Source organism: Ornithodoros turicata, chromosome 4 (genome assembly GCF_037126465.1).
Source record: "Ornithodoros turicata isolate Travis chromosome 4, ASM3712646v1, whole genome shotgun sequence".
Lineage (NCBI taxonomy): Eukaryota > Metazoa > Arthropoda > Arachnida > Ixodida > Argasidae > Ornithodoros > Ornithodoros turicata.
Window position 1 is genome coordinate 48,429,345 of NC_088204.1, and position 144,179 is coordinate 48,573,523.

The 144,179-nt window shown below is 45.0% G+C and overlaps 2 protein-coding genes and 1 non-coding gene across 4 annotated transcripts in view; 1 reads left to right on the forward strand and 2 right to left on the reverse strand.

Annotated features, from left to right (window-relative positions):
* Positions 1 to 2,380: 2,380 nt before the first annotated feature.
* Positions 2,381 to 91,253, reverse strand: LOC135391506 (sorting nexin-8-like). Of its 2 annotated transcripts, XM_064621772.1 has the most exons (13): positions 91,070 to 91,252; positions 90,883 to 91,010; positions 90,423 to 90,549; positions 85,097 to 85,308; positions 67,417 to 67,531; positions 67,105 to 67,226; positions 52,435 to 52,515; positions 52,167 to 52,327; positions 48,390 to 48,522; positions 39,358 to 39,426; positions 31,627 to 31,722; positions 18,175 to 18,330; positions 2,381 to 3,133 (listed from the first exon to the last, which is right to left on the reverse strand). In XM_064621772.1, exons 1-13 carry the CDS (start codon positions 91,089 to 91,091, stop codon positions 3,062 to 3,064), a joined length of 1,494 nt encoding a protein of 497 aa, XP_064477842.1. In that variant the 5' UTR covers positions 91,092 to 91,252; the 3' UTR covers positions 2,381 to 3,061. The 2 variants fall into 2 exon arrangements, with proteins under 2 accessions (XP_064477842.1, XP_064477843.1); XM_064621773.1 differs by lacking the exons at positions 2,381 to 3,133; positions 18,175 to 18,330 and adding an exon at positions 20,177 to 20,278 and having other exon boundaries at positions 91,070 to 91,253.
* Positions 84,681 to 84,753, forward strand: Trnaa-ggc (transfer RNA alanine (anticodon GGC)). The gene has a single exon. It is a non-coding gene; the product is annotated as a tRNA-Ala (tRNA).
* A 51,072-nt stretch (positions 91,254 to 142,325) lies between the features above and the next one.
* The window catches only part of LOC135392406 (uncharacterized), a 2,369-nt gene continuing 515 nt past the window's right edge, over positions 142,326 to 144,179 (reverse strand). Inside the window, exons 1-8 of the mRNA XM_064623121.1 lie at positions 143,145 to 144,179; positions 143,066 to 143,089; positions 142,928 to 142,954; positions 142,836 to 142,868; positions 142,757 to 142,780; positions 142,559 to 142,666; positions 142,406 to 142,423; positions 142,326 to 142,349 (exon numbers count right to left, since the gene is read on the reverse strand). The exon at positions 143,145 to 144,179 is cut by the window's right edge and continues 515 nt beyond it. Coding sequence (XP_064479191.1) covers positions 142,326 to 142,349; positions 142,406 to 142,423; positions 142,559 to 142,666; positions 142,757 to 142,780; positions 142,836 to 142,868; positions 142,928 to 142,954; positions 143,066 to 143,089; positions 143,145 to 143,249 — 363 coding nt within the window. The 5' untranslated portion in view covers positions 143,250 to 144,179. The remainder of the gene's footprint in view (positions 142,350 to 142,405; positions 142,424 to 142,558; positions 142,667 to 142,756; positions 142,781 to 142,835; positions 142,869 to 142,927; positions 142,955 to 143,065; positions 143,090 to 143,144) is intronic.

Genomic DNA, 144,179 nt, shown 5'->3' on the forward strand with positions numbered 1-144,179 from the left:
CAAGCCGCTCACGTGACAGGGAGAGGAGACCTCTGCCGTCTCGAGTCGAGGTGTGCATTTGGCACCGATCTTGCGTTCCACTCACAATAAACCCTACCTACTCGGTTTGTTGCAAAATCTGTGCTTAGTGCCACGTATTCTTTCGTGGCAGCTAAATCTGTGCTTGCTGTCATGTATCCTTTGGTGGCATCATGGATGCTCAGGACCTGCCCTCGCTACAAAAGCTATGCCACTCTGGTGTTTTCACTGTCAGAACAAGAGAGAGGAAGTTGCCCGTATGGACAAAGTTTCATGACAGCAGTTTTCGTTAAAATTTTGTTTTTTTTCTGTCCTGTTTTGTTCTGACGGGAAATAAAGCTTAATTCCCAGAAAATTGGCTAAGTATTATCGAGCCCAGAAACTAAACCATCTCTGCGTCCCGTGGGAGACATGGATTTTGCGGGTCGGATGCGGATGTAGAAGTTGGTCGCCATTGCGGATCGCATGCATTGTGTGCGGATGCGAATGTCAAAAAGTTCATCCGCGCTGGTCTTTAATTGGAGCATGTTTTCTTCCTGATACAGTGCTTGGGCAATTGGCATGCATGCACCCATGTATTGCTTAAAGCTATTACATGCTTTCCGATGCAACAGGAAGTGTGTGTCGTCCATGTCTGTAGCCTGCCTCGGCTAATTCTCACTGCTTCTGTTGTGTGTGTCTGTTTGTATGTTCCAGCTTCAAACAATTACTTACCATCAGGTGTGTACCTGGTCATGCGAGTGAACACCACCACAACAACTAGATGTGCAATCATTAAAGAGTGCCGAGGCCACTGCAAACGCTGTAGTGCTAGCCCACAAATATGTCCGTGACTGATGGAGAACGATGCTACAATAACTGTGACAACCACAGAAGACTTTCATAACGTAAAAGCGCTAAAACCAGGACGAACACAGACACACACCACATCGAGCGCTCACTTTCAACAACTTTACTGACATGTCACATGGAAGGTGTATATTCATTGCAACAGGAACTCCCTTTCCCTTTCAGATATCAAAATACTTTCCGAGCTACCACACGTGTTGCCCGCTTTCTTGATCAGGCAAGCCTCCCAGATCTCTCGATCTCTCTGCTTTTTATATCTCCCTCTTACCTCTGTTTTATCAAAAATGCCACCACAGCCGCACTTCCTTGTGTGTATATACAAGTTACCTTGTTTACTATTTTTACAATTTTTATGTTCTTTTACGCGTGTGTTCAGACATCTCCCTGTTTGTCCTATGTATCTCTTCCCACAACTTAATGGAATCTCATACACCACTTCTTGTGCACATGGTACCTGAGCTTTCACATGCCTAACTGTACAACCTATTCTTTTATCTCTGTTAATAACTGCAGGTAGAGACGATGTTCGGGTAGTGTGTGGGCGCAATAAAAAACTGTCGTCTCTTTTTTATTGCGCCCACACACTACCCGAACATCGTCTCTACCTGCTGTTATTAACAGAGATAAAAGAATAGATTGTACAGTTAGGCATGTGGAAGCTCAGGTACCATGTGCACAAGAAGTGGTGTATGAGATTCCATTAAGTTGTGGGAAGAGATACATAGGACAAACAGGGAGATGTCTGAACACACGCCTAAAAGAACATAAAAATTGTAAAAATAGTAAACAAGGTAACTTGTATATACACACAAGGGAGTGCGGCTGTGATGGAATTTTTGATAAAACAGAGGTAAAAGGGAGATATAAAAAGCAGAGAGATCGAGAGATCTGGGAGGCTTGCCTGATCAAGAAAGCAGGCAACACGTGTGGTAGCTCGGAAAGTATTTCGATATTTGAAAGGATAGGGAGTTCCTGTTGCAATGAATATAAGCACCTTCCATGTGACATGTCAGTAAAGTTGTTGAAAGTGAGCGCTCGATGTGGTGTGTGTCTGTGTTCGTCCTGGTTTTAGCGCTTTTACGTTATGAAAGTCTATCACCAACAAGCCCAAAGGGATGTTTTAACGAACCACAGAAGAATGTATGTTACTGCCATACTTGGGTTGCTTTTTGATGTCCCTGATGAACAGAGGAAGGAGAATGAAGAGGGCAACATATCCTTGAGTCTAGAACTAGAAAGGTAGAACGAAGGAGACAGGTGGTAAAGACACTATCAGGGGGAGACTGTTTTGGCCGATTCCATCAAGAATAACAGGCCTAATGAGGCAATTTTTGATGGGTAAAAACATAAAATCATGCATTCTGCAGTAATAAAAATCCAAATTTTTAGTGGGGTATTTTTCAACAAAGTTTCAACCCCACTTTTCATTAGCCAAAGCTGTGCCACACAGGGCACATTGATTCAACTGTGTTACAACAATAAAATTGTGAAGGAATGCAATGCGACATGCCCATACGTGTGACCCTTTATTAAATCTCTCTTTATAAAAACATCCATAGTAAGTGTCTATCAATAAACACATGGCCTTTGCTGATTTCGAGAAAATGGCTAGAGCGCTACAAATCTGCATCCGGCCGATAGCACTGGTACTTTGATCCCTTAAGTAATCACAATAAATACGATATAAGGCACTTTAAATCAGTGTATGCTTGAACAATTTCCTACTTTAATCACATTTCTAATATATTGAAGCAATGTGGAATGCCTATAACATGCACACTGACAAGAGGTGATGTATCTCTTCCATATCAAATGTCAGTTTACAAAGTGATCCTCGATAACAGAAATATACATATGTACTGATCTTGCTGTACATGGTTGCTCTGTTCAATCACAGAGCAACAATATTCTGATGTAACAATTTTTCTTTTTTTTAACATAATAAGATGTCACTAGTGTGTTCTCGTTCAATGTCTGCCTTACTATCCTGATTTCCCACAAATGGGCTATTATGAGACTCACCATAAAGCTGCTTTGATCAGTTACCAACCACATGATTCAGTCATCTTCATACCACACTTTTACACAACAGGACAAATGTATATTGCAATTGTCCAGGGTATTCCAGCATATTGCTGACTGCAAAGCAGAGTTTCCAAATGTTGAGCTTGTGAGAAGAAACAAGGTTGAAATGTCACCGGTTGCTCGATGTTCCAGGAATTAGGTTAGAAACTGTGGGCTGCATTTTCTCCCATAGACGTCCGAGCTGGAGTAAGTATACAAATGTGAGCAAAATTAAAAGTTGATCCTCTCCAGTTTGACTGGGAGTTTCAAAAATGACTGACAATATTTTAGAGGGGCACTCAAGCACCAAAATTTCTCCTTGCAGAATGAGAGACATTAACGCAAAAGCAACGGGAGTCAACGTTTTGTCGTTTGTGATTTATGAGTGAGGGAACATGCAATTTATGCTTTCCCTCTCTTTCTCAAGAAGCCCAACAACCTCTCACTAGTCTGTCCAATAACGACAGCTCGAGGGGACCAATCCGAGGCCCATCCGCATTGTTGGGCATCTTTAGAAGGACATGTGCTTCCTCTCTGTCTCACTCATAAATAACGCAAATGGATGAATCCCCGATGTCAAGCATTGTTCATACCGTGTCGAGACATTTTTGCACTTTAGTGTCCCTTTAAATCAAATGTACACAAATGCAAATGATTTAGATAAATCAATGCAAAAACTATATCAAACGAGACAACCCCGAATAAACTCATTCATACTGAATGCAGGGGTTTGACAGCTGAAACAGGTTTTGCAGTACTTTTTGGAGCAGAAAAATCTGCATTATGGAGCAATGCGGGAACAGAAAAATCTATACAAAATATAAAGCAAGCCATTGTTTGTTGGAGAACAATAATTAGAGCATCACAGTCACACATTAAAGCAAAAGTGTAACTACGCAAAAATGGTGTATTGCAGGAAAACCTTTCCAAAATTAAGGGACGCACATCTAGAAACATTAAGCTTAGCCGTCTTATGCATTTCCTTGTTCTGTTCCCATAGTATTCCAAGCATGTATTGAGAGCTGTAGTTTACTCCATGGAGGTACGAAACTAAGGAGATGCCCTAAGTGCCTCTCCCAATGCAAGCGAGCGTGCTGTGACCCGCGCATGGCATTGTGGTTAGTTTCCCCACACACGTGACCCATAAACGTCACGGCAAGACGTCATAAAGCTAGGCGTCCTCCATCTCCGCAGCGTATCTTACCCGAATACAGAGACGAACTGCGGCCGAATAACTTGTTTCTGCTTTCATAACATCTTTGGAGTTAGAAGTTATCACACCCGTTGAAAGACAAGATAGATCCTCTCAGTGTGGAAGCAATGGATCACTAAATCGCTAGAAGACATACGTATGTCATCGTGACATTGCCTGGCTTTCTCTTCCGTTTTGCTCAACTTTTGCTGTGATCTATCACGCGGCAAATGTTGAAACAACCCATAACCTTCAAAGTATTGTGCAAATGGACTCCTTGAAGGTGAGACGTTTGCTGAAGATGAGGTTTGCTAAACTTCCAAGCCTCCGCGCAGACCGCCATAACGCCGAAACGTGGGGATCACGTGACCGGGCAACTAGATGGGCGTGGTATTGCCAGGAGCGACCACTAGAGGGGTCCCACGGCCCTCCGATCTTATAGCCCTCTCCTTAGTTTCTTACCTCCATGGTTTACTCAGGCGGAAGTGTGCCACCATGTTGTACCTTGTCGAGGTCTTTGTCTGAGTTTGAATGTAAAAATAAAATAATATATATTAAAAAAAATCACTTCTTCCGCAATGGTGTGCAGGACCTGGAGACGAGACACAAAGTAAAAGACTTCCTCCTGGTAACCTGATAATTGAAAATCGGTTACTCAGTACAGTCGCTTACTCATTCTTTCTCTCCCTTCCAGCATTGTGTTGTTTCGTGGGTCGTTATTATAAAACACAGGCACATTTTGTAACGGCTTTCTTGCAATCTTCAACTCTCAGCGCTATTGCCTGTACGTCTAGGAGAGTCCTCGAAACTTTTTAAAAATTTCCCTCTCTTTTTTTACAACAAATTTCACGCACAGTAAAATGCTTAGGAGGAGGCATGACGTACGAAGGTAGGTACATGTCCGGTACAGACTCTACAGTTTGGCACCCTGAGGAAGCTGCTCTCCTTGCGGGCAGTCAGGGCGATAGGCAGCACCGGCGAGAGACAGGGGTTAGCCTGGGAGGGAGCCCCGGGGGCTGCCCAACCCAAGACCCGATGTGTGTCAGACACAGGTAATATAAACAAGAAATATTATAGGCTATGTTACCAAGCCCTGAGCGGACAAAGTGAGCAGACTTGGTCCCTCATATCTGCCTACTACTGAGAGCCTTGAGGTAATGTGGAAAACAAAATATAGAAGGCGAAGCTTAAAAAGTTTGAGGACTAAGAAGTTTGCGTGTTAGACTAAAGCCTCAGATGCTCGAACCCCATCTTGCATATCACCAGTATGTTACCCGTTACAAGTCCTTCTGAGAAGTGTTGTGGAACCGGTGGCAATGTCTCAAAGCCTTGTGACCATACAGTATAGAATGGATAAGTTTTGCGTTTCGTGCAGCAAAAAAGATTAGAGAAACAGCCAGAACTCCCATTTACGTACTGTTCTTGCAGATGAAACTGATTTATTCACTTTGTTTTTGCACTTTCAGAGCTGCAGATGAAGAAAAATCAATAATTTATAGTGCCTATAATATCGTTGTCATTTTTAGTGCCTAAATCAGGAATTTTAGAGCCTCTTATAGGAGCCAAAAACAAGGATTTTCCGCGTCTAAAAGTCTGGGCTCTAGTGATCAGTTGCCTCCTTACTTGGCTAGTCTCTTCTGTTCATCTACTATCATGTGCTCAGCACATCTCAGCTCTGTCAAGATGCTTACTTATAAAATATTTGTGAACCTGCGCTGCAGTCTTTTCCTGTTGGGTGGTGAATATATAAACTCTGTTTGGCAACACTCTGCGGTTCTCTCCCTCTCCCTCTCGGGCGTTCCAAGTGGCGCGGCCGTAGACTTTTTCGTTATGTGTGTAATCCAGTTACATCCTATAAAATAAAGTTTGTTACCGAACGTAACAAAACTGGCGACGAGGATGGGATGAAGAAGGACTGGAAACCTTGGTTTTTGTCGGAGCATCTGCGTAGGACAGCTGGAAACATGACCAGGGCGACACAACCCCTAGTCAGCACCCCCGTTCGACGCTTCGCAAGAGGTTTGGGTGAACTACGTAGAACGTCTCAAAGCGTATTTCGATGCAAATAGCGTGAGTGACGCGACAAAAGAAAGATCCATTCTCATATCCGGTCTCAAGCCTGAAACTTATGCCCGTCTGAGAAGCCTGGTAGCACCAAAGAAGCCGTCGGAAGAGACCTACGACGCCATAGTTAAGACCCTCACGCAGCATTTGAACCCGGAGCCTTCGGAAATCTATGAAACTCGGATTCAGAATGTCGGTGAGGGAGTTGCTGACTATTTGGCCGAACTGAGGAAAATCGCAGACTATTGCGGTTACGGAACGGCGTTGGAAAGAAACCTACGTGACAGGTTCGTCATTCGCCTGCGGGAAAAGGGAGTGCAGCGTAGTTCGCTCGCAAAGCCAAAAAGTTTGACGTTGAAAGAGGCTCCCGAGACAGCGCTGGCGGCAGAGCTGGCAATGAGGAATGCAGATCTACTGCTGAGCCCGAGCAACGCGCGGGCCTCGACAGTAGCAGATAACACATTCGATAACACAGTTCGACTGGGCGAACTGTGTTATCGAACAGGGATCAGTTCGATCAACTGGTACCAGTTGGCCCAACTGGTTTCTGGCTGGTCCGAGTCTCAACTGGTACCAGTTGGCCCAACTGGTTTCTAACGTAAACGCACTAAAGCCAAAGGTACGACGCAAGAAGTCAAAACCGAGTCAAGGCTCCAGAAGAGAGACACCTTGTGTACGTTGTGGGGCGACAAACCACTCACCTCCGGATTGTCCACGCAAGAAATCCGCGTGTTACAAGTGTAACAAACAGGGACATTTGGCAAGCCAGTGTCGTAGTGATTGGTCAACACCGAAAGCAAAAACGCAGACAAATGTGCTTCTTGATCAGCAGCTGGACGATCTCTACCTATACACGGTACACAGCTCTCAGCCAGCAAGGGATGCAACCTATGCAACCCTTGATTGGGGTGGAGTGGAGATCTCCATGCAAGTGGATACAGGTTCACCAGTTTGCATCATTCCTAAAGAGATGTATCAGCAATGGTCAAGAATGTGGTCACCGCTGCAAAAGACAAATCGTCGGTTGCACTGCTACACAGGGGAACTGCCATTATTGGGTGTTTTAGAATTGGCAGTAAGGTACCAAGGCAGAGAGGTAGCAGGCCACCTGTATATTGCGAAGTGCACGGGACCCTCACTTTGTGGTAGAGACATCATTCGACAGTTAGGACTGCTCAAAGAAACTATAGCCAGCATAGAGCTGCAGAGAGATCCTCACATCCAGCAAATGGTGGCTGACCTCAAGAGGGAGTTCAAAGACCTTTTTCAGCCCGGAACTGGACTGATGAAGGGTCCCCCGGCACACATCAACTTGAAGAAGGATGCAACCCCAAGGTTCTTCAAAGCTCGTTCGCTACCATATGCATTCCGTGAAAGAGTGGCAGAAGAACTGGACAGATTATGCAGGGAGGAGATTCTCTCGCCCATTGCACATAGCGATTGGGCCACTCCGGTGGTACCGGTCCTAAAGGGAGATGGCAGTTTAAGATTGTGTGGGGATTTTAAGATCACATTGAACGCTGTATGTGAAGTAGACCAATACCCTCTGCCCAAGGTAGAAGACCTGTTTGCATCCCTCAAGGATGGCTACTGGTTCACTAAATTAGACCTAAAGGAGGCCTACTGCCATGTGGCACTGGATGAAGAGTCCAAAAAGTTGACCGTGTTAAATACACATAAAGGACTTTTCGTCTACAATTGTTTGCCTTACGGAGTGGCATCGGCACCTGCCATTTTTCAGAGGAAGATGGAGACCATACTGAAAAACATTCCTGGGACACAGGTGTTTTTGGATGACATTTTGGTGGCAGAACACCAAGAAGAGTTTGGCACTACCTTGAGGAAAGTGCTTCAGGCACTCAGAGAAAATGGCATCAGACTTCGTGAGGACAAGTGTTTGTTTGGTGAGCCAGGAGTCCAGTACTTGGGGCACCGCATAGACAGAGAGGGACTCCACCCTTGTGAAAAGAAGATGGAGGCCATAATGCAGGCCCCAGAGCCGAAAGACCTCCAGCAGCTTCGTTCGTTTTTGGGGTTGATTTCTTATTACAGAAGTTTTTTGCCAAACATGGCAACAGTATTGGCCCCCTTAAACAAACTCCTACGGAAGGACACCGTATGGCATTGGGGAAAAGAGCAAAGACAAGCATTCAACAAAGTGAAGGAGATTTTGAAAAACTCAAGTCTCCTAGTTCACTATGACCCCGACAAAGAACTTATTTTGGAATGTGATGCGTCATCAGAAGGTTTAGGAGCTGTGCTCTCACACCTCATAGATGGAGTGGAACGACCAGTGGCTTTCCGTTCAAGAACCCTCAGTAGTGCCGAGAGAAACTACTCTCAACTGGAGCGAGAAGCTTTGGCTCTTGTGTTCGCAGTCACAAAGCTGCGAGACTACTTACTGGGATGATCGTTTATTTTAAAAACTGACCATGAGCCCTTAGTGGGGTTGTTCAAAGAGAACAGAGCAGTTCCGGCTGTAGCAGCTGCACGCATCCAGAGGTGGGCTTTAATTTTAGGAGCCCTTAGGTACAAGATTCAGTACAAACCGGGACAACAAAATGGAAATGCAGATGCCCTAAGCCGGCTGCCAACAAGGTCAGTGGAGGAAGCAGACATATCCAGCACTGAGCAAAGTTTTGGCGACTAAGATTTTGGATTGCAGTCCAGTATCAAGACATCAGCTAGAGGAACTCTCTAGGAAGGATACCACCTTAGAAGATGTACGTCAAGACATTCAACACGGCTGGCCAAAAAAAGTAAAAGGAAACACGTTGCAGCCATTTTGGCGTCATCGTCAGGCTCTCACAACAGATGGGGGACTTATCCGGCTAGGAAATCGAGTGGTCATTCCTCAAAAGGCAAGGAAAGCATTCTTGTCAGAACTGCATGACACACATCTCGGAATAAACTCTACAAAAGCACTAGCAAGGACACTCATGTGGTGGCCAGGGATTGACACAGACGTAGAGCAGTTACTGCACAACTGTGAAGTATGCTAACAGGCAGCACCAATGCCGTCAGCAAAAGAACCACTCAGTTGGCCAGCGACCACACAGCCTTGGACACGCATCCATGTGGATTATGCAGGCCCTGTGGAAGGCAAAATGATCCTTGTAGTGGTAGACAGCTACTTAGGATGGATAGAGGCTATTCCATCATCATCGGCATCAGCAGCTGCAAAGTGGAACATCTGCGCACAGTTTTTGCACGTTTCGGACTGCCAGCATGTTTAGTGTCTGACAATGGCACATGTTTTACGGGAGAAGAGTTCCAAGAGTTCACAAGGAAAAACGGTATTAGACACATTCGCACGGCACCATACAAGCCACAATCAAATGGTTTAGTTGAAAGGGCTGTACGCTTAGTAAAGGGGCGTTTGAAGAAAATGGGAGAAGGTGGAAGCTTTAATACAAGACTGGCAGGATGGCTTCAACTGTACCGAAAAACGCCTTCAGGACAAAGAACCAAATCACCGGCAGACCTTCTGCTCTCTTACCAGCCAAGAACACATTTAGAGATGGCTATGATAAAGGTGCCTCAGTTTTCCTCGACAGGAGAGCAAGATAGATACCAAGTTGGGGACAAGGTCTTTTGCCAAAATTTTGGGGTAGGGCCACGCTGGCTGTCAGGAGAAGTGGTGACTACAGAAGGACAAAGACTTATTCAGGTTCGGACAGAGTGGTGTGTGTTAAGAAGGCACCACGACCAGCTTCGCAAACGTCACCAAAATAAACAGGGTGACAGTTCAGTAGAGCTCAGGAGGAGTGCAGTCCAGGACCTTTTCTGGGATTGGCCCCAAAAACACCCAACAGAAATACAGACTGCAGACGAGACCACAGGCACAGAGAAGTCAAGACCTCAACGGACCCGTCGGCCACCCACAAGACTCAACCTGTAAAGTTTTCTCTTAAGTGTGGGGGAGTGTTGTGTGGCGAATATATAAACTCTGTTTGGCAACACTGTGCAGCTCTCTCTCTCTCGGGCATTCCAAGTGGCGCGGCGGTTGACTTTTTCGTTATGTGTGTAATCCAGTTACATCCTATAAAATAAAGTTTGTTACCGAATGTAACATTTCCCAAATTAATTTTTTTCTAGTTAATTTCAATGGCAATTAAAATAAATTATTTAAATAGGGATTATTCAAATCAGCCCACAATTGGTGCAACTAGCTGTAATCTTACACACACATTGTGCTTCATACATGATGTGTTCAATCGTTGAAGCATTTCAACTGCATTTTCTTTCCATATCTTGATGCATCCAGCAGCACACAGAGTTATAAACATTATTTTATGGGAGTGCAGAAATTACACTTCACATTATATGTGGACCATTGTGCTTTTGGGATTGATGCTTTTGAAAATCATGGGTCAGGAAGCAAAAATATGGTTTTATTTCAGGAGCTCTAAAATATGGTAAAATGACGAAATACCGAGCTGAAACAGGTGGATGATTGGCCTAGTTGGTACAAATTCATAACAGACGAGGACACAGACCAGACATGGTGCTAACTTCCAACTGAACATTTATTAGAAATTCGAAAAAACAACAAGTCCCTAGTTCACGGAGGAAAACCAGTTCTTTCTTCGATGCTATTGACGGGGTGCTGACACACGTAGGGCCTAATCTCCTGATTTCTTCGGCCTCGATAATTTCTTTAGTGTGTATGTCACAATTAAGGCCACCCGTTTTCCGCGACGCGAAAATGGGTGGCCAAAAATCTTCGGAACAGGCTTCCAGAACTCTTCGCTAAGCGTCAGTCGGCACTCAAAGGCATGTTCAGCGGCGCCACTGTATCAGTCGTCATCGACGAAATGACAGACGATCGAGCGAAAACCGTTGTGAACGTACTGTTCTTAAGGCATCATCAACTGGTGACTCTTTGCAGCCAGTCCTTGTGGACGTGACGTTCACAAATGAGGTAAACGCCGCAGTAATCGGCCGGATCGTCGTCAAGGTACTCACGACGTAACCGCGCCATATATGAAGAAAGCATTTCGCGAATACGTGTACATCCAACGACTGTGCTCCAACGCCGTCCATGTGACGTGTGTCACGCATGGTGTCAATCTGACCATGTACAAATCATTTCCCTCCGTGGATAAGTACATTGGGGAAATGAACAAGGCTTTTCAACTTTCGAGCAGAAACTGCACACTGTTCAAGGCTCATCTGCAAAATGTGGTGTGGAAAACCACCAGGGTGCCACCAGTCCCTGTGAAGACCAGATGGAGTTCATGGATTGAGGCTGTAGAGCTCCACTCTGAGTACTTTGAGCACTACCCCTCTCTTTTGCAATAAGTACAAGAAAGGTATGGGGATGTTGCTGGAGTAGACAGTTTAGTTTCCATGATGCAAGAAATATATACAGCACTGAAGTACACTGCTCGGTGTATTGCCATTTTTGGCAAAAAGGTGGCCAGCCTTTCGAAGGCTGCAGAAGGTCAGCAAGTGGCTTCACATGAGGTTTACAATGGCTTGTTTGCACTCTGGGGCTACCTTAAAGCAGCATCTTTGGAAAATTACGTAGCCCTTATGAGGCAAAAGGGTGTGCAAGATGATGAAGCTGGTTATGTAGGAGAACAAATAACAAGCGGAAGGTGCCAGGCTGCCCGCAAAGCACAAGAGCTCTTGGAAAAAAGTGACACCTGTAAATTTTTCAAGAGTATGAGGGCCATAGGCCCACTGCAACTAAAGTCAATGTCACATGAACTTTGTGACTATGAGAACATCCCAGGCATAGGAAGAGATGCTGGAAACCTTGCAGCTGAGTGGTTGCTGTATATCAACACTGCAAAAGACTGCAAGTCTTCTGACCGTGACCTGGCCCCATCTGTCTCGAAGCAAGTCGACCCACCACCACAGCCCTTTGACATCATTGGCTTTTGGAATGGCATGAAAACACTGACGCTGGCATCAACTGCAGTCAAGTACCTGTGTGTACCCATAAACTCTGTTGATGCAGAGAGATCATTCAGCAGATACAAGATGATTGTCAGTGATAAACGTCATTCTCTGTCAGATGAGAATACGAAGTACCATCTCATGCTTTGCCACAACAGCTTTTTAATGCTGTAGCTTTTTTCTGTATCTTGGGGGCCCAATAAAGAGGATTCTGCTTGAACTCAACGCTGTTGAGCATGCGCCGCGGAAAAACGCAGAATTCATGATCCCCTGCCGCAGAATTTAGGATCTGCTGCAGCAGGAAATGTGTGGCCTCAGTCACGATGCCTCCCTACTATACAGCTATCAGGAAAAATAAGTTGGCATCTGCACATGCTACAATGATGAGCCAGCTATCCCCCCTTTTGTTAACATTGTTTCAATGCTTACGTAATCTGTCACTGATGCATCTCCCTGTCTGCCCTATATACGAGGGGTGTTAAAGTCAAACCGGGACTTTTCATTTTTCGCAAAAGTAAAATGAACTTACAGGCGAGAAATTAGTTTTATTTCTCAATGTAACCTCCTGCTGCACTAATGCACTTGTCCCAGCGTTTCACGAGGGCTTGGATGCCAGCAGCGCAGAAATCCTTACTGGTGCGTAGCAGCCATGATCGGACTGCATTCTTGACCTCGTCATCGCAGCTGAAGTAGCGGCCCCCAAGGAACGCCTTCAGTGGCCCGAAGAGAGGGAAATCGCTGGGGGCGAGGTCTGGACTGTAAGGGGGATGTGGCAGCAACTCCCAGCCAAGTTCTTGTAACGTGCGTGTCGTCAGATGCGCGGTATGCGGGCGTGCATTGTCCTGTAGGAGAAGGACTCCTTTGGTGATGAGGCCTGGCCGCTTTTGCTTCAGCGCGTGGTGCACATCCCAGAGAACCTGGCAGTAATATGCACTACTGATGGTGGGCAGAAAATCAACATGAACAACGCCAGCCTTGTCCCAGAAAACCGTGGCCATGACCTTAGCCGCAGACGGGGTGCTTCGGAACTTCTTGGGAGCTGGTGAGCCCGGATGCTTCCACTGTTTTGATGCTCGTTTAGACTCAGGAGTGAAATGGTGCACCCAAGTTTCATCGCACGTAATGACCGAATCAAGGAACATCTGTCCTTCGGTGTCGAAACTGTACCTTAGCTCTTGGGAGATTTCCAGTCTTCTCTGCCGGTCAAACACTAAGAGCTGCCTCGGGACCCAACGGGCACTAACTTTCCGAAACTGGAGGTGTTCATGAATGACAGTGTTCAACGTTCCCACAGAAGGGTCCGTCTTTCGAGCCAGTTCGAGACATGTTATCCGTCGGTCCTTGAGGATCAGGCAGTACACTAGTTGGATGTTCTCAGGAACTCAGGGACACTGGGCTCTGAGCCGCCCCAGCCGGGATCGTCCTGCACCGATGTACGGCCGTCTCAGAACCGTTTGCACCACTCAAATGCTTTGCTGCGGCTAAGTGTATCCTGGCCATACTGAGCCTGATGTCTTCTGTGAATTTCAGATGACTTTACGCCTTCATTCATGAGAAACTTCGACTATCCTTGACTTTGCTGACCAAGAGCGAGGGAGGCTCCGCCCCCAAATGGCGCGCCAATAGGAGGACTCGGGAGGCGGAGCGCTGCGGCCTCTGCTCGGGATATGTGAGCCGCTGTCGTCTGCTTCTTCCGGTAGAGCTACGACATTGAAGCCTCTGCTCTCGCGTAAGACATGGCGCAACATTGGCGCTCGGTAAGGGCACGTGTGGTCACCATACTTTGAGCCTCGACCTTGAGACTGGCCGGTAACCTAAATTCCGATGACGCGGCGATAGCAAACCATAGTGCGTAGTTTTGACGATTATGCTTCATGGATATGTCATTACATTACCAAATTTGTGGCCAGTTCGACGTTTCGCTCCGCTCTTTTGCGTAAACATTGTCTCAGCTCATGAAGAAATATTTGTTCTACTCCTCGCACTGAAATAAATCATTTAAAATAATTGTACTGTGTGTCTCTTTTTTTTTTAAGTAGTTATGCAAGTATGTAAAAGGGAAAGAAATGTTGCTGCTTGTTCTACTCCTCGCACTGAAATAAATCATTTACAATTGTACTGTTTGTGTGTCTTTTTCTTTCTTTTTGTAAGTAGTTACGGAAGTATGTAAGAAGGAAAGAAATGTTGCTGCTTGTTCTACTCCTCACACTGAACTAAATCCTTTGAAATAATTATACGCTGTTTCTTTTTACCCTTTTTGTAAGTAGTTACCGAAGAAAATAATTGTACTGTGTGTGTGTGTGTCTTTCGTTTTTGTAAGTACAGAAGTACGTAAAAAGGAAAGAAATGTTGCTGATTGCTCTACTTTTTGCACTGAAATAAATCATTTGAAATAATTGTACTGTGTGTGTCTTTTTCGTTTTGTAAGTAGTTACGGAAGAAACTGTTTCGTTTTTGTAAGGGATTCCGGGATCGAACGTCGTTTGGTCGAAAGCTGTCGCGGAATATTTGGACGAAAGCCATTTAATCGAACACCGTTTGACCGAAACGGCAGCGGTCATGAAACAGAACACACAGACAACGTGACAAGATTAAGAAGCAATTCCCCAAGGCCCTGATACCTTCTGCATATTTCCTGCAGATATGTTCGAAAAACGCAGCGAACCACATGTCTCACGTTAGCGTGGGCGTAGGAAAAAATTCTCCCAGTTTGCGGAGCATTTTACCAAGTGAAATGTTTGGGCGTACTTTTAGCAATACGCTGAGACAGTATCAGCCACGAGGACATGAGAGTGGACCTAAACGTCTAATTTTACTTTCAAAGCTCCTGCAAACGCAGTTTCAGCAAATGCAAATAAATAGCGAAAAAAAAAAAAAAAAAGGCACATCATCGGATCGCCTTCTGGGTGCGAAAAAGTGGATTAGGATGAGGAATGTGTTTATGGGCAAGCGGATGACACAGAGTGAAATATTCCTTGGGATAACAGCATTTAGAACTGAAGATTTCTTTTGTTGTTTTCTTCTTTTTTGTTTCATCAACGCTCCAAGCGAACGAATAAAAGAATCGATCGAACAACTGCTGCCGTCTCGATCAAACAGTGTTTGATCAAATGCCTTTCGACCAAATGTCCCGCGTTCGATCAAACAGCTTTCGACCAAACGACGTTCGATCAAATGTCCTGGAACCCTTACAAAAAGGAAACACACACACAGTGCACAATTATTTTTTTCCATTACTACTGACAAAAAGAAAAAAAAGACACACACCCACAGTACAATTATTTTCTTCCGTAACTACTTACAAAAAGGGAAAAAAAGAAACAGAGTATAATTATTTCAAAGGATTTAGATGAGTGTGAGGAGTAGAACAAGCAGCAACATTTCTTTCCTTTTTACGTACTTCTGACAAATTTTTGAGATATCCGAACTCAGTCCCAAAAATGCTTCGAGATAAGTGGTGCCAAGTGCATGATAAACAATGAATTTAATCCCGTGATGCCGGAAACCTTGGAATTATCTGATATTTTGAGATACAGTCGAGCCCGCATATATCGAACTCGAAGGGGATCGCAAAATAGTTCGACATATCCATAATTCAACGTATCAGGTGCGCTGAATTCACGGCAACTTAAGCACCAGCGAGCGACACTAACCCCCACTGCCTCGGTGATAGAAAAGTCGAAAGTAGAGAAAACACTTTATTTCACAACAAAAAAATCTGTCACCTTAGCTTGTGTCTTGTTGTGGGCCAGGAAGTTAAGCACACGCATCTCAATTTTTTCAAGATGCTCCATGTTTGTAAGGCCGGAGCCTTCCATGTCCACACAGCAGCAACGAATCACTTGGAACGCCGAAATGAGCTCAGTAGCTGTCGGCAATGGTTATGGTTCTTCGTTGTCGGTGCTATCCCCTCCATCGGCACCGGCAATGTTGGCCACGAAGTCTGCATCAGTGAGTTCTGACACAGCTTCCGCAGCATCGTCGACACCGGCATAGTCCGTCGCACTCACAGACGGGGCAACGACGCCCGGAAACACCGAGAGTTGTCGAAGCGTTGCGTCCAAACAACTCACATCATCATCGTCCTCCATCACAGCACACACATTCTCGGTGGCCGCAACTAGTCCTGCTTTTCCGAAGCAGTTTACGGTGGTGCTTTGTTATACATCAGCCCATGCTCCTGCTATCATTTGCATTGCACCGAGCAGATCAACTTTCAGTTCCAGGCCCACTCTACGGTTCACGAGGAACCTCTGCACAAGTCGTCGCCTGTATGCCACCTTGAATGCTTTTATGACTCCCTGGTCAAGAGGCTGCAATTTCGACGTGGTGTTGCGTGGCAGGAACTTGACCATAATGTTCTTCAGCTTCACAGAGGTACTATGCGCTGAACAATTGTCCAGAAGTAGACAAATCTTGTGGCCAGACCTGGCTAGCTGCGCGTCCCATTCCTTTAGCCATTCGACGAAAATGTCCCGCGTCATCCACGCTTTCTTGTTAAATCCTGGCAGGCTTTTGCAGTTCTTTAGGCAATGTGGCGATTTACTTTTGCCAATCACAAACGGCCGTAGCTTCACTGATCCATCCATATTCGCAGCAAGAAGGATGGAGACACACACTTTGCTCATTTTCCCTCCGTGGCACGTGCTGCCCTGTAAATCCAGCGTCTTGTTGGGAAGCATTTGCCAGAAGAGTGCTGTCTCATCAGCATTAAAGATGACTGCCGGAGAAAACGCTGCAAAAATTTCTGGCCACTCTTCTGCCAGCCACTTCTCTATATCACCGTTGTTGGCGCACTCACTTTCGCCAGACACAGCTTTTCCGACAATTCCATACCGGTATTTGAAGCGCTGCAGCCAGCCGGAACCACCACGAAAGTTGTGCTCTTCAAACATCATGGCGAAACATTTTGCTTTTTCCATTAACAATTGGTCGTCCACCGGAATGTTCCACGAGCGGATGTCCAAAAACCAACTGTACAAAGCTTTTTCGACTTTATCGTAGACTGGAGCACATACACTGCAAGCTCCGGAACGATTCTGTTCCGATGCCTTCACTTTTATCCCTGCCTTGTTCTTGAGAATTGTACTCAACGTGCTTCGGGGAATGCAGAATGCATCTGCTACGGACGATTTCTTCTCACCATATTCGACCTGTCGTATGATCTGCAGCTTTGCCGAAAAGTCCACATCTTTTTCTCTTCTTGACATCCATGCTCGAACCACGAGGTCCTTTGTTGTGCCACACTTCGCCTTCTCACATACTCCACGCCAGCACCACAGGGCTGGAAGGATGAGTTGGCAGAGTTGCTTGCACACGGAGGAGAGGAGATGAGGGGCTCAAAAAGCCTTATCATTGGTTGCTTTACGTCACACTGCACTATGGGCGCCTCCTCTCCTCCTTTCTTCTGTGTCGTCCAAGCAGCCCTTCCCTCCCACCCTCTGCTCCGACGACGCGAGATTGCCGGCACAAGCACTTGGAACAGGCCACCTTTTCAGAAGCTTGATGTTCGATGTATCGGGTGTCCGAGGTACGGAAGTTCGATAAAGCCGAAACTCTGTGCTATACTTTACATGCAATTTTCAAGGGGATATGTTTACTGTTCGATATACACAATAATTCTAAATATGTGGGTTCGAAATATGCGGGTTCGATTGTATGCGAGTTCGAGGTAACGGGTGCTTAATGTACTTAGTGCACTCCAGTTTTGGGCTAACATCTAGAAGGCAGCAAGCACAGGTGCAGAGAGGACACATCGAAATCTTCCTTTTGCAATCAATTGTGTGATTAGTAAATTAGTAAATTGATTGGTATGCACTTCCCAAAGGGTGGGGGGTGGGGAGGCAGAAGATATGGTATGTTCCTGAAAGGCAAATTTTGCAATCTCAAGCAGGTATACTGCACTATATTAGCCCTGATATCATCTGTGCTGATTCAAGTTCTTCTTTTCTTGCAGAAATTGTCTGTGTTGTTCCCCTCAAATGATGAACAAATGAACTCAAATCCGGCATGTGTGTCACTGATCAAGGTAAACAAAGAGAAAGGACTCGCTGCAGATACTTATAATGGTATTAGCCTACCTTTGCATGCCCTTCAGTTTGTAAGCGCACCACGGCCTGCAGGATGGCAACCAGCACATCAGTATGAGCATACACTAACTGACTCTCCAAGTGCACGCAATGAAGGGAGAACTGTGTGCGGTGCTCCAGCTGCTGTGCTTGCTTCATTGGGTCCCCCTTCAATGATGCAAAAGAACTTAATTACTAACAATTACGAGCCAAAATTCAGCTTCTGAAAGGCTGCATCTGAATGCTCACATATCAGATGCAGTTGCTACAAGCTGTACTTCTATCGCTATTTCAAGGATGAGTCCCATCCAAACTGCAAGGGTGTTGTAATTCAAAGCTAGGCATGCTGTACCACAAAATGTCTCTCTCTGGAACCTTCATTAATGTTGTGCCAAAGAAAAACATGTCCCCATTTGCTTACTGGCTTCAGAGGTCTTCAACCCATTATAGTTCAGCTTGAACTTTTAAAAATATCCTCTAAGCAAGCACTCTAAAGAAACTCAAGTGGAGTGCAGATATATATTTATTTATTTATTTGGATAATACTGCCTAGTCATCAGTTAAGGGCCAAGGCAGAGAGAGCACAATGCGCAACACAGGGACACAGCATCAATTTGGCTCAGACAGAGCCTAACATAACGAAAATAGTACAAGAAAACAAGTGATTGCCTAATTCAACATGCTTAGTTGGTCAATAACTGCTCCAATAATTGTTCCATTCGCGAGTAGTGCGAGGAAAAAAGAACAATTGAACAACTGCTTTCTGCAACGAAACTCACTGATGAGGTTAGCGTGTTTCTGCCTGGTGGTATGACTCTCGTTGAATTTAAGTTAGTCGTCGAATTTAAGACCGCTTTTAGCATGTACAATATTATGAAAAAAATCAAGACGCCTTACTTGTCTGCGGAAGGCTAAAGGTAACAGGTCTGATGCTTCATACAACCACGGTCCTTTGATACTCTCTCTGGTCACGAAACTCCGCCGGAAAGTTAGCCTAGGGACCGGAGCTGCCGCGCGGCGGCGCGCGCGTAAGCAGCAGGTGGTGACGGTCGCGTCTGGCGCATCCTAGCCATATGTTCGCGCGTGGGCTGAGCTGGCCGTTTTGGGTGGTTTTGGGCACAACAAACCAACTAATGTTGTTCAACGTTTTTGAATTTTGTTTTATTTTACACGTGCACGGGTGTGCAGCGATATATAGCTCTCTGAGCAGTATAATCGGCTGCGGACGGAGGAGAACTTTCAGCGAGAAATGGCTTTCACATACAGATGTCCAAATGGGACTGATCGCAAATTTGCAGCGGCGCTTTGTCACTTAAAAACGCTGTGTTTAGGCAGTTATCTCATCGACAAGCTTTACTGTAAGTGTTTCGATCGCGTTTAATGTCTGAAAAAATGAAGACTCCACCTGCGCTACAGCAATGAACCCAATCATCATTTATTGCAAATTTACTATTTTATGTAGCAGAACTCCACAATACTGCTATTGCAACGTGTTTCCCACACCATGGAGGCTTTAATTAACTACATTTTATGATTGTATTATACATTTTATTATTCGCGAAACAACAGTGATCACAATCAGCGGCACTGGCAATGAGGACTTTATATCACAGAACATCAGTGGCAGTGAGTGACTGGGCTTTACATAATCAATTATGATAATCGTCAAAAACAATGTTCCAGGGCAACTCATGAAATGACCAAATGCCTTACGGCCTTGAATGGCCAGACTTATTTGCACTGTTCACGGACAATGGTGAATCTTTCCTGCCACCTGCAGCAGGGCGTGATCTGGGTGTAGCCAGGTTAAGCTTCTTGTTTGTTTGTTTTTTGTTTTTTTTATGGCAAAGAAGTGCAGCCGACATCTAACAAAAATTAAGCTCTTCGGTTGTTTTCTGGATTTAGTGCGCACTGCATCCAACGCTAGGACCCGGACATATAGATATGTGAGGTACATGTGACACCTTGAAGGTTGCACAGACCTGTGCGAACTTTCTCAGCAGGGTGTACTGCTTCTATTGTGTGTCCCACAGCTTCCGCTTCATTCGGTCAAGTTCTGCTTTTATGCACACATGTGAATCAGTCCGACAGGAATTGTTGCAAGTTTTACTGCAGGCTAGAAAAAAAGAATTAGTGAATGCGTGTTATTATGGCCTCTTGTTGGCTGCTTTGCATTCATATGTTACAACAGAGAAGTCTCAAAGGGCTTCTATGAATAGTAACGCACATTCTACTCTAATGCGCATAGCTGTCTGTCTTGAACGCAGAGTTCTCCTGTTCCAACGTCAATGAGAGGCGCCGAGCTTCTACCACCACAACTCATCAGCGGTTTCGCTGCTGGCAGCCTCGTCGTTGCGCAACTTTTAGGTTTTGGGGTTCTCTAGTATTGCGGACACCCGTCAAAAATTCGTGGCACGCCCTCAGGACGCAGCTTTGACCTGTCGCGAGGCATGGTGATATTCTCTTTGCTTGCGGTGTCATTCAGAGCTTCGCGTGTCACGAGGAATTCGTCCGCTCTGACAATGTCGGACGTGTCAAACTGCTTCTCGCACACACATGTCCACTTTGACTCAAAGCTGAAACGCGAGTCCTCTTTCTGAGGTATCGAACGCGTCCACTTGTCTCGCTTGATGGCATCAGTCGGTAACGCGAAAAATGATACCTTTTCACCAGAATTATCATATCCTGAGCGAAACGCTGGGATACAACACGTCTGCGGCATGCATAGATTAGCCGAAATCTATTCACAGTCTAAGGATGCACATGGATTTCAGGAAGAAGCGTCTACACTGGTCGAAACGCAGGCAAAAGAAGGGGCATTTACCCGTATCAGCTAGCGTTTTCTCCCCAAGAAGCGACGTGCGCGCCTCCGCGCGGCGGCGGTTCTCCCTAGGCCAACCTGACCTATTGTTCTCCGGCGGAGTTTCGTGACCAGAGAGAGTATCAATGGACCGTGATACAACGATGTGACCGAAATATCTCTCCCGTACGAATTATATACAAAACACAAGGCTTTTTTCTGGACAGATTCCAGACAATCAATTAGGACTTGGGTAAATGGGTCCCACAAAATGTCGGCATATTCTAGAAGTGGACGTATTAAAGTTTTGTATGCTGTCAGTTTAGTCGCAGAAGTACAATGACGCATATTTCTTTTTAGGAACCAGAGCTGGCGTGACACTTTGGCAACAATAGATCAACATGCGCTGTCAATATTCAGCTGCTAAAAGCAATTAAGAACTTGAGAAAATCCACTGCACTGCAAAAAGCCTATGACCGTAACACACTATTCCAAATCACGTTATTGCACAAGGTTTCTACAAAAAATTGACAGCCGAAAATCATTTACTGAGCGAAGCATGCCCGGTGAAATTTGCATTTGTGGAACTTTTGGCTCTGCCTTTATTGCGACGAAGGGGAAAGAGTGAAACAGTTTTATTTTGATGGAAGCCTTGTCGCGCAACCCGCCTGGCGAGTGATGACAGACACGTTGATAAGGGCAAAAGAGCGTGCTTTCCTTTATTCTTGAACATGAGAGACGGTATCTGGATGGAGCCAACAGTTCCGCAAACGTAAGTATGAGCGAGCACACTTCACCCAGCGACTGATTTTCAGCTGTCAAATTTTCGTCGAAATCTTGTGAAAACCCCGTGACTTTGATTGGAATAGTGTGTTATGGCCATAGGCTTCAGAATTCAGGAAGAAAAATGCTGTATTTGCTTGGAAATTTTTTTAGTGTAGTTATGCAAATTTGCTCAATTAATGCGTAGCACAAATGCAAACAACCTCATTTTGTGGCAAGAGTCTGTATGAGTGTATTCCCATGTAGGTTTATAATTTCTTCAAGTTAAACCTATTTTTAGGAATTTAGTGATATCCTCCCGTGGAACACACACACACATACTGAATTAAAAAGTAGGACGTGATGGTGTGATGGACAGTGTTCCTTTGAGGTTAACAATTTTATTTTGGTCAGCTTGTGCCTGCATAAGAGCCAAGGAAATATTCCTTCTTCCTCACACAAAGGAAGTGACAATTTCTACCTGTTTAGGATTCTATTTCTCCAAAACAAATGAGGATTTTGGTTGGAATTTGGCTGGCATAGATAACAAAAATAGAATTTTTTAATTGAAGTAGACAGTGCATTCCCTCACCTAGGACAACAGTATCCTGTAGCGTGTTATGAACGTAACAATGAGCATGGTTAAGGCCCCTGCCCTCTGCAAATTCAAAATTCAGGGGCACCAACTTGTAAATTCTGCGATTTTCTGTGGCAAGCAGTCAACGGCTGCTTGAAATGGGAAACACTTTATTTTCTTGGATAATGTGGGAACAAAAATATTTTATAAAACTACAGATTGAAAGAACTGTTGTGGCTCAGCATTACATACATGATATCCTGTGTTCTCCTCTGATAAAAACAAAGGTCTGTCACCTGCATTCATTTCATACCTGCTGAAAGATCTGTCAGCATCTACAGAGTTTACAGGAACTTTATAGGAATATTATAGAAAGGAGCTTACAATACATGCATTGTGGAAGTTACAGGACACCCTTTTTTTTTTCTCGCCTGTAGGCATTTAAGAGTCTTTAAAGGCAAACTCTCAGACATCAAATCCAAGTCCCCCACTGCTACCGCTAAACTACACACGGGAGGGACGCCGTCCCTTCCTCAGGCGAAGTATGCACAATAAACTTGGGCTAACATTATCTTAAGCTAAACTCCAATCTGTCTGTGCTGGTCCTGCAGCATGGGCAGTTTCGTAAAGCAGGCGTCACCTCATGCAGGGAAGCTTCAGGTGAAGCCCACTTTCGGGAGGTGTCATTCGTAATTCGGCGAATAGTCGGATATTCGGAAATCCGAATATTGGATATTCGGAAATCCGAATATTGGATATTCGATTTGCGAATGAAATATTTCGAGTGATTGATATTTGATTTGAATTTGAGAACTCGAATATCCGTGCACCCCTAAAAATAAGGGATTCTGTGAAACCCCATGCCAAACGAAGGATTCCGCGATATTTTGCGGAAAACCCGGGGCCTTAAGCATGGATTTTGACCACTGAATTTTGGAAACAAAATTCAAGGGTCTTTCAAGGACATTTTAAGGATCAGCCATCATTTTGGCTGGCATATAAAGCACGGTTTATAATCAGGGCCGCAATAGTTCATCCTAAAAGCGATAAAGCCCCGTTTTTATCGCTTTTTAACCTTCAATGGTTCACAAGAATATTTACATAACCTACAGGTATCACATGGGAGAACACACGGGGACAGCACAATATAGTGATCCGTTCACAAATGTGACTCATGACTCCTGAATGTTAAAAATCATAGGATGAAAGGAAAATCAAGTAATATAACAGAGAGTGACATTAATTTCTTGATGCTGATCCCTATTGCCAGTGATGGGCTAAATACCCAAAACAGTGCTTAAAGGAAAGTACAAAATGACTGGCATCAATGGTAGTTGAAATGCAGTACAAAGTACCTGGCATCAATGGTACTTGAAATACAGTACAAAGTAAAACATTTTAAATGCGCTTAAAGTAAAGTACGATGGATGTACTGGGAATGTACTTTAATGTACCTGTCAAGTACATTGCAACTGAGTTAGGGCAGTAATCTAATCATGTTGGTACATTTTGAAGAGGGAAAACTTGCAACAATGCACAGTGCAAAACTGCTTGGTGGTGACAACATCGTATAAAGTGCTCATGTTTTGATTGGCTAAATGCCAATGTAAGCATTTTCTTTGCAAATGCTAGTTCCGAAGCCCAGCTAGTTAGGGTTATCCAGGAATATGAACCGCAACAGGTGGCATCATTTCTGTTTACAGCTGCTCCGGCAACCAGCTGTGCTAGTGGAAAGTACTTTTATTTCCCAATTTATTCATCCTTGTATCTCTTGGTATACTATGAGAAAGGAGGACAGCAATCCATTTTAGTGTTCAAAAATACTGCTTCTAGACAGAAATTTTACTTAATATTTTCCATTTTTCGTTGTTGCATTTCCAGTCGGGTACTTGAGTACTTGATGGGAAAGTACTAAACAAATGTACTTTTTATTTCTATTTCTGTATTTATTCTTGTGCCTCTACAAATGGGACTAAATCCACGACGTGGCAGAGACACAGTACAGTATAGAGTACACACCTGGAAATGTAGTTAAAGTTAAGTCCAAGAACTTAGAAAAGTACTTCAAGTGACTATCATATCCAGAAATGTGTGTATGAGATGGATACAGTCGTGTTTTGCACTGAGTCACAGTCTGCACCTAAGGATGCTCCAACAATAACATCATGATGACGTAGGCCAGGCACACCACAGCGCAGACTACTGTCTCGGAGCTTGTCTGCTTCGCGTTCGCATCACAATATAGTGAACCCTCATTGATATGACCACCACCATTCCCGCAGATTTTGGTCACAAAGCAAATTGTTATTCTAGCGAGAACCGCACCCTCCGCTGACCGGACAGACCACTACGCAGAATAAAAGCTTTCTTGGAGCAAATCTCAGCAATCAAGTTCTCAAAATGGACAATAGCACCATCTTGGGGGGAGGAAGGACTCCCGTTAAACCTTCTTCATTGTGGCTGTCAATTCAGTCCTCTCCCGCTTCGTTCTGGCCATTCTGTGTCCCATGGTCGCTGCCCTTTTAAGCGCTTCGGCGGTCCAAAAAGAGCTCTGAGTAATCCTGAGGTTAACAACATCATTAGTCATCCCAAACCTTGGCGCCCTACTTTAACGTGTGTCACCCTTTACAAGAGATACGTACAGTAGAACCTCGTTAATTCGAAGTCGTGTGGATGGTGAAAAAATTTCATATTAAGCAGGCATTCGAATTAAGCAAATTTGGGCACATGGTGAAGGAAAATATATATTGTCACGGATGAAACAGACGAGCGAGATGGCGAATAATCAGCGAACGCTTTATTCTAGCTGCTTAGCTGGCTAACACAAGGGCGGTAGCTCTTAGACAGAACTAAGGTAAAGAATGCTCCGGCTCGGAGCTCACAAGCTTTTATACACAGCGGCGAACATTGCAGAAAGCGTGCGTCAGTGAAAAAGAGGAAGTAGAGAAGCTTCTCCAAGGTCGTCGATCCGTCCACGAGATTGATGCGAGCGAAGGAGCAGATGCTTCTGGAAGCATCGCTCGCTAATCAGCGCGGTGTGTCGTGGATCTCAGCCCGTCGCTCGACTCCTCCCCACCCGCTGCCGCTGCTCCGTGTGGTCGCTTCAAAGATGATACGTAGCATTGCCCCCTCCATAGACGTGCATCGATGCCTGAACTTGTGTCCAGGATGCTAGAGCAGATTCGGCGGGCGTTCCGGGCTCTCGAGGTACTCGAGGTAAAGAAGTAGCCAATTTTCTTCTGGTTCCAGCGATCGCCCAATCTACCCGGAGTAGTACGGCTTGAGGCGAACGACGTGAACTATTTCAGGGGTCGGGGTTCGCCGAGAAGCTGTGCTGTCTTGAGGTACTACTTCGTAGTCCACCTCTCTTATGCGTCGCAGTATTTTGTATGGGCCGAAATAGCGTTTGAGAAGTTTCTCGCTTAACCCTCGTCGTCGGATCGGAGTCCACACCCATACCAGGTCTCCTGGGCTAAACTGTGTGTTTCGTCGACGTAGATTGTACCTTCTCGTATCCTTTCGTTGTTGCTGTCCAATCCGTAGCCTGGCGAGCTTCCTCGGCTCGTTGGGTGAAGTCCAGGGCATCGCTTTCTTCTTCACTGGGCTCGTGAGGCAGCATCGCGTCCATGCACAAGGTGAAACGGCGTGAATCCGGTTGTTTCTTGGACTGCCGTGTTGTAAGCGAACGTGACGTACGGCAGTATTTCGTCCCACGTCTTGTGCTCTACGTCGACGTACATCGAAATCATGTCGGCAAGAGTTTTGTTTAGCCGCTCAGTGAGGCCGTTTGTTTGTGGATGGTACGCCGTCGTTCTGCGGTGGACGGTATGGCTGAGGCGGAGAATTTCTTGGGTGAGTCTGCTTGTGAATGCTGTTCCTCCGTCGGTGATTATGGTCGTGGGAGCTCCGTGCCAGAGTACAATGCATTCAACGAAGAACTTCGCCACTTCAGCGGCAGTCCCTTGAGGGAGGGCTTTTGTCTCGGCGTAGCGTGTTAGGTAGTCCGTCCCCACGATTATCCAACGATTTCCGGAAGACGATCACGGGAAGGATCCGAGTAGGTCTATCCCCATCTGCTCAAACGGGTTTCGAGAAACTTGGCATGAAGCGGCGATAGTAGGTGCAGAGACCAAGAAAGCTTCGTACGTCTTTAACGTTAGAAGGAACAGGATAATTGGCGATAGCTGCTGTCTTTTCGGGATCCGGGCGTATGCCGTATGCCGTATACGAGATGGCCGAGAAACATGAGTTCTTGGTAGGCGAACCGACATTTTTCAGGTTTTAGCAATAGTCCCGCAGCTCTGATGGCCTTGAGAACTTGTTTCAGACGTTGTACGTGTTCCTCAAATGTTCTTGCGAAGACAACGACGTCGTCTAGGTATACAAGGCAGGTTTGCCATTTTAACCCAGCCAGTACGGTGTCCATGACTTGCTGAAACGTAGCTGAAGCTGCGCAGAGGCGGAACGGCATAACCTTGAATTCGTAAAGCCCATCCAGAGTAACGAAGGCCGTTTTCTCACGATCGCATTCGTCGACTTCCACTTGCCAGTACCCCGTCTTGAGGTCCATGGAGGAGAAGAGCTTCGCATTTTGGAGACGATCGAGTGTGTCGTCGATGCGTGGTAACGGGTAAACGTCCTTCTTCGTGACTTGGTTGAGTTGTTTTCGGAAGTCGACGCAGAACCTGGGTGTTCCATCCTTTTTCTTCATGAGTACTACCGGCGGCGCCCACGGACTGGTCGACGGCTGGATAATGTCGTCGTTCAGCATTTCTTCTACTTGTGCTCGGATGTCTTCTCGCTCTTTAGGTGACACCCTATACGGCATATGATGAATCGGCCGGACGTCTTCGTCGACTATGATGCAATGCTTTCCTACCGTCGTCTGTCGCACTTTGGCGAAACAGTCACTGAAAGCCTGTAGTACTTGCAGAAGGGTGTGCTTTTGCGCCGCAGGTAGTTGAGGGTTTACGTCGAATGGGTGGTCGTGGTGTTCTGTGGCGTAGTCTGTGCGTGCACTGTCCAGGAGACAAGTACTTGTGGTGATATAATCGTCCGCAAAGACAGCTATTTTGTGCCACTTGTGAGGTGCTGCGGTTCCTGCAGTAGCTGCATTTTTCCGTCTCTGACAGGCACCATTCCTCTTGCTATCCCAATGCCGCGTTGCGTTGTAGGAGGAGATGAATGTTTCCTTCAGCCAACAGAGAGCCATTCGGGGCTGTGTCACTCACAGCAGTAATAATACGTGATGACAAGGGAGGAAGGTTGACCCGCTGACTTGCTATAGCTGCCACATGCGTATTTGTGCGCTTCTCCGGGCTTATACGTGTCAGCCATGCATTATCGTCGTCTTCCTCTTCTGGCGTCTCTAAGGAAATTACTCCGTTGGTGAAGATGACCTGATGTATTATCACCTGTTGAAACTCAACAAACCCATCAATTGTGGTGGACCACCGGACGATTTTCATCTAATACTCTCTTGTACGGATGACCGCTTTATTTTCTAGTAGAAAGTCCATTCCGAGGATGACGTCACGTGGGCAGTTCGGCAGGACGGCGAAGCTGACGACGTACTGGATGTCACGCACTTGTACGACTGCCGTGCATCGGCCAGACGGTGTTACGACGTGTCCACCAGCAGTCCCGATGTCAGGCTCATCCCACTTCATTTGCACCTTGCGAAGCTTCTTAGCCAACGTAGCACTCATAACAGAGTCGTCGGCTCCGGTATCGATTAACGCAGTCGTCTCATAGCCGTCGCTGAGTATTTGCAGGTTATTGGTGATTTTTCGAGCGTCGCGGCGTTGCTGTTCATCGAGTTCGAGGAATTGTAATATTTCGTCGGTCCGCAGCTTCACCTCCCAGAGCTGCAGTCTTCAGTTTTCCCGGTTAGGGCTGCGCCACACAGGTCGTCTTGCCGGTGACGGTGAATGAGCCGCTGAACCTTCTTTTCTTCGAAGGCTTTCGGGTCAGCTCGTTTGAAAAGCTGCAGGACATCTTCAACAAACTCGGTTGACGCTTTCTCGAACCAGGTCCATGCCGTCCCGTCAAGAAAGAAGTAGATGTTGACGAGCTTCTGGTCGTCGTTCCACCTGTTGAACCTAGCGATCCGCTTGAAGTGGTCGAGCCAATCGTCAACGTCGTCGTACAGTTCCCCGGTAAATGTTTTCGGCGATCGTGCAGGGGCGACAGGCGCGGTGGCCGGCTGCGTTTGGGTGATGCTGTCTGTAGTAATCTTTTTGCGGGTTGGGAGTCCCAATGGGCCGAATTCCGCAGGTAGACCACGCTGTCTTCGACTCAGTCGTTGCTGTTCTAACAGGCCAATGAGCAGGGATTGCCCTGCACCTCCACCAGAAATGTTACGGATTAAACAGACGAGCGAGACGGCGAATAATCGGCGAACGCTTTATTCTAGCTGCTTAGCTGGCTAACACAAGGGCGGTAGCTCTTAGACAGAACTAAGGTAAAGAATGCTCCGGCTCGGAGCTCACAAGCTTTTATACACAGCGGTGAACATTGTAGAAGGCGAAGGAGTAGAGAGCGAAGGAACAGATGCTTCTGGAAGCATCGCTCGCTAATCAGCGCGGCGTGTCGTGGATCTCAGCCCGTCGCTCGACGCCTCCCTGCGCGCTGCCGCTGCTCCGTGTGGTCGTTTCAATTATGATACGTGGCAATATATTTTCCAAAGAACTTGCTTATGAAAGATGAAAGTCACTGAAAAGGTTAGCCAGCTGTAGGGATCGAACCCACATCTTCTGTGTATCTGTCCCTTCTATGTTGTTCCAGCCTCAGAACATCAGTTTATCTCTTGTTCAACTTGCTTATCATCGCCTGCTGCTTTCCGAAAATGACATATCGCACGTCACCGTTCATTCAAGGACGGCTCCATTCATCTCTGCCACCGGTGTCACTCTGTTCGTTTGCGCTAGGTTTGTTCTGAGTCTTTTATCCTGGCATACTTTTCAAAAGACACAAAGCCCTCCTCTGAGCTTGCATCACCAGCAGAAGCTTACAGCACATTGCAGATTTCGTGGCTGCGATGGAGGGAAGAAATGGCAAGAAGTGGACTTCGAAATGGATTTCAACAAAAGAACCGAAGGAAAGCAAGCCAAAACGCCGTTCGCATAGTCCATAACGGCAGCACAGCACAATTTGCAGGGACAGGGACGCTGGGTGGCAAGGAAGCACGAGGAGCAAGGAGATTGCACCGCGTGATTGGCGGCTGGGAAAGAGAAGTCTGCAAGGGAGGAAGCATGTGGTTTTTATGGCAGATTGTCGTTGCGTGGGTTGGTAACCAATGGGAGATGATGAAATTCTGTAGGAAACTTACGAATTAAGCAGGATACGGGCCAGTTTTCTTCAAATTATGCGGTCAGATTGCAACGCGTGAAGACGGGACCGCAGCAATCCTTCAAATTAACCGGAATTTCGAATTAAGAGAAATCGAATTAGCAAGGTTCTGCTGTAGTAGCCTCTTCCTAGGACTACTCGAGGGTCATGTGACACGGTCATAATGACAAGATAATACGGTCAAACCTCTATGTAACGAAAATGAAAATGACCTAGTCCGTTAAATAGAATAATTCGTTAAATCGAACTGGCTGATCAAAAAATGATTCAAGTGCCGATTTGCACAACGTACGTCGTTCTGCCATAAGACTGGCTTAAAAATACGAATGGTACTATTATTTGTGGATGTCATGCACGTTTTATTGACCACACAAGTTATCTCCATACTTACAGGGCCATACACGAGCGTACAAAACAAAAGTTTAGCCTGAGCCGTCCTTTCTGATGCGAGCACAGAACATTCGTAACTCGCATATAGCAACGTCGCTTTTCTTTTTGCCCTTGGACATGGCATCAATTATCGCAAGTTTCTCGCCAACTAACAAAACCTTTATTTTTCGGACTGCTCTAATCGCAAGGAACCACAGGAAGCACATCCAAACACTAAAGTAACACAGGAGCGACTCTGTGGCTTCCATAGCAAAGGGATGAGATGGATGCCCAGTCTGCTATTATGCTAATTACTACATCACTCCCCGTGACAATGTCTATAACCAACAAGAATGCACTGTGACGATAAAGTTACTCCTCTCTCTCTCACTTGGGGACCTGTGAATGCGGTGCTGCAACAAGGAGTGTTTTCGGGCTTCTTGTGTTGCAGGCTTCGTTAAATAGAACATGCACTAATACACCTTGTTAAATCGAGCACAGAAATTAATTGGCCTCTATGGAGAAGTGTACGTGCAACAGAAATAATATATTAAATAGAGAATTTCGTTAAATCAACGTTTGTTATATCGAGGTTCAACTACTACCTGTGTTTGACCCTACTTGTGACAAAAATCTCGGTCATTGTTGGATAAGCAGATTGTCGTACTAACGAGGCGGATTTACATGGCCGCGAAACGGTTCCCAAGAAAAATGGTCGTAAAGCGAACGTGTCAGACTATTGGGGTCATACTAACGAGGGTTCACTGTATACTACGTAACTGCAAATTCCACTGGTCATTGTAGTGCAGAGAATGTTACACACGTTTGAGCGTGCACGTTACAAGGCCTCTTCAATCCAACGTGTGTTGCGTTTCATTGGTCCTTCCGTTCGATCTTGGTTCGTTTGTAGGCTGAACCCACAATGGCAAGTACACTGCGCTGCACGAAAATGACCAGCGAAATTCACCATAAGTGAAATGTCCTCTGTAAATACGCTGGTCTTCACTTATGAGTGTGAGTTCTGTTACTTCGCTTTGCTGTACGAATGCATCCAGCAGGCGCTACCCCATAAAACAACATTCCACAAGCCAATCACAGACCTCTGCAAGCTGCAGGCCCTGAAGGCACCCCCTGATTGCCTTGTCTTAAATTTCCCGAGAGGGAATTCCGGCATACTCCCAACATCCAGCATCCGCTCTTGTCATGCAATGCATCAAATTGCACAGAAACTGGTTCCACTAATTCGTGTCTGATTTTTGGCGTTATTATCGGTGATGAACGAAGATTAAAACGGCACTATAGTTTCAGGATAAACCTGGATGGATGCGACAGTCCCTTGAGAGTAGTACTGCCCATCACTGCCTATTGCAAAGAGTGCAAACTCCTGCTGTTTTGAAACTATAGTTCTGACTCCGGACAAGTGGAACTTGCACAAGCAGCTCCACTGAAAAGTTTCAGGCTTTTCCAGACCTTGAAAATTCCTCTCTTTTTTTCGTTACTTTGAAAATTGCATTTTGAAATTCCAGAGTATTCCAGGGTTTCAAGGACCAGTGGGGACCATGAATGAGAACAATGACAATGGACTTATAAAAAAGGAAATGCTTACCATTGCCCCTGAAGACTGTGTAGACTTTTTTACCATGCGGTTGATTGCTTTGTGGTGACCCAGAACAACGCCAGACTCATGTCGATCACACAGTTCCTAGAAAATATGCAAATACTTTCGTGTTTGTCCTTGCCCTTGTAACATCTACCTATGACAGGTTGGTGTAACAATGCTAATAATATAATGGGAATACTGGAAACATTTATTGATCAATTGTCGATGACAAGTTAAGTGTCTGAAGGCACATACGAAGACATAAGCAAGAACAGAACAGAAAATACAACTACAACACAATAACAATACTGATACAAAACTCCGGTATAGTACAGTACCATATGGTTATTTGAGGCAATTCTAATGCACATTAGTATGTAATCAACTACCCAGTAAGCTAGTTACAGCAGGCTTGAAAGGAATTGGGTGAGTTAGCAGTACACATTGATCAGGGAGGTCATTCCAGAAGTTGGAGATGCGTGGGACAAAAGATCCGATAGGCAATAACTGTTTTTGCACGACTGTAGTCAACTTTAAAATGATGGTCGACTCGTTCACAGATGTACGAGAGAGGGCTTAACATCGAAAGCGCAGGCTACTGTTATGAAAAATTTTATCAAACATGCAGAGACCTGATAATCTATGACATACGTCAAAAATATGAGCTGCACTTCTGCTGTAACCTTGCTGCAATCAAGCACAGCAGGTACACAGCAGAAATGCTTACCCTCTGCTGTGTATAGGAGAGCTGCTAAACGTTGCTGTAGTTCTGCTGTCAACAGCATCCCTGCTACGTTTTGCTGGAGCTCTGCTGTAAACAGCAGCTCAGGTTAGTTCTGCTGTAGCTGTGCTATCAACAGCATCCCTGCTATATTTTGTAGGAATGTGGGAATAGACAATATTTGTGAGAATAGACATGTCTTTCTAACTATTTCTGTTAACTAAACTTGTCTAAGAGTCCTATGAAACAGGAAGTGACAGAACTAGAGATCCATTTGAAGACTGTGATTTTATATATATTTCGCTTTCTTAACTCAACATTTGTGACTTGTAATAAATGGGTAACAGCTCTTCATCTGTTGCATCAAGAACCTTTTTTGGCTAATGCCTCAACTTAATCTAAATATCACAAAGAGGTGCGCAGAACAACAGCACATATCGGCTGCTTGTTGCAAGGCTCATGTCAGCAACCTTCAGCACGGTTGCAGCACGGTTGCTGCAACTGCATATCTGGTGTATCCTGCAGTGTCTTGCAGTAGCTGCACATTTCAGCAGGACTGCAGCACCTTTGCTGTAAGTGAGATCTGCTGCATCCTGCTGCTCGTTGCAGTAAAGACTCATATCAGCAACCCTCAGCAGGTTTACAGCAGGTTTGCTGTTACTGCAAATCTGCTGTATCTTGCTGCTTCTTGCAGTAGGCACACATTCCAGCAGGACTGCAACACCTTTGCTGTAAGTCAGATCTGTCAGATCTGCTGCATCCTGCTGCTCGTTGCAGTAAAGACTCGTATCAGCAACCCTCAGCAGGATTGCAGCAGGTTTGCTGTTACTGCAAATCTGCTGTATCCTTCTGCTTTTCTGCTGCTACAACAGAAATGCAGCGGGATAGCAGCAAAATGAGTTAGCAAAGTTAGCCTATCATGATCTCGCAGTAGAAATGCTCTTGGTGTGCTTTGCTGTTTTCAGCAAGATGCACTAAAAACACAGCTGGAATTCAGCAAAAAGATAAAAATACAGCAAATATGCAGCAGGAGTACAGCCTCGATATATATATATACAGTCAACCCTCGATTTATGAACCCTCGATTTATGAATTCCCTCGTTTTATGAACAGGAGCACAAGGAACCAAACTTTTTACATGTATTTTTCCCTCGTTTTATGAATCTCGATATCCGAACAATGAACGAAATTTCTGGGAAACAACTGGGACTTGCCATGCGTTTTTGTCTTCAATTTATGAATTAATCGTCCCTATGTCAACAAAGACCTCCAAAGGGAAAAGACCCCCTTCGAAATGCGAAGAACAAACGGGTTTTCCGGGAACACATTATGGGCGACGAAGTGCTTCTGTCCTCAATACATATGAATAATCCGGAGTTCAATATCCGGAGTTCAGTCATCCGGAGGTCAATAAACGCAGACCGGCAGGGAAACTGGCAGAACATACTGGTGACGTGTTCCCTGTCCACGGCAGCTATTGTGTGAAGCATACAAGACTGACTCAGCTGCTTACTGGACGGAATGTCAGGGTAGAGCACACGGCGTCAGTGAGGGCCGCAGCGATCGCTTTTCCTCAAGACTTTTGAAATGGAAGCATCACGAGCGCGAAAGAAGCGAGCAGGCCTTACAGCGGGAGACAAGCGGGACATCTGTCAGTGGAAGCAGGCTCATCCAACGGCAAATTTGAATGCAACGCTAAACTGGATTCGCCACGACATGGGCCTGGACATCGCCAAGTCAACATTGTCTACAGACTTGAAAGATGCCGGTACTTGGCTTTGAATATCATCAGCAGATGCGTCATCGATGAAGCGGAGGTTGCCGGAACTGGAAGCCCTGGAGCGGTCTTTAGTACTGTGGATCGAGGCTACAGTGGCGAGAAAAGCCGTTGTCAGCGACAAAATGGTCATTGAAAAGGCACGTCTTCTTGGCGCACTTAAGCTGCCTACAGAGGACTGCCTTCATTTATTGTTTGTCTTGAATGGTATTTTTGCTATTAGCTTATGGCTCTTCATTGGCATTAGGAGTGCCTTCCGACTTCCAGTACTCAAGCGGCTGGCTCTTGCGATTCAAGGCTCGCCACAAGATTTCCAGCCACCGAATCCACGGTGAGAGCGGCGATGTTGATCCGACCACGGTATCAGAGGGGCGTGAAAGACTTCACGGAGTTCTTCAAGGGTACAGCCTCGACGACATTTACAACTTCGATGAGACTGCATTGTTCTTCAAGCTAGGTCCCACGCGGATGTTATCAGCCAACCGTGTTCCCGGCACAAAGCGCAGCAAGGTGAGAGTGACTGGTGGTCTCCAGTGCAATGCTTCTGGTACGGACAAGAGACGTTGAGACGCTTTGACAACAGGCTCAAGCAGGAGAACAGGCAAGCGATACTTTTGGTTGACAACGCTGGGTGTCACAAGCTGCGCGGTGAAGAGTTCACCAATCTTCGAGTTGAGTTCCTTCCAGTTAACACGACGTCAAAGATACAGCCACTCGACGCAGGCATCATTCGGTCGGCGAAGGTCCGTTATCAGACTGAATTGGTACGCCACTACATTGCCCTTGCTGAATCAGGAGAGAAACAGACTGTAGGGCTTCGTTGGTGCATTAGGACATTCATCCGAGCCTGGGGAAGTGTTTCGCCAGCAACAATCAAAAACTGTTGGCGACACATGGGAATCCTTCCATGTGCTACGAATGAGTGCGAATGTTTCAGCCCAGACGACGCCCTACCCTTGGCTGAACTACGAAGGTAACTGCGCATTTTGGACTCATCTCTTCAGGAATCAGCCGCTGAAGAGTGCATTTCGTATGGTGACAGTGAGGACGTTTCCGAGCCCCTTGACGACAACGCTCTGGTACAACTGTCGAAAGACACGACTGACAATGAAATCAGTGATGATGACGAATCCTCAAGTGCTTCGCAGCTGAGTGTTACTGCAGCCTCCGCGTGGAAAAACATTCACAGTGCCATTCTGTATTTCGACGAAATCGAAGACCAGTCGAGCGTGAATATGCTGACGTCTCTTCTTTGTAAGATAGACACTACAGAAGGCATGGTGCAAAGCAAGATTACACAATATATTGCATAATAAACAGAGTGTGAATGCGCTAACGTCTCTTCTTTTTAAGACTCACACAGCAAAAAGCATGGTCCAAAGCAAAACTACATAGTATGTTGCATGATAAACATAATCACAGCTCTCAAATACTACTGTTGCACCTGCTCCATAGTGCTCACCTAACGGAATCCTCGATTTATGAACGATTTTTCAGGGAACCGAGGGCGTTCATAAATCGAGGGTTGACTGTATATATATATATATATATAGGGCCTGACTTTTTAGGGTTAAACCCGTATCCGCCCGATATTTACCCCCCGAACAAAATCTGTAAAATTCGGGTTTAACCCGAATCTACCCGAAAACATCCGGGTTGCGTGGCACACTCATAAGCGTGCATTAAAATAAAGTTTGATAACATTGCTAAACATTAGTTCCATGTTAAGACAAATTTTTATTAAACAAAAAAAAAATCACCCGAATGCACCCGAATTCCTGACGACAGAATATGCCGTAACAGGATTTAACCCGAATACACCCGAATTTTCGAATGAAAAATATCACCCGATATTTACCCCCCGAATTTGGCCAAAAATAAAACCCGAAAAAGTCAGGCCCTATATATATATCGAGGCACAGAAAGAGGTTCCATTGCTGTAACACTGGAGGTGGTGCTAAGGCCATTCAGAGTGAAGTTTACAACACGATTCTGGATGACCTCTACAGAATAAGAGAGAAATACTTGATAGGGGACTCAGACAGGGCAGCATATTAATGTTTTTGTCTAAATAAGGAGTTATAGGCCAATATTTTAGCTGTCAGCAGTGCAAGCTTAGAAGTACATTGTAGGAATAAAATATGATAGACAAAGAGAGGTTGTAAGTTACTGTAACCAAGGCACCTGAATGATGAAATGCACTCAAGGTTGAAGGGGCCGAGGTGATAACAGACAGCTGATCTTTGACGTGCGAATGACATGACTGTACTTATCTGTAGAGTGCAATCCTGTTAATTTGAAATCTCTTAATTGGGACCTCTGGATGATTCGAACTGACACCATGTCCCGTCAAAGTCATGTGAATCTGAATGGAGGAAAACGCTGAGGCTAAAGACAAGTTTCATAGTCACTTGGCCTTGGAGTTTTTTTTTTTCTGAGTGTGGTGTAATATGTTTATTTATCGTGAATCGCCTGGTACGGAAAGGTATCCGTTAATGGTGGAATGGGGTGGGGTTGGGGGTGATGCAAAGAGCTCCCGCACTGGGTGACGCATACTCTAGCGACGCCACTGCTGCTGCATGTGCCATACTCCAAGGTATCTAAGCAACAAGGACCAGCAATAAAAGGGGAAAGAACATAGCTATTATCAGTTACACGCACACAGCAGCACGTCACAAAAAAAGACAGGAAAGAAATTTGGGGTTGATATTGTCTTTAAACTGATGTGAGTCTATCATCCCTTTCTGCAAAAGCTAGTTAAGAACGAAAAGTAGGACATGGTATCACCATTTCTGTTGATGTTACATGGTATCAGGCATAAAAGTCAGTGCATAACCTGAATGAGAAGAGTGGTCTATAAAACTCTGTTAAGTTGTAACCGAGAAGACAGAGATCAAACATCTAAATGCATCAATATCCAGCTAAGAGAGCATGCGGCAAGTAGTAATAAACATTCTACATTGCACGACCACCTGAATGACTGTAGGGACGGTAAGGCTGATTTTAAAAATACAGAGATTGTGTTTCAAGGAAAAGAAACCAGGAGTCTATTATATAGCGAAGCCAAACTCATTCTGAAATCTGGCGAAACATGCATCACTACGTCTCTCGGCTTTAGTGGATTGACAACGAACTCTGAACATTCGTATGAGGCCTACAGTTTGGTGAAATTCCGGTTAGATATAGAAATTTTGTTGGCGTTGCGCTGAACACAGCACTGTTCACCGTGCCACTGCATGCACAGCCAAAACCCGCGTCTCAAATGTGTTTTTTCGGTTTCGATTTGCGATGACAGCGTTAATCGATGAGTGGGACGTGATGAGATTTCGCATAGTTTCTGCAACCGCATGTTAAAAGTGACAACTAGGACGATAATAATGCTACAAAGTCATTGTAAACTGCACTAACTGTTGTTAGCTGATAGCAAGACACATATGGCCTTAAGCCTGACCCCCATGGAGCGATTTTGCTTGCGACTCATGCGTGTCGGCGCGACAAAGTTTTGAGGCACACACGCAGATTTTCGCCGTGAAATGAAAGGAGCGCTGAACATGAACGTCACGGAAACAATCATGCTTGATGAGCACAGCCACACAACATTGTCGAGAATCGCGGTTTTACTGCGCTGATGAATGGGGCTGTTCCAAATGCTGTATGCATTACTGTCAGGAACGATGCTCTCGCATCGCGTGAGAACGAAACCGTGCAGTTTCTTGCCTACACGACAAATGCAAAAGGCATTGTCAGTGCAAGAAAAGAGCACTTGCTACATCCGTTTTCCTTCTGAGATGTGCTCATCAGTAAACCATCCCACATTCTAAACATATCATTGCCAACACTTATGATGCCAACACAGGTGTTCACTACCAATGAAAGGTCTTTGAAGTGCAAGCTTTTTTACAGTTTTCAACTTGCCTCACGAGAGCAGCACATTGTTTCATTCCAAAAATAATTTGACTGTACATGTGCACAGGGTGTCGAACGGCAAAAAATAAGTGTTCGGTTTGGGTTGTTTTGCAGAAAAACAGTCTTGTGTTTGAAACATTCTGATGGGAGAATTATTAAATACAGATATGCGCTATGTGCATTAAATTATGTTTTAAATGTGCATTATCTCATGGTCAACCCAATGTGAAATAATATATCTTGGCTGTAAGCAGTGGTATACTTTATGCTGCATACTGTCTGGGCCTACTGGGTCCCATTCCCCGTCCTACCCAGTGGGACGTCACTGCTGCCCTCCTTTGCTTTCTCCAAGCTTCGGGTCTTATGTACACCCTGTGATAGCCTGTAAACCCTCAAGTTGCCTGTGACTGCCTGAACACCCCCTGGCTTGTGAGTGAAAATAAACACTGCACCATCTTTAGACACATTCGACAAAGAGATGCCTATGGTAAGCTCTTGTCTAGAGAAGGGTACGTAGTGGAAAAGCAGCGGCATAGTATCTGCATCACTTGTATTTGGTAGCAGTAATGGTATCGCGTCACTTTTTCAAATTTGTAGCATCCCCAGAATTGCGCTACTTTTTTCTGGTGTAGCGGTTAGCGGTATTCCGTTACTTCGTTTTGGTGTCGGGTACAACAGTGCTCCTCTCTGGAGAACGGACGCTGCAGCGCGTCCATGGTGCACTAGCCGAGAGCGCTCACAAGGACAACTGCGCATGTTAAAAAAGATGCTGAACACATACTCATTATATATGTACTCGTTTGACTGCTAGGTGAAAATTTGAGAAATCCATGACGTGGAGACCAGTGTGTCCTCGTTCGGGAATTGAGAGGCACTTGAACTCTTATGCCGACTTCTTTTATGCCTGAACCGTTTCGTTGTGAACTGGTTACCGCTATTATTTTTTCCGCTTCTGCTCCAGTTTGAATTCAACAATGTCATGAAAGTTACGGTTCGGGTTCGGTTCGGTTGCGTCTAGTTCCTGTCAGTTATGCATGGCTAACTGCAGTGCACTCTCACTTCAATGCTCTGGGACGCTAGGGCACTTGAACGTGGTTCTTTCATCAGCTTTCAACAAAAAAATAGAATCCCGCTTCCCGATTCTCCCGCACTTTTCCAGCTGCTGGGAGAATTCTGAACTCTACGTGCGAGCAAGCACTTTCATGACAATTATCACACTCAAGTCTTGTTTACATGTGCTTCAATGGGTAAGCCAACAGGTACCAGTTACTGTTAAATTAAGATAATAATAAGCGGACTTGACTTTACTTTCCAATGATAACCTATTTCCCACCTTGAAGGCAACCAGGAGGTCAAGGTGCTGACTAAGTTCTTCTAACACTTCTTCCTCTTCATGAAGAGACTGAAAGCAAATTATTACCATTTAGTGAAAATCTTCCTGTTCTTCAAAATTCAGCTGATGATCAGGGCTAGGACAAATGTAGAAACAACAGCAAAAAATACAAAGAGAGAAAGATGAATACGTAGTTGCATATTCAATTTGCAGGAAACACAAAATAACGACATCTGGAAATATTGATGATTTTGCTTTCTTTTTCAAATACAGTGGCAAACAGCTATTCTGCTTGGTAAAGTGTTAGCACAAAGCATAACTAGAAACAGTAAATTTTACACATGTGCACATTCAGGGTTTAACTACATTCCTGTTGCATGAATATTGAGTTACATGCATATATATTGCAATGCAGGAACTTTGGAGACATTTTTTGGAGAGGGTTGTGTTCTATCTATCCCTTGTCGAAATTTGTGCTAAATATTATTCGATGTGCTGTTTAGTTGTGACAATAAGGGATGTTATCTATTGATGAAAGTTCTTTCACAAAAAGATGCCTTTGGTGTGGTTATAATGCCCTCGCATAATTCATGGTTATATGTAGCTGCAGAAGTATGATTGAAAGCATAGCACAGTGGTATCAATTTTAACCACCTGAATTTTCTTCAAGATGTGCTGAAATCTCAACACACAGTACTCCATATCTGCAACTTAACCCCCCCCCCCCCCCCCCCCCCCCCCATGCCATGAAATTACCATCATACTCTGAGTAAGTTCAATCCCACAACCTGTAATGCCTTGCATATTCTGCAATTCCACATAATAAAAATAGGAAAAAGGCAAGTGCTACAGCTTAAGTTGTGCTTCACAATAGCAGCCTTTGCGCTTACTAGCATGATACTGTTCCCATGCTTGAAACTGACACAACATGTGTGCTCACTGCACATGACTCTGCTAGCAGTTGAGCACCTTCTCTAGGACAAAAGCTGCCGCATCCCTAATCCCCTGATGCTTTACTGGTTAGGACATACAGACGCATTGATGTCAATGCTTTGTGGAGGATCCCACTACTGCTACTCAAAACACAGAAAATTCATACGAGGTGTTTTTGCTCTGAAGGTAGGACTGAGTTACATACTCAATAAGAACGATACAGGGAAGTTTGTATGAGATCATTTGGAATGGAACTGCAGCATATAGCAGTTACATGCTTCTGAAATAGACAAAAAGTGTCCAGTTGTCCCGATTTACAAGGGACGAGTCGTGCTTTTAGGCTCGTAGTCCCACTGTCCCACTAGCCTGCATGTGGGATGGCATTTTGCCCCACTTTTGGGTACAGCAAACCCCAAATGAAAAAATATGAGCTTTCAGCTATCCATGTCTGACATGTTTCCATAATCTATCTCAGTGGTTCGTAATTCCTGGTGTTCAAAAGAGCATGTGATCACGCCAGCAAGACTTCAAGGAAACTTCTACTAGAGTAGGAGCAACTGTGATAAACTGCATCAGGCCAGATAGGTGTCATATAAGCTGCTAGTTATAGATATTTGTTTACTGGTTATTATATTCATTTGATTATATATTTTGAGGTTGGTTTCCCGGCTGAGCCAACTGGTGGTGAATGCATATGCTGGCACCACTCTCTACGACAGTGTCAGCGTTGGACAAAAATGTTCCTATATTCATGGTTCATTTTTTCTTTGAAAACTGTGCTGCATATGCCAATATGCCTATCTCGTTCCTGTAACTAAGTTACTTCTTTTGGTAACTTTTAACTTAACTTGTTACTTTTAACATTCAGTAACTTCTTGGGGAACTGGTTCATTCTTTAGACAATTTTGTCAGAGTAACTTCGGGTAAGTTCAGACTTCCTTTTGTTCATTTCTGGTGCGTAAATATGCATGCTGCTTTTATGGCCACCAAGATCTCCTGACCTCAACATACTGGGTTTCATCTTTTGGGGCTGTATTAAGAGCATGGTCTATGAAGACAAGACAGCACAACCTGAAAACCTGAAGTAGAAAATTACGGGACATCAGCTATTCCATTCCAAAGGAAGCGCTACTAAGAAGCTCTGAGCAGATGATCGCTAGGAGCACAGTGCATACATCGTATTTACTTGCACAATGTGCGCACTTTTTCTCTACAAAAGGAAATTGCACAGGAACTTTCGTAATGATATTCAAACAACGCAAAGTTCCAAAATTTAAGTATGCCAGTCATATAGGCTCCCGACAAAGCCGATACTGATGTTGTCACCAAAGTGCGCAAGCGCAAAAGAAGTGCCACTTGCTTCCCGTGCAAACGGCGATGGTCGGAAGGCAAAATGTCAGGCCCACTGACGCTCATCCCACCGGTCACATATGGCAAGACGATGCGACACTGCTAGTCACACTGACAACGGAAAGCATGCAATGTTCACCAACTTCGTCGTGTTGTGCTGCAAGTTCATAAAGTGTTTGTCCAGCGTTTCTTTCAGTGTTTGTTCTGTAGTTCGAGTGGCAGTATCTTCCATGGCGTTCATGGACCGTTATCCGGACACGGGCGCAAATCAAACAAAAGCACTGCACATTGGTTCCCACTGAATTCTGGAACAAAAATTCAAGGGTCCTTCAAGGACCTTAAGGCTCAGCCGTGATTTTGCATGGGATGACCAAGCTTTCAACATTTCACAAAAATACATATAAGCTACAGTATTACAGGAGAGAATACAAGGGGACAGCACAGCAGTGACAAATGGGACTGACGACTTGTGAATGTCAAATATCATAGGAGGGTAGTTTCATTTTAAATCGAACAACGTGTGAAAGTCGTATTTTTTAATTCGCCCAGAAAACATATATGTTAGAGGACAGTTCAAACGACGCAAACCACGTGCGACGCTCGTGTGTGGAGTAGTTTCCGCGTAGGAGAGGGGGAAAGTCGGAGGCTGCTTGGGCGCGCTTTCTTCTGGACCGACTTTGACGGGATCTAGCACCGCTGACTTTATGTCTAGGAACTGGAGGATTTTTGTGATTATAGGCTGCACCATAGACACTGTCGACAGCCACCCACAGAACTCTGAGAGCCACAGATTTTCTGTTAAAAAATGCCAAACTGGGCGTAAACGTTCAAAAAGGCCAAACTTTGTTACCAATTTACTTCATGACGGAACCTCTGAGAACATCGAGTTTAGTGCCATTCGATAGGACATTGAAACAGCTTTCGTGCTGCATAGAGCTCATTTTTCTCAGCCCAGTTATTTCTGTGTTATTAGCTTGAGAATCACACATAGTAGGCGAAAATTGCCAATGTTGCATCTCACTTTTCTCAAAAATGCCATCTTCGATTTCCTTGATTATTTTTCAAAAGGTGGCGTCATGTCTCTACTTTAGACGCCAAGTGAGACAATATTTTATTTTTGCCTGAGAGACGCGCAGCGATTTTTTTTGTCAGGCAGGGTGCACGAGGCTGCGGCCTTGCGCGCCCCACCCACGAGCACGCGACTTTCAGCCTCTTCTTTGCTACAGGTGTCCCGCTGACGGAGAAATCAATGACCACACTGCGTGAGCTTGTTGTAGTGTCCCCAGAGCATCACTTTACGTTTACCCAATGGCCTCCCAGTTCCGTCAGGCTCATTCAAACCGTGGGAGAGTACATGAGTTGCCTGTGCGCCCTTGACGAGAAGCCCCAGTTTGACGAACATACCAACAAAGCAGTGAGAAGAAACGAAACGCTTCGTAGAGATCTTTATCCACTGGTAACATCTTAGCTTTTGTTTCAGGTTGCCACCAGTCCCCCAGGAAGTGTGAAAGTCACATCCTTTTCATTGGTAAAAGAACGAAGTACGGAAGTTTCGAACAACGTAAAATGTGACCATTGCGAGATCCCTGCAGGTGGTGGCTGCCACCATTGGATTAGCATCATCCGATAGCTTTACACATGTCCTTTCACATGATATAATGAATGGGTTCAAGCACATGCCAGAAGGACTACTGAAGACCACACTGAGGGTTTAACGTACCTACAGCTACCGGAAACGAGGGATTTTAGTTGTGCATTGTTCTGTCGGAAATTTTGATTCCCACGGTGACATTGACACATCTAGGTGAGGGCGAACGTGTTATACTTGAGAGCAGCAACTGTCATCACAGCGGTCTTACGGGTTTTGTACCACTCGTCGTGGTTCCGAAATAACGCTACGGAGCATAAAACTAATTAAAGAGAGCATGCACACCTTCGGAACTATCACTTATTGCGCCCAAGTTAAGAGGCGACTACAACCACGCGACCACAAATTTGTATTCTCAGGTGTTATAACTTTCTGTCCCCTGTGGCCGTAGTTCTGCCTTCTTAATATTAACTCGCACGACAGCCTCATAGCGTGCGTATGTGCATTGCCTCAAGCACATGTGCGGGAGAATAGTGAATATGCGCACGTGTGCATACGCAGACGTCGTGCGTGCGACTCCCATGAAAGTGCGTAATAGCAAGTTCAAGTCGCCCACGAAAGTATTGCCCTGCGTCTCCAAAGGAAAAAATAAACATACGTACCATAAGTGCAAAATAAGTACATAATGCAACATCTGGGCATTAAATTACAATGCAAAGACTACGAAGCAAAACGCGCTCGTAAACATACGAAGAGCGCCTTTGTGTGGAAAAATCGCTCCGCGGAAAGGTAGCCCTACGTCTCAATCAAAAAGAGAAAAGGTACTTTACCAGCAGCGCAAAGTACCGGCATAATTCTGCCCCTGTGGAATAAATCGTGAAAAATATTCCGGCTTTTTAGAAATAATTAAGATCGAACAGGCGAAATTTTCGCGTACCACTCGTGGTTTTGCGATACTAGGCGGACAAAGAATGCGCTTGAACCCAGTCACTCTATATCATGTGAAAGGTCATGTTTAAAGCTATCGGACGATGCTAATCCAGTGGTGGCAGCCACCACCTGCAGGGGTCTCGCAATCGGCACATTTTACGTTTTTCGAAACTTTCGGTTTTCGTTCTTTTACCAATGAAAAGGATGTGCCTTTCACACTGCCTGAGGGACTGGCGGCAACCTGAAACAAAAGCTAAGATGTTACCAGTGGATAAAGATATCTACGAAGTGCTTCGTTTCTTCTCACTGCTTTGTCGGTATGTTCGTCGAACTGGGGCTTCTCGTCAAGGGCGCACAGGCAACTCATGTACTCTCCCACGGTTTGAATGAGCCTGACGGAACTGAGAGACCATTGTGTAAACGTAAAGTGATGCTCCGGGGACACTACAACAAGCTCACGCAGTGTGGTCATTGATTTCTCCGTCAACGGGACACATCTAGCAAAGAAGAGGTTGAAGGTCGCGTGCTCGTGGGTGGGGCGCGCAAGGCCGCAGCCTCGTGCACCCTGCCTGACAAAAAAAATTGCTGTGCGTCTCTCAGGCAAAAATAAAAGATTGTCTCACTTGACGTCTAAAGTAGAGACATGACGCCACCTTTTGAAAAATAATCAAGGAAATCGAAGATGGCATTTTTGAGAAAATTGAGATGCAACATTGGCAATTTTCGCCTACCATGTGTGATTCTCAAGTTAATGACACAGAAACAACTGGGCGGAGAAAAATGAATTCTATACAGCACGAAAGCTTTTTCAACGTCCTATCGAATGGCACTAAGCTCGATGTTCTCAGACGTTCCGTCATGAAGGAAATTGGTAACAAAGTTTGGCCTTTTTGAACGTTTACGCCCAGTTTGGCATTTTTTAACAGAATATCTGTGGCTCTCAGACTTCTGTGGGTGGCTGTCGACAGTGTCTATGGTGCAGCCTATAATCACAAAAATCCTCCAGTTCCTAGACATAAAGTCAGCGGTGCTAGATCCCGTCAAAGTCAGTCCAGAAGAAAGCGCGCCCAAGCAGCCTCCGACTTTCCCCCTCTCCTACGCGGAAACTACTCCACACACGAGCGTCGCACGTGGCGCGATTTGCGTCGTTTGAACTGTCCTCTAACATATATGTTTTCTGGGCGAATTAAAAAATACGACTTTCACACGTTGTTCGATTTAAAATGAAACTACCCAGGATTGAAAAGGAAACTAACAGGCAAAAAATGGGAGAAGTCTTGCACTCGCAAGTGAATCAAATAAGTATTTAAAGAGATTGAAACATTTATTTTACTGAAAAGCAAGCTTTCGGACGGAGTCCGTCCTTCATCAGGTGCGATCTTGCACCTGATGAAGGACAGACTCCGTCCGAAAGCTTCTTTTTCAGTAAAATAAATGTTTCAATCTCTTTAAATACTTATTTGATTGAAAAGGAAGGTCGATGAATACAATGGGGGGGCGCAGTTCATTTCTTGCACTTCTATTTTCCGCCGCTCATTCCTATTGCAATATATATGCTAACTCCTGTGGTGTCGAAAACTACAGTTCTGACTCCGGAGAAGCTGAATTTGCCCAAGCAGCACCACAAAAAGATGGAAAATCAAGGGCTTTTCGAGGACTGTGGAAAATTCCAGGGTTTCCCCAAAAATTGTATTTTCAAATTCCAGTGTATTCAAGGGCTGCAAGGATTGGTGGGAACCACGACTGCAGTAACTTTGGTAGCACTGACGGTGTTGCGAGAGCCGCGCACAGCGGTCGCTGACATGCACGAGCCAGATATTTGCACGCGAAAATGCGGGTGCGCAAATTATGCAATTTTTTGTTTCCTCAGCATTTTTCGTGCAAAACTAGGGTTGTGCAAAATATGCGAGTAAACATGGCACAGCATTGCAAACAAAGGTGACATCTGTGAGCATCTGATGTGAACAATGGCCTGGACTGTTGGCAAGACTTTGTACCTCTTGTACAAAGAGTGGAAAAGTCAACAAATCCCCTCAGTGGAAGAGCGTTTTGCATTAGATTCACCTCTTGTGCTCAAAGTCTGCTGAAAAGCTGAACGCACAAGCTTGCAGCCTATTAGATCTTTATTCTTGAGTGTTTTTTTTGACCTCGTGGCATTAATGCCACTCTACTGCTGAAACACCATGTCCAATGCGAACGCAGTTGAAAAGGAAAGAAGTCAATTTGGTATGCCCACAGAAAACATAAGTCATGTTCAATGGAGGATAGGTCATGTATGGTATGAAGTAGAGCACTGCACGGGCCGACTTTTCCGGGCCCGACCCGGCCCGGGCGCATCGAAAAATGGCCCGGCCCGACCCGGGTCCGGACCTTCATATTTTTATGCGGCCCGGTCCGGCCCGGCCCAGTGACCCAGTGACTAGAGCCCGGCCCGGTGACCCGGCGAGTAGATCCCGGCCTAGTATTTCCAGCCGCGACGTACGCGTTTCTGGCGATTATCAAACAAATTTATAAGGAGAGAAGACAAACATACAAGTGATGGCGGTTTAACACCGTAACCGCACGAGACCAAATTAAATCCAGAACGCACGGGGCGTTATCATTACACTGTCAAGATTTTGCGGAGATAGAGCATGCTGTCGACAAACTGCTTCTCCCAGTCCCTCTCACCAAGCTTTGCCAACGTGATTGTGAAATATGTGAGGAGTGAGGAGCAATGTAAAGTGGCTTGGAGAATGTTCTAGAGGGTCGAATCATATGCATAATGCAGTACCCTTTGCTTGTCTTTGCAAAATATGCACAGGAATGACGCAAGCGCATGATGATATGAACTAATGCATCTCCAATGTGTCGAATTAGCTGCGTGGCCCGGCCGGGCCTGACTCTCGGGAACATATTTGTCGGCCCGGGCCCGGCCCAGCCCGCGGTGGTGGCGTATTTTAACGGCCCGGGCCCGGCCCGGCCCGCGGTGCTGGCGTATTTTGTCGGCCCTGGCTCGGCCCGGCCCGGAGCACACAGCCAATAACAAGCCCAGCCCGGCCCGCGGGCCGGGTCGGGCCCGGGCCGGGGGCCCGTGCAGTGCTCTAGTATGAAGTGTTATCTTAATGGCTATGGTTTCAAAGATAAATAAAAGGCTATTGAACAACAGCAAGAAGAAAAAAAAAATAAAATAAAGCAGGCGGATGCCCCTTATTGGCAAGTAACAATAAAATATGATATGACATTACACTTTTCCTGGCAGCAAAAAAGCGGCAGTGCAGTATGGGCTGTGGAAAGGCCAGAGCAGACAGAAGTGAGAGCAAAAAGTGACTGTGTGTCAAACAGTTATCCACTGGACACATGCACATTACGCATTTCTCTTCCTTCCAGTTGCTACTCTACAGCTGGCTGCCAAAACAACATCACATTGAAATAGGCCATACAACACAAATAGTAACATATGCAGTGCATTAACCAGTGCTGTGCAGTTTTCGAAGAAAAAACAACAACAAATTTTGAAAAAATTTTGGTCAACTCACTGAGAAGCAACCTGCGCACACAAAAAATTCAATCCATGATAATTCAACCAAAATACATTTACAAGGAAGATGTAATTTTGGAAGAAATGCTAGGCATAACTAGCAAGGGAACGGCCTCAAAACGAGAGCCACCGATATTTCGAACAGAGACTGTTCTTCTTCCGGGCACCATCCTCATCATTGGCATGGTATTGGCATGCCAATGATGAGGACGGTGCCTAGAAGGAGAACAGCCTCTGTTTGAAATATCGGCGGCTCTCGTCCTGAGGCAATTCCCTTCATACCTCCCTACCGGTTCGCTGGTTTTCTACCCGTCTAGGCATAACTAGTGTTCTTCGTATTCGGGTTAAACCCGATTGTTCACGATATTTGCACCCCAAACCAACTTTATGAAATTCGAGTGCAACCCGATTTCTGCCCGGATTCCACAGGGTCATTCAGCTTCAAGTACTGCTACTGTAAGCCACGAAAGGGATGTAAGCCACATCATCAACCTTAATGCTTAACCACCCAAGAAGATACTTGCGAGTCATTCTGCCACCATTGCCACCATGGCGGCAAACACGTTCGTTTCATGTCACATGAATACACCAAAACTTCTCTTGCTATCTCCAAACAATTAATGACAACGTCAAGAAGCAAAAACATTGCCAACATAAAGAGGGTTCAAGGATGTCAATTAGGCACCACTTTGAGAGTATGCTGTCCATTACCTGCTCAGAGTATGCTTCATGCACAGGAGTAAACAAGCTCTGAAATGTGCCCAATGCACCATGAAGTAGATTCCAGGTAGGATTGCCTCCAGTGCCCCAGTCAGAGTCCAACTTCGAGATGCCACTCATTGCCCTAAAGTTTTTTCCGTTTTGTGTTCATTATTTTGTATCTTCAACTTGCAAGGTATGTATTGCTGATAATACTACCAATGGTTTTCAATAGTATGAATTATAAAAGTGATTAGGCAGCTTCACACGAGGGGCAGGCAGTCATAATAATATACCATGCTCTAATACTATTTCTGTAACAGTTTTGAGTATTTGTATTGTGTATTATGTATAACACTCAATCCCTGAACATATCTCTATATGTATTATAATTAGAGGTGTGCAAATATTCGAAATTTCGAATACGAATAGAATATTTGCGATATTCGTTTAGTACCCGAAAATTTGATATTCGAACTTCTCGAATATTCGTACAAGTTCGAATATTCATTTTTTTTTTTTTTCCGAATATCATAGCAGCTTATTAGAAAGCTGTTGCGGGTTGCGCGCTGGAATTTGTACGTTGCGGTAACAGCTGCAAAGCGGCGTGCGGACCTTCCGAGGTACGCTCATCTGCTAATGTGCCGCTACACGGTCGATAACCAAAACTGAAACTAGTACACAGTTGCGGCCGCCGTGCCAGCCAAACACAAAACTGCGGTACGCTTCATGCATCGTCAGCACAGTCGCAGCTTTAGTGGATTGCCAACGAACTCTGAATATTCGTATGAGGCGTACAGTTCGGTGAAATTCCAGTTTAATATAGAAATTTTGTCGGTGTTGAGCTTAACACCGTTGTTCGCCGTGCCATTACATGCAGAGTGAAAACCCGCGCCTCGAACGCGTTTTTTTTGTTTCGATTTGTGTTTGTCAGCGATACATCATAGAATCAGGGATGGGCAGTAATACTCATATTTTGTATTATAATACTAATACATAATACTTCCTAGAAATCGGTAGTGTAATACTAATATGTAATACTTTGATTCTGAGGTATTATAATACATAATACTAATACTTCTGTGTATTACACGAGTAATACTAGTAATACATTGATACGTAACTTGGGGAGAAAGAAAGGAACAGAAAATCAGAAATCTATATAATTTGCGCATTACTTATCGAGCCAGTCATTCTCCAATGACGTGTTATTTCAGATGCTTACATGTTTAGCATATTCTCAAAGGGTAGTCCTCTATAAGGCATGCCTTTTCCGAATATGATGAGATAGCGCTGGTCAATTCGATCACAGTGAACACCGGTGGCTCTCAGTGTGGAAGAGTCTTCATTTCGTCCACCCTGGACGATAAAATATGGGCCGTTCAAAAGTGTGTAACTGTCCATAGTGCAACCCCGTACAGGGGTGCCTGGACTGGACGCACTCTTTCATACCACAAAGGGCTTGCAATGCGATGACTCATCTTTACGGACGCTGAAATGGAAGGAATGCGAGGAAGCCTCCAGTAACCTCTGGCACTGAGGTCACTCCCTTTTGGATAGTTTGAGGCAAAGGAATAATAGGGACCTTGTTGGTGTCCAGATGTTTGTGGGACACGAAAAATGACTCATAAAGTGCACCGGTGACACCTAGGAGGTCGTACATATGACCTCTGGGAAGGTATTACACCTTCAAAAGTATTATAATACATGTAATACTTCGATTTTGTGTATTATAATACAGATACAAATACATTTCAAAAATGAGTATTATAATACATAATACAAATACCCAAAAGTATTACAGTAATAGTATTATAATACAAAGTATTACTATTACTGCCCACCCCTGCATAGAATCATGGTTGCATGCGATGACAGCGATAATCAAAGAGTGGGATGTGACGTATTTCGACATAGTTTCTCCAACTCCTGCTCTGTCCAATGCGTATGTTAAAGAGTGCCAACTAGGACGACAATAACGCTGCAAAGTCATTTGAAACTGCACTAACTGTTGTTAGAGATGATAGGAAGACTTAAGCCCGACCTGCATGGAGCGATTTTGCTCGCGACTCGGTGTGACAAAGCTCTTAGGCCCAGGCGCATATTTTGCCATGAAATGGAAGAAGCGCCGAACACGAACATCGCGGAAACAATTACGCGTGATGATCACAGTCATACAACATTGTCGAGTATCGCAGTTTTACTGCGCTAATGAATGAGGCTATTCCAAACTACGCATTACCGTCAGGAACGATGGTCTCACGCGTGAGAGCACAGTGAAACCGTGCAGTTTCTCGCCTAGACGACAAATGCGGAAGGCATTGTCAGAGCAAGAAGAGAGCACTTGCCACCTTCATTTTCCTTCTGAGATGTGTTCATCACTAAACCATCCCCCATTCTGAACATATGTCATTGCCCTTTACTTCCATTCTGTGTGTTTCACCAGCACTTACAAAGCCAACACCGGTGTTCACTGTTCGTGAGTGATTGTTGAAGTGCAAGCTGTTTTAACGGTTTTCAGCTTGCCTCATGAGAACAGCACATTGTTTCATTGTAAAAATAATTTTACTGTACATGTGCATATAAGCAACTATGCCCTATGCTAAGCCAATACATTAATACATATTCCTTATTAGCACTTGGGGCATTTTGCTAATAATCAGCAGAATACAAGTGGCTATGCTTGTGCTTGTTTTGGGGACTTAATTGTTAATTGTTAGAAGCCTTTATCCTACAATGCAATATTCGATATTCTAAGGAGAATTTTGTAGATATTCGAATTCTATTCGTATTCGAAAATTTCAGTATTCGCACACCTCTAGTTGTAACCCAAGTGGATCCACATGAAAAAACAAAATGGTTCCATTTTGTTTCCCCAAGTGGTTCCACTTGGTTTTCAAGTGGATCCACTTGGGATTCCAGCTGAGATTTTTGCTTGAGCGCGGTGATTGACGTTTGTATGCCAGGATGGCCCAGGAAAACCCCAACATACCAAGCGGACATATGCGGCGGGCGTCACTGTCAACTGTCTGCGAATGGGTGTCTGCCGTGTGGAAAGCGCTTCCCAAGGAAATGGTGGTGTGAAGTTTCAAGAAATGCTGCACAAGCAACTCATTGGATGGTACAGAGGATGACGTGCATTGGAGGAGTGATCGGGAATCCTCGACGTCCGAGTTCGACCAGGAGCCGGATTTCAGCTAACTGAATCAACTTGCATCATTTTATATGTCCTTCCGATACAGTTGCACAATAAATCTTTTTTTTTTCTTGTCAGCATTGCTCAATCACTTCATGGGTTGTGGCAGTAAGTTCTTTTCCCTTACTTTGTGGTTAGAAAAGGGGGTCGATCGACCTATAGTCCTGTCACCTTCGAAGTCACACGCTCTGCAATGCGTGCATCAAATCCCCATCAGTGATGCGCAGTTAAACGCACTGTGTTCTCACTTTAATGCTCTTGGAGTGTATGGCTTTTGAAAGTGTCTCCCCCTTTCTTTTCACTGTAAATTGTGGAATCTTGTGTCTGGCTTTTCGCACATTTTACCAACCGCTGGAAGGATTCTTATCGTAATACCTGAGAAAGTGCTTGCATGATTGTTACATACAAGTCTCGTTTACATGTACCATAATGGCTGAGCTGACTGGAACCACAAATTTAATCCTAATGTTGGAGCTATGTCATTATATTGAAAAGCATAAAAAATGGGGCTCGACTGTATTTCCGAAGGAGTTATTGGTGACAAACCCAACAGAAAAATTGCCATTGTCATGGTATTGTCAAACAGAACCTACGCAAGTTCTTTTCGCACAAGAAGAATGTCCACTGCAGCAGCCTTGGAGCGGTCCACCATGCGCTGGGCAACATCCCTCATCTGGGTCAGACAGAGCAGAACCTGACGCAACTGTTCACGAACAACAGCAAACTGTACAGTAGTGTCCGGCAAGACCAATTCCTGCGTTTTTTCCACAGCGTCAGAACAAGAAACCATAACCGATACCAGTCCATTCAAGTCTTGTTACACAACAAGGCTACACTAAAAGAAGAGAAGAATTCACTTACATCCAATCGATGAACTATGTTGCTCGTCATAAACTCATCTAGGAGGTTTCTCATCTGCTCTTTCAATCGTGGCTGTACATCCTGATGAGGTAAGCAATAATTGTACCAGTTGAAAAATATTTTTTTGTTGTGAATTGTCAAAAATATCACAAAAGACACACTGTTTCTTTTGCAGACTATCTCCTGTCGGCATGCAGATTGCATGCAAACTGACAAATACTTCCTAAGTGCTTTCAGTTTGGACAATTTCTGAGTTGACCACCCCTGTGCAAATATTAAAGCTGTTAAAGCAATATTATAAAAACTGCTTCATAACTAAAAAAGTACAGCAGTTTTTCACTGTTATTTAAATGTCTCTTATGTTAGGTGCCTGCACACCAAATGTGCCACCTCTGATTAGTATGCAAATGCAAATCTTCCAACACTGCACTGTGTTAATAGGTTGAAGGTCAATGAAGGTGTCATAGGTAGAAATGAAAGCTTTGAACAGAAGCATCCTCACACTCATAACAATGGTTTCTTGGTTTCGGTGATTACATTTTCTGATTATGAGGTGGGGCGAAGATGAATTATTATGTGAACTCATGATGTTACAAGCCAATTCAAACTTGTATCACTATAATTCGGTTTTTCATTCATTTTTTGGCACATTTCGAGAGGTCTCAAAAATTATTTTTGCCAAAAACGAGAAAGCTTACTCACAACGTATCATAACCAGACCAACACACCAAGAAAGAGGGTAGCGTGCAATCCCAATAATTTGAACTCGAAGGAGACTTACGATTTATTGAAATAAAGTGGAATTCAAAATACAGGGAGTCGCTCCGAATGAGGGCCTGATGCCCTGACAGCACATACTAAATGCATTGGCGACGGTTCATTAGGCCTTGCTATGCGTTCACAGTCATGCAATGATGGAAGTATGAGAGGCTCACTTATATTTAGGGTTCCACACTTTTGGTTTATATTTCAGGGCGGATTCAGCGTATGTCTTTCTGTGTTCATTTATTTTCATGAAATGAGCATTTTTTTGTGATTTTTCTGGTGTGCACATTGTTTACCCTGCAGCAAATAGAAATTGCAACGTAATTTCAAGACTGCATCTTAGCGCAGCCCTGAAACCAAAAACCAATACTACAAAATTAGCCCCTGTGAGACATCACAAAAGAAACACTTTATTGCTCTACAGCAAAGTGGTGGCACCTAAACCGTGAAAGCAGAGCTCACTTTAACTTACTGTCATAGACGCTGGCATACTTGACAAAATAAGATGACAAAAAAAGAAAAGACAAGCACAATCCGACACGTTTAGTTAAATTTAATGTGTGCATTAATCCCTCGATTAAGTGGTTCAAGCAATTAGTCCCTCCAATCTTTTCTCAGACATTTATTTGCATTCAGTGTTTTTCTGTTAAAACCGAAAACGCAGAACCCTACTTATACTATATCAATATATATTCATTTACAGGTGAGCACCAAAACATCTCAGGGCTGAAAATGATCTTATACGCATTTGTGGTGTGCCTTTGTTACGTCATTCGTAACTCTGTCAACATTGCTTGCAGCTGATTCACAAGCTCTAGCATGGCGATCGCATTTCTTTTTTTTTGTCAGGACAGGTAGAGTGCTGTCATATCGAGAGCCAATGCAACATCAGATGCATTTGGTGGGGGCATTGCGTCATCGCTTGCATAGTCCGAATCTTTGTTGCTGCAAACAGATGGGCTCTCAGATGGAATCTGGTCAGAGCATGCAGCTTCAATGATTTTAACACCAGTTAGAGGTGCAGGGATCTCTACACCAGTGTTTGCATCTACATAAATTTGGAAGACGACACCTTCTAGGCAAGCATACCGGCCATGGTAAAGCAGGCAATTCCCCACTTCAAATGACATTTGTTCCACATTTGCAAAGTTGATTGCATCCACAGGTTCACAAAAACTGCATTTATGGATGCAACCTCCCCATTAATACAGAGGCCACCCCTCTTATTAAACGTCTTCCCAAGCTAACACAGCCTAAAAAGATTTTACGTAAGGTTTATGATTGTCGTGATGTCCTATCATACTGTTCAGTGAAAGAATGCCTAAAAATTATTGTGCAGTTCTCAAGTTTTTACAGAAAATTGAGCAACACCAAAAATTGTAATGCTCTTGTAGTGTACTACCGAAGTCATGCAAATGGGCTCATACAGAGATAATTTCTTTGATTCCAGACACGCACCAGGCCTCCGAAACGCCAGCTCAGCACCCATGGCAGTTTTAATCTAAATTTATGACCTCTCAACTGGATCATTTGCGAATAGCTTATGCAAACTCAGCAATCATAATGATTCAAGAAACCGGACACTGAGATTATGTACGTTGTATTCATATGGGTAAGTCCGATCACGTCCAAATGGGGCGGCAACAGACATTTCCATGGAATTAACAGCATGAATCCAGCACTTGATGCCCTTTGTAAACTAGCACTCACTCACACAATGCACCCGGACGTCTTCAGTACTAGTCAAGTTAGGTATATTCACAAGTTATCCCTTGAGATTGCTGCTCTGTGTGAAAATCTGTCCAGTAAGCTTGTGGGTAGGAAACCATGTCATAACACAACTATCGGCATCTTTAGCTCAAGTTTCCTTAGACCAAATGAAGCAGGAAAATCCATAACATAGTCAAATCGCGCTGCCAAACCAAAGCGAGGATGAACACCCTTCCCGACATAAAATTTTGAGCAGTGCCAGACGGGAAAATAGGAAGCTGACTCCACCTGGACGCTGCAAGGAGTGCATGGAGATCATATTGCATAGGGTCCTTGTTAGCAGGTCATAGTTAGTGTTCAAGATTTTCACACCACCAAAAAAAGAACATGAAAACATATGCCACAAAAATTTCAAGCAATTCAGATTTATCTCAGGCACTCTGCTTTTGGTGGTTCCAAAGCTCAGCAAGAAAAGCCATGCGTACAGATGGAAAACATCCAGGGTACAGCAGAACCTCACTAATTCGATCTCGCTTAATTCATAATTCCGGTTCATTTAAAGGATTGCTGCTGTCCCATCCTTGCACGTCGCAACAGGGTTCGCACAGAATATTTGCTTCAAAATTCGAGGGTATTTCAAGGATTTCAATGGTGTGATAGGCCAAAATTCAAGGATTGGTCAAACAACTTTATTTCCACTGAACATTCCTGCAAGCATCACTTAGCCCCCCGTTTCGCTGAAATCTCCCTGTCGATAGTTGCAATTTCAGCTTCCTTGTCTTTTGCTGTTCTTCGGAAACTGTTTGCCTTGGCAAGAAGAGTAACGTCACTCCTAGCTTCAGCATCTTTGAAGTATTTACCTGCAGATGCTCGCAGGCCTTTCAGCACTTTCTGAAGCTTGTTTTTTTCCCCCTGCAGATTCTCCACCTCCAAATCTAGCTCCCTCCTCTTTAGACTGACCCACTCATCAGCCGCTTTCCTTTTGCAGCGCTTCAGAAGTTCTCCATACCTGTGCATCGCTAGACACACTGAGGTCTTTAACTCCCTTCATATAGGGACGTTGAGCACGCAGCCGTGATGCTTGACGGCATCGCAGATGATTCTCTCGGAGACGTAAGAAAGCGCTCCCATATTTTCACCTGCAATTTGTTTATTGATGCTAAAGCCTCTCTCAACTGAAGCTTGGCTATACCTGAGGAGGAGCACCACCCTTAGAACTTCCCATAAGGTTGAGAAAGACCGGTCATACTTCATCAGCCGCACAAAGAACATGTCCAGACCTTCCCGACTGCTGTCGTAGCCATCCAGTTCATGCCGTAGTTCTTGGCAGAACTTCACGTAATCTGCGCACAGAACATTGCGCTGTGCTCCGGGATGATGTTAGCATCAATGAGGCAGTTGACAACTCGAAGCAACCTCAGACATCTTTCTGGGGTCAAAACACGATAGCCCATGGACAAGAGCATACTTGAGCAGGCTCTTTTCCAGAAGCGTCAACGTCATCTGGACTAGGAACTGTCTGCAGTCCTTCCTAAACATAAAGATTGATTTCTGGCTTGCTTCGGACAATTTCAAAATTTTCTCGGCTGCTTGACAGACATCCACATTTTCTAGTTCTGTGTAGTTTCTGGCATCTACGATGTCAATTCGTAATAGCTTTATAGACCGTTTACAGCAGAGTTATCTGGGCGCTGCCATCTTAGCGCACGTGACCTTGCGCACCACTGCTTGCCTTCTCTTTCGGCTGCCTGTTGGCACGGCGCACGTAGTACGGCGGTGCAACCCAGAGACGCTTCCTCCGATTTTAAATTTTTTGCAATGAATTCCGGATGGAAGGATGACACGAGGCTTTGGCCGAAGCTTCAACGGTCAGGTGACTGCACTTGCTTGATTTAGAGTGATACAGGGGAACCTCGTTAATACGTACCCGCTTAAGCCGTAATTCCACTTAAGCAGTAGTTGCGCTGAATCCCTGTCGCGACTCCCATTGAAACCAATGTATTTGCTACCCGCTTAAGCCGTAGCTGCTTGCAGCCTCAATATCGGTTAATGCGTACTTTTCGTCCTGAAACAGTCCGTGCAGAACAAAAAAACTAGCTCCTCCCATACCAGAAACAAAGGTTCGGAAGCACGTGGCTCCTCCAGAGACAGGGCGACGCCAATACGTCACTCGTGCGAGGAGGAGAGGTCATTCTCCCGCAGAGTGAAGAGGGCAAGTAGGCTCCCTCCCCTCCTATAGTTTCGTCGTTTTGTTTCTCACTTCTTTGTCACTTGTGTTGGTTTGTGGGACAGCGCCATGCCACCGTGTCCTGAACACCAAGGAGAAACTGGACATCATCCATACCATTGATCAGTTTGCCAGAAAACGGGGACTTCTAGAACAGCTCGCTAGTAATGTTTGTGGATTTGAAGCCGCGATCATTGCTGCGAGGCCGCGTCGGTACGAAGCGAAAATAACGGACTATCTTGTTGCAAAGTGAATAAACGGCAATATCTATCCTCATTTTGTCGAACATGTTCCATTTTTCTTCCATTAGACAGGTACGTAGACTTGTATTTTGAGTTTTTGGTGAAGCCGTACTACCGCTTAGTACGTAGTTTTTTCGTGTCCCCGCCAGGTACGCATTAACGAGGTTTCACTGTATTTCTGTCCTCGTGCGACTCAGATGATCGGCCTCACTATGCTCGAGTTACTACATATTTCAGCGGGGGGTTTTTGTCTTCCCCTCTTCTTTTGTTGCACATACGTTACATTGTGGGTACATTCATAATGTAATATCGTAAGATCGTGATTTCCTGCTTTTTATCGCAAGAGTTGCGGTACCTCTACCTGAGAAAGATATGTATGTAAGGGCTGTTATGTTGTCGTTATGAAGTAGCATACTTTTTTTTGTTGATTTCAGATGTATACAACCACATGATCAACGAGCTAGAGGGATACGGAAAGCCTGCGCTGAACTACAGAGAATTTGCAAAGGGAACGAAGCTGTTTTAGACAACTGCCATGTCGGTGTAGTACTGTGCCAGTGCAACGATGGTGTATGAATTTTAAGGGCCGACATCAGGTCGACACAAACAGTGAGAAGAACGTGTAGTACAGAGACTCGCTTCGGGCCCACTTTGGCGGCAACATGCACATGTAAAGCGGGTTTGAGCAGCAGGTGCAGTCATATTTGTACACCGCTCACCAAGGTTGTAGAGGCGACAAACAAGGGGCTCACGAGTGCTTCGTGCACTGACAAGGCATGTACACGGAACCGTTCAACTGCAAGGAAGGAACGTGACCCCCGCTACTATGAGGGAAGTTTATTCTCACAAGCAGCAGCCAATACCTACAGCGGAGTTTGGGGCTCACACAGAAATGCTGCACCACTTTGAGGGCTGCATTACTTACCCTCGCTGACTCTCCCGGTTTGAAATCCTTCCCCTAAGGATTCGATTACTGCTGCTGTCGAATCAGCTTGTCTTTCTCTCTTTGTGGAAACCCGTTCATTGCAAAAGGCCTCGAACGCGGGCAGTCTTTGTATAGCGACGGCTTGTGAATTTAACAAACAGCTTCGTCCTACACGATGAGATCTCTGTCACAGTTTGTACACTCGATCACGGAACAATTCTTCGATCCCTCTGCTTTTCCAGATTTTGCACAGAACTGTAGCACAGCGGCAAAAAAGGTCGGAAACACTCACATAGGCAAAGGCACATAGGTACCCACAGAAGGCAAGCAATGGCGTGGCTACTGTGGCGCCATCTATTAGCGCCGGAAGCAACTGGCTGCTGTAAACGGTCTATAGTGCTGCTGGCTTTGGTAATGACAGAACACTTGATGGACGTTGTCAGTAGGTCCCTGATGGCACTCTCAAGATCACCAGCAAGAAGAGACGTCATCGGCGCATGACTTAGGAAAAGCGTGAGGAAGGGTTGCAAAACCATTGCAACATTGAGGGAGAAATGCACCTTTGCAAGTTCAAGAGGATCCTTCATTAACACACTAACAGTTTTCTATGATTTAGACTTAGGAAAAGGTAGCTTGCGACCTCTGCCTCGATGTAGCTCTCAACGTGCTCCCAAATAGACAAGGCTCTCTCCATGACTGGCACATTCTCAATCCAACGGTGAGATACAACGGGTAGAGGAAACACAGTTTTCTTTTTTGTCTCTGTCGCAAAGTCTTCACGACGGTCTGGGGCATCATTGAACAGCGAAAACAAGCTGGGTAAAAAGCTGTCAACTTGCCAGTTCGTGGCCCTGCTTTATACGCGTTATGTACCCTGTGTAGTCCGCACACACCAATGTCGAGGCACTTGGAAGTTATTTTTCAAGTGCTGCTGGAAGTTATAGGAAAGCTTCAGGTTCACATAGGGACCATCCACTGAGAATTGCATGAGCTTGTTAAGGGGAAGGTTGGCAATGCATTCCGTTAATTTTTCAAAGAGGTCAGGTACCTGGTGGTGACTTCACTGTCGTTCCAAATACTGACGTGCACGTCCAATTGTTTTGGCTGTAGATATTCATTCATTGATTCAGAAAACAGCAGCAAAAAATGTTCCGATTTTTCAGTCATGGGGTCTTGTACTTGGGAAGCGAAGAACGGCCGCAGGCCATGACACACGATATATGCGCACTTTTTTCACCGCACTGGAGCCCATTTGCACTTTAACTATCCGGGAACATTTTCTGGAAGACATGCGCGATATCCGTTCATGAATTAGAGGAGTAGTGGGATGACACGACCTTCATAGTCCACAGTGCTTCGGCTTCTGTGACAAGGTCTTGTTTCCTGCACGTTGCGTCGAGCGTGGCAGGCTGAGACAACGTTGGCCTTGGCCCACTCTTGTCACAAGAACTTCTAGCTGTTTGACTTGTAGAAGTCGTGTAATCGGTGATAGATGAGATGCTTTGACCGGCTGATGCACGGGAAACATGTTTTGTGCTCATTAGAGGACTCTTGGAAGCAGATTCGCCCATCATGGCAACGTCAATTGTCTTCTGGCACATAACGCATCTTGCTCGGTGAGGATTCGTTATATCCGGCCTCACCCAAAGACGACACTCATCGTTAGGGCCCTTCCTTTTCTGCGATTCTGCCATTCTGCAAAAATTCGTGGAATTGTGGGTCTGCCGCAGAATATGAGGTTTTGCGCAGAATTGTGCAGAAACCGCATGCTTAACTCAGTTTATGCACGAGATGAACTGACTTTGCTCGCACCGGATAAGGCCCCACCTGTGTGCTCAACAAGTGTGAACAACCCTCTGACTCCTCTCTCTAACCCTCAACTCTATGGGGTTCAGGAGTGGAATGCAAACGCTGACCCCTGCTTTGGTGTCGATAGCTGTCAAGTACCTCCATGGGACAGTAAACTCTGTACATGCAGAGAAGTCACTTAGCAAGTACAATTTGATAGTCAGTGACAAACGTCACTCCCACTCAGAAGAAAGTACGATGTATCTTGTTATGCTAAGTCACAAAAGTTTTTGGTCCCCCCCTACACTAACAGCTAACAGAGAGCATTTTCTGTCTGAACTAGGGCAATTTGCCTTTTACCATGGAAAAATGCAGAATTCATAGTTCCCTGCTGTGGAATTCAGGATTTGCCGCAGCGGAAAAACAAGGGCCTTACTCATCGTGTTCAAGCCATGATGCCCGGAATTTACATTTCCCACCCGGCACTTGCTCACGTCCACTACGGGTGTCAATGCCAACGTCACGCAAAATCCGAAACTATATGCAATGCAAACTACGCGCAGACGGCGACCGCGTGGTGTGCCGGGATTAGTCTCCGAGGAGCAGCTCCGTCCATTGGATCTGTTGCTGTGACAAGACTCGGTCGGGTTTTCAAGGAATAGAAGGAGTGATTCCATATTCAAGGAGGTTCAAGGGCCCTTCAATAGAATTTTTAGAATTCAAGGGTATTCAGGGATTTCAAGGGCCTGTGCAAACCTCTGACCACATAATTTGGAAAACTGGCTCGTATCCCGCTTAATTCGCAAGTGTCCTACTACTAGAATTTCGTCATCTCCCATTGGCTTCCAACCCACGCAACAACGCCCTGCCATAAGAACCACGTGTTTGCTCCCTTGTTGACTTCCTTTTCCCAGCTGCCAAATGTAGCACGACCTCCTCGCGCTTCCTTGCCTCCCATCGCCCCAGCTGTGCTGCCATTACGGATTATGTGAACCCTGTTTTGGCTTCACGACCTCCTCGCGCTTCCTTGCCTCCCATCGCCCCAGCTGTGCTGCCATTACGGATTATGTGAACCCTGTTTTGGCTTCACGGCCTCCTCGCGCTTCCTTGCCTCCCATCGCCCCAGCTGTGCTGCCATTACGGATTATGTGAACCCTGTTTTGGCTTCACGGCCTCCTCGCGCTTCCTTGCCTCCCATCGCCCCAGCTGTGCTGCCATTACGGATTATGTGAACCCTGTTTTGGCTTCACGGTCTCCTCGCGCTTCCTTGCCTCCCATCGCCCCAGCTGTGCTGCCATTACGGATTATGTGAACCCTGTTTTGGCTTCACGACCTCCTCGCGCTTCCTTGCCTCCCATCGCCCCAGCTGTGCTGCCATTACGGATTATGTGAACCCTGTTTTGGCTTCACGACCTCCTCGCGCTTCCTTGCCTCCCATCGCCCCAGCTGTGCTGCCATTACGGATTATGTGAACCCTGTTTTGGCTTCACGACCTCCTCGCGCTTCCTTGCCTCCCATCGCCCCAGCTGTGCTGCCATTACGGATTATGTGAACCCTGTTTTGGCTTCACGACCTCCTCGCGCTTCCTTGCCTCCCATCGCCCCAGCTGTGCTGCCATTACGGATTATGTGAACCCTGTTTTGGCTTCACGACCTCCTCGCGCTTCCTTGCCTCCCATCGCCCCAGCTGTGCTGCCATTACGGATTATGTGAACCCTGTTTTGGCTTCACGACCTCCTCGCGCTTCCTTGCCTCCCATCGCCCCAGCTGTGCTGCCATTACGGATTATGTGAACCCTGTTTTGGCTTCACGACCTCCTCGCGCTTCCTTGCCTCCCATCGCCCCAGCTGTGCTGCCATTACGGATTATGTGAACCCTGTTTTGGCTTCACGACCTCCTCGCGCTTCCTTGCCTCCCATCGCCCCAGCTGTGCTGCCATTACGGATTATGTGAACCCTGTTTTGGCTTCACGACCTCCTCGCGCTTCCTTGCCTCCCATCGCCCCAGCTGTGCTGCCATTACGGATTATGTGAACCCTGTTTTGGCTTCACGACCTCCTCGCGCTTCCTTGCCTCCCATCGCCCCAGCTGTGCTGCCATTACGGATTATGTGAACCCTGTTTTGGCTTCACGACCTCCTCGCGCTTCCTTGCCTCCCATCGCCCCAGCTGTGCTGCCATTACGGATTATGTGAACCCTGTTTTGGCTTCACGACCTCCTCGCGCTTCCTTGCCTCCCATCGCCCCAGCTGTGCTGCCATTACGGATTATGTGAACCCTGTTTTGGCTTCACGACCTCCTCGCGCTTCCTTGCCTCCCATCGCCCCAGCTGTGCTGCCATTACGGATTATGTGAACCCTGTTTTGGCTTCACGACCTCCTCGCGCTTCCTTGCCTCCCATCGCCCCAGCTGTGCTGCCATTACGGATTATGTGAACCCTGTTTTGGCTTCACGACCTCCTCGCGCTTCCTTGCCTCCCATCGCCCCAGCTGCGGATTATGTGAACCCTGTTTTGGCTTCACGACCTCCTCGCGCTTCCTTGCCTCCCATCGCCCCAGCTGCGGATTATGTGAACCCTGTTTTGGCTTCACGACCTCCTCGCGCTTCCTTGCCTCCCATCGCCCCAGCTGTGCTGCCATTACGGATTATGTGAACCCTGTTTTGGCTTCACGACCTCCTCGCGCTTCCTTGCCTCCCATCGCCCCAGCTGTGCTGCCATTACGGATTATGTGAGCCCTGTTTTGGCTTCACGACCTCCTCGCGCTTCCTTGCCTCCCATCGCCCCAGCTGTGCTGCCATTACGGATTATGTGAGCCCTGTTTTGGCTTCACGACCTCCTCGCGCTTCCTAGCCTCCCATCGCCCCAGCTGTGCTGCCATTACGGATTATGTGAACCCTGTTTTGGCTTCACGACCTCCTCGCGCTTCCTAGCCTCCCATCGCCCCAGCTGTGCTGCCATTACGGATTATGTGAACCCTGTTTTGGCTTCACGACCTCCTCGCGCTTCCTAGCCTCCCATCGCCCCAGCTGTGCTGCCATTACGGATTATGTGAACCCTGTTTTGGCTTCACGACCTCCTCGCGCTTCCTAGCCTCCCATCGCCCCAGCTGTGCTGCCATTACGGATTATGTGAACCCTGTTTTGGCTTCACGACCTCCTCGCGCTTCCTCGCCTCCCATCGCCCCAGCTGTGCTGCCATTACGGATTATGTGAACCCTGTTTTGGCTTCACGACCTCCTCGCGCTTCCTCGCCTCCCATCGCCCCAGCTGTGCTGCCATTACGGATTATGTGAACCCTGTTTTGGCTTCACGACCTCCTCGCGCTTCCTCGCCTCCCATCGCCCCAGCTGTGCTGCCATTACGGATTATGTGAACCCTGTTTTGGCTTCACGACCTCCTCGCGCTTCCTCGCCTCCCATCGCCCCAGCTGTGCTGCCATTACGGATTATGTGAACCCTGTTTTGGCTTCACGACCTCCTCGCGCTTCCTCGCCTCCCATCGCCCCAGCTGTGCTGCCATTACGGATTATGTGAACCCTGTTTTGGCTTCACGACCTCCTCGCGCTTCCTCGCCTCCCATCGCCCCAGCTGTGCTGCCATTACGGATTATGTGAACCCTGTTTTGGCTTCACGACCTCCTCGCGCTTCCTCGCCTCCCATCGCCCCAGCTGTGCTGCCATTACGGATTATGTGAACCCTGTTTTGGCTTCACGACCTCCTCGCGCTTCCTCGCCTCCCATCGCCCCAGCTGTGCTGCCATTACGGATTATGTGAACCCTGTTTTGGCTTCACGACCTCCTCGCGCTTCCTCGCCTCCCATCGCCCCAGCTGTGCTGCCATTACGGATTATGTGAACCCTGTTTTGGCTTCACGACCTCCTCGCGCTTCCTCGCCTCCCATCGCCCCAGCTGTGCTGCCATTACGGATTATGTGAACCCTGTTTTGGCTTCACGACCTCCTCGCGCTTCCTCGCCTCCCATCGCCCCAGCTGTGCTGCCATTACGGATTATGTGAACCCTGTTTTGGCTTCACGACCTCCTCGCGCTTCCTCGCCTCCCATCGCCCCAGCTGTGCTGCCATTACGGATTATGTGAACCCTGTTTTGGCTTCACGACCTCCTCGCGCTTCCTCGCCTCCCATCGCCCCAGCTGTGCTGCCATTACGGATTATGTGAACCCTGTTTTGGCTTCACGACCTCCTCGCGCTTCCTCGCCTCCCATCGCCCCAGCTGTGCTGCCATTACGGATTATGTGAACCCTGTTTTGGCTTCACGACCTCCTCGCGCTTCCTCGCCTCCCATCGCCCCAGCTGTGCTGCCATTACGGATTATGTGAACCCTGTTTTGGCTTCACGACCTCCTCGCGCTTCCTCGCCTCCCATCGCCCCAGCTGTGCTGCCATTACGGATTATGTGAACCCTGTTTTGGCTTCACGACCTCCTCGCGCTTCCTCGCCTCCCATCGCCCCAGCTGTGCTGCCATTACGGATTATGTGAACCCTGTTTTGGCTTCACGACCTCCTCGCGCTTCCTCGCCTCCCATCGCCCCAGCTGTGCTGCCATTACGGATTATGTGAACCCTGTTTTGGCTTCACGACCTCCTCGCGCTTCCTCGCCTCCCATCGCCCCAGCTGTGCTGCCATTACGGATTATGTGAACCCTGTTTTGGCTTCACGACCTCCTCGCGCTTCCTCGCCTCCCATCGCCCCAGCTGTGCTGCCATTACGGATTATGTGAACCCTGTTTTGGCTTCACGACCTCCTCGCGCTTCCTCGCCTCCCATCGCCCCAGCTGTGCTGCCATTACGGATTATGTGAACCCTGTTTTGGCTTCACGACCTCCTCGCGCTTCCTCGCCTCCCATCGCCCCAGCTGTGCTGCCATTACGGATTATGTGAACCCTGTTTTGGCTTCACGACCTCCTCGCGCTTCCTTGCCTCCCATCGCCCCAGCTGTGCTGCCATTACGGATTATGTGAACCCTGTTTTGGCTTCACGACCTCCTCGCGCTTCCTTGCCTCCCATCGCCCCAGCTGTGCTGCCATTACGGATTATGTGAACCCTGTTTTGGCTTCACGACCTCCTCGCGCTTCCTTGCCTCCCATCGCCCCAGCTGTGCTGCCATTACGGATTATGTGAACCTTGTTTTGGCTTCACGACCTCCTCGCGCTTCCTCGCCTCCCATCGCCCCAGCTGTGCTGCCATTACGGATTATGTGAACCCTGTTTTGGCTTCACGACCTCCTCGCGCTTCCTCGCCTCCCATCGCCCCAGCTGTGCTGCCATTACGGATTATGTGAACCCTGTTTTGGCTTCACGACCTCCTCGCGCTTCCTCGCCTCCCATCGCCCCAGCTGTGCTGCCATTACGGATTATGTGAACCCTGTTTTGGCTTCACGACCTCCTCGCGCTTCCTCGCCTCCCATCGCCCCAGCTGTGCTGCCATTACAGATTATGTGAACCCTGTTTTGGCTTGCTTTCGTTGAGATCCACTTCGAAGTCCGCTTCATGCCTGTGGGCTGTGTAAACAGCCCACGGGTGAAGTGCAATACGCTGACGATGAAAGAAAATGTGTCAATAACCGCTTCGGCGAGATCTGTAACGTGCTGTAACCTCCTGCCAGTGATGCAAGCTCCGAGGAGGGCTTAGTGTCTTTCGAAGAGTACGCCAGGACAGGGTTCTTTGTTGAAGTGCGTGGGGGAAGAGGGAAATCCAATGTGTATAAACTGACATTTTGGGGGGCGATCATCTAACTGCCCCCTCCCTTGGATCTGCCACAGCCTGTGCCAGAACTCTCACAGGAGACATTGTTCTGAACATGGCTCACGTAAATGAACTGAGTGGCAACAGCAATGAATCTACTTGAGAGTCGTCATTTTTGGAAGTTTGTTAAGCCAACGGTGCACGCAGCGGTACAATGGACTTCGTAGCCGTCTCAAACGAACGGTGACGTGCGATGTCATTTTTAGAATGCGGCGGACTAACGTAAAAGAAGTCTTCGGCAAATAAATGTATTCTCCCTCACTATGTGCCCAGGTTCGCTTAATTCGAACGCCTTCATTCAAATTTTTTTAGATGTCCACGCAACTTCGAATTAATGACGTTCTACTGTATAATTAGGGCCTGACTTTTTAGGGTTAAACCCGTATCCGCCCGATATTTACCCCCCGAATGAAATCTGTAAAATTCGGGTTTGACCCGAATCTACCCGAAAACATCCGGGTCGCGTGGCACGCTCATAAGCGTGCATTAAAATAAAGTTTGATAACATTGCTAAACATTAGTTCCATGTTAAGACAAATTTTTATTAAACAAAAAAAAATCACCCGAATACACCCGAATTCCTGACGACAGAATATGCCGTAACGGGATTTAACCCGAATACACCCGAATTTTCAAATGAAAAATATCACCCGATATTTACCCCCCGAATTTGGCCAAAAATAAAACCCGAAAAAGTCAGGCCCTATGTATAATGGGGTGTAATGCTGGGGCTTTCCCCTTTGTGCTTCCTGCAAATCATGCTTCCCCTACTCCTTAGAGTGGAGAGGTGAGCACACGAACTATTCTCTTGAAATTGTGGCTGGTTGTTGCAATACAGATGATGCAAGATGGGATGCAAGCGAAATCTGGCTTGTGACTATATCAAGGAATAGCCAGATTTTGAGCCGTTCACATTTCCAGGTGATTATTATATACATGTTGTTGTTTGCAAGTTATGTCATAAAATGGTAAGCATTTTTGAAAGGCAGCTTCTCATTCTTTTTGTGAGTATGTGGTTTCAACGCTGTTACATTTTCTCTGAATTTCAGGTATTAATTCAATTGTAAAATAATATTGACCAAAAACTATGTATCCTTGGGGAAATAATACACTCCCAATATGTTAAAAAATAAACTCCAAAAACTGCAGCCATGGTGAATACTGTTACATTCTTCCCATACATGCCCTTATAGGGCCCTTGGGATTTAATAAATGAAATACATGAAATGAAATGTGCAAACTTAATGAAGTATACTGTACCGTGCCATTGAAGGTAAGAAAGACAACCAAGGACTTGTCTTCTGAAAGCACAGGGTGTCTTGCAACCAGTGTCAGGAAGCGTTTCAGGGCACGTCGCCTTTCCTCTATAAACTGTGCATCTGCTGCAAAGTTCACATGGCCAAGCTCATCACCAGGTCATTACCATCAGCATATTACAGACAGTAAATGAGAAAACATGCATAACAGCATACTTCGAAGAAACTACCAGTGATACTTTCAAGATATAATTGAGGGCACTGACACCTATACCTTGCCCTCCTGTTCAGAAATTCACTACAGAAGATCTCTTACCTATTGCCCGTTTTGGTGGTAGTATAGGAACAGCTCGGTAAGGAAAGCGCTGCAGAAGTACTTCATGTAGAGCTATGAAGTCGTTGTACCGCCGATGCACTGTTGAGCTGAACCTCTATGGGCATAACAATATTTGCTAAGTTAGTGATATTAATATGAATCCTGAGAAATAAAAATACTTTTACAACTCCATCAAAAGGAATCATGTTGGGGTGAACATCAAAATGTGAAGCACACACTAAAGCCTCTAATGTTAGCCTAAGAACAATTAAAATTTTGTTTTTTTTTAAGTTCACTAAACTACTAAACTATAACAATACAAATAAACTAAAAATGCTGAGGAAGAAGCCATTTACACGCTAGCACCACTATGTCACTAGCTGTGTCATCCTTTCTGCTTCTATAACTTTGACATTTGTGTAATGTTAAAGAGTATAACTACAATCTGGGGGCTTTCAGGTTTTCCACCCTAATTTCTATAATAAATCAATAAATTATTTTCAATCTACGCCACATTCTGTGAGCACAACACCCAGCGGATACGCGAGGCTTTCGCACACGCTGATTCATTAAAATGTCGCCACAAACAAATAATTTTTAATGTATCAGGGAAAGATAGTTGCACAGCATCCAAAAAAATGGTGATTTTATGGTGATTTTATGGTGATTTTCAGTCAAAGGAGTTCAAACAGGACATGTTTTATGACACTGCTTCTTGAATCAGGGCAAATATTCGCTTGTCACTGGGAATATTAATATGAAAGGAATATACGAAAAGGACACACCATGGTTCCCGTAATCAACGAGTCTCACGAACCACTAATTGTTAAGAAAGACCTTTCCTTTGGACGAGCAGAACCAGTTCAAATTATGTGCTCCCGAGGACACTATGCTGATGGATGATGGCTAATGAAACAGGCTAAGAAACAGATGACCCCTAAGGAAAACACTTGCGATGTGCTACCTGTACGCAACGCAGGTGTGGCACAGCGCATAACCCAAGAGAATGCTAGGGGGGGGCTAACATTACGCAGTCATAGAAAAAAGAACACTTGAAAATGCTGAGTGAGTGCAGATGTTTCACCATGAATCTAAATAATGAACCAGGAAAAACTGACATCACATCTATGATCATTGAAGAGGTCGAGGGTTGGGAACCACCTTACAGCAGACCATATCATATCGTGCCACCCATGACCAAGGGGAACAGTTGCACCGCATAATGACAAGTTAAAAGCATCAGGGACTGTTAGAGATTCCACTTCTCCCTACGCGAGTCCCTGCCTTCTGGTGAAGAAAAACGGCGAATTCAGGAAGGTGGTAGACTATAGGCGGCTGAACCAACAGAGGAAGGAGGACAGGTGTCCATTACCAATAACCTACGTCCAGTTGGACCGATTGAGTGGCAGTGAGTATTTCATGACGCTCGATTTGGCAAGCAGTTCCAAGCAAGTGCCCGTAGAAGAGGAGTCCGTCCCTAAAATGGCATTCATGACGCCAGATGAATACCTCTATATGAGCTTCGGTCTCAGTAACATACCCAGTGTATTTCAGAGACTGATTAACAAGGCACTAGGACCTCTTCAGATTTCAAACCGCTGTGTGTTCCCTTGATGACATACTCGTTCTGAGCAGAATACTTGAAGAGGGAATGTCAGCACTTAGAAGAGTTCACGAGGCTCTGAAAAAAGCCAACATGACACTAAAGCTGCAGAAATTAGACTTTTTAATTGAGGAGGTCAGTGTTTTGGGATTTCGAATAATGAAGAATGGCACACAACCAGGGGAAATAAAAGAAGAGTCTGTACGCCAGTACCCCCCAGCCGAAAGATGTCCGCAAAGTACGACAGTTACTTGGACTAATCAGCTACTTTCGAAGATTCATTCCTCGACATGCTCTCAAAGCAGCACCCCTCACAGAGCTCACAAAGAAAAATGCACCCTTCATTTGGGTAGTGTTGGGAAATATCATAGTTGTCTGCTGACTCCCAATGCATACTGGGCAACCTACAAAGACAAAATATAGAAGAACCTCGCTAATTCGATCTCGCTTAATTCGAAGGATTGCTGCGGTCCCTACTTCACGCGTTGTAACCTGACCGCATAATTTGAAGAAAACTGGTCCGTATCCCGCTTAATTCGTAAGTTTCCTCATGACTTTCATCATCTTCCATCAGCTTTCAACCCACTCAACAACGATCTGCCATAAAAACCACATGCTTGCTCCCTTGCTGACTTCCCTTTCCCAGCCACCAATCCCACGGCGCAACCTCCTCGCTCCTCGCGCTTCCTTGATGTGTCAGCCAGTGTCCCAGCTGTGCTGCCATTAAGAATTATGAGAACGCTTTCTGGATTGCTTTCGTTTCATGCTTTTGTTGAGATCCACTTCCAAGTTCGGTGGGCTGCGGAGCCAGCCCACGGGTGAAGCACAAGACGCTGATGATGAAAGAAAAGTGGAGATCATCGCAGCCGCGACATCTGCAATGTGCTGTAAGCTCCTGCCGGTGATGCAAGCTCCGAGGAGGGCTTCACATCTTTCGAAGAGCATGCCAGGATAAAATCGTCCTGAAGACGGCTCGCACAAATGAACAGAGTAACGATGGCGGGTGCGAGGAATCTGCACACACCCTGTCGCGCGTGCAGCGATATGATGGACTTTGTGGCCCATCTTCAAGCGGCAGATGGAGATAAGCGATTTCTTCGACAAATAAATATATTTTCCTTCACCATGTGCCCAGGTTCGCTTAATTCGAATGCCTGCTTAATTCAAAATTTCTTCACCGTCCAGACGACTTCGAATTAATGAGGTTCTACTGTACTGTGGTCATCGATGAGATCTTACCAAGTAACACGTATCACAGTCAAACTGCTTTAGAGCGAACGCCTTTTTATATAATTGGGTGTTTACGTCGCGAGACAACAGATCGAACACCTTTTTTAACGAAAGTACAGTAAACCCTCGTTATATCGAAGTCGGCGGGACCGCAAAAAAATTTGATATAAGCGGTATTTCCATAGAAGTGGAGACACTTGAAAAACGGTACACTCAGACACAGGGAATAGCAAAAACGCCGTCAAATCGCGACAGTATTTTATTGTCGTTCAAAAAACGTAGTTAGTTGGGTTTGTCACGTGGCCTCGCTCCCGGCAAGGAGTCGTTCCTCGAGTTTCCTCAGGCACGTCATCAATTCATAGTCACCGCCACTGCACTCTACTTTGTTGCGAATCAACCGCAACATATTGCGTGTCTCCGCTGCCGTAGGGATTTCACGCGGTCCCTCAGACTCGTCGTCCGAGGCTCCTTCGTTGACGTCCATGTGACCGACGATGATGTCCACAATTTCGGCATCCGTCACAGGACTGACGACCGGAACGTTCGTACCCACTCGCGCAAAGGAGTCGAAATCATCATCCACTTCTTGCCCCACAAGATCGTGCACTCTTCTGTAGAGGCTCTCAGATTCCTCCCTGTCATCCAGTTCAACTGGCTGAGCCGCGGCACGTGCGTGGCAAAAACCCGCATGCGCGAAGCAATTCACAATCTTTGCTCCTTCCAGGTCCCTCCACGAACGGCAAATCAGATGAATTGCACCAAGGAGATCAATGCTGTAGCCCTTGTTACAGTCGTACGCAAGCAACATGCGCTGAAGAAGGCTTTTCCGGTACAGCCTCCTCGTCATTTCAATGATGCCCTGGTCCATAGGCTGCAAAACGGACGTGGTGTTGCCTGGCAGGAACTCCACAGTAATGGCCTTAAGATTTTCAATTTTGCCGTGGCTCGGGCAGTTGTTGATGATGAAGAGTACCTTCCGTTGTTTTGCATGGAATTTGCGGTCCAAAAGCCGTACGTAGTCCTCGAAGATGGCTGCTGTCATCCAAGCACGCTTGTTACTCCTGTAGACGCAGTCCTTGGGCAGAGTTGCGCCACGAAAGCAGCGCGGTTTTCCAGCCTTGCCCAGTATTCGCAATGGCAGTTTGTCGTCCCCAGTAGCATTAGCTCCAAAGAGGACAGTGATGCGTTCCTTGCTTTGCTTGGCGCCTGACGAAGAGCCGTCCGCAGTTGTGTACGTCCGCTTGGGCAGGAGTTTGTAGAACAACGCAGCTTCGTCAAGATTGTAAATATCCCTGTCCGGGTACACTTCTAGAAGTTCCAAAAGCCGATTTCGTCGCCATGTATCCAGGGTGTCCTGGTTCACGGCACCACTTTCACCGTTGATGGGTGTGCTTCGTACAGCATGCCGCTTTTCGAAGCGCTCGAGCCAGCCATTACTGCATTTGAAGTCCGGCATACCCAATTGCAAAGCTAGCGCCTCCGCCTTTGCGATGAGCGCGTGTCCGTGCACAGGGAGGTTCGCAGACCTGGCGTTCTTCAACCACTCAAGTAGGGCAGCTTCCACCTCTGGATACTTTGAACCTCGGTCACGCTTTCTCTTGCTTGAGAAATTCTTCTCGAAACCGTTGAAGACGTCCTGCTTGTTCTTCAGAATGGTCGACAGCGTTGACGCCGGTATGTTGAACTCCTTGGCGATGACAGATTTGCTCTTCTCACCTTTTTCCACTGCGCGGATGAGGTACCTTTTGCTCGAGGGTTAAGCACTTCCGCGGAGCCATGGTGCGAAAGAGACAAAAGACTACACCAGCACTTGCCAAATGGACAATGAACCGCGCAAAACAAAACCACATGAGAAGTGCCCACGTGTTAAGGCGGCCACATGACTGGTCTTTCCCTTTCCCTTTACCATGTCAATGAACCGTCTTCCTGCGTCCTACTTTCCCGCTCCTCCCTCATTGTACAGAAGGAAAAGAGGTTGCAGTGTGATTGTGCAACGTTGTGCAAGGGGAAAAACAAAGAAAAGAAGGAAACGCGGCCTTCGGGAATGTTCTGCGTGGTAACCAGTAGCCGATGGCAGGCGCGCCCTTCGAAATATGCGGAGTTCGCTGCCCTCGCGCTTCGAATAATCCGGTTGAATATACATGTAAATGCACGAGGACTTCGCCGTACTTCGAATAAAGCGATAATTCGAATAAAGCGATAATTCGATATAACGAGGGTTTACTGTACTAGTAGAACAAATTTTTTCGCGGCCCCGCCATAGCCCCATAGGACTAATGTATTTTTCAAACATCTAGTACGAATTTCTTTACAACGAAAATGCCTTAACAACGAACAAAAATGCGGCCCCTTCAACGTAGTTTCCAACAGATACAATGAAGCTCCTCAAGAGAGTTCGGCGGGTTTTACGAGGATTATACGTACATACCAAGTTTTTCTCCCAGTGCGGGCCCCCTCCTTTATGATCTACGTTTCCAAGTTTTGTCGTGAGAAAGGGGTGACATCACCAGATAATCCGTCACAAAGTCTCCCGGGCAATTCCCGGTCACCTTGGAGTGCGAAGCCCGATCGACCTCCTTTCTGACCTGAGTTCACAGCTTCCAGCTCCTTTATGATCTACGTTTCCAAGCTTTGTCCGGGGAAAGGGGTGACACCATCAGATGATCCATCACAGAGCCTCCCTGGGCAATTCCTGGTCGCCTTGGAGTTCAAAGCCCGATCGACCTCCTTTCTGACCTGAGTTCACAGCTTCCAGCTCCTTTATGATCTACGTTTCCAAGCTTTGTCCGGGGAAAGGGGTGACACCATCAGATGATCCATCACAGAGCCTCCCTGGGCAATTCCCGGTCGCCTTGGAGTTCAAAGCCCGATCGACCTCCTTTCTGACCTGAGTTCACAGCTTCCAGCTCCTTTATGATCTACGTTTCCAAGCTTTGTCCGGGGAAAGGGGTGACACCATCAGATGATCCACCACAGAGCCTCCCTGGGCAATTCCTGGTCGCCTTGGAGTTCAAAGCCCGATCGACCTCCTTTCTGACCTGAGTTCACAGCTTCCAGCTCCTTTATGATCTACGTTTCCAAGCTTTGTCCGGGGAAAGGGGTGACACCATCAGATGATCCATCACAGAGCCTCCCTGGGCAATTCCTGGTCGCCTTGGAGTTCAAAGCCCGATCGACCTCCTTTCTGACCTGAGTTCACAGCTTCCAGCTCCTTTATGATCTACGTTTCCAAGCTTTGTCCGGGGAAAGGGGTGACACCATCAGATGATCCATCACAGAGCCTCCCTGGGCAATTCCTGGTCGCCTTGGAGTTCAAAGCCCGATCGACCTCCTTTCTGACCTGAGTTCACAGCTTCCAGCTCCTTTATGATCTACGTTTCCAAGCTTTGTCCGGGGAAAGGGGTGACACCATCAGATGATCCATCACAGAGCCTCCCTGGGCAATTCCTGGTCGCCTTGGAGTTCAAAGCCCGATCGACCTCCTTTCGAGTTCACAGCGTCCAGTGCAGACCAGGACAGCAGCATTCACGAAGAGTTCGTTGTGGCGGCCAGTTGTGCTATGCTGTGCTATGCTTGCGGATGCTAGAGAAAATTCTCGTCAACATCGAAGCAAAAGTTCCAAAACCAACAAACATAGATATCCGCCAGGCCATTGAAATGTTGGCTGGCGCATGGCGGAGTGTGACGCAAGAGGTTGTTGAAAATTGCTGGCGCAAAGCGGGGTTCATCGAGTCAAGAGACGACGAGGAAGACGACGGAACTATTTTCAACGCAGCTAACTGTTGTGACGAGCCTGAATCCTTGCAGAGGGCATGGGTAGGATATGCAAGAAGGATCAACCTCCCGGAAAACTTGCTTGCAGAGGACTTCGTGAGTGCCGATGAGCACGTTGCTGCACGTGCGTCACAATCCGAAACCGATATAATTGCTGAAGTTCAGATGGAGAAAGACAGAATTGGAAGCGAAGAGGAAGAAAGCCAAGATGAAGAAAATGAAGAAGCGCCAACTGTGACTGCTACCGAGCCGCTACAGATGATAGATAAACTGCAGCGGTTTCTTTCTTCTTGTAACAACGTGCCTGAAGCACACTTTGGAAGCATGGACAATCTGCGTATTTACTGTTCAGAGAATGCAATGAAAGCACTTGTTCAAAAAAAGGCTAACTGATTTCTTTGTGCGCAAATAAATGTGTTCTGTAAGTGCATATTAACAATTTGAGTGGTCTCTCCCTTCTTGTTTTTATGGTTATCGCCAGTGCGGACCGAGCGAAGCGGAAATGTAAACAAACAAGATGGCGGACATCCCCTTTAACGAAGTGACCTTTACTACGAAATTTTTTCGCGGTCCCCTGAGCTTCGTTCTAAAGGAGCTTGACTGTAATACAGTTGAATCAAGCATCCAAACATATAAACTGCACTACAGCGCATGCTGGCCAACTAAAACTATGGCATGCTACCTGGGAAACGAATGAGGTACTGTATAAGTAGGGTAGTTTCATTTATAATCGAATGATGCCCGCCGGTCACATTTTTTATTTCTCTAAAAAAAGATATATGTTATCCCACCCACAAAGAGATGCAAAAGGTGCCTGACCGCAGGTCTCTGCGATGTTTTCTTTTCCGTCCACGGCGCTTCGAAGCAACCGGCGTGATTTCGCGGCTTAAATATTTTCCAACTTTGTGGCCTTGTATCTCTTGAACGAGATGTCCCATTTCAACAATTTTTTTTTGCTGAGAGAGTGGATGGTGCACGTTCCACCGTGGGCTATTAAATTTATATTGTCAAGAGAAAAGTATACGAAAAAAAATTCCAAAAACGCAACAGGGAACCGTTTTACCGCAGGTTTGGAAGGTCATGGCCACAGCGCTGGATCTCCGACTGTGATGTTCTTCGCATGAGCAGAAAGATCATTCTTTGCTCTTTCGTTTGACGTCAAACACATTGCTTTATCTTCAGTCATTATTCCGTAACAACGCCGTGAACACGGAAGGGTAGGGGAAAATTCTCATTTTCACGGCAGTTTTTACCCAAAAAGGACATCTTGAAATTTTCCAATATTTCGTACTAACATAGCTGAGACATAACTCTTTCACGATATGCAATAAAATGTTTGCTTATTTTGGTCCAAGAGGGTGCACAATTTTTTTTTTGCACCCCTATAGGCAGCGCTCGCAGGGGTCAGACAGACGTATAAAGAGTGGACTTCTACCCCACCCCCTGATTTTTTGCTTTCGGTGAGGGTGCCGTCATGCCGAAGGACAATTATAGTAATATGAACAGATCACTGTGATGTCCACAGACAAGCAAAAGTTCGTTGCTTAGGCTTTCCCACCCGGTTAATCCCTGTGGAGTTGTTCAAATACTGCAAGAGTGTTGCCTGTTACGTGCTTGAGGGAAATGGGGTATGGGAACATGACATTTGTAAATACTGTGGCTTTACCGAACCGAAGCGCGTGTGAACGTGCGTGTGAACAAAGACGGAATTTGAAACACTCAGGTGATATGCCACGATGCCGACAGATCGCCCAAGGACTGGTTGCCTGGTCTTCCTGGGAATGATAGGACATGTCCGGTCCCTTATTTCTTTAAGGTGAACTCCTTTTAGAAATATTATTTGAAGGAGTTAGCCTTCCAATGGGTGAGAAAGTCGGGCCGCTGCGTGGGAAAAGATGGTCTTTAGGCGTCTACGGGGTTCCCGCCGCTGTCCACATTTTAAGACAAGGGCCGTGCTTTCCTCGATGCTACGTTTGGATTTCGTTTTGTCGTCCGCGTAGCGTGTACTTCTGCGCTCCCCATGGCCAGCCATAGCCACACCAGAAGTCGACTATACTGCACGGGCTAAACTCAACACCAAAAGAAAAAAATACCCTGGAACAAGAACTTCAGGCTGGTATCGTTGATAGGATCAGTGCTTTTGAATACCATCTTGAGCACCTCCGAGGCAGTTCATGTCATGTCCACGAAACCGACGAAATATGTGTGAACTGCTACAACACGTTTCGACTGCAGGTTGCTGAGGCAGGGCCTTCAGGTGAACAAGATCCTCCGGTTTCAAGCCCAGATGACGCTGACTTCACTGACCCCAACGAAATTGTGCAGACTGTGAACAGGATCATATCAGAGCAAGATATTGGTGTGAGCCCACTGAGGCACCCGTAGTAGACAAATTAGAAGAAACAGAAGTAGAAGAAACCAGCAAGTAACAAAACAAAATTACAAGAGAATAGACGTCTCGCGCTTCGGTTCGGCAAAGCCGCAGTATTTACAAATGTCATGTTCCCATGTCCGATTTCCTTCAAGCACGTAACCTTGAAGGGATTAACCGGGTGGGAAAGCCTAAGCAACGAACTTTTGCTTGTCTGCGGACGTAACAGTGGTCTGTGCATATTACTATAGTCGGCCTTCAGCATGACGGCACCCTCACCGAAAGCAAAAAAAAAAATCAGGGGGTGGGGTGGAAGTCCACTCTTTGTACGTCTATCTGACCCCTGCGAGCTCTGCCCAATAGGGGTGCGGAAAAAAAATTGCGCGCCCTCTGGGACCAAAATAAGCAAACATTTTATTGCATATCGTGAAAGAGCTATGTCTCAGCTATGTTACTACGAAATATTGGAAAATCTCAAGATGTCCTTTTTGGGTAAAAACTGCCGCGAAAATGAGAATTTTCCCCTACCCTTCCGTGTTCACGGCGTTGTTACGGGATAATGGCCGAAGATAAAGCAATGTGTTTGACGTCAAACGAAAGAGCAAAGAATGATCTTTCTGCTCATGCAAAGAATATCACAGTCGGAGATCCCGCGCTGTGGCCATGACCTTCCAAACGTGCGGTAAAACGGTTCTCTGTTGCATTTTCCGGATTTTTTTTCATATACTTTTCTCTTGACCATATTAATTTAATAGCCCACGGTGGAACATGCACCATCCACTCTCTCAGCAAAAAAAAATTGTTGAAATGGGACATCTCGTTCAAGAGATACAAGGCCACAAAGTTGGAAAATATTTAAGCCGCGAAATCGCGCCAGTTGCTTCGAAGCGCCGTGGACGGAGAAGAAAATATCGCAGAGACCTGCGGTCAGGCACCTTTTACATTTCTTTGTGGGTGGGATAACATATATTTTTTTCGAGAGAAATAAAAAATGTGACCGGCGGGCATCATTCGATTATAAATGAAACTACCCAGTAGTTATTTTTGCAAGGACCTATTTTTCGAGAAATTCGCGAACGCCCTTTTTTCGCGAATTTAAGGTCCCACAAAGTATTCGAACCAGTGACAGAAAAATACGAGAACGAAATATGTAAGAAATTTGACCCAGGACGCTGAGGCAACTTATGTACATGGGGTTCCTTACGCTATTAGAATGCATTGCCTCGCAAAGTTTTGAGTTCGCCGCTGCACCTGGAGACAGTAGTCCTGCCTTCACGTACGAATCCCGCGCGGATGTAGGCGTCCCGTGATTCCAGTTCCTTGTAAGCCTGGATCATCCAGCAAGCATTTATGCACTCTGCCACGCGGATAGGCCTTTGTAAAAGTTAGTGCATCACTATCGAGTGCCAATCGCACCTGCTCGATGCGATGACAAGAATGACGGGAGACAGGGCAGTTCGGCAATGACACAGATACAAGCTGAGTAGGACCCCCTAATCGCAGCCCTTTCATTCAGAAGTGCTCAAAAGGAAGACAAACTGAACAAGTTACCCAGTTGTTATACCTTTCATTAGCTTCTTCCAGGAAGTTCAAGGTGGAGGGCTCCAAAGATGCAGGGTCGACGCACCGCGATACCGCGAATTTAAGGTTCCGCGAATAATTGCCTGATCCTGGCTTCTCACAAATTCGCGAATTATTGAGCCCGCGAATTTAACCACTTACATAGTAGACGATGGTGACGGCGACGACAGCATTCAAACTGAATGAAGTGCACCACAGTTTCACAGTCACGAGAGTTATTTCTTTTATGAGTTATCATTCTATTTCTGAAGTCACCTGTGCTACCGAAAATGTGTGCTTTTTTTTAATGTTACATGTACAGTTCAATGCGTTGCAGTACTACACGTGTATTATTATTTTTATATTTTTTTTTTTTTTTAATTCCGCGTTAGTGCCGCGAAACAACTGTGGTTATGAGCGGCGTACAGACGTGGACAGACGAAGAGTGGACAGCAGCAAGGAGTGGGGGGGGTTAGTATGCGTCCTGGGCCAACTATAGGGGGAACTGTGCCGACATTCGTCTGGAAAGTCTTGGGAAAACCCAGGGAAAACCTGAGACAGCACAGCCAGTGACAGGATTCGAACCCGTGTCACCTCCCAGTCTCGGCGTGGAAAGCGATCACCCTAACCACTATACCATGGGAGCTGGTACCTGTATTATTCACAACAGTGTTATTAGCCATTGTGTAAGAAAACCGACGACAATGTATTTGAGATGTTTCAGCGTTACAGGCACGGCTTGAGTTATGTAGCGCAAACTAAATTTTTATACTATGTAAACTGTTTACCAATATGTTTTTCTGTCAGGATGTGTTTCCAGGTTGTTTCCATTTTTATTTTGTTGCAATGTCATACTCCTGAGCAGCATATGCACGAAGATGCTTTGTTTTGTTTCGAGGGCAAAACATGTTTAGGATGGCTGAATCTGGCTGCCCTCTGACACATCAGATATGTCAGGCACAAACATGGCAAGTACATGTGTTTACACTCATTGACATGTTGATCATAACTTGCAAGGGGGTACCACGGGCCAAGGTATACGCTTCCTCCGCAGGGTGGTATGTACCATACCCCCTCCCATCATATATCGTAACTCCCATAATATAATGCTCCGATTTCATTTACTGTACAGAGTGTGAGCTAAACGAATCTATTCTCCAAGTGTGAAGACGTGTTCTCTTGACTCTGCGTCCCTCTACCAGTGCGAGGCCTGGGCATATGTGCCCTATGACTACAACGAAGCTTCGCTTTGCACGAGTTAAGTGTATGATGGCTGCGAAGCTTACAGTACTGCTAACGGCTTTGGGCTTAACCCGGTATATGGCCCCCGGACGACGTTGCAAACATACAGGAAAACCTACTTTCTACCTGTAAAAACGAATACGCTGCTGAAACAGTGGTCGGTCACACAAGAAGCCACCATGTTGGATTTATCTGCCCTCTCCGCATCCCCAGTCAGGCCACTCAACATCAACCACAGTCAAGCCAATCCGATCCAGGGCATTCTGGAAGTAGGGACACTATGCACGCGTGTGTGTTCACACGTGGGCAGATGTAAGAAAACAGCGGACCACTAGGCTAAGGAGTACTCAGACTTGGAGGTGCAGAAAAAAAACTCACTTGGACGTTCCCTGTGGATCTGCATCCTCAGAATGTACCTTGGTTTGGTGATACAGCTATGTCGAAATTTCACCTGACCCAACAAGGAAACTGTATGATCACACCAGGGAGCATATGTAGAGTTGGACTTTTTAGGGTAAAACCCGATATCACCCGAATTTACCCCCCCGAGTGACTCACTAGGCAACCGGGTTTAACCCGAAAACTACCGGTCAGGGCTCGCCATCGCGCGGCTGTCATCGGAAACCTTGGCAGAAGCAAGCGCCGCCTTGGCGCCGAAAAAGCCTTCATTGCACATGTGCGTCGTAGCGCGATCTCTGTTTTTTGTTTTATTGTGCGGAGGAGACGCACGCGTTCTGTAGGGCGTAGTTTCATTCTTCGTGGTCTTGGCTTGGGCCGTATCGCCCCTGTCATGGGCCGGAAAAGGAAGAGTCTTGAAGACTGGACAGCGCAGTACGAGGACTTAAAGATCGTGAAGAAAGGTGACGGCGAAGACGTGCTCGCCTTCCGGTTCTGCCATTTAGTGCTTCCATCAGATCCGTCAAAGAAGCCTTATGATAGGGTTAAGGAACACCTCGCATCCGCAAGGCATGGCACGCTCAAAAGGAAAGTTGATGGAGAGCAGACATTGTTTGATGTCTGGTATCGCCAGCTGGACAGGGAGAAAAGTTCAGAAGGAGCCATCCACGAGTTCGTGCTCGCGATAGCGAAAAGCGGAATCAGCCTTGAACACGCTGACGGACAACTCGGCGAATTTGTCCGGAAATACTGCCCTGCTGCAAGAACTATGCAAGCAAGCCACCAGCTCCGTCGTAAACAACTGCTGGAGGTGTTCGATAACCACCTAGGAGACATTCGAGATGACGTCAAGGACTCAAAATTAAGTTTTATCGTTGACGAGTCACCTGATATAATGGGATACCCGACGGTGAATACGCTAATCTGTTTCTACAACCACCAGAAACGGCGAAAGGTCGTCTACCTCGTAGACGTAAAGCGACTGAAGCTATGCAATGCATATACTGTCGCAAATGTGCTTCGCGAAGTGTTGACATCCCTAGGCAAGTCGGTGACAGACGTGATAGCGATTTCAAGTGATTCTGCACAGTACATGCAAAGGATGGTGAAAGATGTGAACGACGAGGAAGCGGTAAAGATTCTGCGCATAAAGGATGTGCCTCACTTGATACACGTCGCTGTCGGAAATGCGATCACTTCAGAATGCGTCAGGGACCTTCAGCAGGTTGTCTTGAAATTCGGCGCCCTATTCAAGCACAGCAACCGACTCTACCAGGACTACCAGGAGTTGTGTAGCTCCAATGGCATCCCACTCCCTGATATGAAAAAAGCACCAGCAATCGTACCACAGTGGTGGTACAGCTTTTACAGATCACTGAAGGTGACACTCGAGATGTGGGACAGCCTCACAGAGCTTGTGGAAGCACACAGTGGTGGCAACACAAAGGTGGAGAAACTGAGAAGCCTGTTGACTGGCAGAAAGCAGGAGCTAGAGAGTGGGGAGGTGTTGCTCCCACAGTACAACCACCATGCCAATGTAAGACTTCAGGAAGTCCTTGCTGGCATTAAAGCCGGCACCAGTGACAAGGCCTGCCTCGTGCTGGGAATGTTGTCAAAGGATGTGAGAACCACTGTCAAGGCAGCTTGCCATATATTTTGCAACCACATCCTGAACAAGTGGAAAGATACCACTAGCAGGAACCTATCGGGCACTGCAGAAATGCTATCCCAGTTGTAAATGTGGCGAAAGGCTGCCATGTTAGACAAGACCTTCACAGCATCTATGACAAGGGACTTTGATTCCTACAAAGAACTGTTTTGCCTGGTCACAGATTGTGGCAATCAGCTCAAGTCTGAGTTTGAACAATATATGCTAGAAGACCCTCCCACAAATTATGACTTTGTAGTGCTCAACTATTGGAAGTCTGCATCATCTAGGTATCCAACCCTTGCGTCTGCAGCTCTGTCGTTACTTTGCATCCCAAATGGAAGCTGTGATGTGGAACGAAGCTTCAGCAGGATGCGGTATATGCAGGCGCCACAAAGAACTTTGATGGATGACGAACATCTGAAGGCCCAGCTGATATTACTGGTCAACAGCTGCTGAATACCATATCAGTGGTTGCAAGTTGCAAAAAGTTAATGTGCAAAAGGAACATGTGCAATAGTGCACTTGGAGTGGAGCATTATTACTGTAAAAGGATTTTGTCTTTCACAACTTTTTTTTGCATACTGCATTGAGCCTTTCATTTGTAACCACCCACACAACAGCAGCATTACAAAAATTTGTAATAAATAAAGAGTCTTGCATGCAGCTGTTTGGGTGTTACCCATTTGCTCTGACATTTTTTAGTTTTGGCAATTTGTAAAGATAATGTTTTTTTTTCACCCGAAAAGTACCCGAATAAACATATCTCACCCGATTTCACCATGTTTCCTTGTTCACAAAAAACACCCAATTTCCCCCCCCCCCCCCCCCTCAAACTGCCGGCAGCGAACTCGGGCGTGTCACCAAGAAGTACTGCCCCGCTATAAAAACTATGCCATTAGCGAAACAACTGAGGGAGAAGCACTTAGGCAATTTTTTTTTTTTTTTACAGCTGCACGCGTGTGTCGAAAAGGAGAATATCAGCATCATTGTAGACGAGTCGTCAGATGTTCTACGTGTTCCCACTGTGAACACACTGTGGTCAGCAACATGCTCACCTAACAGGGCTTGAAAGGCAGCACCTAATGTAGATGGAAATGTGACAAGCTGAGGTCTCGGACCCTTTACAGAAGCTCAGTGTCACCCACAAGTCTGAGTCATACAGATATTTGTTTTCAATGGCATACCTGCCAACCTGACAAACTCAAAATTCGGGAGATTGCGCGCAGCACGAAAAGGCACACATAAGAGAAACATGCGAGGTTTTTCTTCTGTTTGGTGAGCGCCGTCGGAGGAGACGAAACTACTGTATGAGGCTGGACTGATGATAGAACAAATAGCACATCTTCTCGAGAAACGTGAGATGCGAGAGAAGAAACACGGACACAATGAACCGCATAATCTACTGCGACCTCCAGTCATGCCGCAAAACACGTATTACGGGCTGTCTAATTCTTCAGGGATACGTTTGTGCAGCTTTTAAAGAAAAAAGCCCAAGGTTCCAATTTTCCGGCAGATTGAAGGGCACATCGGTACAATACGCCTTATTCACAACTGCTGCCATCTCGTGGCAGCGGCTGCGCCATGTTTGAGTATTCGGGCAGTCATGCTATGTGCGATTTCCAGTAACGGGACCAGCTGAAGCGTCGGCATCCTTGAAATTCAAGCTTTGTAGGATGACATGCAAACAGGAAGAATGCATAGCCTAGCTCATGAAGCTGACGTTTCTTTCGCAAATCTTCGTTATTGTCTTCTACAACGAACAAACAGCGAGCACGCTCGGCGTAGTTGCAACTTTGTGACTGAATCTCACGTCAAGTTGTGCACTTTAAGGACTCTGTTGCTTTTGTACATATGAATACTCAACTACTTGCCCGAAGCTTGCAGCACAGTATTACGTAGCAGGTCCCTATGTGCGTGTTTGTGCAGCATGGAGTGTCGATGGAATTATTACAGGACTCTCTGCTTAGGTGCTGGGTATGGGCATTTGAGCACCTTTGACACATTTTGCGTACCTTGAGTAAGATATCATATGTACTTTCATACCCGCACTAGTAACTGTTTGGTGCCAGACACTAAACAAAACGTGGATACATACTTTTAGAGATCGAAGTCATGTGGGGCTGAGTTTTCACACAAAGAAAGAGGGAGACACAAAAAAACATACTTTCTGTGATGATTTGACAATTTCCTCGCATGTTCTGTTGTTTTTCTTTATGATGCAAAGGCAGCAGCACAACTGGAGCACGTTGCTTTTGCTCTGATATCTGATGTGTCGTACTTGGTTATCTATTTGATACACAGCTCCTTTTCAAAAGTAATTATAGCAACAGTGGCCCAGACGGACACGCACCACTAAGAGAGACAGTGCACAAAGCTAATTTTCCCAATCATTTTCGAAATGCTGGTCTGGCAGCAAGCTTCCACAGCAAATTCAACACTCCTAACAATAAATATAGTCCTCTGTAGCTCGCGTATAGCATACACTTACTTCTAAAAGAAGCTGCCGTCATGCGAAACAATCGCAATCTAAGCATATGCTGACCGTGTACGTGTCACGTGCATTTTTAATTATTTTAGAGGCAATAATAGCCAACAGAAGGTTCACTTTGTTGGTATTGAGGCCAATATTGCCCTTTTGTGTGCACAGTGGCACGCAGTAGTAATGAGGCGTTGTCAGTCAACCTCTTGGGATGCCGCGTTATTGGCGATAAGCGATGTGGCGAAAACTGAAACCACTGGCAGCTATACTCAAACATGGTGCGTAAATGTAGTCTCAGTCTCTGCACGTGGATGGTGCGCGCTTATGCATAAGGCATATTGGGAGACTGAACGAAATTCGGGAGTCTCACGGATAATCCGGCAGAGTTGGCAGGTACGCAATGGTAACCAACAGTGAGAATATTAAACCAGAGTGATGACACATTGTGAATGTGCCTGATGATGTATGTCAACAAAAGGTAGAGTAGAGGCATCAAGCAATCCCCAGAGTTTGCTTGTTTACAATCTTACTTTAGTCAATGCTCAGCATTAACTTCCTAGCTCTTACTCTAGTTAATACGAAATGTTATTTTGTTTTGTTTTGGCATTTATGTGTACCTTTTTTCAACTCAAGTTTGCATCAACATAGTATTGAGGCATAAATCATGATTTTTACACCCTGAACTTCAGCAAATATAGCATAGAACATAGTAGAACGCAAGCTAGCTGGTGTATGTTATTTGCACAGGACATGACCCTGAAGAACAAGAAGCTGACTATGTTGTTCCAGCCTCAGAACATCAGTTCTTTCTTGTTCTTCAGTTGCCGCCTGCGTCGATCCCGTCGTATGAATGCGTGTATGAGTGTGCAAGAATGTAAGAGTGAAAGGAGGATGAGTGAGAGAGAGTGGCTGGTTGGTCCCTTCAGATGACGCACCCTGGAAGTTATTGAGAAGGCGTGTTAGCTTAGCTCAATTGGTAGAGCCCTGGACTGGCAATCCAGAAGATGTGGGTTCGAGTCCTACAGTTGGCTAACCTTTTCAGTGACTTTCATCTTTCATCATGACCCTGAGTTTGGGGTAAAGAAGCAGACGACACACGAAGTGGACAGGTTTACCCCAACGCTTCATGTCTTCTACAAGATTCAGCAAATATATTTCCCAAGAGCCTCTGACTTGTGTTATTATTTCCTCTCTGGCTGTTTACTGCTATTTCTCATTCCAGTTATTATACCTCATACCTAGGGACCCATGCCATTAATGTTATCAGGAAAATGGGGAGCCATTAACACAAGCAACGTACACTGTAATTTCAAAATATAAAGTATGAGGCAGTGAACACAGCTCCTGTGAAGCAGAAAAAGAAAAAGTAGGCACCTGACTAGTGACCTCATAGACAACATGCTTGAGAATGAGGCCTTTCTTCTCTGGTGCAATTGCCACACGGATGGTATCCCTAGCTGACAATTCTGTATAGCTGAGTCCCAGGAGGCGAGGGTCCTCTCTGCAGTCACCCTTGTCTGCTCGTGTCATCCCTCCAGCAATGCGACGTACTTCACTCAGGTCTCCCAAGAGAGGTTGAGACAATGCTAGAAAAAACCATCAAGTTACTAGGTGCTGAAAATGAAAATTAGCTATCTATACAGTTATTTAGCGAGGCGTGCATTTAGCACCCACTGGATAGGATGATTTTCCTAGCTCTATGTTCCATGCTGCACTGTTAGCTGTTGCAATCACTCAGCTTGTGACATTTCAAAAGTTCATAGGCTTAGCATTGTTGAGTGCTGTGCCCAAATTGAACCTCCAGTTTTTTAGTTAATGAATTTCGTGGGAATCAAGCAATACACTGCCAAAACAATTCCCTAAACAATGGTAATGATGAGGGAGATTGCAGCTTTCTCTCTGCACAGTGACACAGTTGACAATAGTAAGCAAACTCTGGTGACGTTCATAACAGGTAATCCTTTCACTTAGAAAATATGCCTACCAGAGTGGTACTCATTTTACACAGGAGAATGCATCAATTCATTGATCTCTGGAATTTAATTATCAAACACAAACCCAGTGACAACAGCATCCTTTGGTGAAGGAAGAGGTAACGCTTCTGAATAGTGCTACAAGCTTAATAGTAAAGTGGTACTTTAGAGAATCTTTAATAAAATGAATGTACAGGGTGTTACCCTGTAAAAGTCTACCCGCACCGGCATGCCATGCTCGCCAATTACTCAATGCAGGCGGTACAATGTGTTGCCTACGTATAAAACTCATAAGGACATTCCATCATGGTAAATATCGATGTGATTGAGCACCGTAACGCAAAGTTATAGCGCAAAACGTGAGGTTCCCGTAGTCAAAACAGCCAAGATGGCGCATCTCAGTTAGCAGACGACATCCCTTTTGGGTGTCGTCTGCTGAGTATGCGTTTGCATTTTTCGTTCCTCACGTTGCTTACTTCTGAGCAAAATACGACAGTTACACGAAAGCGAAATGAAAACTGCAGTTCCATCCGGCTGGCAGGATATGCGACACGTTGTCGTGTGGGGAGCAGCATGTCAAGTGCTCTTCTCAACGCCGCCATCTTGTTTGTTTTGACTATGGGAATTGCACGTTTTGAGTTATAACTTCGTGCTGCGGCACTCAATCACTTTGAAATTTACCAAGATTAAATGTCCTTATGAGCTTTATATAAAGATTGCACAATGTGCCACCTGCATTGAGTAATTGGCGAATACGGCATGGCGGCACGGGTAGACTTTTATAGGGTAACACCCTGCAGAGTCATTGTAACCTCAAAAGAACAGTGATGAAATCCAAGCTAGCCATTTAAAAAATAAATAAATAATTGAACTGCAAATAAGAGAAATACTTTGCAGGCTACAAGTTACATACTACATGAAACTATGAGGAAGCAACTTCCAAGCTGCATTTCAGGATGTGGGGGTGCACATTTGTGCACACTGTTGCGCATGGAACAAGTTTCATGGGTAATTTAAAAACTGTTAAAAAGATGACAAACTTAAACCCAATAGTCAGAATGACAATTTTATGCAATGAGCTTTGTTCTTGCAGTGTAAAGGCCTGTTCTAACATATAGCGATTCGCTATATACCGCTAGAAAATAGCGCAATATTTTCCTCCTCACAGTGCTCAAAACTGCTAAGAATTAGTGTTTGCTGGAGTTGAGCTCAAATCAACTTTTTCAGCACTAATACTACGTTCGTGTTGGCCAATGAGGAGGCCTTTCACTGATGATGTCCGGAAGTCTAGAGTTGTTTTGCTGCCGCATTTCACGCCACGATGACCGCATTGGGACCAGTGAGTTTGTCATCCAAAGTGTCTGGTAATTTTCTGTTTAGTCAATTGATGGAACTTGTTTGTCCGCATGTTGTCAAGCTCTGGAGTCGCCATGGGACAGACCGGAAACAACCACCGAACTTCCGCTAAGTTATAGCACTAGCGCCGCTTTGCAAGTGAGAACCGTCCGATGTCAGTGAGTGCTGTTTTTGCGCACTATTTTATTAGTGCGCTGCTATATGTCTGAATAAGCCTTCAGGCATAAATGCAGAGCAAATATATACAGTCGGACCTCGTTTTATGAACCCTCGATATACGAATTCCCTCAACTTACGAACGGCTCCACAGGGAACCAAACTTTTCCCGTGTATCTTGACCTCGTTTTACGAACCCTCGATATTCGAACTATGAACGGATTATTGGGGAACGGACCCAAAGTAGCCAAGCCATTCTGACCTCGATATACGAACGGACGTTATGAACGTACAGAGGACAGGCCAATGGACCGGAGGATAATGAAAGTTCCTGAGTACATGCTGCCAAGGTCAAACATACAATGTCCCAACGTCGCTACGTTCCACAAACATGATTCACCATTTCCTGAAAGGATAATTCGGGCGTTTACAGCCGAATGGTTGTGAGGCGTTCAGTCCTGACAGCCGGTGACAAGCGTGATATTTGCCATTGGAAACAATCTCATCCGCGCGCGATACGGTACTTTGAGGACCGGGTGGATGAGTCAAGTGTCAGACTTGTGTCATCTCTTCTAAACAGGATAGACCCTGCAGAAAGTATGGTGCAAAGCGCAATTACGCAGTATTTTCAAAAATAAAACCCATTCAAATCAATTTCCCGTGTTTTTGTGAGGTATTTGTGCACTGCACTCCTCGGACCTCGATTTACGAATACCTCGATTTACGAACGATTTTCTGAGAAACGAAGGGTGTTCGTAAAGCGAGGTTTCACTGTACAGGTATCTTTTTTTTAGGCGATACAGATTTTTCATAAAATAGCTGTAAGGGCTATAGACATGTTGGTTTCACTTCTATCATCTCTGGGACGGCGGACGTTCATGGCCATATGCTGCTCGACCGTCAAATGACTAATTACCTAAAAGTCGTTAATTAATTTTTAATTATAAAAGCTACAAAGTTGTCCCAATGAGAACATATGTTCCCTTCGGTGACCTGATATCGTAGCCATTTTCAGAACAAAAATCCGTTCGGTAGATCATCCGCAAAAAATTCGTGAAGGAACACCATTTTTTCGTTATTTTATTCATTGCGCATCTTCGGAGACCCGTCTTTCCTTTGCCCCCAATGTGAGAGAGAGGGTGACAGAGCACAGTTTCGCCTCTTGCATCCTGGAAAAAGATTAACACAAAATGCAACCCAAGATAAGGGCAGTTCCTATAGCATCACCCGATACATGTGTTTTTGTTTTGTTTTCGCAAGTTAAAGCTCATCTTCGACGCATGAGGCGGCACTGTGGCGGCATCTTCCACGCATGAGGCTCTTTCACCATCTCACATTGGGGGTGAAGGAAAGACACGTCTCCGAAGATGCGCAATGAACAAAATAAAGAAAAAGTGGTGTTCCTTCACGAATTTTTTTGCGGACGATCTACCAAACGGATTTTTGTTCTGAAAACGGCTATGATATCAGGTCACCGAAAGGAACAGATGTTCTCATTGGGACAATGTTGTAGCTTTTATAATTAAAAAGTTAATTAACGATTTTTAGGTAATTAGTCATTTGACGGTCAAGCAACATATGGCCAAGAACGTCCGCCAGCCCAGAGATGATAGAAGTGAAAACAGCATGTCTATAGCCCTTAGTTTTTTATGAAAAATCTGTATCATCTAAAAAAAGACATCCTGTATGATGGCTGTGCTTAAGAAGCTGCACCTGTGCTACACCAGAGCTTGTCAGTGGTAGTTGACAGAACCCGTGATTGACAACTTGAAGGTCCCCATTTTAATCCCTTTACTCTACAAGAATGACGGATACACTTACATAGAAATGTGCCAAATTCCTCAGTTAAAAACGTTATTCTCAGCAGTGATGGGGAGTACTTGAAGTACCAAGTACTCAAGTAGTACGTTAAGTACATTTCTGTGTACTTGTACTTTACTTTATGTATATTTTAAATCGTATACTTTGTACCGTACTTAAAGTACTTTTTTCCGAGTACTTTCCCATCAAGTACTCAAGTACCCAAACTTGGACTCCAGACAAAAAATCACAAAAGAGTATCAAAAATGCACCCTATTAAAAGCGCTAAAATGACAACAAGAAAACGAAAACACAGAGGTAGCACTATCTGTGTGTTTTCGTCTTCTTGACGTCATTTTAGCGCTTTTAGTGGGATGCAGTGCCAAGAGTCCCAGTCTGACATTTTACCAAAAAGGATTTTTGTGCTGTTAAACAGCATATTTGTTGAAGCAAGTTTATTGTTGAGAGGCTTGAAATGTTGAAAAAGTATCAACGCTTCTATGATTATGTAAAACGAATGGAATGCAAAATTACACACATTATGACACAAGCAACCGGCAGCACAATGACTTGGTCAATTGTCATTTCAGTTCTCCCAATGCAGGGTTCTATGTTTTTTTTTAATATTGTTTCCTTCATTGGCAATTAATAATAATTTTATATCACAATGTGTGATTGCACTACGTGATGAACACTCTGAAAGGCACACATGCTTTCATTTTTACATTTTACGTTTTTTTAATTGGTCACATATTTGAATTGCTGCAGATCACAGTCATATAAGAATGATGCCCTACATTGTGCTTCATCCTGTTTCACTTTTTCATATTCTGTTTTTAAACATGTATTTCAAAAAGCAGCATGGAATGCCCAGAAATATGTCATCTTCGTTGGCTTGTACTTTTTTCCCCTCGAAATTTCCTAGCCTGTTATAGCAGAAGATTAGTACCAGAACACCACACTAGGCGGGTGATCTTGGATCAGTCAGGGTATAATACATAATCACAGCACAGCTGACTCATTATCTCTCTACATGTAACTGCAAATTATGTCATCTGATTAAGTTCATATTCACGGGTTAGCACTTAACCTAGGACTTTATGGCTTCAGAGCATTTGTCAAGAATACTCACTAAAGTTGTGCCAAAAAGCAAGACACAGATACTAAACAGTGAAATGCAAAGTGATACAAATTAAATTCGCAATGTACTTGATGAATACTTGAAGTACTTTGCCTAGTACGTTGTACTTCACTTAAAGTACATTTGGAATTGGGTACTTTGTACTGTACTTGAAGTACTAATGATGCCAGGTACTTGGTACTTTACTTTAAGTATAATTTTGATGTACTTTGCCCATCACTGATTCTCAGGTATACAAAACTAGCAAGTGGCTCCAAGAATACAGCATGCTTACTCTCTAGGTTCTGTAGAGACTTCTCGTTGAGTGCTTTTCCTTGCTGTACGACAGCAATTAATGCTAAGCTCTTGTAGAGAGTGATCTGAGTAACAGGGCCTCGCTTTGCATCGGAAAACTCGCATACCTGCCGGGAAACGACATTATTTACGACACTGCCGCCAGCAACATGGGGATACACTTACGTGCGAGAGGACTACCGTAGTCAGGATTTCAACAAAGTTTTTGATTCTCGACTGAAATTAGTTCAGCGACGCACCCTCCCACTTACAGCAGACAGCCAGTCCTCTTTCGCTGGTTATATATATCGTACAGAAGACAAAGATAACACACACAAGATATAGTGATGTACGCCCCCCATTTTGTACGCAGACTTTCACTCGCCCAACTCGTTGAGCAGGTTCACCCTTAGAGAATATACGTAACACAGTGAAAGGAGGTCACTGTGTTCGCGGACTACCTGTTCCAAAGTTGACTTGGGCAGATTGATGGTGGACAAAAACTTCATGTACAGTTCTCTGTCGATGTACTGACGATCTAACGGATTGACGATGTTGTACACTTCCTTGTATATCGGTGGGACAGCACCTAGAACGGAATGAACTACAGCTGCAGCATGTACCGGATAACGGATCGAGAATCCTTACCTAAACTCAGATCCACTGACATGCTTGAAACAGATCTTACTGCATATGTCTGAAGCTACTGATGTTGAAAATCCTTCATTTGCGATTGAAACTTCACAATATATGCATTTTAGGCTACTTCGGAAAATAATCGCGAAATCTCTCACCGCGCGCAAGTACCAACTCCTCCTCCTTTCAGGTATTTAAACGCCGGCATGATATGTGCTTCGATGTCACATTTAGAGGGTAAGTATTTATAGTAAATTACGTACAAGAAAATTACTGTTCTCAAATGTCAATAGACCATTTGTTATATTCGGTGATGTGGATGGGGAGCTGTTCGGTGCAGCTGCTTTCTCTTTCGCATTTTACTTTGGAAATCGATAGTCTTTTCGCCGGCTATGAGCCTACCCAAGTTTATGGCGAATTCGGGTTATCATTTTGTGGCAATTTTTTTTGTCATATCCCGCTTGTTCTCGCCAGTTTTGCCAGATGTCGCATGTTCAAGGGGCGTCTTCCGAGCACCAGGAATATGCCACCTAGGACTTTTTCCGCCCGGCCTCGAAGCCATGCTCGAAGCACGCGCATAGGAGAGGGGCTTGTGGGAGAGAGGTGCGGCACCCGGCCGCCATGTTGGAGAGCCCAACGGTGGTGTGTGTGGTGAAAGGGATCGCCGTTGTCGGCCTCAGGGCCAGTTCTCACTTGGCGACCAGCGACGCCCGACGCTGCGTCGTGAGCGGGCGGCGGAAGTAGAGGCGCATTTCCGCCGCCCCGTCAGCGCGCGCGATTTTCATGTTCCCACCACAATGGCCAGGGGAGTCGGACTCGCTCAAAAAAGCGTGACCACGCGGGAGCTGCCATCCACTGATCTCTATAGTACAGGGTGTGTGCAGAAAAACATGACCCGCATTTATGGCCAGTTCTCACTTGGCGACGCCCGACGCGGCGTCGTGAGCGGGCGGCGGAAGTAGAGGCGCATTTCCGCCGCCCCGTCAGCGCGCACAATTTTCATGTTCCCATCACAGTGGCCTTCCGTCGTCCAAAGCAGACGAAAAATCAGGGGGCGTGGCCTTTCTGTGTCACCTAGGGCGTTTATGTTTATTCGCTCGGAGCAGAGCCCGAGCTGAGCGGAACTGCGTCACCGAACCGGAAATCGATCGGTCGGGTGTAAAGCGAGGAGAAAATTAAATTCCATACGCGACTGAGCGACAACGGCTTTGCGCTTGTGCAGTATGTATTGCTGTGTCGTCTGCTTCCGTTGGTGTTCGTCGTAGGGCACCGTTTGTGTTAGTGGCTTGAAGGTTTCGCTTCTGTCAGTTTTTCTGATTTTGTGTTCCTTCTTTTTTTCTTTTTGTACATCATTTCACGCTTCATTCCACGTTGCACGTAGTGTGTGGAAGACGACGACGACCGATTTTCTTGCCGTTCACGCGGGGCCACTCGCGCGTTCGTCCATCACGACGCTGGCTGCAAACTCTGCATCAAAGCCTGTGTTACGTAAAGTTTCTCGACATCTGTCAGAGAGTTTTTGGATTTTCAAGCACTAATTCCACAACTGGTTCGTGTGGTACGGCGGTCTAGATTGTCTTGATGAGAGCCACCTCAAAATTTCAAAATAGCCGCCGTCTTCTAGCTCAGGAATTGTGGGAAGGATCTGCGAGCTCGCCCTCCATGGGCGCGTTAGGTTCGTGCTCCGGGAACATTCCCTCTTTCAGGGGATCACTTAACACCTCCAAAGTCACTTCCGGTGCACGTTCCCGGGTGCACCCGGCGCAACCCTTCTTCGGAGCTGGAGAGCCGGGGAACGCTGGGGAAGATGAAAGATGAAAGTCACTGAAAAGGTTCATCGTTGATTTCTTAGGCAATTTGAGGCTTTGTTTGTATCTGTCCCCTCTATGTTGTTCCAGCCTCAGAACATCAGTTTATCTCTCGCTGGGGAAGAGCGGGGCCAGTTCCGGAGCGTGACGCATGTTCCGGTGTACTACCTTTCGAAATGGCGCAACCATTGCAACACGTTGCAACCGCCCATGCTCTTTGTGTTTCCGGAATCATTGGATGTCGGTGGTAAATAGTTATAATATTATAGAGCAGTGCTATGGTCTACTCCTATGTTTACTTAAAATCAGACGACAAAAGAAAGCTCGATAGGCGGCGCGCGCTCAGCGGCTCTGGCGCTCGGCTTCCGGATAGGCTCACAAACACCATTAAGTAGAGACACCAAGGGTACGTTCCCCTGAAAACCCGGGTTATGGCGCTCGGGAGCCTGCTTAACGCGCCCCATGCTCCAAGCGAAGCGAGCTGCCTCGGAGGTGACTCTGAGCGAATAACCAAACACAAAGCGAGCGGATCTGAGCCAATTCTCATACGCCCTCGAGCCCGATCTGTGACGACATATCCGCTCCGAGCGCCTCCGGGCGATTAAACATAAACGCCCCTAATTGGTCGCCAGCTGTCGTTCTCGGCAGCTGTCGCCGACGTCGTGAAAGAAGTTCGACATGGCAGTATTTTTTGGCTCGACGTCTCTCCTCTCCCGACTCCGGAAATGCGCGTCTATTTCCGCCGCCCGCTCACGACGCCGCGTGGGGCGTCGCCAAGTGAGAACTGGCCCTTATGCACATAGCTTGTTGCCTACCTAACTAACGAACTTCCGGTGGCGCACGATGGCGCATTTATGCGTGCGAAATCTGCAGAAAAATTGTGGAAGCCATACTCAGCTTAAAAAATAAACGGAACCACGAAAACGTCGGCTTCCGTGCATCAGAATAGGGCAACATGGTGGACAACAGCGTGTATGTGAAAGGGCAACACGGTGGACGTAGGAGAGTTGTGTTCAAGTACCGCTAGGGGAGCTATCGGTGCATAAATCGAAATGATGTCCCACATGGATGTTCATCGGCAGTACCCCTAGCGGTGCCTGCACATAACTCTCCTGAGACCGAAATGCACTACCATGCACTGTCATGACTGCCCTATTCTAATGCATGGAAGCCCATGTTTTCGCGCTCTGTTTATTTTTTTACACTGAGTATGGCTTCCAGGATTTTTTTGTAGCTTTCGCACGCATAAATACGCCGTCGTGCGCCACCGGAAGTTCCTTGGCTAAGTAGACAACGAGTTACATGTAAAAATGCGGGTCATGTTTTTCTGCACACACCCTGTACATCACATCGGCTTCGTAAGTCTTAACGCGCGGTCGTCATCACATCTTTGGAAGCTGTCAACAATACGAGGCTTTATGTGTAAAACTGCGCGTTTTACTGTGGGTTTATCGGATAAAAATAATTACCGTGATCGAAAAACATCCAAAACGTCGTCCAGAAACAACAACCGCATTGTTTACAAACGGTTTGGAGACCGATCACGGGCGCCGCCATCTTTAAGGTCACGTGCGCCTTGACGTTTGCTGTGACGTACGACCAGGACCTGTCCAGGATGCATTGCGTTCGCCCACCACGCTTCCGTCTACGGAGCAATACATTGGATGCCACCCCTGTGCTGGAGACAGGACTCCCGTCTGCATCTGTTGTCCTCCGTTGAAGATGAGCAAAAGAAAAAGTAAACAAAGTAGAGCAATGCTTTTCCAGAAAAGGAAAAAAAAGACTCGTACAATTCTCTTGTACAGTTGCTTTGCCATATACAATTTTATAAGTTACCGTCAAATGCCATTTACAATGATTCAAGGTAATATTGCGTCCTTTAAGACTTTTGTACCTCCGTCAGCTAGTGGTGATCATACTAGTAAATATGTAACGCCACTGTCTTCTTAGTTTCTGCATGAAGAGCCTGTTTATTTTTCCGTTGTTTCACCGTGATTTTACTTATTTGTAGGCGCCTCAACCCTTCATGACAGCTGCTGAAAAACCAGATCTTCATAGCATCTGGCCAAAAGTGAGCCAGGTACTATGCCACCTCCATGTAGCTCAGGCAGAGTGGCACTGGCTAAAATCTACGAAGAATTGCTGCCCAGAACAGCGGAGGGAGCTGATGTCAGCATTTCAAACGATTTCTTGATAAAGTGTGACTACAACCATGTTCGTGTGTAGCAGTGAGCTCGGGCTCATTCCTACGCGTCACCGATTATACTAGCTAAGCTGGTCAAAGTTGTACAAAGATGTCTTGGAGCACACAAAAATCACATTTATGACAGGGCTAACAGCTCCCGAGGGCCATTAAAAATTGGAGAAATTGCATCCCAATTCGAATGCTGACGTTTGCCATACTACTGTCTATTTTGTCTGGGTTATTCGTGTAAAGCTACCACCCTCTATATGGTAGTCCTCCGTTCTCAATGTCGTGTTTCGTTTTAACTTCGAATAATTACATTAACTTCGAATAATACATTAACTTCGAATAATAAATACATTAACTTATAATGTAGTCAGATTGAGCAGCCATTAAAGCTAATGGCTGCTCAATCCCACTTTGGTCTGTCAAGTAGAAAAATCATAAATGTTTTAGGAAACTGCAAAAATTCTGTACAGTCAGGGCTTGCGTGACTCATTTTATGCCTTGATTATTCGTTCATATTCGTGTATTTCGATTTAAAAATATTCATATTCAATTTGTATTTGATTTCAACTTGAAAATCACTAGTATTCGTGCCACCCTATTTTCAAATTGTGTCAAGGTTGCGCAGCTCAGTCTAACACCCACAACAGTGCTTCTAGTTGCAGTGGTGCATGCCTGTCCCCTACTCACAGCTGTGGCTGCCATTGCTAATGATGACCGACGAAACTGGCTTCCTACAATGGTTTCAAAAAGGTTGTTGCGATACGCTTGTCTGAAACTGCGAAATTGTGGTAAAGCCTCTGCGTTCCACCATTGCAATTGAACAGGAGCCAGTATGGCAGCATACACGGCAAGAGTGGTGTGTAGTGCGTTTTTGCATATGCACTCTTTTTCCAACAACAAATTCATAGAAACAAGTCCAGCTTCCTACTCCTGACAATGAAAACATGGCTAGGAAGCAAGCGAGCTGGTGAAGATGATGCATACTGTAAAACCCCCGAGACTAGGGAACACGAAGGGACAGACACAGCACAAAGTCGAGACTTTGTGTTGTGTCTGTCCCTTCGTGTTCCCTAGTCTCGGGGTTTTACATTATGCATTGCTACTCCAGTGAATCAGCAGAGCGATAGGAGCAAAAGAAAAAGTAAACAAAGTAGAGCAATGCTTTTCCAGAAAAGGAAAAAAAAAAAGACTCGTACAATTCTCTTGTACAGTTGCTTTGCCATATACAATTTTACAAGTTACCGTCAAATGTCATTTACAATGTGATGATCCATTTCAGATTGTGTATGCCGAGCTTGCAGATGGTTTGGAAAAAAGTGAAGGAAGAGTTCCAGGCATTGCTCCAGGACTGCTACAGAGCATGTCTGCAAGCATTCTTGCAAAATGAACAGCAGTGGGTGATGCTCTTTCGAAAAAGCATCTTAATGCGAGGCCCAACATGTACAAAATAATGCGCAAAAGTATTTAAAGTAAGATGCTAAATATGCAGCATAAAAAGCATTTAAAATAGAGTACAAAATACTCATAACTGAAAGTAATTTGGGTAAAGCACTAAATACCCAAGTATTTAAGAAACTATTTAAAGTATTTTAGCATTAGCAGCAAGTGAAACGCCTATTCTGGCTGATGTGGCCGTACAACTGAAAAGAATAAACTTCATCTGCCATACTTAAGCACAATGTTTATTTCCAAGGTCTTTGTATCAAGTAATGTTTTGTGTATTTGAGTGAGCTCAAGTAAACTTTGAAACTGTGATATATTCTGACCCAAAACTTTTTAACCCCTCCTGTATGGCAGCTTGGGTCTTTCAACTTCTGGGGTGTGTTTATTGCTGTGGTGACTAAGGAAATAAATGCTGGGATTATCTTGTACCTAATCCCGTGGGGATTCACCTGGGAATATGAATAGGAACAGTTTTCTGATGAAGGGGTCGGGCTTTTGACGAACAAGGCGGACCAGCTTATTGTACAGGAGGAGGAATGACACACGCGCGCATTTCCAAGAACAAAGAATAAAATACATGGGGAAATTCGAGTGAGCTGAAAATCTGGACACTGCGGGGAAGTTTGCGAGAAACGGCATGTCGAGGAAGGAGCGTTTAGGGTACTCAGTAGCAAATAGTATTTTAAATGCTTTAAAAATACCTGTCAAGAAAAGTATTGCGTAGAGTATCAAAATACAGAAAAAAGTGTACTGTATTTTGAGTACGTACGTAAATCTGCGCGAGACTGTAACACCAACAACTTTGCTGATGCTGACATGGCAGATAGGTTGGAAAGAGCCAAGCCATGCGCGTGTGCGAGCATTCTTGCAAAATGAACAGCAGTTGGTGATGCTCTTTCAAAAAAGCCTCAAAAGCATCCTAACGCGAGGCCATAACACCAACAACTTTGTCAATTTTCTGTCATGCCAATCCACGACAGAAAATTTGCTACACTAAGACACCCTAGAGGCCACTGTGTTCTTTCCAAACACATATTTATTGTAGTTTCAGCAGAGGGAGTGCTATGTGAAACGAATAAGATGGGGTGGATATTGTGGTGAGCTGTGCAAACTGAAACATCCATTCTGCAGCAGTCAAAACGTTGAAATGCACTTGAATCTTACTATTACAGATGCCAAAGGGGGCAGACTTATGTGAAAACACAGCATGCCACATTAAAGATTCATTGCAGCTTCTGCCCTGTGAAGACTTTGCTGTGCATTGCCACCTATCAATGCAAAACCACAACATTCAGCTTTGTTTGCATGAGCTGCAGGTTCTTGCTTCCAAGTCATCTGAAAATGTACACATGGTGTGTACCCGTGCAGTATGAGATAATCATTCGACTTCAAGATGTGTAACTAACCGTTTTGAGAAAAGCTGCTAAAAAATGTACAAATTACAGTAAGCTGCATTATCTGATGCAGAAAAGATTCAGTTGCTGTACAGTCACGTGCAAAATTACCAAATAGCCCATGATAACTGGACAAGTGCTACAGCTTGCAGTTTCAGGTCACAAGCTCACACACGAACAGACCGCCCAAGAGACCATGCTGCATAGGTTACCACAGGCTAGTTCCATCTCAAATCGAACAATCCGGTACACTTGATGTCTCGAATGAACGGGAAAAAAATATATGTTGAAGCCATGGGTGAGTTAGGAGAAGTAAACGCTTTCCGAATTCTCTGCGGTGCGCTGTTCGGGTAATAGGAGAGGAGGAAAAAACTGCCTCTCATAAGGCGACGTCGTCGCGAGCGGGTTTGAGCGTTCGCTACAAGGCCATTTCTTCTCGCATTATAGTAATTTCTTGATCTGGCTTTAGACCACTTAGGGCACAATAGGATCCTTCGTTGGCAGTGGTGTACCGGTTTTTGTCTGTCTGCAAAAAAATATCAAAGTTGACCCAAAGTGCCGAAAAACACCATATTCAATGCAGGTTTGCGGACGATGTACAAAACGGATAGGGCTGAGCTTTATGCCGTTTAATTTGTCATTGATAGGGCTATCGAATGATGTATAATTTGTTGCTCTACTCTGTAAGGAACGTAAGCGATATCTCTTTTAGTAGCACCATACCACCGATAAATGACGAATTTCGGAAGCCATTATCTAAAAAACCCCACCAAAAACTTGCCTCGAAAATTTTATATGTTGTAGGTAGTTCCCTAGACTATGCACAGAAGCAAAATCGAAATTCGGACTTGATCGGTAGGCGCACTGTGAATTTTTTGCCAGCCCTATACGCGGAGCGCATTCAAGCAGAGGCACCGTGTCCCGCGTGTTTGCAAAATCGAATTTTACAAAGGGACTTTCAACTCCTGTCTTCATATAAAAAGTAATTGCTGTCATTTGAAACCATTCTGAGGTTTCAAGGTTTCCTTTTCAAGGTTCTGAGCGTTTGCGTTCATAACAATGGTGTAATCGCTGATTCTAGATTGTGGAGCAACCAGATGTGCTCGCATTTTTTGCGGGATGTCACACATGCATTGCAAGTGCTGGAAGCCCGGGAATAACAGAATGATTTTACATCTTTGTAAGAGGCACATCTGTTCAGGGTTATTCTAAGCAAGCATATTTACTGTACGCATTATGGCAGCAGGGACGCAGTGACTTCCAGTATTCTTTGAAACATTTCCTTTCCTACGGCCCCATGACCTCGGACGGGGGAAATTGCACTGAGGAAAATGTTGTTGTGTAGTGCCATACGCACACACTCAAGGCTAATTCATGGTGCCTTTTGTGAACCTTGCCGAAACAGCCCGACTGGCGCCGCTGTCCAATATGTTATTCGGTTCGACATGCTGCGACCATGGGAAGGTCCTGATCGCATTTACTCCTTGAAGACACCTTGCGCAAAATTTCGCCTGCACACAGAAGACGCTTCACTCACCTCTCGACTACAGAAGTGCATGGAGTGCCCTTATACAGAGCGTGCGACGACATCTGCACTACTGTAGTGTGTCGTCCTGCTTTCACACCGGTTCCCCTACGGTTTAGAGAGCCTCGTTTCAGAGAATTGCGTCTTAGAGAACAGGTCACGTTTTAGCGAGTTACGTTTTGGGGAAAAAGAGTCTCGTTTTAGCGAATACCGTTTTAGAGACTCCGGGGCACGTTTTAGGGAATGCCGTTTTAGAGAAAACAGATTTCGGTTTTGGTATGCTAGCTCCGAAGAACATAAAAGATGAAAAGATGAGGGAAGCACAGCAGAGATGAATATAGTGCTGGCTACTTGTTCGAGCGAAGACGAATTATTTTGCAACCGTCACTCCAGCAATCATACATTTCTTACACAGTTTTATTACACATAAGACATCGTAATAACTAACTCCCTGTGCTCCCTAAGCGTATCAAGACGGGGTATATAGTTTCTACAGGTTGAGCTTATGTTGTGTGCTTGTGTTTGCCTTGCTTGCTCTCCCCATCATGGTATCCTCCCCGTGAGAATACAGGGTGTGTTATTTATTTTTGGAAACGCATCACATCACAGCGCGTTCAGTTAAGAAAGAAAGAAAATCAATAATAATAATAATAATCAAATAACAACACACGCTGTATATTGCTCACAGTGTAGAAAAACTAGCAAATAATATTTCATAAATTTAATTAACTTAAAAATTATTATTACTTAAAAATTAGTTAGGATGCAGCCATACATAAACCTCACTAACCAGACCTAAACACCATACATAAACACCGGCTTCTAAACTGAGCATACAAGAAAAGGGAAAGAAAAATGCGTTGATGATTAGTGGGAAGCGAAACCTAAACCAAAATCGTGATGGATTTCGCTAAAGCGTTATTCTCTAAAACGGTTTTCGCTGAAACGTAACCTACCGCCATCTTCTCTAAAACGCTATTATCTAAAACGAGGCTCTCTAAAACGGGATCTCTAAAACGAGGTTCGCTAAAACGAGGCTCTCTAAAATGAACGGCTCCCTTTCACACCTACCTCAATTGCCCCTTCGTTGTACAGTGCTCATCGTGTGGAATTCGCAGACTACCGCCTCATACACAAGAAAAAAGTGCTATAGACAAAGGATTTTCGCTTTACTTCGGAGATCGGCGTAGCTGCCATAAAGACTGTGGTTCCAGCAGATCACGCCGAAGGCGCAACAGAAATGGGCCAGCTATGCAGAAGCTGCTTCAAGTACTTCACAGCAAAGGTGACTGAATCACAACACGCAGCAATGTTGCCCACATTTGAAAGAAAATCTGACAAGAACCTGCCATCGAAAGTAACATTAAGGAAAGTGGCTTCCACAACGGCCTAAAGCAGTTCATGCACGAGCACTCTCATCCACCCGGAATGCTCTGCATAACTTACGTTACCCCTTCTTACCTTTGTCGCCTTGTCTTCTTCGCTGTCAAGTTATTGTTATTCTGTGTACTGTAAATATGCTTCGATATGATCACCGTGGACAAATATACCTCTTATAAAGACGCAAAAGTATTCTAAAGCATTCTGTTCTTCAGGGGCTCCCAGCACTTGCAATGCATGTGTGTCATCCAGCAAAAAATGTGAGCACATGTGGTTGCTCCACAATCTACATTCAGCGATTACAACAATATTATGAACGCAAGTGCTCAGAACGGTTTCAAATGATAGCAATTACTTTTTATGTGAAGACAGAAGTTGAAAGTCCCTTTGGAAAATTCAATTTTGCGACACGCTGCCACGGCTTCAATGCGCTTCGCGTATAGGGCTGGCAAAAAATTCACAGTGCGCCTACCGATAAAGTCCGACTTTTGATTTTTCTTCTGTGCATAGTCTAAGGAACTACCTACAACATATAAAATTTTCGAGGCAAGTTTTTCGTGGGGTTTTTTAGATAAAGGCTTCCCAAATTCGTCGTTTTTTGGTGGTATGGTGTTACTGAAAGAGGTACCGCTTACGTTCCTGACAGAGTAGAGCAACAAATTATACATCATTCGATAGCCACATGAATGACAAATTAAATGGCATAAAGCTCAATCTTATCCGTTTTGTACATCGTCCGCAAAGTTGCAGTGAATATGGTGCTTTTCGGCACTTTGAGTCAACTTTGATATTTTTTTGTAGACAAATAAAAACGGGCACAGCACTGCCAACGCAGGATCCTATTGTGCCCTAAGTGGTCTAAAGCCAGATCAAGAAATTTCTATAATGCGAGAAGAAATAGCCTTGTAGCGAACGCTTAAACCCGCGCGCGACGACATCGTCTTATGAGAGGCAGTTGTTTCCTCCTCTCCTACTTCCCGCAACGCGCAGTGCAGATAATTCGGAAAGCGTTTATTTCTCCTAACTCACCGATGGCTTCCTCATAATTTGTTTTCCCGTTCATTCGACACATCGAGTGTACCGGATTGTTCGATTTGAGATGGAACTAGCCCACAACTAAACGCAGCTGTGAATTTTATTATTACAGGCAGGTCCCCTTTCAATAAACATGACATACGCATGGTAATTATTCGTATATCTAAATATTATATCTATTATATCTATAAATTCTACTTCAATTCTCTCGCCAAATGTACGGGACACAGTTGAAATGAAAATAGTAGTTGCCCTCCATGCTTGGCTATACGGAATACTTTGCCCTCATTCAGAATCCCGTCACAGCAACAATTAGTTCCTGGTGGTTCTACTACCTGCGTCAACAGAGGCCAGAAGCGAGAAGTGCAATTAAGAAAACGCGACGAATTTCAGAATTTCTTGCGTGCTGAGCGGCCGTTGAGTTTACTGACACTTGTGTGCATCTACTGATCGTACTTGGTTCATGCGAGCTTAAAACACCAAAGAACACGAAACGCCACACGGAACCAAGGCTGGCCACAGAACTTTCACCACTGCAACACTGCACTACGAGTAGTGGTTCATCTACCACTTTATTTGCTCCTTGCACCTGCCCTTCGCAATAATTCAGTTCGCACTCAGTACACACACAGTGGCCGCCATGTTGACCGAGGTAGCGGCTGCGTCCGTCTCTGGCTCCCGCAGGTTTTCAGGCTGCCGCAGCGCCAACCAATACGCTCTGCAATTAACCGAGCGTTCTGCGCATATCTCCTCTCCCGGTTACTCCACTCGGGAAGCCCCATTGGCTAAGGCGGCGCCCTCCCTCTTCCCTCTCACTGCCTCCTCTCATTTGCACAGTGTATAGCGATGCAGCGCATTCTCGTATGCGTAAACTAGCCTACGTTACGGAATTTCGCGACCCGGTCGGGTCGGTCGCCGCCGGCGCATCGATGTTGGGTCGTCGCGCTGTGCTGCCTGGGCATAGGCGGTAAACATCTTAATCTGTGTCGGTGGAAAGCGAAGGGTTGGCGGTGTGGCAGGTAATCTCATAGATAACGTATGATTCACATTCGATATGACAACGTTTACCTTCTGATTCCGATAGCATTACTCAATTCTGCACGTATCCCGAAGATTCGTACGGACTCAACGCAATTACACGGCTTGCCTCGCTTCATACGGTGGACATCGTACCCTCCTTCGGCTCGTTCCTCCGTTTGTCATCCCACGTGACTCCACAGGGTTGGCAGCAAACGGAGAAGCTCCGCTGTAGTTAGGGGCTGAAATTCGTCCACTAACACTGTCCATGACCAACGGATGGCTGCGCCCGGGCGGTCACGCTCGGGGATAAGAGGATCCTATTGACGGCGCGCCAAGTACGTCCTCTAGAGTCTTCCTATATTAACTCTATGGGTTTACCATATCCTCCGCTGTTTCGACCAACGCCACGTGACTTCTGCACCACGTGACCCTCTCCTTTTGGATTTGCAAGACGGTACACGCGCTTTTCGCGCTCCACCTCGTCCACGTTGAAAAAAGTTCGCGTGATTTCAAATGTTTGTGGGCAATTCCTTCATGGTACTGGTGCTGTTATAACTTCATACTGAACCTCTTACTTCTAGCTATTGTTTTTGCAATCTGCAGTATTGTACTGCATGTACGTGAAAGCGTTTCAGGCCAGTCGCCGGCGGTTTCACCTGTTTAATTTGTCGGTTGCCCTGCTGGAAACTGTCTGATTCAAAATCCTATGAAAATCTCATTGGACCTATTGGATATCATGTACACAAATCTCATTCAGTGACTGCGAAAATTGTCATTCACAATAGATGATTTGGGACAACAATTACATTGAAAATGGTGCAATATTCAATGAGTCTTAATGAGAAATCACAATAAGTGTTAATGAGATATAATGAGAAATCACAGTAAGCGTTAATGAGATGTAATGAGAAATCACAGTAAGCGTTAATGAGACGTAATGAGAAATCACAGCAAGTGTTACTGAGATATAATGAGAAATCACAGAAAGTGTTAATGAGATGAAATGAGAAGTGGTGGCTCAAACCCATTGAACGTTTCCGTCCTGTCTCATTGAACCAATGAGCCCTAGCAGATATTTCTCATTGGAATGGTTCTCCATTTCGATTCGCCAGTAGGTTTTTTGTGGTATAGTCACATTAGATGTGTAGCGCTTTCCAGAGAGTGTAAATGAATTCCCGCAAAAATGAATTAGACTCATTGTGACTTGAATGATTTACTGCATCAATGCACTACATATTGTATTCTATCACAGCACATATTTCAGCTTGGGTGTAATAATCTCAGTTGTACTGTGCCTTAAGAAATGGGCAATGTCTGGCTAGTAATACTGTCGTGCATCACGTAGTGAGAAATAGAAAATCTAAAAGATGTAATTAACATTTAGCAGTAGCATTTAAGCGCAACCTCCTTCACCCCTGCTCCTTTTCCGGGGAGCACCTCATGCAGCGCCACAATGCAATGTAAACAGAACACTAGGAAAGAGAGTGCCAGAACTCACTGTACAGAAGTAAGAGGCAAACAAATTTGAAGGTACGTATCTTGGAGGGACCAAAGTATGAAGCATTATCCCAGCCCGGTCAGGTCTTGTCATCAATTTTACAACTTCTCTTATACATTTAATACCGATGGGGCACATGTATTTAAATCATCAAAAATCAGCTTGGCCAATTCACGTGATGATAAATGAGCTGCGCAAACTGCGAGGCAGAAGCACATGCTTTTAACTGTGGCAAAGGAAATCCGGACATTTATACCTTCCTTGGACTCTGTAGATGCTGCAAAGGATATTTTCACTGGTGTGGCCATGGAAGTCAGGAAACATTGTTTAAAGCAGATTTATTGGGCTATGCTGCTGGGTCGACTCCGTGTCTCTATCCCCCATGCAAAACAACGACGGGTTTCACGGGTACTGCGAATGTAGTTGGTGCTACCATGAAGGAGAGTACTATGCTTCATCCACGGACCCCATCACCACTAATACCCCAAGAGAACCGACTGATGAAGCAGCAGTGGGAGAGATGCAGCAGTCATTAAAGGACAACCTCTAGTGACAGCGGATCTAAAGGACAAGCTGCACTAATAGAAATGCACATTTTGAAATTATGCCTGATTACATGCAATTATGCCTGTCCTTGGGCGTTGTGCGGACTGTCACAGGTACGTGGCTGTCTGAAGCCAAAGAAGCATTCTGCAGAGTGTTTATTTTTATTCGTCACATCTTATTAAAAAAAATAGCAGAGCAAAACACGTGCCATTTTTGCAGTTGAGTAATATGGACTGGTGAACATTCTCTGGAAGGAAGTATGTATAACTACACGATCATTATTTACCTAATATTGATTAATGAACTCTTTAATTATGGGATTTCGCATAAAAGCCTCGCCTCGTTGCCATATTCCTCGTTGAAAGACATTCCGTGTTTAAAAAACCGTTAAAAGTGCACTTGTGTTGAAATGTTCATCGCTGAATTTCGCTTTGCAAATGAGCCGAAACAAGAAATACGCAGTTTGCAAACGCAGAAATGATGCGACCTTCGCCTTATCCAGGTCGAAGAGCGGTACTATCTGGCCAACAGATTAGATCCTACATCAATCAGCTTCATCGCTCCAAAGCACGTGGCCCTCTCACGTGGGTTGCACGTCGCTCTTTCTGTGCCAGAAAAGTGCTTAGTTCATGTTTCAGCTCATTTGCATAGCGAAGTTCAGGAATGGATATTTCAAATGCCCGTGCGCGTTTATGTGTTTTGTTTAACATGAAATTGCTTTCGACGACGAATATATCCAGTTCTGTCATTTCGTCTTTGTGCGAAGTCCCCTAATTAAAGAGTTAATTAATTTTAGGTAATTAGTGATCATATAGTTGCATGATTTTCTTCAAGCGAATGTCCGCCTGGCCATATAACTCAACTGGAAAAACAGCATGTTCTATGATAGGCAAGCCTGAGCGATGGACAAGACACGTAAACAAACACAAACACGAAGGCTCAAATGACAGAATGGCGTAAATGCAGGCTAGCTGGTGGATAAATTCCATGATAGGCAAGCCTGAGCATTTGAGCCTTCGTGTTTGTGTTTGTTTACGTGTCTTGCCCATCGCTCAGGCTTGCCTATCATGTAATTTATCCACCAGCTCGCCTGCATTTACGCCATTCTGTCAGCATGTTCTACTAGTTTTTAATAAAAATTCTGTATCGAATAAAAACGAACACCCTGTATGTTTGGACAAACAATAATCATCAGTAGCAGAAGAATAATGACACCACCAAGCTTTGTCGAAACCACCAAGGGACTTCAGTAAATATCGCTCTTGGAAGGCTTCAGAATGGAAAGGTTTTTCTGGAATGGAAAACTTTTCGACGTTCTCCCGTGTATATAGGGTATCCTTAGTGAAAACTTACACGATATCGCGTTCAAGCAACTGATTCAAGATAAACTGTTGCACGAGGAAGCAGAAAAGGCTGAAATATAATAGAAAATTATCAAGTGACAATGAGCAATAATTTGGATGATTTATTGTAAGAACGTGAAACAGTCTGGCTGCAAATGAAGACACTGTCTATACAAACTCGTTTAACAAAGAAATGAAGGTGCATGAAGAAGGAAGCTAAAACAGTGAAAACACCCCTCTGCTTCACTAGTTTCTGATCCAAGTGCAGAAAGTTGATCCACACTAACAGGTATGAAAACAGATATACTCCAAATACCCAGTGTACATGCATCAACAGTGACAACACTATAAGGAGATAATGTGACACATAGGCTGCGTTCCAATACCCCGGTTAGTCGACTGCCTAGTGGTCTAACCGGAAGTGCCGCCATGGTAAGTCTCGCCAAGTCCGCTATTCAGTCGGCTACCGCCTAGTGCGCATCGATGCAGTCTAGTTAGCAGTTCATTTCTTACGCTACAAAAGCGAAGCCGCTGAAGCATTAAAGGAACACATATGCACCGCCGAAACCCAACTTGGACGGACTGTCAAAAGGATTCGTACTGACAATGGGGGTGAGTTCGTCAGCGATCGTTTGGCACATTTCTTAAAAGCAAGGGGAATAGTTCATGAGAGGACCGCGCCATATTCACCCGCTCAGAATGGCGTTGCAGAGCGAATGAACAGAACATTAGTCGAGACAGCTCGAACGCTCCTGCACGAAGCTGAACTGCCTATGTTTTTTTGGGCTAAGGCAGTCAACGCTGCGGCATACATAAAAAACCGTTGCAGCAAGAAGGTTCTCGATGGAGGCATACCAGAGGAAATATACTCGAAACGCTACCAATCGGTAGGATACTTTCAAGTTTTTGGTTGCCTTGTCTATGCCTGGATTCCTGGCAACCAAAGAAACAAGCCCGATAAAATAAGCCGGCAGGTTATTTTCGTGGGATATTACCACGACAAGAAAGCTTATCGTCTCTATGATCAAGTCGATCATTGCTAGCAGAGATGTAAAATTTATAGAAGACAAAAAGGGTTCACTCCTGTTGAACAGCGACAGTAACAGCCAGGAGGATTACGAAAGTTTTCAGTACTCAAGTCAAATCCCACCACGAGAACCAGAACCTCCTCATGATAACGTATTTGTTAATATGGATGTGGCTGAATCACAAGCAGAAGGTGGGAATGTTGTGACCCCCCAGGTGGGAAATCGCAGCTCAATATCTCAACTTGAACAAGACAGTGAGTATGAAGCTACTGACGAATCTGATGTGGAGCCTCCACAGAACGACGCTCCAATAAGACGACCGACGAGAATCAGTAGACCACCTACCACCGTCTGTTGCCGAAATGGCCGGAGCATATACTGAAATACAAGTTATTGGGGCACGTTGAGTATTGCAGCGTAAGACATTTGTAATGGTGAGGGTGTGCGTCTTTGCATTTAACTCGTTTATGTGCAGATTGAAAGTATAACCAATAACGTTTCTAACATTCCTTCCTATCTAATATTGTGTTTTTAATACAGGCTATTGTCTATAATGTGATTACCTGCTGAGTGGAACTGTAAAAGTGATCGAATTCTTCTGTTGCTCGACAACTGTCACACATAGATAAATACGATGCGTGGCCAGCAGCACGCGACCGATAGAGATATATAACGGTTTTACTTGCTCCCCCATATCTAGTTAAGGTTCACAGAAGTTTTTGCTTGCTCTCAGCACAAGAAAAAAGTTGCTGTCCGAACAACATGTCAAACATGAAAAAATGGCTTGGAAGCAAGCGAGTTGGTGAAGAAAGAAAGAAGAAATGAAGAAACAAAGACTTCGTTTTTGTGTCTGTCCTTTCGTGTTCCCTAGTCTCGGGGTTTTACATTATGCATGTCAAACATCACATATATTTCTCCGTATATCTCTAGGCGACGCAGTGGGCGACATCCCACTGATGTTCAATCATCAGTGCCCAAAATCTCGTGTATACTGGATCTTGCATGGGTACCTCGGGGATGAAGGCTGCTTCTTTTCAAACATCCAAAGCGCGATATCCTACAGACGTCCCTGGGGCATCAATTATTTACTAGGTAAAACTGAAACGCAAATGTTGTTCTGGGATATCCCACAGATATCGCTTGGATGACCAGATATTCAGGACTTTCACGACCTTGTAGGGATATTCTAGGAATATTAGTGGTTTACTGGGCCCAGTAAACCATTGACGTCCGCAGGACGTCTACACGATATCCGTTCGTGGATATTTGGACGTCGCGGGGACATTGCCAGGGATCCCGTTGACGTACTTCGGACGTCCCTGCGACTAGAGTTTCTTCCGCTTTCTCACGTCGCATGGACGTCACATAGACGTCACTTAACGACATTTAAACCTGGCTTTCGCGCTAGCATATGCAGCATTTAATAGGTATTCTGCATGGTTGCAATGCAGCATTTAATAGGTATTAGGCATGCATTGATGTACAGTTCTCATCAGACTTAACACACGTAGTCTTGCCGCCAAGCACGAAGTATTGTCAAAGTATTGTCACGAAGCGAAATGGGCCGGCGAGTCGTCGAATAAACAGCAAACGGTTTATTAAACTACTTGGTAGCAAAAGCACAAGAGTGATAGCTCTCTGAACTGAACTGAGTCCAAAGAAAGAATGCTGCAGCCTGGAGCGCACAAGCATTTAAGCGTCGCGCCGAAAAGTCTAGAAACAGCACGTGCATTTGCCAGAGGGCAGGCGATGTGTCTGGAAGCGTCTTGCCTCTTCTTCAGCACGCGCCGGGATGAGATGTACCGTTTCGTGCCTGCCCTGGATGTTTCTCGAAGATGATTCGTGGCATTGCCCCCTCCGTAGACGTGGCATCGTCTCGATGCCGTTTCTCTTTTTTTTTTCGTCATGTTTGTCTCCTTCCGGCCAGTCTGTAGACTGGCCGGAGAGGACTGGAGGACTGGAGGAGGACTGGACTGTAGAGGGTCGTCGAGAGGGAGCGCTGCCCTCGGGTACCACTTCGTAAACCAGTTCTCCAATGCGTCGGAGTACTTTGTAGGGACCGAAGTAGCGCTTGAGTAGCTTCTCGCTAAGGCCGCGTCGTCGAATCGGCGTCCAAACCCATACCAAGTCGCCTGGACTGAAGCGTACGTCTCGTCGGCGCAAATTGTATCTTCTTTCATCGACGCGTTGTTGTTGACCAATGCGTAGTCTGGCCAGCTGGCGGGCTTCTTCTGCTCGCTGTGTGAAGTCCGTGCTAGATCCAAGCTAGATCTTGCATGGACGCCTCGGGGATGCAGGCTGCTTCTTTTCAAACATCCAAAGCGCGACATCCTACAGACGTCCCTGGGACATCAGTTATTTACTGGGTAAAACTGAAACGCGAATGTTGTTCTGGGATATCCCACAGATATCGCTTGGATGTCCAGATATTCAGGACGTTCACGACCTTGTAGGGGTATGTTAGGGATATTACCCACAGAACCATTAACCGCCCATCAACATCCAGCGAACGTCGGGTTGTGGATGTTGGGTACGTCTCATGAACGTACACATTTGCTCCCGGTTACGTTTTAACCACGGCCGTACTATTGTGCTAATCAAGAGAAAATTATGCGAAATGGACGTCGTAGGACCGCCGATGCGGACCTTCGAGGGTCCTGTGGAGGGAGTTCGACGGAAGGAAATACAGCCACCTGTAGAACAATAAATACAGAGTAAATCAAAATCGCCTGAGGGCACGAAGCGGCGTTGAATAATAACAGTAATGATGACGAAGAACACGAGTTGAAACAAACTGAAACAAAACATCATTAGACCACCCAGTCTTTTACGATAATTCGTGCAAATAAATGGAGCAACAAAGGGGGCATCTTCCAAATATCACAGTCGCACTTCACAACGCACTTCCTTTGTTGTCAGATTGCGAATACGGAAACATAACTGCAACTGACGTAAATATAATTGCAATGCCAAGCAACCACAAGACACTTTCCATTGGTGACAGCGATACAACCAATACGCGTTGCGGTGAATCGCTAGAGGCCCACGTAACTCGTCAGCAAAACCAGCCGCCGGCTCTAAAGCGAAACGCACCGCCTCGAAAATATTGTCGCCACCGGCGTGCCAGCTCGGAAGATCTGTCATTGGCTGCGCATTATATGTATAAATATTTGGATGCTCATTGGTCTAAAAAACTGGCGTCAGTTTCCTTCGCGCTGATTGGGCGAGAGTCATTTGACTGAGGAGCGAGCATCCGAACGCGAACCGCTCAACGAAAGCAGTGGAGTGCAGCTGTAGCTTCCACAGTTTCGCCACGAAAACCACCGCCCCCCTTGACCACGTGACCATCCGTAACGAATCACGACAAAGTAGCCGGAAAACGGCGCCAAAAAGCGCGCGCTGGCAAAATCGAACTGCGCATGTGCGCTGCGTGCCCTCTCCACACCCTCTCACTCGAATTCACTCCCCCCCCCCTGTTCCGAGCGCTTCGCCAGGGCATCTGCTAATATTATCGGGAAGCATAAAATGAAAATCCAGAAGACGAAGGAATTCACATGTACAAATTTATTGATACGGTAAACATATAAACAAGAAGAAACATTTGAATGCAAGTAAATCTACACGATTATTACAGAATACTGCAGAATAAATAAAGAATAAATAGTGCCGAGCAACAGAAAGCGTGACTATCATATTATACAATCCTTAAAGGAACCTATTCGGTTTGAAGAAAGTAGGTATTATTATACACATATATAGCACGTGATGAGTCGCAGAAGCCATCCGCTTCATCCCAGCACAACTGTCGAATTTTCTGGTGACAGGGGCCACATGCTCGCGGATCGCAGGGCCACGAACAGCTGTCGGTGTCTGAATGAAAAAAAAAAAAAAGGAACCTGTTAATGATATGGTAAACCCGAGCACAGGCAACGTTAATTGGCTGAATACGCTCTGTAAGACATGCCATCCTTACGCGCCTAATGTCGACTAATGACAAAATTCGAGGAGCCCTGCGTACGCGATGCACGCTGTTTTCCTTTTCATGCACACCAGTGTATTAAACATCAGACACATTCAAATAGCGGAACAAAACGCAACAGGTCACAGAATCATCAACCAGATCATGACTGATAACCGGCAGAAAGTGATGTAATACGGGACAAGGCGTACCTCCATGCATACAGTATTAAACGTCTGATCACTGACATGCATCATGCATTTGTCTGGTTACCTTTCATTCAGGCGTTTGTCCATGGCTCGAACATCTTCAACGAAACGAAATTACCGACTGCTCACATACGTAGACGCCAGCTACACAACGGTCAGACGGGTCGGCGCCTCGGAGAAACGAACGCGGGCAAATCCACCGGTTAAATGAGCCTCAGCCAATCATGATCGAGAAAGGTTACGTGGGGGACCGGAGCCAATGGAAAGTAAATAGCCGGAATTTGGCGGGAAATGCCAGCGGCGACACTATTTTCGCGGCGGCGAAACCCGCTTACTGTGCCTCCTCTGACGAAAGCAGTCGAACGGAGGAGAAAGAAGAACGACAGAGGAGACATCGCGTCTGTCCGGCCACTCGTGTTCTCTTGGACTGCAATCGTTGTGCACGCAGACGCTACGGGGTAGTTTGAGGGTTTTGAATGCTTTAGATTTAGATTTTGGCGAACTGCTAATGTGAGAACGGAATGGCACATCCACCTCATCATCACAACAGCGGGAAGACGAACATGACATGGAATCCCTGCACCTCCAAAGGACGCAGAAATCGTCAGAGAGGAAGTCTGAACCCTTTCCGACGTACTCCAGGTGAACGGTAAGACAAGTTTAATTACTTTTTTGTGACTGAAGGAAGTAATGCAGGTTTATCACGTTAAGTGTATTACGTACAACATTTACGAGTCACTCGGTACGTTAGCGGCGTTTCATTGTGCAGTGCATTGCCGTAACTTGTACGTTTCTGATATGCCGTTAATCAAATTATGTGTGGTTATGCTAGTTGCCCCTCATGCGCGTCGCAGCCGTTCATTCACTGTGATCTACGAACATTCGAAGCAGGTGCAAATGAGCTACTATGAATCCGAGGTATAATTGGCGTTATGCGCAATGATGGGCACTTTACGTGGTATCCGCAGCTTCAAGTTACATTCCTGACAACGATTGGCGAAATTCTCCACTTACATGACCATGGTCTCGAACTTTCTGCTTCTTAGTAAATGGTTCTTTACAGATGTTACAGTGAGTGGCTTCAGAACGTTCTAGTTCGTCTACTGGAGTCATTTGCAAGGGCACAATCTCGTGCAACATCGCATACAGCTCGTCATGCAAATTACGCAATAGTTCCATAAAAACGGAAACACAGTCTGCACCACGGTAAATATCGCTTCGTAAAATCGTAAATATCGCTTCAACACATATGAATAGCACGAGCGTATGACTAGTAGACAGCATAGAAGGGAACTTCCGACATCAAATGCTCTCTGGCAAACGACAATCTCTCACCCTTCTTTGGAAAAATAGTCTTGGACACTTTTTGTTGTTTACACATTAGTAGATGATCGGCGAGTACACCCGTGGTTGTGAAACCCCTCCTACCCCGTTTGCAGTGAAAATAACCAGGTGGTGTAAACAAAGCATTAAAATTGGTAATGAGTACAAAATGAAAGTCAATTAGCAGTAGGTAGACATGCTTCTCGCACTGGTCGTCGAAAACCTTAATCGGGTAAACATATTTTTCGTATCTGTCATAACCGTACACGTTAATGCTCACATCGTTCTGCTTCTCAAACAGTTCTACATGTTTCGGGAACACTACAGGAATCGTCTCTGGAAATACATATTGAGACAGGTACGGCCTCTAGGATGTAGACCGGCAAGTACGCAAAATGCGAAACACATGTTCTGTTCACTATCCTCGTGAAGGTTGACACTCAAAGACACCGACACTTTTTTCTCAATTCGTTTGGCAACTCAAAGTCGGTACAACCAATCAGCTGTGGTGCGAGACGACCGACATGAAGAATGCAGGCGTGAATTCGAATTAAGAAAAATCCCGATTCTTGCATTTCAAGCTTTTCTAAATTGTTGGTCACTTCAGTGCTTACTTCAATGACAGCATGTTCTACGTCTCGTTCCGACCACAGTGTATGTATGCACACTCGAAGGAATAAATTGAGTGACAAATATGATCTCCCTCATCTATATGATCTCCCTCCTTATAACGGCGTTTATAACCGCCGTTATAAACGCCTACCTATCATTCTTCGGACTTCGTGTTCGCGGACGAAAATCGTACTAATGGCTGCTTACGTGGACGTACACCATCCTGGTGCTCTAGGTGGTGTTCAACGACTCGCACGAGCCATCGGTGAAAAGCCGGCAAAGGTTGCCAAGTTCCTGGAAACCAGTGATGTGTATTCTCTCTTCAGAGAACTTAAGCGACCACGTCAGTTCCGAAAGTCTATCGTGTTGGGTGTGAAGGATATATTCCAGATAGATTTGGAAAGACCTTCAGAAACTGTCGATACAACAAGGGTTTTCGCTATCTTTTGTTTTGTATCCACGCATTTTATCGTATGCTTGCTGTAGTACCTGTGCAGAATAAACGAGCAGCGGAAATTATACGTGGACTGAGACTCGCTTTTAGACGCATTAGCACTCCGAGACTGATTCATTCAGACAGGGGTAGATATTTCACCAGTAAATCGGTCGGAGCATTTTTAAGATCAAAAGAGATATCTCTCTTCCATACTAATTCAAATACTAAAGCTTTTTTGGCCGAGCGTGCAATACGAAGTCTTATGACACCACTTTATCGTGCTTTCGAATATCAGAGACATAGATCGTACTTGAAAGTTTTACAGCCTCTGGTCAAAGCATATAATCATCGTGTTCATAGAACTCTGTCGGCACGACCTGTGGATGTCAACAAAGAAAATGAACATTTATTTAGGGAAAGGCTCTGTCCTACTCCGAGCAAGCCCCCAGAGAAGCCACGTTTTCGCGTTGTCGATCTTGTCAGAATAGCAAAGCCTAGACACCAGTTAGTCAAAAGTTACCTTGGTTCGTTTACGCGCGAAATATTTGTGGTGAGAGCAGTCAAGATTGGTTACCCGAAAACCTATCTCTTACGTGACCAGCAGGAAGAACCTATTGAAGGTCAATTTTATGCAAGCGAACTAACACTTGTGCAGCCCGGGAGGGATCACCGCATTACAAAAAGACGCGTTCGGAACGGAAAGGTGCAGTACCTGTTGCAATCTGCTGGAAGTCGTAGAAGGACTTGGGTCCGACGACGAAATGACTTGCGTGCACTGGTCCGATGTCGAGCAGCCAGACACCGCTGGCGATTCCTGGTGCCCATCGGGTGATGATGTGTGCGGCATGCGGGACGTTACCCAGGATCATCAACTCCAAGAAAAATGTCGCCGTCCTCATACCTGTTGGAGCGACATGTTAGAATGCGGTTCATTGAAGTCAACGGAGGACACAGTGGTCGTCGCGGCGTTTAAGATAACCAGAGACATTTTCCTGTTCCAGTCCCTGCCTCTGAACCTTCCCGCGAAAAAGACTGTGTGGGAGTTTTTAAAAACAATATATGCCAGGGTACACAGGAAGTGTGAATACCAATCCGACCACCCGTTCGACCTGATCTCCGAATGGGGAAAACAGATGAACTCTTTATTTAGCTATTTAGCTTATTATATTATTATTATTATATATTATATTATTATTATTATTATTATTTTTAGCTATTATTCTATTTAGCTATTACGATGATCGTGACGCCGACATAATGCAACTGGTGGCTGAAAGTCTATGTATAATGTACTACGCAATGAAGACTGGCTACCATTACCTGGCTGTGTACATAAACGACATGACAATTCAGTTGTTGCAAAATAGGTAGTCACCCAATAAATATTGAAATCCATGACGAGTTGTCTCATTTTACTGTAGGCTGTCATGGTAAATAGATGCCCGGAGATGTTCTGCTACACCTTGTCCTTTCTGAGTGCTGTTTCCCTGTTCGTTTTCGTAGCTACAACAGAATTTACAAAACCAACACTGAAACAGGGAAAATGCACTACGGTGACTCAGATTGACCATAATGTCACGAAGCGAAATGCGTCGGCGAGTCGTCGAATAAACAGCGAACGGTTTATTAGACTACTTGGTAGCAAACCATAAGAGTGATAGCTCTCTGAACACAACTGAGTCCAAAGAATGAATGCTCCAGCTTGGAGCGCACAAGCATTTAAGCGTCGCGACGAAAAGTCTAGAAACAGCACGTGCGTTTGCCAGAGAGCAGGCGATGTGTCTGGAAGCTTCTTGCTGCTTCTTCAGCATGCGCCGGGATGAGATGTACCGTTTCGTGCCTGCCCTGGAAGTTTCGCGATGATGATTCGTGGCATTGCCCCCTCCGTAGACGTGGCATCGTCTCGATGCCGTTTCTTCTCCTTCTTCTTCTTTTTTTTTTTTGTCATGTTGTCTCCTTCCAGCCAGTCTCCAGCGCTACCTGCTGTAGTACTGCTTGAGTCGAACGACGTGAACTATTTCGGTCCTCGGGGGTCGTCGAGAGGGAACGCTGCCCTCAGGTACCACTTCGTAATCCAGGTCTCCAATGCGTCGAAGTACCTTCTAGGGACCGAAGTACCGCTTCAGTAGCTTCTCGCTCAGGCCTCGTCGTCGAATCGGCGTCCAAACCCATACCAAGTCGCCTGGACTGAAGCGTATGTCTCGTCGACGCAAATTGTATCTTCTTTCATCGACGCGTTGTTGTTGACCAATGCGTAGTCTGGCCAGCTGACGGGCTTCTTCTGCTCGCTGTGTGAAGTCCAGAGCGTCGTTTTCCACATCACTGGGTTCGTGGGGCAGCATCGCGTCCAGCATAGTCGACGCGTCTTGGCCGTGTGCAAGGCGGAACGGTCTGAATCCTGTTGTTTCCTGGACAGTAGTGTTATAAACGAACGTGACGTAAGGCAGTATTTCGTCCCATGTCTTGTGCTCAACGTCGACGTACATCGAAATCATGTCGGCAAGGGTTTTGTTTAGGCGTTCGGTGAGCCCGTTCGTCTGCGAATGGTACGCCGTTGTCCTCCGGTGAGCGGTGTGGCTGAGTCGAAGGATTTCTTGTGTTAGCCTGCTTGTAAATGCCGTTCCCCTATCGGTGATTAAGGCGGTCGGAGCTCCGTGCCGTAGTTCGATGTTCTCGATGAAGAACTTCGCCACTTCTGTTGCTGTGCCCTGTGGAAGTGCCTTAGTCTCAGCATAGGGTGTCAGGTAGTCGGTGGCAACGATTATCCAACGATTTCCGGAAGACGAACGTGGGAAGGGCCCGAGTAGATCCATCCCAATCTGCTCGAACGGCGCCGACGGCGGTGCGATTGGCTGAAGGTACCCAGAAGGTCGCACCGGCGGCGTTTTTCGTCGTTGGCATTCCCGGCACGTCCTTATGTAGTGGTGTACAGTCTTGGCCAGTTTTGGCCAGTAGTACTTTTCCCTTATACGGGCCAGTGTCCGGCTGTATCCCAAATGACCTGATGACGGTTTGTCGTGGCAGGATTCAAGAATCTGGATGCGCATGTCCCCAGGCACAACGAGAAGCCACGTAGCACCTTTCCGGTTTTCTTTGTAGAGGACACCATTACGTAGGGAAAAACTTGGGAGTGATCTTCTAAAGATGGGAGGAACATTGTCGGCGCGGCCCTGCAGATAGTCGGTGCAGTGTCTTCAATTCGGGGTCGTTGTACTGCTTGGTAGACATGGTAGTCGCGCTCATTAGACCGAGGAAGGCGTCGTCGTCCTCGAGGCTGTTGTCCTGTCGCTGGGGTGGTGCTCGGGACATGCAGTCGGCGTCGTTGTGTTTTCTTCCTGACTTGTAAGTGACGGTTACGTCATACTCCTGTAATCGGACGCTCCATCTCGCTAGGCGTCCTGATGGGTCCCTTAAACCAGCCAGCCAGCACAGGGAATGGTGGTCTGTTACCACCTTGAACGGCCGTCCGTACAGGCGGTAGGGACGCAACTTTGTGATGGCCCATATGAGTGCAAGGCACTCTTTTTCGGTCGTCGAATAGTTCTTCTCTGCCTTGGTTAGCGTTCTGCTTGCGTAAGCGATGACACGTTCGACGCCGTCGTGTAGTTGAACGAACACGGCTCCTACACCATCGTTGCTTGCGTCGGTGTGTATTTCTGTTTCGGCGTTTGGATCGAAGTGGGCAAGCACGGGTGCGGTCTGTAGACGCGTCTTCAATTCATCAAACACATGTTGCTGGGCTTCACTCCAGATAAACGTGGATCCGTCCTTCGTGAAGGCATTCAGGGGTGACGCAATTCTTGAAAAGTTTGGAATGAATCGTCGGTAGTAGGCGCAAAGGCCAAGAAAGCTTCGAACGTATTTCACGTTAGAAGGAACAGGGTAATTTGCGATGGCCGCCGTCTTCTCGGGGTCGGGGCGTACGCCGTCGCTGCTCCGATGGCCGAGAGATGGCCGAGAACTCTGAGTTCCTCGTAGCCGAATCGACATTTCTGAGGCTTCAACGTCAGCCCTGCAGTTCTGATAGCTTCGAAGACTTGCTTTAGCCGTTCAACATGTTCTTCGAATGTTCTTGCAAAGACGACAACATCGTCGAGGTACACCAGGCATATTTGCCACTTCAACCCGGCGAGAACTGTATCCATAGCACGCTGGAACGTCGCTGGTGCTGTGCAAAGGCCGAAAGGCATGACCTTGAATTCGAAAAGTCCATCCGGAGTGACGAAAGCAGTCTTCTCACGGTCCCGTTCGTCGACTTCAATTTGCCAGTACCCTGTCTTGAGGTCCATGGAAGAGAAAAATTTTGCGTTTTGAAGGCGATCGAGCGTGTCGTCGATGCGTGGTAACGGGTAGACGTCCTTCTTCGTTATCTCATTGAGTTTCCGGTAGTCAACGCAGAACCTGAGTGTTCCGTCCTTCTTCTTCACTAGTACCACCGGCGATGCCCACGGACTGGTCGACGGCTGGATAATGTCATCTCTTAGCATCTCTTCTACTTGCGTTCGGATCGTTTCTCGCTCTTTGCAGGAGACCCGGTACGGCATGCGGTGAATTGCACGGGCCTTTTCGTCGACGATGATGCGGTGCTTTGCAATGGGCGTTTGTCTTACTTTCGACGATGCAGCGAAGCAGTCACTGAAATCGTGAGCATCTGGAGAAGGGTTTGCTTTTGAGTTGTATTGAGTTGAGGGTTTACGTCGAAATGTCCGGCCTCGTGTTCCGTGGTGACCGCGATGCGAGCAGTGTCCATCAGGCAAACATCCGTGGTGGAGTATTGGTCTGCGATGACGGCTATCTTCGTGCCGTTCACCAGATGTTGTGGCTCCGGGCGAAAATTTGTGACCAGTAGGTCGAATATTCCGTTTCTTACGGGCACAATTCCTCTTGCTATCCCAATTCCTCGTTTGAGGAGAAGTTGCGTGTTGCCTTCAGCCAACAAACAGCTAGTCGGTGCTCTGTCGCACGTAGCGGTCACAAGGACTGACGACAAGGGAGGCAGGTTGACGTGCTGAGTCGTCACGGCGGTTACGTCCGTGTTTGCGTGTTTCTCCGGGGTTATTCGTGCCCACCACTTGTCTTCTGCTGTTTCCGGCGTTTTAAAAGAGATAAATCCATTTGTGAAGTCGATGATTGCTTCGTTTTCGACTAGAAAGTTCATTCCGAGTATTACATCCCGTGGGCAGTTCGGCAAGAATGCAAAGCTGACGACGTACTGGATGTCACGCACTTGTATGACTGCCGTGCATCGGCCAGACGGTGTTACGACGTGTCCACCAGCAGTGCCGCACCTTGCGAAGCTTCTTAGCCAACCTACCACTTATAACAGAGTCGTCGGCTCCGGTATCGATTAACGCAATCATCTCATGGCCGTCGATGAGTATTTTCAGGTTATTGGTAATTTTTCGAGCGTCGTGTTGGTGCTGCGTTGCTGTTCGTCGAGTTGGAGGAATTGTAACTTGTCGTCGATCCGCAGCTTCACCTCCCGGAGCCGCAGTCTTCAGTTTCCCTGGTTAGGGCTGCGCCACACAGGTCGTCTTGCCAGTGATGGTGAACGTGCTCTCCCTGGCGACCTGCTGCGGTGGGGGACGCTCGGGGACAGGTCGCGTCGCGAGCCAGCAGAAGCATTCTGCTGCCGTAGATAGTCTTCAATTGCGGCGGGACGATTACCGCGCTGGGGGCAGGGGGCGTCTGGTTAAAAACCGGGAAGGCGTCCGTTTTGCGAAACGGCTGCGACTGTGGCGGGACGCTCGGAGTAGGTTGGACAGGCAGAGGAGGCGTCCAACGGTTTTCGTAGTACGACGGACGAGTAGGTGGCACCTGTCTCAGAGCGGCGGCGTAGGTTGGTTTCGGTACTTCGGCGTCGGGGTTGGCGGTTGACGATGTCTGGATTGCCTGCTGAACCTCGTCCTTGATGATCGCACCGATCGAAGACAAAGGGTCTTGTGCCTTCTCAGGACAGTGGAGAGCTCGTACTTCTTCGCGTACCACCTCTCGAATCAGCTGTCTGAGCGATCCGACGTCGAGCCCAGCGGTTGTGGAGAAAGCCTCGTAGCCCTGGTGTCGTTCGTTAACGGTAGCGCGAGAGAGCAGGGTGCTCTCAATGCGGACGGCTTCGTCCAGGAAAGCGTCGGTCGTGGCGGGTGGATCCCGGGACAGGGCGCGAAAAATTTCTTCTTTTACGCCCCTCATGAGTCGCTGAACCTTCTTCTCCTCGGATGCTTTGGGGTCAGCTCGCCGGAAGAGCCGCAACACATCTTCGACGAAGCCTGTAACGCTTTCGTTTGGCAGCTGGATCCGTCTCTGGAGCAGATGTTCAGCGCGTTCAGCTCGTTGTTGAAAAGCGAACGCCTCGCGGAGTTTGCTTTTGAAGACGTCCCAGGTCTTGAGCGAAGTCTCCCGGTGCTCGAACCATGTCTTCGCGGTGCCTTCCAGGGAGAAATAGACGTTTACGAGCTTCTGGTCGTCACTCCAGTTGTTGAACTTGGCGATCCGCTCGTAGTGGTCGACCCAATCGTCCACGTCGTCGTAATACTCCCCGCTGACTGTCTTCGGCGACTGTGCAGGGGCTATGGGCGTGGCAACAGGTTGCGCCACTTGGGTACTGGTCTCCGCAATCATCTTCTTCTTGCGTTTAGGGGGTTCTAATAGATAGAATTCTGCAGGGAGACCAAGCTGTCTTCTGCTTTGTCGCAGTTGGTCTTCCAGGCCGTTGGAGAAGGGATGCCCCGCACCTCCACCAGAACTGTCACGAAGCGAAATGGGTCGGCGAGTCGTCGAATAAACAGCGAACGGTTTATTAGACTACTTGGTAGCAAAACACAAGAGTGATAGCTCTCTGAACACAACTCCAAAGAATGAATGCTCCAGCTTGGAGCGCACAAGCATCTAACCGTCGCTCCGAAAAGTCTAGAAACAGCACGTGCGTTTGCCAGAGAGCAGGCGATGTGTCTGGAAGCTTCTTGCTGCTCTTCAGCATGCGCCGGGATGAGATGTACCGTTTCGTGCCTGCCCTGGAAGTTTCGCGATGATGATTCGTGGCAATAACATCTACGTCCACCGATGTCCAGCTGCAGTAACTGCCGCACGCCTTTGCCTCAGCAATGGTCATCCGACGAGATACGGGGTCAGTCTGTCACAAAATGATACACATCAACTATGGCATTGCTTGAAAGAAGCAAATGTCGCGCACAATTATTACAACTTCGAGTGCTTAAAGCTATGTGAAATAAGCTTCGAACCCATGCAAGTAATAGAACGATGCCCCGGTAATGTGTAGAATATTGCAAGACTCATTGGGAATGGAAAGCACAGCGGTTACGGAATCTCTCTTTCGAAATTGGCTACCATGTCTCTGCTGTCTCATGTGAGCGAAACAATAAAGAGAATTTAAACCAATACATGCCCGCATTTCATTTAGCTATAAGATACACTGTAACACAAGAATGGTTTGAAATACTCACATCACTTGGCTCTTACGTGGCACAATCACTGCTATGTCGTGGAAGCTCGTACGTGGCAGGCAGCGTATACCACCAGTCGAAAATGCATCTTATGAGGTGATAAGGTTTTTGTGTTGTTGGCGTTTCCAAAGAGCGTTAGAAAAATCCAGACGGGTCTCTCCGCCGCAGTGTTTCGCGGCTTGTCATACAAAAAAAAAAAAAAAAAGAAGGGAATTAGAAAAAGAGCGTCTGGACACGAGGTATCGGGTTTCATATGCTGCTCCTTCGAAAAGAGAAACTGTACACGATGCATTCACGTGATCCCTCCTTCCCTTGAAATAAAACAAAAATCAAGAGTCTTATAAGCTAGCTGTCGACGACTGTCTGAGACTCAGACCTCCACGGACGACGCAACTTTTGAAAGAATGTGAGTATACCCCTCGCCCTGTGTACCGTGTATACCCTGTATACCGTGTGGCATGTCCAAAAGCCGTACTTGCAAGCCGTGCAACGCAAATGCACGACACAGTATGAGAGACATATCGGAAAGTGGAAACATTAACCGATTCTTTAATAATGCTGCTTGTTGTTGTTGCGTGGCACCTGATCAAGATTTGGACCACCCTAGACTTTGTTCTGATTGAGAAAAGCATTCACAGGATGTTTCGTTTTCCTTTGTTTTGAAGATAGCTTCTGTACAAGGATGACGTCAAACAAGACTCTGGTAATTTGTAACATATCTTTCGTTAGTTAAATAAAATAGTAGGAAAATAATGTGCTAAAATAAAAAGGAATATATAGAGTGTTGTCTGGTCTCTGACATGCATCGTTGAGTGTCCTTATCAAAGTGGCATGGGAAAAAAATCATGCTGTGACGCGTCACCCATTTTTCAAACCGAAACCGAAACTACAGATGGTCAAAAGCTTGAAACTAGAGGGCATCTGGCAACCATTCAAAATCTAGGTATTCCAAACCGAAACCAAAACTACACGTGGTCAGAAACTATAGGGCAACCAACCTAGGCACCGGACCACGATCGGCACCATTCATTTCTTTAAAACCGAAACCGAAACTACAGAGGCCAAAAAAGCTTGAAAACTAGAGGGCGCTTGGTGGGAATGTCAAACCGAAACCAAAACTACACATGGTGAGAAACCAACCAACCAACCTGGCGCTCTAACGCGGCAACCAACCTAGGTGACGGACTGGTCGTGACGTCAGCCCGATCGGAAAATGCGATATGTCACCGGATGTTATGGCGTGTCATTGCGTGTTATTAAATGTCATTAAATGTGCATCCAGGTGCCTACCAAACACTATTGACACATGAGCTCCCATTGTTTACCTGAGTGAACCCGTTACCTTATCCTGGCGGCGCTTGTTATTGAAACCTGGGAACCCATTGTTCACACGATCGATACATGACTTCCCATTGTTTTCCGAGATATCTTATCGTGCGTGTGCTTGTCGCATATAACCTGAGCGATCCATTGTTAAGTACTACTATATCTATCACTACTATAGTACATACACATGTATAAAATGCTAAATTGTAAAGGTATAACAATCACCGAGTTAAAAAAGGCGTATATACTGTGCCTTTTGTATGGACCAGAGTAACTGGACACAGTTGTCTAAAAGCTGCAGTCTGTGGCCAGACAATTCCCCATTGTCATCCTGGCAAAAAATAGGACACGAAAAGGACGACAAGAAAACTTTGAAAAGAAACGTTCGAACAGAAACTGCATCTCTCAGACAACCGTGTCTGTATAGTACACGGTGCTCTTGTTTGGCAAAGATTTTCGCAACAGGTATCAAAAAACAGCACGCAAAACAGACAGTTTGTTACTGAATTTCCTCTGCAGATTCACCGATCAAATCACTGTGTCAAACACAACCAATCAAGATGAATAGTTGTAAACACGAGAAACTAAACTATAAGCAACGCGCAGCATTAAAACTTACGAAATTTTTGTGAGGCTTGCTAAGGTGTTCAGGAGTAGTAGTAGGTCTGGTTCATTTGACGACTTTGCCACCAGGGCAGCGCCACCGTCGCGTCTGGGCCGACTTCAATCGCGTATTTTTCCCCGCGCGGCGCGTGTGCGGAGGCTTGTCCGCGCGATTATAACATGCAGAGACATGCAAAGAAAGGTCATACACAAAAAGTACAAGTCAAAATATATTTATTAATGTCAATTCTAACGCCAATCAAGTTGTCAATTGTAATGCCAATCAAGCTGCCAATTGTAAAGCCAATAGTGCTGGGAATTGTGCCAATTGTGATGCCAATCAGGTGAATGAGAAAAACCCAGTCGAAAAACCTTCACCACCTGTAACAGGGCGGCGCTCGGGTGGAGGGCTGCTGTGGTGGGCGGAGCGTGACCGGAGGGCTGCGTGCGCGCTTAATCTTCACCCTGGGCTGACTTCTTTCACCACTTTCCTACTTGGGCCGACTTCCTTCCCGCGACAGGTGGGCGGCGCTCGAGTGGAGGGCTGCTGTTGTGGGCGGCGCGTGGCCGGAGGGCTGCCTGCGCGTTTACCCTTCAGCCTGGGTCGCCGACTTTCGTCATTTTTCAGCATGAGTCGACTTGAATCGTAATTTTTCCAGCTACAACAGGTGTGCAGTAGGCTGTTTACATGCAAAGGATAGCCATACACAAAAGTACAAGTGAAAATATATTTATTAAAGTCATTAAGAATTATGTTATGACTCTGCGTGAATGGGAAAAACTTAGCCAAAAATCTGAAGTAGAAGGAACACAATACACATAACAATACTTTTTACAGGTATGATACAATAGCATTGAGTAGGTATCACAAATCAAACACAATATTTTTTATTAACTGTAATCACAAGTTTTCAATGAATCAGAAGTGATAGCACATTTAATCAAGTCTTAATCAATACCATTACAATCAAAATTACAAGTTTTATTATAAAAAGTCTGAGATGTTAGAATCTGATAGGTGTAAGTAATTTCAAGCACAATAGCTAAGTTTAATATTCCAATATGACACAAATTTAATTTCTATTGAAGTGAATAGTGCAGACATAAGGCAATAATTCGAATCAACACATAGCATTAATATAGAACCAATCATCCAACATGTAGGGAAATAATAGCTACACCATATCAAAACGAGAAACAGTCAACACATTTAATCAAAGAAGATATTCTTAATCAACATGATTATAAACGAAATTATAAGTTCTATTATAAAAAGTCTAATATTCCTATACGTGAGAACCATCAATGCAATAGCGGGTGAGGCCGCGGTCAATTATCACGCCAAGATAGCGGACGTGGCAGACAAACTCCAGAGCAGAGCCCAGAGGTATTTGTGGAAAGGGCGGCGCGTAAACGCCATCGCTGTTGTCTTACTTGGCGAAATGGAGAGACCGCGTTCCGCGAGATAGGAGACCGTCGTGTCCAGAGGTTGCTGCAAACGACGCCGAAGAGTATCGCGGCGGATGGCAGAAGTCCATATGCAGATATCGTCGGCGTGGGTAGTGATACTGGCATGGCTACGTAGCTGTGCTGGGAGCAAAGCCATAATGACGTTAAATAAAAGTGGACTCAGAACGCTTCCTTGTGGGACGCCACGCTGCACAGGGTAGACGGCGCTATCTCCCTCAGTAATGCGCACAAAAAGTTGTCCGTCAGTGAGGAAATCCTGAAGCCAGAGGAGCATGCGACCTCCAACACCGGCCTCTTGAAGTGACTCGACAACAGCCCTGTGAAAAACACTGTCCTAATTTCAGGCACAATATGGAAACTGAGTTTAATATTCCAACATGACACAAGTTTAATTAATCAGTTTCTTCTGAAGTGAATAGAGCAGACATAAGGAAATAATTCGAATCAACACGATCAACAGATAGCATTAATATAGAACCAAACCGACATATCCTCCAACATGTAGGAAAATAATAGCTACACAATACGATATCAAAACGAGAAACGGACACCACATTTAAGCAAAGAACATATTCTTAATCAATATGATTACAATCAAATTTACAAGTTGTACTATAAAAAGTCTAATATTCCTATACGTGACCACCATCATTGCAATAGCGGGATTTTAATTACAAGTGCCGATAGATGTATGTAATTAATTGTGAACAGCAGAGACCCTGGAAGACAATAGGACACGAACGACAAGAACGACACGAACACAAGAAGAAATAAAATCTATAACACTACATTTAATCAAAGAAGACATTCTGAATCAATACGATTACTATCAAAATGACAAGTTTTATTATAAAAAGTCAAATATTCCGAACCACCATCATTGCAATAGCGGGATTATAATTACAAGTGCCGATAGATGTATGCAATTAATTGTGAACAGCAGAGACCCCGGAAGACCATGGGACACGAACGACACGACGACACAAACACAAGAGGAAATAAAATCTATAACACTACATTTAATCAAATAACATATTCTTAATCAAAACAGCAAAGGAGAATAAACTATCATTTTAACTATCATAAAATCATCCTCGTGACTTAATCTAATCGAACACTATAAAATTTTAATTCTAAGAGACACTACAAACCTTACCGTGTATTATGAATCCAATACAGAAAATAGATATGTTAAAAATAAATTTCACCGCAAAGCACGCTCCTAGCCAACAAGCAACTCTAATGATGTCTGCCCTGATTTGTTGAAGACGGGAGGCATACGCCTGTTTTGTAACAGTTATGAACATTTCGAGCGCAATAAGCACTTTAAGTTTCATGTTTTGTTCCAACATTACACAACTTTTAAATAATCAATTTCTTATTAAGTGAATAGCATAGACATAAGGAAATAATGAGGAACAACACAATCAACAGCTAGCATTAATAGAGAGCCAAACCTGCGCACTATCCAACATGTAGGGAAATAATAGCTAAACTATATCATATCGAAACAAGAAACATTACGAATTTAATACTGTGACTAGCACGGACTTCACACTGAATAACAGGGAAACAGTCTAAACGGCGCATCTGCCAACGTCTAAACAACAGATACATGCAGGAAAATAATACCGAATCAATATATTAAAACAAGAAACACAACAAATTTAATACTGTGACTAGCGCAGACTTAACGCCGAAGAACAGAGGAGCATTCTAAGCGGCGCCACGTAAACAACAACAGAGGACAATAATGTATCATTGAACCATCATAAAATCAACTTCGTGACTTAATCTAATCGAACACTATACAATTTTCATTCTAACGAACGCTACAAACCTTACATTGATGGAGGCATCCAACACACGGGCTCGGTACTATATGAGAGGATCTCAGGTTTTCTTCAAAGCCCAGAGACATTATCTCTCTACCTATACGACCATAGCACAGCGCATGTTTTATCACTCAGAGGGCTAGGGGCTATATTACTTCGTCCAGCAAACGGGACGCTCTAGAGGTCAGATAAGAGAGTTCAAAGGCGATATATTTTATTGTGCAGCGCAAATAGATGTCAATATCACTCGCTGGGGTCACTATCTTTTCGCATCCTTTCCCTGAAACGGAAATCTTTCGTCAAAGTGGTTGACAAGTCGGCTAAATTTGTAGAAATGCGATATTGTTATTGAAGATGTAGAGAAAGTCCAAATTATTAATTGGTAGCAATGATTTAATTACATCAATTTTTGTAATATCTTGCAATAGAAATTTCTAATGAACCACACAAATATCAAATGTCAAATGCAACTCAGAGTTATGAGGCATTCCAATCTTAGAGATGCTTACTTATGTCAATCGAGTGAACAATTGAAGCAAATGCAAGACAATAATTATTTCAGGCAGTAAGTTCACAACTCATAGAGTATCAGACGAGTGAATACTTGAAACAAAGTCAAAACAATAATTCTCACGACAGGTGGAGATTATAGCATTCTAAACCAGACAATAAAATTTTAATCAATAAAATGAGCATAGATATGCTTTTAATGAAGTGTAGACGTGCACTTGAAAACAGAATAGACATTTGCTCTACATGGAAAGATGGACATATTTTGTACTCGCTGCCATAAATCATGTGAAGATATGATAAAAAACTGCTTCGAAAGGGAAGAGCCGCGAAACGATTCTATTATCGCTGCCTTTCAATACGTCCTAGACATGGTCGTATTCGGAGATATGGTACAAATTACAGAACTGAAGGTGCAAGAATTTATATGTCGAATCTACAATACTTATAAAAATATCTGCACGTCAACGTCGGAAGGGCCACTGGGATTGATGGCGGAGTTTTTGAGGTTTGCTAACGAAGAATTGAAATACACTAGACCAGATGTAATTGTAATCATTGCAATGGGCATTGCGTTCATCAAGAAAGCAGTCAGATCAAATTATCATATACAAGCGGTCTATATCGCACGATTCATTACGGATTTGTTGAAATTACACATATCTGAGATGGAAAGTACATGAAATCTTATCATGGTGATATGTTCCACTACCACGGCAAACGCAATTATTTTATTCTACCAGTCTCTGCAACGATGCCGAATCAACAGAAGTTCAATATTGTCGTGCAAGGTCTGATGTATTATCACCTGTTGAAACTCAACAAACATATCAATTGCGGTGGACCACCGGGTAATTTTCATCTAATACTCTCTTGTACACCATTCAAGAGTCTGCATACAAAGAAAGGAAACATCAATAAGAGACTGTGCAAGTTCATCGCGACAAAGTGCAAGTCGTTGAAGCAATACAAACACGGCGAGAACATATCACCTGCGTTAATCAACGCTGGATTCAAGCGCCCAATAATCAGAATAAACTACTTGATGCCTTCGGAATTCATGAATCAAGAAAACAAACGAAAACTTCAGAGTTTGGAATAGAATTGTAATTTATCGGAATAAACAAGCATAAAATTGAAATAATAATTGTATTCTTTGTCATCATTGTAATGTATTCTACACATCGCAACGAAAACAGCTTATGATTAGATTGAAGATTGCTAAGGAGACGAATATTCCACAATTTGTGTAAGAATTCTCATATGGAATGAGACCTGACCACCAAATAGGTTTTACTCGACTATACTCTGTACAAGTTCAACACCAGAAGGATAGAATTGCCGGAGAAGGATCGGTCATTGAAATTTAGAGACATGATACATCAGTCTATGATTACAAAAAGGATCACTAATCTCACGTGAAAACTTCTCATGTTTCGTGAATTAAATTCCACAGTGCATGTATATTTCTCAATCAGTTGCACTAGCCCAGACATAGTAAAAGAAGAAGAAAAGGCGTCTTTGACAAGCAACCCGATTGGAGTGCGGAACAAATAAATAAATATTTTTGTCAACACAGTTGTCCGTTTGTATGACTAGATAGGAAAAATGAGCCGTCCAAGACAGAGCAAAACAGGAAATAAGGCAAGATAACTGTTTGCGGCGGGATAACTCAAAGCGTTCGCGACACAGTGTCATCGACTTTTACAATCGTATTCGGGTTTAGTTGCGTGGGAGATAACACGAAGCCTTCGCGAAAAACGAATCTATTATCAGATGCCACAATGCAAACGAAAGATTTTACGAGCATGACGTGCAGGCCAAGTCTACATTTCTAATCACGTAGTCTTCGTAACACACGGCACACAAACATTTATGAAATAATTTCCAAGTGGCAATCAGATTTTGGGAGAAGTGGATCACACAACCGCCATCAGAAGTGCTAACCAATATACAATGAAGATGAGCGTTATGCATAAACACAATGGAAGATATGTTATATTAATTATAATAACCAGATCAGCGCAGGTCACACATAAATGTAGATCCAATTCACAAATATACTCGAGATTTCCCGTAACCATACAGAAAAACTATCACACTATTTTAGTGTCATAGCATCCGGGCCCTACAAATGGAAAGGCCATACTTTAATTTTATAAGTCTTTAGCTCATAACGTCGTAACACGCAAATTCCACACTAAAGATCATTTTCTTCTATAAATTTTCAAAGTCAAAACTGCACGCTATTTCTTGCATTTTTCTAAAGATATAGATTAAAAAGTTGCGCTTGTACTCACACATACTATGCAAGATATTTGATTGTGGATTAAATGCTAAAATTTATCGATTCACATTCAGGAGAAGTGGTGACTACCACACATCAGTAAGAGTTTAATTAAAATTTGAACAGGTATTGCGATTTATGATCAGTGTTGTAGAATGTGTAATTTCACAATACACAAGCTTTAGGTCGCTCACTTTGACTAGCACTCTTTCACGATGTCAGAGAAGTTAATCGAATGGATTGATATTTTCTGTATACACTATAACATAATGCGAATTCTTTATGTCGTGGATATTAAAAGTTACGAATATTTTCCGAACGAAATTTACTTAAGACTCGAGGAAAGGGTCACCCGCGTCGATGAACCCGTTTCCGGAAAAAGCAAGACGCTCGCGTGCGGTACCGCGTTAACGCGTCGGGCGCAGAATCGCGTTCGATTTCGGGTATGGCATTGGGGAAACGCGACCCGGCGTGTTGCCGAAACGTCTTCGAGGACGCGGGTGGCCCTTTCTTATTTCTTACTTTTCTTTATAGACTGATGTATCATGTTTCTAAATTTCAATGACCGATCCTTCTCCGGCAATTCTATCCTTCTGGTGTTGAACTTGTACAGAGTGTAGTCGAGTAAAACCTATTTGGCGGTCAGGTCTCATTCCATATGAGAATTCTTACACAAATTGTGGAATATTCGTCTCCTTAGCAATCTTCAATCTAATCATAAGCTGTTTTCGTTGCGATGTGTAGAATACATTACAATGATGACAAAGAATACAATTATTATTTCAATTTTATGCTTGTTTATTCCGATAAATTACAATTCTATTCCAAACTCTGAAGTTTTCGTTTGTTTTCTTGATTCATGAATTCCGAAGGCATCAAGTAGTTTATTCTGATTATTGGGCGCTTGAATCCAGCGTTGATTAACGCAGGTGATATGTTCTCGCCGTGTTTGTATTGCTTCAACGACTTGCACTTTGTCGCGATGAACTTGCACAGTCTCTTATTGATGTTTCCTTTCTTTGTATGCAGACTCTTGAATGGTGTACAAGAGAGTATTAGATGAAAATTACCCGGTGGTCCACCGCAATTGATATGTTTGTTGAGTTTCAACAGGTGATAATACATCAGACCTTGCACGACAATATTGAACTTCTGTTGATTCGGCATCGTTGCAGAGACTGGTAGAATAAAATAATTGCGTTTGCCGTGGTAGTGGAACATATCACCATGATAAGATTTCATGTACTTTCCATCTCAGATATGTGTAATTTCAACAAATCCGTAATGAATCGTGCGATATAGACCGCTTGTATATGATAATTTGATCTGACTGCTTTCTTGATGAACGCAATGCCCATTGCAATGATTACAATTACATCTGGTCTAGTGTATTTCAATTCTTCGTTAGCAAACCTCAAAAACTCCGCCATCAATCCCAGTGGCCCTTCCGACGTTGACGTGCAGATATTTTTATAAGTATTGTAGATTCGACATATAAATTCTTGCACCTTCAGTTCTGTAATTTGTACCATATCTCCGAATACGACCATGTCTAGGACGTATTGAAAGGCAGCGATAATAGAATCGTTTCGCGGCTCTTCCCTTTCGAAGCAGTTTTTTATCATATCTTCACATGATTTATGGCAGCGAGTACAAAATATGTCCATCTTTCCATGTAGAGCAAATGTCTATTCTGTTTTCAAGTGCACGTCTACACTTCATTAAAAGCATATCTATGCTCATTTTATTGATTAAAATTTTATTGTCTGGTTTAGAATGCTATAATCTCCACCTGTCGTGAGAATTATTGTTTTGACTTTGTTTCAAGTATTCACTCGTCTGATAATCTATGAGTTGTGAACTTACTGCCTGAAATAATTATTGTCTTGCATTTGCTTCAATTGTTCACTCGATTGACATAAGTAAGCATCTCTAAGATTGGAATGCCTCATAACTCTGAGTTGCATTTGACATTTGATATTTCTGTGTGGTTCATTAGAAATTTCTATTGCAAGATATTACAAAAATTGATGTAATTACATCATTGCTACCAATTAATAATTTGAACTTTCTCTACATCTTCAATAACAATATCGCATCTCTACAAATTTAGCCGACTTGTCAACCACTTTGACGAAAGATTTCCGTTTCAGGGAAAGGATGCGAAAAGATAGTGACCCCAGCGAGTGATATTGACATCTATTTGCGCTGCACAATAAAATATATCGCCTTTGAACTCTCTTATCTGACCTCTAGAGCGTCCCGTTTGCTGGACGAAGTAATATAGCCCCTAACCCTCTGAGTGATAAAACATGCGCTGTGCTATGGTCGTATAGATAGAGAGATAACGTCTCTGGGCTTTGAAGAAAACCTGAGATCCTCTCATATAGAACCGAGCCCGTGTGTTGGATGCCTCCATCAATGTAAGGTTTGTAGCGTTCGTTAGAATGAAAATTGTATAGTGTTCGATTAGATTAAGTCACGAAGTTGATTTTATGATGGTTCAATGATACATTATTGTCCTCTGTTGTTGTTTACGTGGCGCCGCTTAGAATGCTCCTCTGTTCTTCGGCGTTAAGTCTGCGCTAGTCACAGTATTAAATTTGTTGTGTTTCTTGTTTTAATATATTGATTCGGTATTATTTTCCTGCATGTATCTGTTGTTTAGACGTTGGCAGATGCGCCGTTTAGACTGTTTCCCTGTTATTCAATGTGAAGTCCGTGCTAGTCACAGTATTAAATTCGTAATGTTTCTTGTTTCGATATGATATTGTTTAGCTATTATTTCCCTACATGTTGGATAGTGTGCAGGTTTGGCTCTCTATTAATGCTAGCTGTTGATTGTGTTGTTCCTCATTATTTCCTTATGTCTATGCTATTCACTTAATAAGAAATTGATTATTTAAAAGTTGTGTAATGTTGGAACAAAACATGAAACTTAAAGTGCTTATTGCGCTCGAAATGTTCATAACTGTTACAAAACAGGCGTATGCCTCCCGTCTTCAACAAATCAGTGCAGACATCATTAGAGTTGCTTGTTGGCTAGGAGCGTGCTTTGCGGTGAAATTTATTTTTAACATATCTATTTTCTGTATTGGATTCATAATACAAGGTAAGGCTTGTAGTGTCTCTTAGAATTAAAATTGTATAGTGTTCGATTAGATTAAGTCACGAGGATGATTTTATGATAGTTAAAATGATAGTTTATTCTCCTTTGCTGTTTTGATTAAGAATATGTTATTTGATTAAATGTAGTGTTATAGATTTTATTTCCTCTTGTGTTTGTGTCGTCGTGTCGTTCGTGTCCCATGGTCTTCCGGGGTCTCTGCTGTTCACAATTAATTGCATACATCTATCGGCACTTGTAATTATAATCCCGCTATTGCAATGATGGTGGTAACGTATAGGAATATTTGACTTTTTATAATAAAACTTGTCATTTTGATAGTAATCGTATTGATTCAGAATGTCTTCTTTGATTAAATGTAGTGTTATAGATTTTATTTCTTCTTGTGTTCGTGTCGTTCTTGTCGTTCGTGTCCTATTGTCTTCCAGGGTCTCTGCTGTTCACAATTAATTACATACATCTATCGGCACTTGTAATTAAAATCCCGCTATTGCAATGATGGTGGTCACGTATAGGAATATTAGACTTTTTATAGTACAACTTGTAAATTTGATTGTAATCATATTGATTAAGAATATGTTCTTTGCTTAAATGTGGTGTCCGTTTCTCGTTTTGATATCGTATTGTGTAGCTATTATTTTCCTACATGTTGGAGGATATGTCGGTTTGGTTCAATATTAATGCTATCTGTTGATCGTGTTGATTCGAATTATTTCCTTATGTCTGCTCTATTCACTTCAGAAGAAACTGATTAATTAAACTTGTGTCATGTTGGAATATTAAACTCAGTTTCCATATTGTGCCTGAAATTAGGACAGTGTTTTTCACAGGGCTGTTGTCGAGTCACTTCAAGAGGCCGGTGTTGGAGGTCGCATGCTCCTCTGGCTTCAGGATTTCCTCACTGACGGACAACTTCTTGTGCGCATTACTGAGGGAGATAGCGCCGTCTACCCTGTGCAGCGTGGCGTCCCACAAGGAAGCGTTCTGAGTCCACTTTTATTTAACGTCATTATGGCTTTGCTCCCAGCACAGCTACGTAGCCATGCCAGTATCACTACCCACGCCGACGATATCTGCATATGGACTTCTGCCATCCGCCGCGATACTCTTCGGCGTCGTTTGCAGCAACCTCTGGACACGACGGTCTCCTATCTCGCGGAACGCGGTCTCTCCATTTCGCCAAGTAAGACAACAGCGATGGCGTTTACGCGCCGCTCTTTCCACAAATACCTCCACAAATATATATTTGTGGAGCGCTCTGCTCTGGAGTTTGTCTCCCACGTCCGCTATCTTGGCGTGATAATTGACCGCGGCCTCACCCGCTATTGCATTGATGGTTCTCACGTATAGGAATATTAGACTTTTTATAATAGAACTTATAATTTTGTTTATAATCATGTTGATTAAGAATATCTTCTTTGATTAAATGTGTTGACTGTTTCTCGTTTTGATATGGTGTAGCTATTATTTCCCTACATGTTGGATGATTGGTTCTATATTAATGCTATGTGTTGATTCGAATTATTGCCTCATGTCTGCGCTATTCGCTTCAATAGAAATTAAATTTGTGTCATATTGGAATATTAAACTTAACTATTGTGCTCGAAATTACTTACACCTATCAGATTCTAACATCTCAGACTTTTTATAATAAAACTTGTAATTTTGATTGTAATCGTATTGATTAAGACTTGATTAAATGTGCTATCACTTCTGATTCATTGAAAACTTGTGATTACAGTTAATAAAAAATATTGTGTTTGATTTGTGATACGTACTCAATGCTATTGTATCATACCTGTAAAAAGTATTGTTACGTGTATTGTGTTCCTTCTACTTCAGATTTTTGGCTAAGTTTTTCCCATTCACGCAGAGTCATAACATAATTCTTAATGACTTTAATAAATATATTTTCACTTGTACTTTCCAAAAGCTGTTACGTCGCATTCTGACATGATCTGAGCCAATATGGTCAGCTGATGCAATAAGATCTACAGAAAACACATGCCAGCAGATTCTGAATATGCCATAGGAGAAGGTCTGTCCTTGAAATGATGAGATTTGTTCACTTTCCAGATGACTTCAGGTATGTGAAAACAATCATAAATGTTGACAAAGCTGTTATGAAGCAGCGACTGCAACTGGGATTCGGGAGTCCCTCGTTTTCATCCAAAACCCTGCCTAATGTCTCATGATCGTTCCAGTGGCACTTTCCGCCCCCATCTCTTTTTCTTTTCTTTTCTCACCTCGACCGTCGCATTCTTTTTCTTTTTATTCATCTAACGTCATTTCAGAGTGAGTGCTGCGCATCTATTCTATTGTGCGGCGCCGATAGTGAATGCCTGAGATATTTTCGCCTTTTGCTTTTTTGCATGCTTGGCTTCTTCCTTGTTTGTCTCTTGCCCCTCCGTTGTGTAATACCCCCTTGGGGGTCCTCATCGTATGGAAATAAGTAAATAAATAAATAGGTGTGTTTGCTGCATTAACAAAAGCTGGCTCAAATTAATAGTACCTCCTTGTGGCCTGGGTGGAGCATGCCTCACTGTGCTTTATGTCCAGTAATTTCTTCTCCAACTGTATGTCTTTGGCAGTTAGCCACAACGCATGCAGTCTTCAATCTTTCTTTCACCCGGAAGAACAGCTTACAGCTCTGCAGGCATCAGAATATCTGCACGCAATAGGGGAATGCGATCTAGCCCTATAGGTGCCAACTTTTTAAATGGACTGCGAACACAGACATAAGACTCTTTATCACGGCACAAGGCATTTATGTCAAAGGCATGCTTGTGGAGGGTTTTATTATGCCCTGCTGCTCAGTGTATGGCTTCTGCTTTTAGCTGGAAAACACCAATAAAAAAATTGTGAGGAAAGAAATATGCCACCTTCAGTCGCCATCGACCAAGCAAACTAAGTCAATAAAGGTGGTTGTTATTCACTCTGCTATGTGATTGTGTTCATGTTAAGTCACCTGTTTGGATCTGTTAGTACCAGCTAGCTTCCTTGTAATGTAACATGACCGCATGGAGGACAAAGAGGAGGAATTAGCTAGTCTGGCGTAGGAGCTCTCACACTGGCATAGCTGGTCAAAAAGAAAATGTGGGCCATACGTCACATAAAACACAACTACCAGTATATTTTCAGCAACCACTGGGTAATTTCTAGTAGGTGCGGTGCATATACCGTGTCCATAGACTGATTTTTTTATTCTTAGAGAAATCATATTTTTGCAGTTATAAGGAATGACAACATGTTCTACATCCGAAGTGGATGTAGTAATTAGGTCTCGTTTAATTGTTGGAAATAGAAGGTCGGTGCAAATGCAACGTCGGTTTCCCTATGTGCCGCTATTGTTTTCAAAAGCACGCTCGTGACCATTTAGTGTGAGGACATGGCCCCGAAATAATGGTTGTGTGAGAGTAAGTCTCGGAGCGTTCTTTTTGCCTTTTCACTTGAACGTGAGGGAGAAACAACGCTGCAGAACTGGCAAGCAGCACATTTAATGTAATGTCGCGCAGGATGCAAGTTTTATAGCGATTTCATATTTCAGCACAATATTTATAAGCTGTAAAAATAGGTGCAAGGGTACCATTGCATACAATGAAGCAGCTGGCACCGTAAATTTTAGACCTCTTCTTGGCGTGGGTGCTTAGCATAATGAGTGACCTGTTAATAAACGTACTTGAGGATTTCTGGATATGAAGATCATAGGAGAGAAAGGAAGGGAAACAAATACAACAGAGGTTGCCATTCATTTCTCACATTTCTGATTTCAGTTACTTGTTGCTCTTGGTTTTCTTCAGTTCGGACATCTGATATAACCAGAATTTGCACTGCATATCCAGGCGAATAAAAAAGATGCAAACATTTCTGTGAGAAAATTTCATGGTTTTTAAGACCTTCCCAGTTGGAAATCTGTTGCAAGTGGATCCTCTTTAAAACCACTTGCAAGTGGTTTATGAAACAATTCCCACTTAAGAAACCACTTCAGCCAGACCCCTTTGAGATCCACTTTGAAAACCACTTACAACCATGTCCACTTTGGAAACCACTTGTAAGTGGTTTATGAAACAATTCCCACTTCAGAAACCACTTGCAGTTGGATCCACCTTGAAAACCACTTGTAACCAAGTCCACTTTGGAACCCACTTGCAAGCAGATCCACTCTGGAAACCACTTCGTGGTTTCCAGACTGGATGTCCTTACAAGTGGTTTCCAGAGTGGAAAGGGCTGCAAGTGGCTTTCTAGGTGGGTCCAGCTCCAACTGGTTTCTGAGGTAGGGATCACTGCATAAAACAAACTACTTGTAGATGGGGAAAGAAAACATTCCTTGCTGCATAGTGTGTACATGGAGGAAGAAATGACATTGCACGTGGTAAAGCAGGGAACGTTATAACAGCATTTGCAGTATTTTGTTCAGTACATAATCACACAACATTAACGTGAACCTGAAGGCGTAAGTACAACAGTGCTTACTTCAGTGCAGAACACAACATATGTATTTAACTGTCCAAGTTAACTCTACAAACTCACACTCCCAGACCAGAAATCTTATTTGGTTTAAGCGGGGATCACATACACAATTTTCATTGAAAGTGACCAAAATTTCTCATTCCGAATCGACGAATTTTTTAAATGTGAATGTGAAGTGGAACCAGTCGCACAATTGGAGGTCTGCCTATAGTTTCCCATTGGCCAACAGCATCAAGGATTTTCCCATTAAAGTCACACTGATATTCTAATTTCCGATGCACTTTTTGACTGCGCAGTGATTATTCTGTTGCTTCAGAAAGCATGTTTTCGCTGTAAAAATGAGTTACACAAAATACCGTTCCTGCGTGAACATTTATTCTTACACACATAAAAATACAGTAGATGTGAAAATATTTAAAGTGGCAGATACAACTGTGAAAGTTATTTGTGATGTTTTTATAAGAGTGAGTATTCACCAAGCGGTTGAAAATCGCTAGCAGGACATAGGAATGCCAAGAACAGAAACCGTAACAAGCACTTACATGTTGTGAAGGTATTCTGTCAATCATCAACACACACCATCAATCCACAATGAGAAAGTTCACAGAGATGTCTCCCCATGTCCGAACAGTGACGACGAAAAAAATGGCATGAAGCTTTTTTTCGTAGGAGATTTCCAGTGTTGTACCCGTTACCGAAATATGGTATCGCAATACCGATACTCGTTACTTGAGAAAAAAGTATCGAAATACCGATATCGATACCTCTTTTTTAAAGTAACGAAGTACCGCTAACGTTACTGAAAAAAAGTAACGTGATACTTTTCTCGATACTTTTGTTTGAAATATGAAGATGATGCAACATAGAAATATCGCTTACGTCAAATGTTTTGCAGTAAAGCTAAAGCATATTTCATGTGTAGCTCGGACACGTTATGCTTTACTTTTATCGTGGTTTTGCTAAACCTTTATCACGGATAGTACGGACCGTGCTTTTATCAATAGCTGGTTCTCGAAGCCGTCTTCAGTGATCCTTGCAGGCCATCATCTCTCCGGCAGCTGACAGAGGCCAGTGTGGCAATTACGTTAGTGTCAAGCCCAATAGATACCGTGAAGTCCGATGCCCAAGGAATCCTATCCGAAGTTAACAATGCCACACCATATGTGAGCGTGACTCAGTGGGACACGGCAGCTTATAGTGGAATCCAGAGCGCACTGTGAAAGGCTTGACCTCTGTTCGTTAATCTCAGTTCTTCTCTTTAACACAGCGTGGTTATTTCCTCCAGTTTCAAAGAAAAACAGTGAACATGTAAGATGAAAGATGAAAGTCACTGAAAAGGTTAGCCAGCTGTAGGGATCGAACCCACATCTTCTGGATTACCGGTCCAGGGCTCTGTGTTGGTATAACTCCATGGTATAGCTCTGTGTTTGGTATAACTCCATAATTCCAGAGGTGTGTCCACAGGCTTCTTGTCGGTGGTTAGAAGGACCATTGACAATGAGTAAGAGTGAGAAATATGGTCGGTGAAGAAAGGGGGAGGCGCTAAAAAGTATCGGTATCGGTAACGATACAGAGATCTCGATTTGTAACGGAAATACTTTTCCGATACTGATTTTAAAACGTATCGCCGATACGCACCCCGATACCGAAAAAGTATCGATTACAGTAACGGCGTTACATGTAACGGCGATACGTACAACACTGGAGATTTCTAATGCCCGTCCAGCTTGCCTTTCTTGCGTGAAATTTAAGTCCAGCTTCGTTGAGAATCCGTTTTGTCCACCTGCCAAATGCCGACGCCCCTATGCCAGTCGCGTCGAACGAGGGTAACCTTCAAGTAATAACATTTCGAAAGATAATGCAAAAGCTGCTGGAACAGCCGCATGTCAACGTATGTGAGCAGCAAAATATATTACATACCGTTGGACACAGCGCGTGTGGCAACACACTGAGAGCACGATCCTTCCGTCAACGGCCGCGGTGCCTGCGAGTGCAAGGGTACAAACATGCACAGCGGTGTTGAAAAAACGGGAATGCTTGACAAATCGACTACTGACCTTAGAGACGGATAAAATCCTCGAAATCAAGCACGAGTACTTAAGAGCGACCGCGCACAACCTGATGCTCCAACATTTCGTGAGAGACTGGAGAGTGGAGACCGTTGGCGGGTTGGCGGTCCCGGCCGGCGTCCCCCCTCGCTTCTGGAGGACGAGTCGACATACATCCACTGATTGTTGTACGGAATGCATTAAAAATGGCTTACAGTAAGAGGTGAAATAGCAAGGTACCATGGCACATGTACTTTTGAGAATAATACGTTCACAAACATTTGAAATGACGCGAACTATTTTCAACTCGCACGAGCCACGATGTGGTGCGCCACGGAGACGTATTACGACGCGCCCTCTTGGCGATATCGCGGCCGACGTTCCTCCTCGGTCGCTTTGTTCGGAATAAATTTTAATTTCAAGTTTTCATTTAAATTGCACTTGCAATAATTTCGATACGGTTCGTGTGATGGAATTTCACTTGTTTGAATTGGTTTGAATTAGTTCTTCCTCAACACGAACACGAAGCGTTCTTCTTAATTATATATTATCCTAATCATGTTTTTCTTTTTCCTGCCAATAAATTCCCCAATCATATATTATTACTTAATTTGAGAGTGATGATGTACCCTTGTACCCTTGTGACCTCTCGATCCTCCATCCTGAACCACTCTGGCCTCAAAGTGGGTACATTTCTGACCACTTTGGCCCCTAAGTGGATCCGTTCTTGACCTCCTTGGCTTCTAAGTGGATCAATTCTTCACCACTTTAGCCCCAAAGTGGATCTCTGCTTGACCACTTTGGCCTTAAGTGGATCCCTCCTTGGCCACTTTAGCCCCAAAGTGGATCTCTGCTTGACCACTTTAGCCCCAAAGTGGATCTCTGCTTGACCACTTTGGCATCCAAGTGGATCCTGCTTAAACCACTTTGGCCTTCAAGTGGATCCTGTTTAAACCACTTTAGCCTTTAAGTGGATCCTGTTTAAACCACTTCAGATTCCACTTTGTTTTTCCAACTGGGTTGAAAATGGCATTCTTAGGTTCCAGGGTATTTAAAGAAGAGTGAAAACAAAGTGCTTGAAGTATTATGTCTAGATACACCTCTTGCAGCTTTTGCATGGCAAATCGTTGTCTAGGAAGGTGCGCGAATCAATGTGGATGTTCCTGAAATTAGAATGTTATTTCGTTACACTTTGAGATTAACGTATGCTGGTTACAAAAAATGAAGGCACCTCTGCTGACTTATGTTATTCATCCGAGAGAAAATAGTTTTTACTTGCAAACAAACTAACAGTTTTTTCACATTCATATGCAGCTTATTTGCAGAAAGACATTTCGAGAGTCTGTCCAGTACCTGTTCCCTGCATTTATCAGACCGTAGGCTCACAAGGAAAACCACAGGCAGGAAAGTACACAGGCAGGTTCCGATTTCACGATTGTACGGTTCTGAGGCTGGAACACACACAGACGGACAAACACAACACATCTACAAGGTATCGGTATCGGGCTTTTTTCGTCGATCGTCACTTTTCAACTCTCCGATTTCACAACCAAGGCAGCCCTGCATGAGAATGGCGATGTCCGCGACAATGTTCATAATATAGCAGGTGTCCACCATAGCTGGAACAAACACCGGGAACTGATTTGGTGACTTGCGACACGAATTCAGAGTTCGACATGCTCCAATTTGACAGGCGAGTAGCAGAACAAAGCACTAACTGCAGTGTCAACAGAATTCTGATAGCCGGCGAAAAATACAGTAAACGATTCGTCCAGACTCGGTACTCTCGTTCCCAGCCCACCGCAAAGAGCCACACCCTGCGGGGAACTACTTTGAGGCGCGGGAGCCAAAAGCCTTCGCTGCTGTGAGGCTGTCGTGCCTGTCGACCAATCAGAGACGATTTATTTTGAAAGTTTGAATCTCAAGCGTTTATATCGCAAAAGTTGATCTTTACGGCTTTATCTTTACACCGTGGATTTTTTTAAGATTTATTTTGGGGAGTTTATTCTCGAAGTTTATTTTGCGAAGTGTAAACCAGAGTGATCCCCTCGCTCCTACTCTAGGACCCGCTATAGCCCTTTCCGGGAACATATCCCACTGCTGCTTCCCAATCCATCTCATACAACACATTCTGAGAAACGGGACGCGTGCGAAGAAAACAGTTCTCTCACGTGCAAACACTGAGCTCACAAAACCAAAGATGACGCCGGACTGGACTGATTCAGCCATGCAGATCCAATCGGCTCGGATTTCGAATCTCTCCAAAATAATTGTTAAAAATATTGATATTTTGAGTTCCGATAAAGTTACGTGAAGTACTTTTTAGTTTATAATTAACTGTTTGAAAACTATTTTAGATTTTATTATCGCAGTTGACATATCGCAAATATGGGCAGCATATTGTAGCACTTTGTAGTGCGTTATCATGCACAACAAGAAGCGCGTTCCTTTCCTGCTTTTCTTGCTGCAAGCAGTGCATGTGGACATCGACTTTCAACTTTTGACTGTGTCAATGAATTAACATCCCAGACAGAACATATCGTGTCCCATAATATTCCCAAATCGATCATCCATGTCCGCATCCTGGGCAGATGTCCTAGGGAAGTCCCATACGGATGTGAATATTTCCCCCTCAAAGGCTGTGCTCGAGTTGTCCGACGATGATCCGACCAGGATTGAAAACGAATGCACCTGCGCTGTGTCACGTGGTCGCAACGGTCGTTGCATGTTGCACTGTGAAGAGCAATCATTGCGCAATCGAAACGACGCGGCAGGGCGTAATCTGTGTGTAGTTTCGAAATGGAAATTGTGTAGGTAGATGGCTAGATTCAGTTTCTTGGCATTCCTTAGTTTATTTTGCAATACGCCATGCTGGAATACGAAAAAAATATTATTACTATGTGTCTTTGCACAAGTTTCGCATTCGCAAATATCGTGGGTACGAAACTTGTGCTTGGTATGTTCTGCTAAATCTAAGTAGTATATAGGGGTTGGGAGGGAAACTGGATGAGAGTTAGCTATATGGACCTCTGGGCCCTACCCTGAGCCCTGCGCGTATTTTTCCCTGCGCGGCGCGTGTGCGGAGGGTTGTCCGTGCGCTTATAACATGCAGAGACATGCAAAGAAGGGTCATACACAAAAAGTACAAGTGAAAATATATTTATTAATGCCAATTGTAATGCCAATCAAGTTGAGATATATCTATTAAAGCCAATTGTGCTGGGAATTGTGCCAATTGTGATGCCAATCAGGTGAAGGAGAAAAACCCAGTCGAAAAACCTTCACGACCTGTAACAGAAGAAACACAATACACATAATAAAGAATATGTACATTTATTGTTCTCTAAATATTTCATTCAATGTCTCCATGATAACATTTTTTAGAAACTCTTTTGTTTCCAATCCTGAAAGAAAACATCAAATTAACGTCGTCACATTTGCTTACCACACGATAACTCACGTTGGACACAGCACTGACCTGAAAAGTAGATATTGTTATTATGCGAAACCACAATTGTATTTCAATAATACATACAATGCTGTGGTGGCAGACCCCAGTAATCTGTAAGCGAATCTAAATTAATATCAATTTATACATTTCATTAATACATACACTGTGGCGACGGACCCCAGTAATCTGTAAGTGAACATCATTTATTATTGTAATTATGCTATAACTTTTACTTACATTCAGGCGTTGGTCTTGGTACTGGCGTGTAAGCTGAAAAAAGATATTATCAATTAATAACACACACACACACACACACACACAACTACACAGCAACTATATACACAACACAATAATACATACATATCGCCGGCGGCGACTCTGGAGCTGAAACATGAAATCAAATTTAAACACCTTTTTCATATTCTTTATAATTCCTTACCGTTTTGAAAAAATGACGGACTAGAGCTAAATACTGAAAAAAAAGACAATAGCCATGAGAAAAAAGAACTACATTGCAAATCAAAAACTTACTGCTCTCATCCGACACTGGCGTGTAAGCTGAAAAGATATCATCAATTAATAATACACACACACACACACACACAACTACACAACAACATCAACTATACACAAACACAACAACTATATACACAACACAATAATACATACATATCGGCGGCGGCGACTCTGGAGCTGAAACAAGAAATCAAATTTAAACACCTTTTTCATATTCTTTATAATTCCTTACCATTTTCAAAGTATATTGGGCTCGAGCTGAGTTCTGAAAAAGACAATATCCATGAGAAAAAAGAACTACATTGCGAATCAAAAACTTACCGTTTTTGTTGGACATTTTTTTGGAATGTGTGTCAGTCAAGTGAGGAAGAAACTTTTAAACGTGTGCGTCCTCATTATCATACAACCTCCTCTCCACTCTTTCCCATTTATTACCGTTCGAGCGAGCCCACCTCCTCATTTTCCCATTCGTTCCCCAGACCAGGAGCTCTCTCCCAAAATAATTATGCGGAAGCTCTTTCGTCGCTGTTTCGGAAAGAAATGTGAAGAGGAGGAAGTTGAGTCTACCGAAGACAGGAAATGGCGTCTGAAACAAGAAATTCATGAAGCAAAAGCTGAAGCTATCAGACGCGTTTTGTCTCACGAACGTCTCCTCAGGATCAAACGAGAGTCTGCGAAAAGTCAATTTGATCAAATCGACGGTGGAGGGTAATAATTACTTTAAAAGCGATTAAACCCCCGTGCCGGGGTTTTATCGCTTTTAAAGTATGCTGTACCGAACAGCCCAATTTTTAACCATTTTCGAGGGTAATAAATCTAGTTATCAATACATCTTATTATCAGTTTCAGTTCTACCTCTGCGACACAATGTCCGACGTAAGACCGTTTTCTTTCATCCACCCTGCACGAATTATTATATGCGGACCTTCCATGTCAGGAAAAACTTACTTAGTTCGTAACATCCTTAGAAATCTATCAGTATTCAGTGTAGTCCCAGAACAAATATTTTATGTTAGTAAATATGATGCTAGCTGGCAGAATGAATTCACTAAAATTACATTTAGTAAAGAATTACCAACGACATGGGATGAGAACATACCAACACTGATTATAGTTGATGATCTCATGACTGAAAAGAATGTTATGCAAGATATGGTTCACCTCTATACGAGAGCGTCCCATCACAAGAATGCATCAATTATTTTTCTTTGTCAATACTTATTCCATAACGATGTAAACTACCGCACTCTATCCCACAACAGCACAT

Coding starts and splice junctions, on each gene's coding strand:
- LOC135391506 (XM_064621772.1), bottom strand. CDS start 91,091: ATGTCAGTGGATCTGAGTTTAG. Junction 48,523..52,166: donor CTTGTGCGAAAAGAACTTGC/GTAGGTTCTGTT, acceptor AAAAAACTTTAG/GGCAATGAGTGGCATCTCGA. Junction 18,331..31,626: donor CACAGTCTTCAGGGGCAATG/GTAAGCATTTCC, acceptor GCATCATTGAAG/GGGGACCCAATGAAGCAAGC.